The sequence below is a fragment of the Bubalus bubalis genome, chromosome 18, assembly GCF_019923935.1.
Source record: "Bubalus bubalis isolate 160015118507 breed Murrah chromosome 18, NDDB_SH_1, whole genome shotgun sequence".
NCBI classification, from domain to species: Eukaryota; Metazoa; Chordata; class Mammalia; order Artiodactyla; family Bovidae; genus Bubalus; species Bubalus bubalis.
The window spans coordinates 52487999-52595648 of record NC_059174.1 but is presented as its reverse complement, the minus strand read 5'-3'; the positions used below and the strand labels follow the sequence as shown (position 1 = coordinate 52595648).

At 52.6% G+C, this 107650-nt stretch overlaps 7 protein-coding genes and 1 non-coding gene across 18 annotated transcripts in view; 5 read left to right on the top strand and 3 right to left on the bottom strand.

The window, feature by feature from the left end:
* Positions 1–3092: 3092 nt before the first annotated feature.
* PPM1N (protein phosphatase, Mg2+/Mn2+ dependent 1N (putative)) lies at positions 3093–8116 on the bottom strand. 2 transcript variants are annotated; one of them, XM_044930749.2, is made up of 5 exons: positions 6589–8116; positions 5260–5377; positions 5078–5183; positions 4933–4993; positions 3093–3393 (listed from the first exon to the last, which is right to left on the bottom strand). In XM_044930749.2, the coding sequence occupies exons 1-5, from the start codon at positions 7330–7332 to the stop codon at positions 3325–3327; spliced, it is 1098 nt and encodes a 365-aa protein (XP_044786684.1). In that variant the 5' UTR covers positions 7333–8116; the 3' UTR covers positions 3093–3324. The 2 variants fall into 2 exon arrangements, with proteins under 2 accessions (XP_044786684.1, XP_006067573.1); XM_006067511.4 differs by having other exon boundaries at positions 6418–8115.
* A 453-nt stretch (positions 8117–8569) lies between these two features.
* On the top strand, positions 8570–17292 carry RTN2 (reticulon 2). 2 transcript variants are annotated; one of them, XM_006067510.3, is made up of 10 exons: positions 8570–8793; positions 10651–10695; positions 10819–11289; positions 11397–11654; positions 14082–14289; positions 14651–14789; positions 14941–15010; positions 15138–15184; positions 16457–16515; positions 16793–17292. In XM_006067510.3, the coding sequence occupies exons 1-10, from the start codon at positions 8760–8762 to the stop codon at positions 16872–16874; spliced, it is 1413 nt and encodes a 470-aa protein (XP_006067572.1). In that variant the 5' UTR covers positions 8570–8759; the 3' UTR covers positions 16875–17292. The 2 variants fall into 2 exon arrangements, with proteins under 2 accessions (XP_006067572.1, XP_025125115.1); XM_025269330.2 differs by lacking the exons at positions 8570–8793; positions 10651–10695; positions 10819–11289; positions 11397–11654 and adding an exon at positions 12241–12362.
* A 3355-nt stretch (positions 17293–20647) lies between these two features.
* TRNASTOP-UCA lies at positions 20648–20734 on the top strand. Its single transcript has one exon. It is a non-coding gene; the product is annotated as a tRNA-Sec (tRNA).
* Positions 20735–23291: 2557 nt separating this feature from the next.
* On the bottom strand, positions 23292–29700 carry FOSB (FosB proto-oncogene, AP-1 transcription factor subunit). Its single transcript, XM_006067512.4, has 4 exons — positions 29567–29700; positions 27319–27639; positions 26963–27070; positions 23292–25955 (listed from the first exon to the last, which is right to left on the bottom strand). The coding sequence occupies exons 1-4, from the start codon at positions 29690–29692 to the stop codon at positions 25485–25487; spliced, it is 1026 nt and encodes a 341-aa protein (XP_006067574.1). The 5' UTR covers positions 29693–29700; the 3' UTR covers positions 23292–25484.
* A 542-nt stretch (positions 29701–30242) lies between these two features.
* On the top strand, positions 30243–79975 carry ERCC1 (ERCC excision repair 1, endonuclease non-catalytic subunit). Of its 3 annotated transcripts, XM_025269329.3 has the most exons (12): positions 30243–30382; positions 31017–31089; positions 59226–59365; positions 65968–66079; positions 67350–67565; positions 70947–71050; positions 71906–72005; positions 72995–73071; positions 77892–77991; positions 79208–79279; positions 79510–79578; positions 79867–79975. In XM_025269329.3, exons 1-12 carry the CDS (start codon positions 30243–30245, stop codon positions 79918–79920), a joined length of 1257 nt encoding a protein of 418 aa, XP_025125114.1. In that variant the 3' UTR covers positions 79921–79975. The 3 variants fall into 3 exon arrangements, with proteins under 3 accessions (XP_025125114.1, XP_006067577.1, XP_006067578.1); XM_006067515.4 differs by lacking the exons at positions 30243–30382; positions 31017–31089; positions 59226–59365 and adding an exon at positions 65318–65472; XM_006067516.4 differs by lacking the exons at positions 30243–30382; positions 31017–31089; positions 59226–59365 and adding an exon at positions 65472–65613.
* POLR1G (RNA polymerase I subunit G) lies at positions 79809–82485 on the bottom strand. The gene is made up of 3 exons (XM_006067514.4): positions 82334–82485; positions 81705–81846; positions 79809–81531 (listed from the first exon to the last, which is right to left on the bottom strand). The coding sequence occupies exons 1-3, from the start codon at positions 82365–82367 to the stop codon at positions 80097–80099; spliced, it is 1611 nt and encodes a 536-aa protein (XP_006067576.3). The 5' UTR covers positions 82368–82485; the 3' UTR covers positions 79809–80096.
* Positions 82486–82701: 216 nt separating this feature from the next.
* PPP1R13L (protein phosphatase 1 regulatory subunit 13 like) lies at positions 82702–98855 on the top strand. 5 transcript variants are annotated; one of them, XM_025269328.3, is made up of 13 exons: positions 82702–82759; positions 88857–88937; positions 89037–89182; positions 89531–90035; positions 90143–90241; positions 90315–90406; positions 90702–91152; positions 92322–92776; positions 94967–95098; positions 95188–95321; positions 95414–95580; positions 97201–97400; positions 98263–98855. In XM_025269328.3, exons 2-13 carry the CDS (start codon positions 88883–88885, stop codon positions 98299–98301), a joined length of 2475 nt encoding a protein of 824 aa, XP_025125113.3. In that variant the 5' UTR covers positions 82702–82759; positions 88857–88882; the 3' UTR covers positions 98302–98855. The 5 variants fall into 5 exon arrangements, with proteins under 5 accessions (XP_025125113.3, XP_025125112.3, XP_044786683.2 ...); XM_044930748.2 differs by lacking the exon at positions 82702–82759 and adding an exon at positions 83918–84151 and having other exon boundaries at positions 88791–88937; positions 97201–97417; XM_025269325.3 differs by lacking the exon at positions 82702–82759 and adding an exon at positions 83930–84151 and having other exon boundaries at positions 88791–88937.
* Positions 98856–105495: 6640 nt separating this feature from the next.
* ERCC2 (ERCC excision repair 2, TFIIH core complex helicase subunit) overlaps positions 105496–107650 on the top strand; it is a 16326-nt gene continuing 14171 nt past the window's right edge. For 2 of the 3 annotated variants that reach the window (XM_044930745.2, XR_006545843.2), the window contains exon 1: positions 105976–106075. In XM_044930745.2, coding sequence (XP_044786680.1) covers positions 106043–106075 — 33 coding nt within the window. In that variant the 5' untranslated portion in view covers positions 105976–106042. Of the gene's footprint in view, positions 105639–105975; positions 106076–107650 lie in introns of those variants that run through there. The other variant, XM_044930744.2, reaches the window with a different exon arrangement.

Genomic DNA, 107650 nt, shown 5'->3' with positions numbered 1-107650 from the left:
CCTTGATCCTGAGTTCTCTGCCACGATGGAAATTCTTAGGGGAATATCAGGGGGGCAGAATTTCTTCTTACCCTCCTCATCGACTTTTTTTCATTTCTTTACATTCTTCTCAATTTGGGGGGCGAGGAGGGCCCTCGGGTCAAGCATAGATTTTCTCCAATTTTCTCCCTTAAATCCTACCTTCGGGACTACCCCACCCACCCACCCAAGGTCTCCCTCCTCCCCCAATTTATGAGGGGTCACTAGGGTGATCCACCTCCCTCGCCGAGGAGGGGGATGGGTGGGGAGGGGGCCCACCTCTCTCGTTGCCCCCCACCCCCGCCCGCCCAGGGAAGGTGAGGAGGAAGTGGGCCGAGGGGGCGCGGCCGGCCGCTGACTCACAACCGCAGGGTGTGTGTGTGGGGCGGGGTGGGGGCGGGGGGTGCAGCGGTGGACCTGGGTGGGAATGGAACTCCCGATCCCTGTGTGAATAAGGCTCCTGGCCCCCTACCCACGCACGCCCCGCCGTGACTCAGTTTCGCGTGCGGAGGATGGTGGGATCATGCAGCAATCCGAGGGCACGGAGTTGGGGGACCCTCCCTCTACCGACTCCTGCGAGACCCCTCCCCCACGCGCCAGGTTCAGGCTGAGTCCCTACAGCCTCCCGGGCTTCCGCACCGGGACCCGCAGACTCCACCCCCACGTGACGCCAGCAATATGACCACGCCCCTCCTGTAGAGCGCCACCTGGCCTGGAGGGCAGGAGTCTGGGCAATCAGTTGAAAGTTTAGAAATGGATAAACTGAGGTCTAGAGGCAGGGAATAAATCTGGGCTAGAGCCCTCTTGCCTGAGCCACCAGGACTCCAGTGGTTAATGAAAGTAAAACAATTCTTAGGGTCTAGCTGACTTGGTGAGGAAATCAAGCTTCCTACCTTTTTCCTAAAGGAGCCTGCTGCCTGGGCGATACCCTGATCTTTATCTCATTCTTCTAGGCCAGTCTCTGATATTAATTCTTCTCTGAAGAACTGAGTAATCCTCTCCCCTTCTCTACCCTACACTGCTGCTATTGCTGCTACTAAGTCGCTTCAGTCGTGTCCGACTCTCTGCGACCCCATAGACGGCAGCCCACCAGGCTCCTCCGTCCACAGGATTCTCTAGGCAAGAATACTGGAGTGGGTTGCCATTTCCTTCTCCCCTACCCCACAGTAGAAGGCCTTAAACCCTGATCCACTGTAGGTTATTATTATTTCTCTGTGTGTCTCCCCTCAGGCTGTGAGTCATTTGGGGACAGACTTGAGAACCCCAGTTCTTTGTGACCATGGGCAAGTCCTTTCTCCTCTCTGGGTCTCAGCTTTCCCATCTGTGAAATGGGAAAGTGGTGCTTCTGTGTGCCACTTGCACTATAGTCAGCAAATTTTTTGGTAAAGATCCAAATAGGGACTTCCCTGGTGGTCCAGAGGCTAAGACCACAAGTAGGGAGCCCGGGTTCCACCCCTGGTCAGGGAACTAGATCGCACGGGCTGCAAGTAAGACCCAGAGCAGCCAAATAAATAAAGTCCAAATAGTAAATATTTTAAGTATATTAGACATAGGGCCTCTTTTATGTATTTTTTTACAACCCTTTAAAAATGTAAAAATCATTCTTAGCTCAAGTGCTGTACAAAACAGGTGGCGAGACCCCTGCACTAGAGAAACTCTTGCATGTGTACACAGGAGTCTGATCAAGAATCTTTATGGCAGCAGCAATGCAAGGGTAAGAAACTGGAAACAACCTAAATAGCCATCAAGAGGATGATGGGTGTTGAAACCATTCCATATCTCGTCTGAAGTGCTGAGAGGCAGCTAAAAAGAATGAGGTGTGTGCAAGTGGCATGAAAGAAGGCTCTAATACATTATTGAGTAAAAGGAAACAAAGTACCAAATGATACATAGGGTATGAGTAAAAATCAAGGAAACACTTTAAGGTACCATATACGTGTGTGTACTTGCCCAATAAAAGGTCTAGAAAAATCCACTCCAAACTCATTGCAGGGATTACCAATAGGACAGTGAATGGCATCATGGAGAGTTTGATGATCATAATCTCAAGCCTCATCTCAAAAATGCCAAGGTTGGGAATTCCCTGCTGGTCCAGTGGTTAAGAATCCACCTGCCAATGCTGGAGACACGGTAGGGGGGAAGATTTCCACATGCCCTCAGGGCAACTAAACCCATGCGCCACAACTACTGAGCCCAGTGCTCTAGAGCCTCTGAGCTCAACTGCTGAGCCCATATGCCTCAACTACTGAAGCCCACGTGCCCTAGATCCCAAGCTCCTGAAACTACAGAACCCCTTGCTCACTGCTGTCAACTAGAGGAAGCCCCTGGGCAGCAATGAAGACCCAGTGCAAGCAAAATTGTAAAAAAGAAAAAAAGAAAATGTCAAGTTCAATCTTTCCTCTAGGCTTTCACACTAGCTGTTCCTTCTGCCCTGAGGGGTTTTTGCGTGGCTGACTAGTTCTCTGATACGTTTCTACTCAGTTGTCCCCTCCTCAGAGGTGTTCACAGACCCCCCTGTCTAAAGCAACCATCCCCAGGTGGAAAATGGAATGATGACTATGGGTGGGGACTTGTCATTGTACACCATTTTGTGCCCTGTGAATTTCAAACCAAGTGAACTGACTACTCATAGATAGCAATGTAAAAAACCAACATAGCTCCCCTAGACGTTTTCTTAATCACATCCCCCATCTCCTTTTTTTTTTTTAAGACCCTTGTCAGTGTCTGAGATGACCTTGTTATGGGTTCCCTTGTTTGCTGTTCCCCCACCCCCCCAACACCCCCCAGCAGGAAGTTCCAGGGGGAGGAACTTCAGTGGGTCTGCCAGGTTGATGGCTATGAGCAGGGCCTTTTGCCCACAGTAGGTGCCCCATACATATTTGCCAAATGACTGAGCAAATAATGCATATGTTTTTTTAATAAGAAAAATATATTTTGAATTATGTAATTAAAATTTAATCATAAAAACTTTCCCCAACCTTCCTGCCAAATAGATGAAAAATAGGAAGCAAAGAGAAGGTTATTGAACTGGGTGTTTTTCAGAGTCCAGTCAGCTCTAATTATTAGACATTTGGTTTGGGGGTTTGGATTTTTTTTTTTTTTTTCGGTCTAGCTTGTGGGTGGAATTTCCCTTCTCTCATAAGACGTCTTATGAGAGGGAAGTAGGAGAAAGGGAAATAAACATTCTGGGGTTCCTCCATCAGCTTCTCTTCCTTCCGCTGGTCTCATAACTGGGGAAGGGGAGTTCTCTTCCTTAATTCCGCTGAGGTCCCTGCTGGGCAGACGGTCCTCAAAGGATGACAGCTGTTAAGCCTCCAAGTGCAAGGCAGAGACTGAATGGGCGCCAGTGGGCTCCTCAGCCCCTTTCTGCCCCTTCTGTAAAAACAAAACGTGGAAGACGGTGAATAGGAACCCCTTCTTGCCTCTCGGTATTTACTCCCTGGTGTTCTGAATGCTCCGTTCCTATTTTTTCCTTTGAGGAATCAACATTCCTCATCTCTTCAACCCCTTTGTTTTAGGGCGAGGGGACCCCAAGGCAGGCACTAAGGGATGGACCTGTGACCCCAGCCTGGCCAATCAGAGACACGGACACTGGTCCAGCACTTGACCCAGTGTGGCCAATGAGAAGCAGCTCTGGAACCGCGGCTGCCCCCTACTGGGAAACGCCTGCTCTCCCCACTGGGGATGTTAGGTTCCTGGGACCTAAGCCTGGAGCAGAAACTCTGTGCCACGTCGTGTGGAGACCCTGCCAGGAAATGAAGCCAACTCAGAGAAAATAAAACTAACCGCATGACATCATTTGACAACTGGATGCAGTCATGCCTTAAGTCCCTGAACTCTTCAATTACACGGACCAGTAAATTCTCTGCTTTGTATTCGCAGTTTGAATGAGGTTTCTGGCACTCACAAATCAAAAGAATCCTTACTAAGTTCTCCTTTCTGCTGCTAAGAAATTATCCATACCCCCCGCCAAAGAGTAATAAATAACCCAGCTCCCTTCTCTGCCCTGCAAAGGCCTTCCAGTTTCCATTCTCATATTTCCTCCCAGACCTCCACCCTGTACCTTAGTTTATATGGCTTCACCCACCACCTCCTTGGACATCTTCAAATAAGCTTTGTGATCCCATGGACTGTTGTCCACCAGGCTCCTCTGTCCATGGAATTTTCCGGGCAAGAGGACTAGAGTGGGTAGCCATTCCCTTCTCCAGGGGATCTTCTCGACCCAGGGATCGAACCCAAGTCTCCTGCATTGCAGGCAGATTCTTTACTGTCTGAACCACTAGGGAAGCCCCCCAAATGGGGTATCTGGGCCCAATCCACAACCTCTCTCCTCTAAGACCTAGACCACCCTCAGAGATGTCCTGGTGGTTTCCGCAGTGCAGTCAGGTTGGTCATCAACGTTCCGTGAATTTTTATGCCTTATTCCTGGATGGAGGGGGTGGTGCTTGGGATGATGGCGCTTCACAGAGCAATGTTGTTGTTCAGTGGCTAAGTCATGTCCCATTCTTTGTGACCCCATAGGCTGCAGCAGGCAGCCTTCCACCTCCTTCACTATCTCCGGGAGTTTGCTCAAACTCATGTCCATTGAGTCGGTGATGCCATCCAACCGTCTCATCTTATGTTGCCCCCTTCTCCTCCTGCCCTCAATCTTTCCCAACTTCAGGGTCTTTCCCAATGATGGAGCAAAGTCAGAGGCATATTTCTTGGAGAAGAAGCACAATCTCTTATCTGCTTCTGCTTCCGATCCCACCAGCCACCTTCCCACACATACCTATCACAGTTCTTCAGGAACAGGCGTGAGAATTTATTGATATATCTGGCAAATCCACTCTGGCTGCAATTGCCCCATCACTTAAAGGAATCGGGTGGGGGCCTGAATTACATGCTTCTATGAAAACGTTCAAGGGTCCTTACCACGCAGCGCTGTCTTGAGGCCTGGCAGAACTGAGAATAAGCTTCAGCGATGACTGTGGCCCTAGAGAGCAAAGGAAGGCCTTCAGGAGGGCATCCTCCTCCGGCCAGCAACTCTCCCATTCCAACCTACCCTACCCCAACTCACTTGCAGTAGAGCCCTCCCCCAGGAGGTAAATCCGGGATGTCCTCAGAGGCCAGAGTCCTGAAAACTGTGTTCAAGCTGGGGGGCTCTGAGGCAGAAGCACACAGCTCTGAGAAAGAGACAAGAATTGTGGGGGTGCTCGGCTGGCAGACAACCCCTTCTGCTGGACTCCCTACACCGCTCACCTGCAACTCTGCGTCCCAGGGCTGCATCGAGCAGTACCTCCTTCCTGATGGCCTCCTCACAAGGTCTGGGAGCCCCCGGAAAGCAGACCAGGAGGCAGGTCATGTTGTCCAGGCTGCCCTGGAGAAGGTGGAGGAAAGAGAGCCTGGTGGAACATGCGTGAGGGCCCCAGCACAGGGCTCTATGCCTTGGGCAGCAGTTTCTGAACATTCCCCTTGTTCTAGTGCCCCCTTCCCAATCTGGTTATGCACATTTCTCGAAAGTCCCACCCTTCTGCCACTCTAAAGCAAGCCTCTCACAAAGACCAATTGCTTAGGCCACGCCCTCTCTTGCTGTCCTAGCCCACCCTATCAAGGAGAACCACTTTGGCCACCTGATGCGAAGAGCCGACTCATTGGAAAAGACCCTGATGCCGGGAAAGATTGAGGGCAGGAGGGGAAGTGGGCAACAGAGGATGAGATGGTTGGACGGTATCACCGACTCAATGGAAATGAGTCTGAACAAACTCCCGGAGATAGTGATGGACAGGGAAGCCTGGTGTGCTGCTATTCATGGGGTCGCAGAGCTGGACATGACTGAGCTACAGCAACGACAACTTCTCTTTTCCAAAGCTCCTCGCACTTTGCTGTTTAGCTGCTCTTCCTTCTGCCACTAATCACACCTCAGTACCCACCTCTAGGCCTAAGCGTTTGTGTTTAGTCGCTTCAGTCATATCCGATTCTTTGCGACCCCATGGACCGTGACCCACCAGGCTCCTCTGTCCGTGGAATTTTCCCAGCAAGAATACTGGAGTGGGTTGGCATTTCCTACGTCAATGGATCTTCCCAACCCAGGAATCGAACCTGTGTCTCCTCCATCTCCTATATTGCAGGTGCATTCTTTACCACTGAACCACCTGGGAAGCCCTAAGAGCTGTCCCATTCCAAAAGACCACGCCGTTTCTCTTAAATCCTTCCGAGTATCTATCCATCCCATCTTGTCTCCAGTCTTCCCTCAGTCTCCGCCCTCTGCATCTTTTGACCCTGCCCCGTTCCTGCAGGCCCCGCCCCCTAATGGAGCCCCACCCATCCTCTAGTTTTACTTTAGCCTCTCCATCAAAGCTCCTCTTCCCTAAGCCCTTAGGTTCTTCCCTCAAAGACCTCAAGCCCCGCCCCCAGGACCTTGCAAAGACACGTGTCCAACAGCTGCGCGCAGAGAAGCTCTGGGGCCAAGCCCAAACAGAGGCGCGATGCCACCAGTCCCGCTAGGGAAGACCCGGACATCGCGTCCCACACGCCATCAGAAGCCAAGAGCATGAACTCGTCCTCCGCTTGGCGTGCCAGGGCGGTCACCTCAGGCTCCGCGGAAACGAGTTGTTGTTCTGGGGGCCTTCGCGGAGCCTCTTTGTAGGCAAAGTCTCCCAGTGCTCTGGACACTGCCAAAGAGCCCTCGAGGCGCCGGCGGCTGATGGTGCCGCCCGCGTCATGGATGCGTTCACGTTCTCGGGGACGGAGGGGCCGATGGTCCTCGGTGCTGAAGGCCACGGTGCCGGCGCGACTCAGCACCGCGCGAGAGTCACCGCAGTGCGCCAGGTACAGAAAGCGCGGGGAAACCAGTAACGCCACAGCGGTGGAGCCCCCCGGTTCGCCGCGGGGCCAGAGCGCACGCAGGCGCGCGTCTGCGCTCAGAAAGGCGCGGCGCAGTGCTTCGCACACGCCCTGAGGCTCGCTGGGCTCCGGGCCCAGAGCCTCAAGTACTTGGCCCTTCAGGTGGCGCGCGCCGAAGAGGGCGGCTCTTGCCCCGCCGTGGCCGTCGAGGACTGCGAAGAAAGCCCAGCCCGGGGGCAGCCCAGGTAGCGCAAGGCAAGCGCAATGAGCGTCCTCCATGTGTGCACGCCAGCCCTGCACTGCGCTAGCCCCGAAGCGCAGACCCCACGCAGCCGCCGCACCCCCGTGCGGCCGCTGGGCGCAACGCGGCGCGTCTAGGAGGGACTGAGGCCGGTTGGGAGACCTGCATCCCTCCTCTTCTTCCTCCGCCTCCTCTTCCTTGCGGGCTGGCCAAAGGAGACGTTCCAGCAGGCGGGCAAGGGCCGCCATCCTTCGGCCTGGGGATCAGGAAGACTCCACCCTCTGCACCTGCTAACCATCCCCGCCCCACCCGCTCACTAATCCCCTGCCTTGTGACATTTTAAACCACCTAAATCTCCTTCCTATGCCCTTGACTTGCACTCAAGTCACTAGAAAGGGTTGAACTCTTAGGGCTTCCCTCTTCCGCATCTTCAAAGCGAGGCTTTGGGTTTGGATCAGAGGAAAATGACAATAGTGCCAATCTAGCACTGATCACAGCTACACATAATTTTACATCATCATCTCCAGTTTACCGAAGAGGAAACCGAGTCATAGAAGTAAACAATGTTATCGGGAAACGATTTCTAGAATCTGTATTCTCAACACAACTCTCGGCTTCGGGTACCCAGCCCTGCTCTGTCCAATCTTCTCCCATATCAGTGGTCCCATCCCGGGTTTCAAAAGCTTTCAACTCTTAACTTCTTTATTTCGACCTCTCGCTCTCGGTCTAGTCCCCGGGTTTCAGTCGCTTCTCTTCCAGGTCCCGCCCATCCATTCATACATACAGTGGCTCCAAATATTTGCTATCCCCGACTGGACTCTAGCTCCGCCTCTTAGCTACAGGCCCAGCCCCCTCACTCCAGATTGCGCTCCTCTACTGAGCCACACCATCTCCCTTGTTTTGTTCTGCCTTATTCCCCCTAGGCCACGCCTCTAGCTCATCTGTCTCGGACTGACTCCGCCCAACTCTGAATAATTCTAAATTAGTTTAAGGCCCTTCAAGTCTGAGCTCCTCCCCTTGCCTCAAAAGTTTCCAAGTAGCTTCTTCCCGCCCCCTTTCCCACTCCCATTGAGATTCTAAGCTCGTACCTTTACCTCCCAGCGGTAGAATCTTTGTACCCTCCCTTCATTGACACCTCTAGCTCCACCAGAACCGGCTCTGAGTTCCACGCCTCCATCCTCTCCGCCTAGGCTCCTGCATCCTTATCTCGCTGAGCCCCTCACCCCACCCTCGGCCCCCACTTCACTCCCACTAAAGGCCCCGCCCTCCTCTCGCTAGACCCCGCCGTTCAGACCGCCTTCCACGACTTCTCGACCAGTAGCCTACCGCCCTAGCTCCGCCCCTCTATTAGAAAGACCACACCCCTCCATCCTCCCGCGCTTTTCCCCGCCCCCTCGCCCTCCCTCAGGTTCCTTCCCCCGGTCTGTGGCCCCGCCCCTTGCCCTCGCGCTGCAGTGGCCCCCCCCCGCCAGCGGCCCCGCCCGCCCCTGCCGAGCCGAACTGAGGGCGGCGGCGGCGGCGGCGACTGCTGGAGCGGCCCGGCAGGAGGAGGCGGCGAGGATGGCGGCGGCGGCGGCGGCGTCCTGGGCGCGGCGGAGATGAGCGCTCGCGGCCCCAGGCCCAAGGCGGCGTGGCCGGAGTGGGCGGGGGTCCCGATGCAGGCCCGAGGGGGGCCATGGGGCAGGTCCTGCCGGTCTTCGCCCACTGCAGTGAGTAGGGGGAGGCTCAGGCCTGGTGTGGGGCCCAGAGGCCCGGGTGGGCTCCTCTTCGGTTTCCCCTCCGACCTGGGCCGCGGGAGAGCCGAGATAGAGGAGGAGGTGAAGGAGACAAAGGAAGATCTGCCGTCCCCCATGTTCTAGCAACGGTGGGGGCGACTTGACCCGGAGAATCTGAGTGAGACTGAGCAGAGGTTGGGGGCACTGAGATAGCCGACGGGGGGCGCGCTGGGCGCTTGGATGCGCCGCGGGGCTCCGCCCGGGCATGGGGACGCTCTCCAGGAGCTGTCCCCTCGCCCTGGTGCTGGCCGCAGCCGGCGGGGAGGGGTAGAGTCAGGATGGAGAAGAGGGGTCTGATTCCCCCTCCCCCGCATCACCCATCTTCGCATCCCACCTCCGTTTTCTGCCCAGAATCAGAGGCAGCTCCGGGCTCACCCGAAGTGTCCAATCCCCTGTCCCCAGGAAACAGCCAATCTCTGGGTTAGGGCTAGGACTCCTGGATCCTTAGCTGTTTTTACCCCTCCAGGTTTTTCTTTCCTGGTCTCCTATTCCCCATCTGAGGAAATGAGGTGGGGGCGGGGGGTATGCGATTTCAATTTCCAAAAGGTATTGAGCATCTCCTGTAGGCAAAGCCCCAAGCTAGCTCTGAGAGGCTGAATTCCATAATTGAAATTGAGCCTTGTCTAAGCCTCATGATTTCTGAGCCCAGAGCTCTAACGGTCCTCGTCTAACATTCTCTGTCTCACACCCCCGAGGTTCTGAAAACTGGGGATTTCAACACTGACCTAGCCACTTGTATGTCTTGGGAGTCCAGATGCCAAGATTCTAAGAATTTGTTATTTCAACGTTTTAGCGTATCATCCCTACATTATAAGATCTTGTCTCTACCTGGGCTTACAAAGGAAGGCCCTTCGTCTTCTCCCCACCCCACCCCCACCTTACGTCTCTGCTCTCATCTCCCATCATCTTCCCATCAGTCACCCTGTTCCAGTCATATCTGCATACTTCTCTGTTCCTCAAATATGCAAAGCTTAGTGCTTGCCTCAGGGCCTTTGCACTGGCTTTTCCCTCTGCCTGGAAGACTCTTCCCTAGATATTCTCATGGCTTCATCACATCATTCAGATTTCTTCTCAGATGTCATCCAAGGAGTCTTCCTCACCAACCTGTCTGAAATAGCATCCCCTTATTTTCTCTTCCCTTACTTTGATTTTTCTCCATACACTTAGCACCCAACACCATAAGTTTAATTATTTGTGTCTATCTCCCCTATAGAGTGTAAGCTCTATAAGACTAGGGGCTTTGTTTACAGTTGTATCTTCAGGATCTAAAATAGTGACTGGAATTTATTAAGCACTCAAATAATGGTTGTTGAAAGAATTAATGAATTGAAACCTCCTAAAAGCCTCCTAAAATCCCGAAGGGCTTCCCAGGTGGCGCTGTTGGTAAAGGACCCGCTTGCCAATGCAGGAAGCATAAGAGACACGGGTTTGATTCCTGGGTTGGGAAGATCCGCTGGAGTAGGGCACAGCAACCCACTTCAGTGTTCTTGCCTGGAGAATCCCATGGACAAAGGAGCCTGGCAGGCTACAGTCCATGGGATCGCAAAGAGTCCGACACGAGTGAAGCAACGCTTGAAGACTCTAAGATCAAGATTCCTGGATTTGAACTTCCAAGACTGAGCTTCAGATAACAGGGATAGGAAGGTTTTACAGTTTGTATACAGAATGTTCTAAAGGTCCTGTGATGAAAATTATAAGATTCCTTAGTTCAGACAAGTTTCCAGGACTGGCTCACTACTGTAACTCAGGCAGTCTAAACTTCTAAGTGTCCTCAATATTTTCCTCTTGCAGAAGAAGCTCCGTCTACAGCTTCATCTACCCCTGACTCCACAGAAGGTAAACAAAGAGGGAGGATGTGAGGGTGGAACTTGAAGGGGGCTCACAGCTGGGCCAAGGGATTAAGGGGAGTGGGTTAGGGTCTTCGTCAGAGGAGCTCATGCCCTCCTTTGCTCGTGGCAGGAGGGAACGATGATTCGGATTTTCGGGAGCTGCATACAGCCCGGGAATTCTCGGAGGACGACGAGGAGGAGACCACGTCGCAGGACTGGGGCACTCCGCGGGAGCTGACCTTCTCCTACATCGCCTTCGACGGTGTGGTGGGCTCTGGGGCTCGCAGGGATTCAGCCGCTCGCCGCCCACGGCCCCAGGGCCGCTCAGTCTCGGAGCCGCGAGATCCGGCCCCTCAGCCCGGCCTGGGCGACAGCTTGGAAAGCATCCCCAGCCTGAGCCAATCCCCGGAGCCCGGGCGTCGAGGTGACCCCAGTTCTGCCCCTCCAGCTGAGCGCCCCCCAGAGGACCTGGGGCTCCAGCTGGATCAACTGGGCTGGGCGACCCGGGGAGCAGGGACTGGGGAGGACTCCGCCACCAGTAGCTCCACTCCACTGGAAGACGAGGAGCCCGAAGGATCAGTGGCTGGAGAGGCTGGGAAAGGTGAGATGTCTGAGGTGCTGAGACTGAAGCCACAAGGGGTGGGTGGTTTCTTTCCTTAGGGCACCTCCAAAGCGAAAGCTCACAGCCTTCTCTCTCTAACTCAACAGAATTGGACCTACCACTCGCATTCGTTCAGTCCTCGCCGCTGGAAGTCTTTACTCCACAGCCCAGCCCTGTCTCTGGGATCCCCCAGACCCCCACCCCATCCCCACCTCGATCCCGGGATTCGAACTCTTGGCTGGATGAGCCCTTGCCTGACGAGAAGGAGGAAGAGCCCTGGGGGCAGCTGGAGCGGGAGCCAATCACGGGACAGTGCCTCGCTAGCACGGACCAATCAGAATTCACATTGGAATCACAAGTTCTAGGTAAACTCCGGGAGGAAAAGTGCTACTTTGGACCACTGGGAGGGTGGAGGATTGATATTTAAAGGCACCAAACTCGCGAAGGAGCGGAGGAGAGTAGAGAAACGGAGCAGGTATTCCTTTTGGCAGGACATTATAAACTCTACCCTTAAAAAAAAGTCCCGTTACCTAAGATTGCCATTGGCTCTTTTTAAATAGCTGCCCCTCCCACTCGAGAAATTAGCCCTCCCACTGAGGGTTTAGGATTGGGATTGGCTAATTGCTAAAAAAAAAAAAAAAAAAAAAAAAAAATCCCTCTTTTGTAGTGCTCCCCCTAGAGGCTGATTTTGGATAGGCCAAATCCCTGAAAAGTCTCTTTTGAATGTGGCCACCGGGCTCGTAAAAGTAAACTCAGAGCCTTTTAAAACCTTTCCTCTTCCCTGACCACTAGCATTGGCAAATTGTAAATATACCCGCCTTGCCTTAAAGTATGCTCAGTCTCCATGAACGGTTCCTATAGATTGGTTGTAGACATCCCTGCTTTCGGCTGTTTACAAAGAGAGCCACACCGTTTTGGAATAGTTCCCACCTCTATGGAGAGCCATTGGCTGGGTACAAAGGGGGCCCCGCCCCCTATTCCCTCCCTCCCGGTTCCACTGAAGTGGGCAAAATCCCTGAGAAGCAGCGGTGTCTGTAGCCTCTCACTCGGAGGAGCCGAGATGGGGAGTAAAGGTGGGCTTTCGGGGCGGGCTGGGGCGCTGGGACGCGAGGGCTGGGGGACCGTGGAAAGGGCCCCAGATTGCTTTTGTCGCCCTCAACTCTGGGGGAATGTTTCCTCTTGGTCCCAGATTCCCCAGAAATGCAGGCTGGGGCTGAGGGGCTGTGGGGGTACCTAGGGAGGGCGTGGTGGGAGTGTGGGGTCCCCTCTCTCTCCAGCCGGAGCTTTGGGGCCCGAGAGCAGCGAGGCCCCCTCCCCCAGCCTCTGGTCCAGGCGGCGCTGTCACTCAGTAGCCGGACAGGCCAGCACAGCTGCGGGAGAGGCTCCCTCCCCTCAGCGTGCCTAAACTTAGCCCCCGCCTCAGACGACCCGGCCCCTCCCCCACCCAATGGCCCAGGCCTTGGGGAGCCTGCAGGGGAGGGGTTGAGGGGAGACCTACCCTAGTTACAGTAGATGGGAGGATGTGTACAGGGAGGATGCAGAAGTGAGGAGAGTCAGACTCTGAGGGGGACTGGTTGGGATGGGTCAGTTTGATTGCAGTAAGGGTGGTAGGATGGAAACTGTCCAGAAATAGATGGCAGGGTATCAGGCTCTCAGTTCAGGGCTCAAAGGGGAGCAGATTATAGGGAGAGCTGTTAAAAGTTAAGATGCGTGAGATGAGGGTTGGAGTCCAAAGGCCACTGATCAAAGCTTAGGCTGGGCTTGGGAGGTGAGTTAGAAATTTGAGTTAGAGCCTAGGAAGGAGAATGATGTCATTAATACACTTAGGACTTAGATATATGTGTTGGTAGGGGTATCAGGGAGATGTTACTTTATACCCCTCAGGGTGCATAAAATAAAAAGAACAGTAACACCCATTGCTGGGCAGGATGCTGGGAAAAGGTCACTTTCATTTCACAGAAAAAAGGATTGTTAGACTCTTGTTTGTAAGCAATCCAATAAAATTTATGATACTTGAAAATACAAAATTAGTCCACCCTGCGATTTGACCCCTGGGATTGTATCTCAGAAACAGAACCTCCTGGAGGTAAGAATATCTACAGGAGGCTGTTGTTTGCAGTACTGTCTAGGAAGGGGATGGGGGGAGGAAACAAAAGAAATGGCCTGGTAATAGATATGTGGTTGAATAAAATGAATAATGGTGTAGCTACACCATGGAATATTGTGTAGCCCTTAAAAAGAATGAACTAACAGCTGTTCCAGTTGACCAGAAGAGAATTCTAGGAGAAAAAGTAGAGTGAGATATACATGATGCAGAAGAATGATTTTTTTCACCCAAACTTCTGTTCACACATAATAAGGAGTAAGCTTGTGGGGACTTGCTAGACAGTTAACTTGGGTTTTCCAGGAGGCATGCATGGAATGAAAGTGTTAGTCACTCAGTCATGTCTGATTCTTTGTGACCCCATGGACTGTAGCTGGCTAGGCTCCTCTGTCCACGGGATTCTTGAGGCAAGAATACTGGAGTGGGTAGCCTTTCCCTTCGCTAAGGGATCTTCCTGACCCAGGGATCTGGGTCTTCCACCTGGCAGGCAGATTCTTTACTGTCTGAGTCACCAGGAAAGCCCAAGCATGGAATAAAAGAAGACAAATAAAAATCTGGAAATTGGGTTAAGGCTCCCACAGGTGTGTCAAGAGGTCATGGTTCAGCCCCGAGACAGGAAATACGAGGTCAAGAGGTCAGCCAGGGCAGCTCCACACCCCAGCCTGATCACCACCCCCTCCCTCCACAGTGGTGGACCTGCTGCACTGGAAGGATGCGAAGACGTCAGGAGTGGTCTTCACAGGCCTCATGGTCTCCCTGCTAAGCCTCCTGCACTTTAGCATCGTGTCCGTGGCCGCCCACGTGGCCCTGTTGCTGCTCTGCGGCACCATCTCTCTCAGGGTTTACCGAAAAGTGCTGCAGGCCGTGCACCGGGGGGACGGCGCCAACCCCTTCCAGTGAGAAGCCCCGGCCCGGCCCCCCCCACCCTTATCTCTGTCCAGACCCCAGAGCTGACCCATGACCTCAGATCAGGCACTGACTTCTCACTCGGGCCCCGACCCATCCTCTTCCTGTTCCTAATTCCAACCTGATACCCTGACATTAAACCGAACTCTGACCCTTGGCTTCCAGCCCTGACCTCTGACCCTAACCTCTGATCCTTAATCCTTGATCCCATCTCCTGACCCTGACCTCCACCCTACCCCTCTACACCTGGCCTCCTCCCCAACCCTCATTTCTTGTCCTTGTCTTGGGCATCCCCCTCAGCCTGGGCCCCCTCCACCTGCCGAGTTGCCTCACACATCTCTGTTCTCTCAGGGCCTACCTGGACGTGGACCTGACCCTGACTCGGGAGCAGACTGAACGTTTGTCCCAGCAGATTGCCTCCCATGTTGTCTCTGCGGCCATACAGCTGCGGCATTTCTTTCTGGTAGAAGACCTCGTGGACTCCCTCAAGGTGCCCTGAAGCACCCCCACCTCCCTCCTGGGTCCCCAGCATTCACCTGCCTGCCCCTGATGGGGTGGAGGGGGAGGAGGGCCATTGCTGTGTGAGTTCCCAGCCTGGGGTGCACCCTCTAGGCTCTGCTGACCCTCACCCTCACCCTCAGCTGGCCCTTCTCTTCTACATCTTGACCTTCGTGGGTGCCGTCTTCAATGGTTTGACTCTTCTCATTCTGGGTGAGCTGGGAAGGCTGTGGAGGGCACGGTGGGGAGGTGGGGCGCTGGGGCTTGTTGGGGGACAGGGTTATGAATGGAACTGTTAATCTCTGGGGAGGACCCTGACTCCCCATCTCTGTGCCCGCAGGAGTGATCGGTGTATTCACAGTCCCTCTGCTATATCGACAGCACCAGGTGAGTGTGACAGGACTTCAGTTGGCAGTACCCCAACCAAACACTACTGGTCTGATCACCCCCTGCCCCCCATCAGCCAGGGTCGATGACAAATGTCCCAGCCAGAGAAGAGAGGACCAGCTGGTGTTCCTACCCTGACAGAGTCAGGATCTGACACGTGCCAGGCACAGGTGGTCTGCCTGCTGCCCTTCCTCCATGCAGCTAGAGCCTACCTAATACATTTCAATAGTCAGAGACAGGCATTTTGATTGGTGTCCCATGACAGAGCCAATGGCAGAGCCAGGATCTAGCTGATGTATCCCAACCCAAGGAAAGTGGACTCACCGATGCTCCTCCCCAACAATGATGCAAGGCCTGCCTTGACATGTCCTAGCTCCCGAGAAGGAGCCTGACTGGTGTCTTCTCTCCCTAACACAGCAGGAGGCCAAACAACACTCATCCTAGTTAGAAACAGGCAGACAGATGAATGCCTCCTCCTGACAGCCTGATACCCTCTGTCCCTGTGATACCACCAGGGACTGACAAACACATATTCCATTTGCAGACACACAGACAGACTGATGCCGTCTATCCCTACACATAGCCTGGGTCTGACTGGCACCCATCTCAGCCAATCAGGTGGACTGACTGATGCCCTCACTCGCTGAAACTGCGAGGGACTGACATTTCAGTTAAATCAGGTGGGATGTCTGTTACCCAGAACACTGACAGAACCAGGGCCAACTGACATACATCCTATCCAGAGACAGACAGATGGACTGCATTCCATTTTGACATTCTTCAGCACAGCTGAGAGCCCAGTGATGCCCATCCTTGCCAGGGATATAGTCCTAACTAACTCCCTCACATGCTGGAATCACCAAGACTCACAAAGTCAGCTAATGTTGTGAATTAAACTAGTATTTAAATCAATCCACTCAGGGACTTGACAAGCAACACTAATGCCCTCTGCTCTTATGCTGTCCCTAAACACACATACATACATACATCTCAAAGACTAACAATAGTGCCCAGGACACAAACTCACTGGCAAATTCTTGTGTCTACCCATCATCCCTTCCTACACAGAGTACGGTCCAATCAGTTTGACACTTCAACTTGGACTTCTGACTTCCAAGGGTATTTTATTAGGTTTAGAGTTGAAGGTGGCACGGTGGGCCGCTCCCTCAAACTCCTGATTTGAGGCGGGGGGGAGGAAGCAGCCACCTTAATGAATTAGGGAGAAGAGCCCCCTCCAATCTCTCCTTTCACCCCTCTTCTTCATTCCCCCAGGCCCAGATTGATCAGTATGTGGGATTGGTGACCAATCAGTTGAGCCACATCAAAGCTAAGTAAGTGCATGTGGTGGAGATGGATGGGATGGGGAATGGGAAAACTTGGGGACCGTTCCCCTTGCCCCCTTTGCACCCCCGCCCCCCTATTCCTTATCCCTAAATCTCCTGGGGTTGAATATCTCCTTCCTAAAAGGTAAGAGACAATTCCATCGCAGGCCAGTAGGTGGAGGGCTGGGGATGGTTTGCGCCCTAAGTTCCTTCTTCAGTTTTCCCTTTAGTTCTCAGAATTATCCTCTCTTGCCCCACCCCTTGACTCCACCTGTTTCTCCCTCAGGATCCGAGCTAGGATCCCAGGGACCGGAGCCCTTGCCTCGGTAGCAGCTGCAGTCTCCGGACCCAAAGCCAAAGCCGAATGAAAGAGGTGTCTCTGCCTGCGGGACGCCTGCTCCCACCCCGTGTAGCCCTCTGCCCTCTTCCATCTCCCTTCCATCCCTGCCCTCTCCCAGTCTCAGCCCGAGCCATTTCCCAGTGGGTGTCAGGATCACTCACACCAGGGAGTTTGCGCAAATTGCCTGAGCGACTAGGACTACATTTCCCAAGAGGCTCTGCTCTAGGAGTCCAAGGAAAGCGAGGCACCTTGGCCGCGGGGCCTGCTGGGACTTGTAGTTGCCTAGATAGGGCGCACGCCCTGCACTTCCGTGACCCCACCGCTGGAGGCGCCGTGAGGGCTTGGTGTCTCTTTTGACGCCACTAGCCCCAACGTTGGGGCTTTGCATGGGGCCCAGGGGAGGCCTGAGCTTGGATTTACACTGTAATAAAGACTTCTGTGGAAAACCCAAGGCCTCCTGTGCTTCCAGCCCCCTCCAGCTTTCATATTCCTGCCCTGAAAAGCGTGTAAGTGATTCTCAAGAAGGAACCTTCCCCATCTCTGCAGAAGAAGAACCGAGAGGCAGCGGATCCCAGGGCTAGTCAGGCCTTGACAGTCGCTTTCCACACCTGTACTCCTGGCAGACATCACTAGGCGATCCCCACACTCTGCCTGCTGTGCCCCCGTCTCGCCTGAGTACCAGACCCATGTATCCAGCTGCCTTATGGAGGACTCCTCCCTCAAATCTATCCAAACCTCTTTCTGGTCCTACCTGATTTCCAAGTCCGGGAGCCCCCTCCTGTCCACGTTGTCGCCCAGCCGGAGACCCAGATTTGGCCCGGGGCTCCTACTCCCTCACATCTATTCAGTCGTGAAGCCACGCCTATTCACTCTCTCAAACGTCTCTCATCCACCCACTTCTCTCTATTCCAAATGCCTTGGGAATAAACACAGGGCCTCGTGGCTTCTGGGCCTCGGTTTCCAAAACTAAACCGGGGCAAGAGAAGGCAGGAAGCTCGACTGTAAAGACCCAGGGACCTTGAGACTTCCTTGGCAGTCCAGTGGTTGAGACGCTGCGCTTCCCCAGAGGGGACGGTGGATTCGATCCCTCCTGGGGGAAATAAGATCCCGCACGCTGTGCAGAAGGGCCAAAAAATAGGGGAAAAGAAAAACAACAACAAGCCAATAGATTGGACTTGAATCAGCTTCTCTACCTTTCGACTACATGACCTTGAGCAGGAAGCCTCCCTTTCCTCAAATGAAAAGTTGTCACTCTAAGCTACCTACATCCCACTCAGTTCCTCGGACTTTGATGATCTATATATCACCTGTTCTGCTAGTTAACTATTTTGTTCTTTTTTGCCATATCACATTGCTTGTAAAATTTAACTCCCCGACTAAGGATCAAGCAAGGACCCTTGGCAGTGAGAGCACTTGGAGTCCTAATCACTGGACCACCAGGGAATTCCCTAAATTGGTTTATTAAAAAATAAAGCAAACATCTTTTAAAATGAAATGTTACTCCACCACTAAGGAAGTCAGTATCCCTTGCCAGCAATAGAAGACAACAGTTAAACGCAAAACTATTACCATTTAAAATGTTTACTTGTGCATCACTTAAAATCTTGCCTCTAGTGAGGCATGTCACATTTTACAAGATACATAATAATAAGAGCGGTAGTTACGGTATCAGATTTTGTATACAGGGGTTGCCTAGCAGCAGCTTGCTGCTTAAAAGAAAGAGTACTTGAGGGGCTTCTCCTGCATCTGGATTTGGCAAGCAGGGGCAGTGTTTTGTTTTTGTTTTTTTAGGGGCAATGTTTTAAATTTCCAAATAAAATAGCAACATTTCCTAAAGATATTTTTATTAATACTTTCCATAAGACGAAGTGTCCATTTGTCTTTATCAAAAGCTGGAGGAAGAGGGACTGGTTGAGATTATGGACCCAAGAATGTCTAAAGTCCCCAAGCCCATCCTTGGCACCCCCACTGGAGGCAGGAAACAGGTTGGTGATGGGAACAGTCTTAATTGAGTCACTCACAGTGCCATGTCTGGCTTTTATATCCATCTGCTCGTTATGATTCCCCCTAGTTGCACTAGTCTTGTTTTTCAGATGGGGAAACTGAGGCTCAGAAAAGGATGGTGATTTTTTTTTTTTTTTTTTTTTTTTGCCCCACAGCATGCAGATCTTATTTCCCCGCCTAGGGATGGAACCTGTGCCTCCTTGTAATGAGAGTACAGAGCCTTAACCACTGGACCACCAGGGAAGTCCCCATATTCTTGCATTCATTGTACAAACGTTTAGCCAGCATCTGGAAAGTGCTCAAGCACTCTTTAGTTATCAGGGACACAGAAATGAACCAAAACAAAGTCCATGGTTTCATGGAGTCGCTATTTTAGCGGGAGCAGCCAGACAATAAGCAAATGGACATAGACAAGGGTAGGTGGTGATCAGGGTGATGGAGAGAAGTCCAGGAGAAGAAGGGGACAGAGTGACAAGGCTTGCTATTTTAAACTGGGTGGTCAGGGAAGGCCTCATTAAGTGGTGATATTTAAGCAGAGGCCAGAGTGAAGGGAGGCAGTGAGTCATGGAAACATGGAGGAAAGGAGACTCAGACAAGGGTGTCAACAGATACAATGGCCCTGGGAAGCGAGCATGCCTGGTGTCTGCAGCAAGCGATCTGTGTGCCAGAAACCAAGTATATGAGGAGAGAGGAGTAGGAGGACATGGGGTCAGAGAAGTGGAAAGGGCTAATCGTCAGGATCGTAAAGCTGTGGTAAGAGATTCGACTTTTCCGCTGAGAAGGGAGACACGGGAAGATTCATGTCGGGGAATGACATTGTTGTCAAAGGATCACCGACTTGGATTATAAAAGGATCACTTTTTTTTGTTTGTTTTAGATAATAATTACGATAGCACAGTTTCTATTTTCCCACGTGGATGGGCTGTGTGGATAGGGTAGGGTCCTATCCGTTTCTATGGCTCACTTTCCTCGGCCATAAAATGCAAATGCAAAAACTGATGATCTCTAGTGTTTAAGCTCAATGGGGACAGAAATATTGTCATCACCGGTACCTAGGATTGAGTCTGGGACTCTGTAGGCGCTCATTGGAAAAGACCCTGATGCTGGGAAAGATTGAAAACGGGAGGAAAGGGGACGACAGAGGATGAGATGGTTGGATGGCATCACCGACTCGATGGACATGAGTTTGAGCAAGCTCCAGGAACTGGTGATGGACAGGGAAGCCTGGCATGCTGCAGTCCATGGGGTCGGAGAGGACTGAGCGACCGAACTGAACCGAGAGGCGCTCATTAAACTTTTCCAAGGTTTAGATCGCTGAAGTTCCACAAAAGAACAGCAGGTGTCGCACCAGCCCTACAGCCGCCAGCGCGGAGTCTCCGCGGCTGGGCTAAATCAGACTCTTAACGGGAACGGACACACTCGAATTCAGATTTTTCAGGAAAGAAGCTTCTGAATCCCGAATTATGAATCTTTTTTGTTTAAAAAAAATAAATGGACTTCTCTCTTGGATAAAAGGGGCTTCAGTCTCTTTAACAGCTAGACACGAGGGGCCACGTCCTGTACCACCGTTTCCCAGAATGCGCGGCGCTATGCAAATGAGACAGTTTCCAAAGAGACGTGATTCAATTCATAGGAGGCAAACGCAGCATTTTGGGAGGATGTCTGTCGTAATAATATTGGTAGAGTTTATAGATGTTGAAATCGACAGTTTCACACTCTCACAAACTATATCACCATAACTGTAAAAAAGTATAAATTTCTGACTTTTATATAGCTGTACGGGTGAGCGTCTACATTGCCCGGATGATCCTCAGTGGTCTGGGGTGCAGGCTTCAAACCTGTAGCTGTCTAGCGACAGAGTGGTTCAATTCCACCTTTCGGGCGAGGTGGTTTCTCTTTTTCTTCTTCCAAACTGGACATTAGAATGCGAGTTGGCCCAGAGGACCTCGGACCCGAGTCTGGAGATGTCGCTGCAGTCTTTGTTTTTCGTCGCTGAAGTTTTCCCCTGTGAATACATTCACACACCCCATCCCTGCCCGCCCCGGGGAAAACCAAAGAACTCCAAAAAATGAAGAAAAACTGGTGTATACTCTCAGTTCTAGGAAATTTACAGTTAGAAAGTGATTCTAGATTCCTCCCCTTCACTTGCTTACTCACTTGTTCAGTCATTTACCCACTCATGTATTTAATCACGCATGCACTTATAAAACAGTCGAATATTTATTCCTTTGATCATTTATTCATTCACATATTCAACAAGTATCTGCTGGGTGACTGCTCCATGCCCAGCCCTGCACTGAGCGGTCTTGGGGACACGCTGATGACTACAAAACCCTGACCCTGACCTCGTGGCCAGTGGAGGAGACAAACTTTAAACATTAATTAATTCCCCATTGAATTAACAACTATCAAAGTGTTCACTACTGGGAAGGCAGGTACAGAACCTATGCTGCTGCTGCTGCTGCTGTTGCTAAGTCGCTTCAGTCGTGTTCGACTCTGTGCGACCCCATAGACGGCAGCCCACCAGGCTCCCCCGTCCCTGGGATTCTCCAGGCAAGAACACTGGAGTGGGTTGCCATTTCCTTCTCCAATGCAGGAAAGTGAAACCTATAAGGACATCTTATAAGGATACCTGAGTTTAGGTAGGGTGTCAGGGTAACGTTTGAACATATACTTGAAGGATGGGATTGAATTAGTCAGCAGAAGGGGAGAATATTCCAGAAAGGGAAACAGGATGGCTGTAATAACAGGAATGAGGATGGTAATAATTGCACCTTTACTCTGTGCTCAGCGCTGGCATGTATAAGCTCACTGATACCCTTCAGCCCATTCTGCAGCTGAGAAAACTGAAGTTCAGAAAGATGAAGCCTTTTATTCAGGATCACCTTTGGGAGGCCTCCAACCCCAGGGCTCTCACACCCTTGGCCCGTACTATTTACCACTGCCCCCTGCTGTCTTTCCTAAGCCAGCTATTCACCAAACCCTGCCTGTTTTGCCTCCTTGAAGTCTTTTGAATCCTTCCCCTCCTCTCCAGCCCACAGCCCTGGTGCTGCTCCAGGCACCCCCTCACACCTCAGTGTTCGCATCCTAGCCTCCTCTCTGGTCCTCTGCCTCATCCCCGCCTCTTTCCCAATTACCCTCAGCCTGGCAGCTAGAGGAGTCTCCCTAAAGCACAAAACTGTCCTTGAATTTCTTATGGCCAAAACCTGCCAGAGCTCCCCAATACTCTCAGAGAAGATCTAAACTTAATCTGGAATTTTAGCTTGCAGAATCTGGTCCCTGCTCAACCTCTCTCTTCACACCTTTTGTTTTAGCCCCCGGGAACCTCTAGTTTTCTCAATGTACCAAGCCCTCCCCCCTCAACTCTTTGCACTATTTCATTTGACTCAGTTTTTTCTATTTCCTTCTATGCCCTCTGTTTATCCTCTAAGACTCAGTTTAGGGATCCTCTCTTCCCAGAAGTCTTTCCTGACTCCCAGACCAGGTTAGGTGCCCCCACGGGGCCCCCCAAGTCCCATGGACTCCCCCAACTCTGCCCAATTTACATCATCCCTGATTGGGAACAGGTCTGTGTCCCCGACTTGACTGTGAACGCTGGGAGGGGGAGCGTGAGGCTGTCTCAGTCTCTGCAGTGTCCCCAACCCTGGGCACATAATATTGTGTGCGTCTGCTCAGTCGCGTCCGACTTTGTTTGAACTAAGTAATAGTTCGAAATTAATAAGTACATTTTTGAGCTAATTAATAAATTAAGGGATTCCATCATGACAAATCCCCCTGCTTAGTCATTTACTAAGACACCTAACCTCTGGACCAGTACTTCAATTCTCAAAGAGCTTGCTGCTATGCGAATGAGAGTGGGCTTGGATCTTGCAACAGGGATGGCTCAGTGTATCTGTGGACAAAGTGGCAATATCTTTGGTTTAGTCAGTCTTGGGTTGTCCCCAATATGTTCCTCACTCAGAAGATGTGATCATGTGAAAAAGCAAAAGGAAACTCATCTTCACTGTAAAGTGATCCAAGTTTTATGATTCATGTAACCCTGAGGACTCCCAATGTACCTGAGTGGTCTTCAACCGTTCAAGTTTTTTTTTTTTTCTACCTCTCACTTTTGCTCAGGCCAACCCCAGAGCATTACATGGTCAAGTATAAATTCTTCCCTCACCTGGAAACCTCCCTGAGCCTTCAGTATTTAAGTATCAGACACCTCATGGCTAATATTCTGCCTCATTACTTCTTCAAGGAGGAGGTACAGCCTGTGTGTGTGGGAAGTCCTCCTGACTATCTAGCCTCCCTCCATCCTGCTGTTGACTGATTCACTAGTAAGAGTTCCAGCATATATGTGTGTGTGTATGGTCCTGTAGCAATCTAACCTCACTCCCTCATGCTGAAAGGAAGGCAGATGATGGGTGTCAGGAGCAAAGAGACCCTGAAGCTTGGTGGATACATTTTTAAGAGTTTTTTATTGGCGACAGTGCAGAACCACGAGGAGGAGGGTAGCGGCCCAGTGCCAGCCAGCCCCAGCCCCCGGGGGGTCAGGTGCAAAATACAAAAAGAATCACAAATACAGCATGGGGTGAGGGGTTTGGGGGTTCAATACATTGTGGTCTACAGGGGCAGGCCCTGCTCACAGCCTCACACTCGCACCCAGAATTCTCAAAGATACAGATTGCAAAAATCTATAATCCCTCAGGCTTACTCACACAAAAAAAATATCAGGTCCCCAACAAACCCAGAGTCAGAAGACGGCTGGAGAATCAGGGACAGTCACGTGGAAAGAGTCAGGTAAAAACTGGCAGAGAACAGACAGAGGCGGGAGAGACACAGGTAAGAGAGAGCCAGAGATGGCCAGAAAACAACCAGAGACAGCCAGAAAAGAGACAGCTAGAGACAGAGGCAGCCGGAGACAGGCAGCCTGGAAGTTTCCAGAAGCAGTGTTTCCAATTCAACGGCATGGCTTTGAGGGCCAACGTGACCTAGGCCAAGGATGCAGAAGCGCTCACACACTCACACGCGCACACACACACTCATATATAATATATTTATTTATACATAATAGATATAAGTGCCTTTCGGAAATCAAGAAAGGGATAAATAGCCACGGAAGTGGGGGGGGGGGCGTCTGGGTTCAGGGCGGGAGCCGCAGGACGGGGCAGTGGAATGTTCTCCATGCAGCACAGAGGGCGGCAGGACCCACCCGATATTAAAAAATATCAATTGGCCTCATGATACAATCCTCATGAGGGGAAACACAGGGAAAGGCAGGGTTAGGGAACCTAAACCGAGAATTGGGGCTGGGGCTGGGCGAGGGGAAGCTAGGATCTTGGGGAACCCAGCCCCTTGGAGTTTGCCAGTCCAAAAATATTAGGGGGTGGTGGGGGTCAAAGCCTCAGCCTTTAAATCTTCTCCGGGAAAATGTCGGGACCCCCTGGCAATCTCCCGTTGCTCTCTTTCTAGAAAGGTTGTGGGAGGCCAAGGCAAGGGAGAAGTTGGCGTCCTAGGCTGGAATAGGGTGACAGGCCTTAAAGAAAAAGGCCAGGGCTTGGTCTGGGGTGCAGAGACGGGGGTCCTGAGGAGAGAGGCCACGTGGATGGATAACTGTCCTCCCCTCTCGATTCTGTCACCCCCTCGAGTCTAACTCATTTTGAGGGGAGAAAGGAGGCAGATGAGGGGAGGGGAGACCACGGAAAGGCTTTGGGGAGTGGGGGGCACAATCCCTCCGGAGGGGTTCTGTCCCACCCGGCTCCCCCCACAATCCGGCCAACTCGTTTCACAGTATAAAACACTCCAGCAGGACAGGCATCACAACGCCCCCTGCTGCCTGAATCAGAGAGGCCCAACAAGGAAGGCCTGGAGGGGAGGCTGTGGGAGGTGGGTGGCAGGCAGGGGGAGAATAATACTATAATCAGAAAGGAGGGCTGGGGGCTGAAAGTAGGGGGAGGCTTAGGAGGCGGGAAATTAAAAATCGGAGCCAGTTTTGCCGGGATGGAGCAGCTGGACGGTCAGGGAGGGAGGTTCACATTTCAGACTAGGTCTGGGTGGAAGGAAGATTAACAAAGGTGGGGGCATCAACTTCCCTTTAAAGGGGGGCTCAATTCGGAGGAGGATCGAAGCACGTGGAAATGTTGGATAAATAAGCTGAGGTCGTGGGGGGCGGCAGGGAGAACCAGCCTAGTCACCCCTGGAAGGGTGGGCGTAGGAGAAACACTTTGGGGGTTTGGTGGCATTTCCTTGTTGGGCCTCTCTGGAGAGAACTCCAGCCCACCCCACAGCCCACTGCCAACACCCCGCTCCCTCCAGCCCAAAGGTGGGCATCCCTCCCGCCCCCACCCCCCATCCCCAGAGGTTGGGTCCAAGTGAAACGGCCCACAGGCAGCACTGGGCAGCCTGGGGGGGTGTCCATCCCCTCCCCACCCCGTGCCCCCAAAGTCACCAGCTCTCTGGCCTCGCCGGGCCGGCAGAAACAAGAGGCGGCACAAAACACAAGGAAGTCCTCCTGTCCGATGGCAGCGGCAGCAGAGGGTCAAACAGGAGAGGCAGGGAAACCACACGCCCGCTTTGTCTCTTCCCCTCTCTCCTCCAGTTCCTCCTCGTCCAAATCTCTCTCCCCTGTGTGTTTGTTTGTTTTGTCTAAAGTTCACAGAGCAAGAAGGGAGGGCGAGTTCAGGGGGTCGGAAGGCTGGTCACTGCCGCTGGTGCGTTGGGCGCCGGCGAACGCGGAGACCTCCGGGCAGGTGAGGACAAACGAGGAAGTGTACGAAGGGTTAACAACGGGGAAGGGGTCGCCGAGGACTTGAACTTCACTGTGTGTAAAGAGAGAAGCTGTCAGGTTGGGGGGTGCGTCTTGGCTGGTCTGGAAGGGCAAGGGCGGTGGTGGCGGGGGCGGCAGCAGCCAGCTGAAACCATCTTCCTTAGTGGATGCTGACCCCGGCAAATCTCTCACCTCCGCCAGCGGGCCCGGCCCGGGCCCCCCGGGCCCCTCTTCGTAGGGGATCTTGCAGCCCGGTTTGTGGGCCACCAGCACAAACTCCAGACGTTCCTTCTCCTTTTGGAGCTCGGCGATCTCCGACTCCAGCTCCGCCTTTTCTTCCTCTAGCTGATCTGTCTCCTGAGGTCCCCAATGGCCACGGTGGAGCACGGAGGAGAGCAAGGAAGGAGGAAAAGGCCGTGAGCGACTGGAGAAGGTGGGTCATGGCTGAAACCAGTTCTCCTACTCTGACGGCTAAGGCCCATGGCTGGAAGGCGGCTCCCAATTGAAAGACCCCCTGAGGTGGAGGCCTGGTGTGCCAGGGGACTTGGGGGAGGGGTCTTGCCTTCTAGGACCCTCAGTCTCCCCATCTGTCCAGTGGCTGTTTGGGAAAGGGCCAGGTACACACGGGAAGTCTCTGGTTGCAAGAGGCACTTGGAGGGTTGTTGAATGAACCAACCATCCTTACTTGTTTTTCATGCCCCCTATTCTCCTCATTACCCTTTCCCCTCTGCCTCCCAGGGAAGAGACCAGGTAGCTCAGGGAAGTAGACAATTTCCCTAATTTCCTCCTAGGTGAGCAGGTCACCCTACAAGCATAAAGTAGAAAACTCTCAGACTGAGGTAGGGCATGAAAATAGAGGGGCACCTTGGCACAGGCCTCCAGCCCAAGATCGAACTACAGGTGGCGGGGGCAGAGGGTGAGGGAATTGACATAGGATTAAAGGATTTCGTTTCTCAGACTCTCCAAAATGTTAAAGCTAGAAGGAACCTGGGAGATTCAATGAGGAGTTGAAGAGATGGAAAACTGAGGCAAAAAGGGTTATCACTTGCCCAAGACCAAAAAAGGGGTATGACTGAAGCATCCCTCTATAAAAGGTCGCTCATAGGTCCCCCTCAGGATAAAGTGAAGGCCAGGCAAGTGGTCAGGGGTGTGAGGGGGTCTTCAACCAGGACAGGGACTGGCCAGGAGTATGTGAGGGTCGGTGTGTGTGAGCTGGCTGACCCCATCTATATCCAGTTCCACATGTGGAACTTCTTGCTCTCAGTTCAGGACAGAGGCATAGGTGGTGGTGGCCAGCAGAAGATAGGGAGAGAGCCCCCCTTCAGCCTTCCCTCAGCCCACCCCACCCCAGGGACCACCCTCACCGCCTGGAGTCGGTCCGTCAGCTCCCTTCGCCGGTTCCTACACTTCGCTGCTGCCAGTTTGTTTCGTTCTCGGCGAACCCTTCTCTTCTCCTCCTCCTCTGGGGTGAGCTGAGTAGGAGAAATAGAGATGGTGAGATCTGGGGACACGGTGTACCTCCCCCTCCATCCTGAACCTCCTCTTCGTCAAGAACCCCCAGGAGTCAGAAAAGGACCAAGTCCTCACTGTGGGGAGGAGGACAGGGTTTCTGCAGCATTGAGGCTGCAGGTGGTCCCTCACCCCAAGAGTGGGAAAGTTCCTGCCTCTCTCTTTTCCTCCCCCCCAGCCCCCAGAGCAAACTCTGATGCCCCTTACTCACCGTCTCCTCTCGGGGTCTCCTAGGCCGGGCTCGAGCTGGGCGGGAAGGCCCAGGTCCACTAGTGGTTCCGCTGGTGGAAGGGCCACCACTGCCACTTGCTCCGCCACTGCTGTAGCCACTCATGCCCGGTGTGGAGTAACTGGTTCCTGGCATGTCATAGGGGTCGACGGCCGGGGGCTGGGAGGCCAGTGGCTGCCCCTGGGACTGGGCCATGGAAGAGATGAGGGTGGGTTGCACAAGCCACTGGAGGTCCTGGCTGGTTGTGATCGCGGTGACCGTGGGCACGAAGGAACCGGGCATTTCCCCAAGACCGGCGCACTCCTACGGGGTGACACATACACACACAGGCGTAGACACACAAACAGAGACACCGACACACACACACCCAACACACATACACACACCGACCCGGTGAGTGAGCACAGGGCCAGCGGGTGTGGATGTGTGTGTCACAGGCAAAAAGCCACAACACCCACCCTTCCACTACACCGTGACGCAGTGGTTAATGAGGATTTCTGTGCAACTGGCTTCTACCTCCTCCTTCTTCCTCGGGGAAAGGTTGCACGGTTCCAGCGGGTGGTGAATCACACCCCGGGTTGGTGACTCTTAGGTGTGGGGGGTGGGGAGGAGGCTGGACACAGCCGGGTGACAGAAGCCCCGGGATGGAGTCACAGCCACACACACAGCCACAACACCCCACCCCCACCCCAGAGGCAAGGGGAGGGAGAGGGAGAGGCCTTAGGCTAAGCCTTCCTCTACACTCACACACATATACACACCCCTCTGAGCGCAGGGATAAGGGACTAGAGGGTCCATGAGACCCCCGTGCAGGGGCGGGGGGTCCCAGTTAAAAGAGTGTTGGGGGACGGGCCTAGGAGTTTAGAACAACGTTTCAAGTAATTGTCTCTCCCCAGAGTGAGACTGACAAGCGACAGGTTACGGTGGGCAGACAAGGACAGCAAGTGAGCAGCCAGGCTCCCTCAGACTGTCGCGGAGGCGGGGTGGGGTAGGTCCTGAGACCCCAAGCCCAAGCAGCGCTCATGTCCCCCCCACCCCCCCACCCCCAAATGTAATCCTAGAACTGCTCGGAAGGCTCAACTACTCTCGCAGGGGGCGTGGTGAGGGATGGGCTGGCTCACTGGCCAATCAGCGCCCCGGAAAATCAGAGGGGGCGGGGCTCCTGGAGACCACCTGGCTGGATCCCCCAGGGCTAGCGGCTTTAGTCCTATTTTCTAACACACAGGAGGCACCCGGCGTCCGGAGCACAGGGAGTGAGAATGTGTCTGTGTGTGCCTGGAGAGGTGGGTGACGGTCACTACGTCTCCCAAAGGAACCTTGGCACACAGACACGCTCTGACCCTGAGAGCGGAGGGACAGGATCCCTGCCAGGTCCTTGCGGACTCATTGGGTCGCAGAAGATCGCTCCTGTGGCGACAGGAATCCCCTCGCTGTGCCTCTAGAGGCCCGTGAAAGAGACCCTAGCGCCGGAGAACCACAGGTTCCGGGGACGAACTGTGGGAAGGAAACTGCGCCCTACAAATAGGAAGCGAAAGTTGATTGGCCACAGCTCGTGCCGCGGCGGCCAATCGGGACGCTGAGCTGCCCCCTCCCTTAGCAACGTGGCCCGGCGTTCCAAAATAGAACGCTCCCGGGACGTCAGGGGCGGGGCGGACGAAGGGGGCGCCACGCGCCGTGCGTGCCCCGCGTCAGACGGAGGATTCCAGCGCGTCAGCCGTTACGCACGGGTCCCCCGTTACGTCTCCGCGCAGGAGGCGGAGGCAGCGCCACCGAGGGTTCGAGGCCCGCCTGCCCGCTGGGTCCAGGGTGACCCGGCGCCGGAGTAGGCGCTAGGATGGAGGAGGAAAAAGAGAGGCGGCTACTGGAAGCTTCTCCGGGATTTCCCTCACCTGCCTAACCTCTCTGGCTTCAGGTTGGTGACTTGAGTGGGGGGCAGTCCCCGAACCGGCTAAAAGTTCTCAGCCCTGCTACCTCACACACGTTGCACTGAACGGCGCGCTATCCCCACCCGCAAAGCTCACCCCTCTGTGTTCCCTCCCTGCGCTCCACGCACACAACCAATTGCAAGCACGTCCGGACTCTGCAGTTTGCAAAGTGCGCCGTGAACCTTCTCCCTGTCAGATCCTAGATTTGGACGTGTTGTATTTGGGGTGAGGGGATTGCTCGCTCCACCCTTGAATTTTAAAAATTTATAAATCACAAAGCAGTACCCCAGCCCTCTAGAACTTACCTGGGAGGCGGCGGCGGTGGGTGGACTGCCGAAGGAGTCCACCGAGGACAGATACTGAGACTCGGCGGAGGGTGAGGAGCTGCACCGGGAGCCGGAGTCGTAGTCTCCGGGGAAAGCTTGAAACATTTCCCTGGGCACAGGGTGGCCCCTGTGACCACGCTGAGGTCGCCGGGAAGCCAAGGCTATGGCCGGGTGGGGGAAGAAAGGTGCGAGTCCGGGGTCAGCCGAGCGCGTCCCCAAAGTGCGCTGTTCGGGGAAACTCAGGGTGGGGGCAGCGTCCCGCTCCAACAATGGCAAAGTTTCCGTGTAATTCCTTTGCGGTGCCCAGGCCCCCACAAGATGCCGCTGTGCCTCCTGATAGTCTAGGCTCCGTAGGACCCGGGGGCGAGGGGGGATCGCTCCCCCAGAGGCGGAAAGCTCTGTCCTGCTGTACAGAATCTGCTTCGGGTGCGATCACCTCCACGCGTCCGGCGGGTCCCACGGGGGAGGAGGGAGTAGTAAAGAAGACGAAAAAAAAAGTCGATCCTCCGAAATAAAATGTAGAATTATCTAGAAGAATCCTTCCAAAAACTTTCCGGAAGAAAATAAACCGAATTTCACAGCCCCCAAGAAGAAGAACCACAACAATCAAGTTCCAGCTCCGCGTGTCCCAGCCTTGACCGTAGATCTCAGTCTTATGAATGAAGCTCGGAGCCGCCAGCCTGTATTTATATGCCTGGGGCCCGGCCCCCTTGTTGACGTCACCCGTCCCTCACTCGGCAAACTTCTCGATATCTCCGGCCCTTGTGAACCCAGCCCCGCACCGTCCGGCAAGAGGTCTGTCTTAGCCTCGATCTGATCATCTGCATCACCTTCGTGGCCTTGGGGGTCTTGGGGGCTGCATTCTGGAGCACTCGGCGGGAGGGGATCCCGGCCGGTCTCCCCGGAGTTCCTGTGACGCAATTAGCCATATAAGGAGCTCGGCCGGCGCGGCTGTGTTTGTTTGGTATCCTAGCAATTACGTCAGAGGGAATCCCTCGCTCGCTCGCTAGCTCGCGCGCTCACCCGGCGCGCCTGCGGAACCCGCCCGCGCCTGCGCAGTCCAGCGCCGCCCGGGGGACGGGGGAGGGCTGGTATTAATAGGTTATTAGACTGCCCCGGCAAAGGATCCAGGCTGGGGAGACCCCAACTGGGGGGTCCATATCTCTCTGCCCCCCCCTCCCATTTCCCCTGATGGTGCAGCGCCCTCTCTCGAGAGGAAGGTCAATCTCCTAAAGGAGACTCTGGCTCTGTGGTTGTAGTCACATAGGCGGGGAAACTGAGTCCCGAGACGGGTGGGTAGGACTCTGATGCTCCCGGTGAAAGAGGAGGTGAGGGTGGAGTCCCTAGGCTCGTACAAGCTTCTGCCCTGACTAGTTGTGCAATCTTGAAAATATATATATATATATTTTTTTTCCTCTCTGAACTTCAGCTTCACTTTTCCCGGATGGACAAAGAGTGTGTATCTTGGACCCTGCTGCCCCCAGAGGTGCGGCGTTTGGGAGGTACGCGGGTTTGCGGGGGAAGGGGAATGAAACTTGGGGTGAAGTGCCCCTGCTGCTGCTGGTGCTCCCCTTTCTGCTTTATAATCCTATCCGTAGTCAGAAATATGTGTGACGGCGGTGCGGGGTGGGGTGGGAAATAAATGATAGTAATAATAATGATATAATAATAATAGATGCCACGTATTTAGCATTTACCAGATACCGGCTCTTGTACTAAGCCTTTCAATACAAGGTTTTCAATCCTTGTACAGCTTCAGAAGTTTAAGGGAGGAAAATCTTCATTTTATAAAAGAGAAGGATAGATCGCGACTTGCCCAAGATCTCATCTCAAGAAATTCAAACCCAGAATTCTCGTTCTCTTCCTGACTTCCGAGAGCTGCCTGTTTCAGTGAAACTCCCTGAAGAACCTGGGTGTTGGGATTATTTAAATAACAGCTTCCATTGGTGGGGAGTGATACGCCTTGCAAACCTGTCCCTATCTGCTCACAGCATACACTATTATAACCCAGGTTCCAGGTCGGGCTGGGGGGCCACGGCGGGGGGCGTGGCGTGGGTGGGAACAAGCTGCTTACCTGGCTATCCAGTTAGGAAATGTGGTTCAAGAGTCTAATTAGGGTATTTCAGACCCCGCAGCCTCTAACTCTTGAGCACCCATTGGTAAGGATCTCACCAGGTGCTTCATAAACCTGAGTTCCTGGCATTTCCCTCCCAGGTTGGAGCCTGGCTCAGCCAGGGCACAGAGGAAGAAGCACCTTAAAACTGTTGAATCCCACAGGCCCAGAGAGAGGGAGGGCTGGCTCCTGGTCACACATTAGGTATGAAGCCAAGTTGGGGGGGTTAGGTCTTTCCTCATTCCCAGAAGACTTTTGATTCCCTGTCCCCAAAGTGGGGAGGAGGGAGGGAGATGGGGAAGGCTGAAGGGACATGGGCTCAATACAGGGAGGTTGAGAAAAAAGCCCAGCCTCAAACACCTCGTTCCCCCACGCCCCCTCTGTCTGCCACCAGTCTGGGAGTAGGGAGGGGACTAGAAGATGACACAGCAACCACCAGCAGGCGGTGACTCGGCTCCAGCATCAGACAGGGAGTGACCCCTCATTCCTGTTCTGTCCAAGCCCCTCATCTCCTCTCCCACGGAATAAAAGAGACACATAAATGCCTACCCTCGCTGCCCAGAGACCTTCATACCCCAACCGAGGTGGCCCATATGACCACACAGCTGCTGGCATATCCTCAAAGGGGCATAGTTGGGCATTCAGGTTTCACACACACACACACACCCCACACATAGAAACACACCTTCACGTGGTTACCAACACATATGACAGGCACATCCTTACTATAGATACTTGTGGTTGCTCTTTACACACAATGACAATTGTGTGTTAATTCTTCTGAGCACTTGTATTAATTTATTTGATTCTCACAACACTCCTATGAGGTAGGAACTATCATTTTACAGGCGAGGAAATAGAGGCCCAGAGAGGTGAAGTCACTTGTCTAGAGTCACACAGCAAATTAGTGGCAGAGCTAGGATAAGAATGTGGCCCCTGCTTTTAATTATTATTAAATGAGTTATGTACATTGACATATTCACAGGCAGATGGTGACGCTCACGCAGGCACTGGGCATTTACGACCCTCCTCCCCCTGCCCCCTTGCCCACAGGCAGACCTAGAAACTAGGCGCCTTGGGCTTACATTCTGACCCCACCACTTAGTAGTTGGATGAACTTGAGCTGGTGAAGTCTGGAGCCTGTTTTCTGTCCTTGGAAAAGAGGAGAAATAGTGCCCAGCTTATGACGCTGGTGAGAGGATTATGTGAAGTGAATATCTTGGAACATGCCTGGCACAATGGAAGGGCTTGTTTTGTTTTTAAAACAAAGCCACCCTAGGACTTGCCTGGCAGTCCAGTGGTTAAGACCCTGTACTTTCAAGGCAAGGTACGTGGGTTCAGTCCCTGGTCAGGGAACTAAGATCCCACATGCTGTGCTACCAAAAAAAAGAAATTAATTCATTTTAAAAAGAAATAATGATAAAAAATAAAACAAAGCCACCAGACACACCAGATCACATTGCAGTTTTCATGAGTCCTGAGTACTTTTGCCTCCGTGGGCCTCTTTCTCCATAAAGACATCTTTAAAAGTATTTTTTCATGACTGCATTGGTATAAAGACAAATACTGAATATTAAAACATTTCACTTGACCTAGAAGTTCAGTTCTTCTTGGATTTTATTGGGTTGGCCAAAAAATTTGTTTGGGTTTTTCCAGAAGATGTTACGGAAAACCCCGAATGAACTTTTTGGCCAAGCAAAGAAAGGCAATTAAGCACTTATATGGGCCCCTAAAGTTATCATAGGTCCTAGTACCATGCCCTCTGCACCTAAGGGAAAAATTGGCCTTGAAGACATACCACACACACACACACACACACACATACACACCCTCGCATTCACGAAGTCTCACTCGAGCATACACGCAGACATGCATACCTTGCCCTTGCAGCATGGCGGGGGCAAGGCAAGTCTTCCTCCATGAGGCTCAATTCCAGGGAGCTTCCAGGAGGAGGAGGACTTGAGTGTAGGGGAGAGGGCAGGACCCCTGCTCGGGCTCCCAAGAGTCTGGGCTCCGCAGGTGATGGGGAGCACGGGGACCCTGAGCCTCCTGTTCCTGTTGGGGGTGGGGAAGCAGTGACAGCTGCGTTTGCTCAGAGCATCCTGTAAACAGCCCGGGAGGCCCAGTTCTGCCAAAGGGAGCCCTCATTCTTTCGTTCTTCCTTTGGCAAAACCCTTGCTACTGTGTTCCTCAGAATCCCCACCCATAGGGCAAGAAGGTTGGATGGCCATGGGCTCTCAAAGTTCTTTCCGGCTCTGAAATTTAATAGTAAAAATGACAAGGAGAGGCTTCCTGGTGGCTCGGTGGTGAAGCATCTGCCTGCCAATGCAGGAGACATGGGTTCAATCCCTGGCCTGGGAAGATCCCACTTGCTGTGGAGCAACTAAGGCCCTTTGCCACAACTGTTGAGCCTGTGCTCTAGAGCCGGGGAACCGCAGCTGTTGAGCCCACGCACCTAGAGCCTGTGCTCTGCAACAAGAGAACCTACCGCAAGTGAGAAGGCCAAGCACCGCAACAAAGAGTAGCCCCCACTCCCACAGCTAGAGAAAGCCTGCACAGAAGACCCAACACAGCCCAAAATACATGAATGAAATTATAAAAAAAAAAGAGGAGGAAGATACGGGAAGTAAACACTTAGCTCTGCTCACATGAATTCTCTCAGTTAATCCTCACACTACATCAGCCCCATAAGTAGGTTCTGATATTATCCCCATTGTACAGAGAAGGAAACTGAGGCACAGGGAGGTTAAACCTGAGAACAGGGTTTTTCAGCTGTTTCTGTGAAATCAAACCAGCGGGGGAATCTGGTTACGATGCATGTCTGGTATAGTCTTTTGTGTTTCCAGGCAGCCCCTGTGTGATTCCAAGGCTCTGGATCCAAAAGACAGGTCTATGAGAGTTTCTGATGCTGAGCGGAGAGGGTGCACATGTGTGGGTGTAGGTTCTACTGCAGTGACTGTGACCTCCAAGAGGGTATAGCCGAGCTGGTTAGTAACTGCTGGCTCCTCCGGGCCCAGGGTTAAGTAGTAAGTGTTACTGGCTGGCTGGGCCCACTCTCCATTGAGCAATCCTGGAGGCCCCCTGGAGGTGGTGTCTGTGGAGTTTCAGGGAAGCAGAGCAGTCCAGACTTGGGACTCTTGGCTTGCCCTTACTACCCCTGCATCCTGCATTCAAACTCCTCACTACCACAGCCCACAAGGTCTGGCATGACCTGGCTGGGGCCGACCACCCCAGTCTCGCCTCCTCCTCCTCTTCTTTGTGTGGTCTGTCTCCCTGGTCTTCAAATCTTTGCATGTGCTCTTCCCTTTGCCTGGAGCATGCCCCCTTTTCCTCCCTCTAGCTCATACTCTCTTCCTCCAGGTCTCAGCTCCTCTGTTCCCTCCTCCAGGAAGCCTTCCCTGGGTTAGCACCCTTCCGTTAGAGAGCCCCCCTCCCCTCTATGCCTGTCTGGGTTCATCACTCTCTGGGGACAATCTGCTCTTCTTCATTGGGGTGTATTATTATTCAGACCTGAGTCGAGGTTGTCCAAGTCACAGCCACATCCCCAGCACAGTGCCAGGTACTCAGCAGGTGCTCAGTAAATATTTGTTGATTAAATAATTCTTCATCATCCACTCACTTACTCAGTTATCAACTCTGACAGACTGCCTTGGACAGAAACATATCTGTTCCTTTGCCATTTCATGGATTGAAGGGGGAAGATGCTATAGACTAACTGACAGGCAGCACGGCTGTACACGGGTGTAGGGACCTGGCTCTCAGTGTTGATAAACAGTCGCCTGTCTGTCCTCCCTGCCTTTTCCCAGCTGAGCTGGTGACCCTGGGTCCTCCCAGGGTTGAGGTGGACACATCCGTCAGGGGTGGGAAGGAGGAGGCTTGGTTTACAGAATCCAAACTGTGGAGACAAAAAGACAGACACACAGGCAGACAACACAAATGTGCATGCACACAAAGAACTAAACAAACACACAGTCACACACACAGCTTAACACACACTCTCGTGCACACACACTGCAGAAATGTATAGACAACAGATACTGACAGGCGTACAACTCTACACACACAAACTGGCAGAGCTAGGCACCCCCACTGCCACGGAGAGGCCCCCAGGGCTGTGGACTGGCAGAATTTCTTAGCTACCCACATTTGTGTGGCGGTTCCCGCCTCCAAGTCAGTCGGACACAAGGAAGCCTCACAGTCTTGCTCAGAGTTGCATACAAACCTACAGAACAAGGCACACAGAGACACAGCATCACACACTCAGATCCCATTTCTGTGTACCCTCTTTCCCACGCATGCTCACAGCTACACACACGCAGTTTCACGTGTGAGGGCATGCAGACACTGCTAAGCAGGGGCTACTCTCAGATGCTGACTTGTATCAGGCCCTGGTCCAGAGGCCCTGTGAACTCCGTCACTGTGGGAGCCAACCTCTCACCCATCCCAACTCAGACCCACACAGTGTGATGGTGTATCACTGGCTATAACCACTCTAGGCACTGGGGGGATGGGAGTGCTTAGGGAGGCCTGAGCAAGTCAGGAGGACTTCCTGGTGGAGGTGGGTCTGGGCAACTACTGTCAAATCCTGAAAAGATTTAGATAAGGAGGGAGTCTGTGAAAGCACTCTCTCCCTACTATAGACATCCAAGACCAAAGAGAGGAAGCAGGAGAGCCTGCAGGAAGCTAAAAGGAAGGACCGACCAAGGTGGTAAGGATAACAGTTTTGGAGACCTTTCCAGCTGCACTTTGAATGAAAATAGTAGTAGTATTAACAATAGCTGGCAGTCACTTGAGAAAACTACCCATGTGCCAGTTGCTCCATACAGATCCGCTGTATTTTCTTAAGTCTTCTGATACACTATAAGGAGGGCACTAGCTGTGTGACTCTGGCAAGCAACTTCTCTGATCTCAGTTTCCTCATCTGTAAAATGCAGATAATAACAGCACCTCCCTCCTAGCATTTTGAGGAATAAATGAGTTTGTATGTAAAAATGCCCAGAACAGTGCCTGGCAGAAAATACGTTCCCTGTAAGTGTAAGCTGCAATGGCAATAATTATTATTAGCCCCATTCAGTGGATCAGGAAACCGAGGCCAGGAGTCCGTAGGGAACTTGCCCAACCTGCAGGTTTGTGTGAAGTGAAGACTGGTTCCGACACGGGTAGTGGGGCTCTGGGGTAGTGGGTGGGGGAGGCAGGGCCTCCCCACTTTGGGGTGTGTGTGTGCTTGCGTGCGTGCGTGCGTGCGTGCCTGAGCACACATAGGGTGATTCCATTGTTCTCTGCGCAAACACCCAGACCCCATCCCACCCCTAGCAGGTCATCTAACTGCTAGCCGCAACCCACAGCCTCCCAGTCATACCCGCTGCGGGTTTCCTCTTTACGGCCCAGGGGCCTCCCCACCGGCTGACCCCCTCCCCCGCCTCCCCTTCTTGCACCTTGAGGATGCCTGTGGCTGGACTGGGTGGTCTCAGGCTGGAGCTGCCCCATCCCTGACTCAGGCCTGTGCCCCCTCACTGACCTGAATGCGGCCTGCCTGGCCCCCACAGCCAGACAGCCACGCGGGGGTGTCATGGGGGGGGTGTCACAGTGGGCCACGTGCCCGCACCCGGGGTGGCTGAATTCCGCCTGTGATTCAGTCGGCTTGTCTGGGTCGCCGGGGGTGCCCTGGTCTGTGATGTCAGCGGCCAGGTATGTGTCCGGGGTTTCTCTGAGTGTGACTCAGGCCCAGAGCTACCCTCTCCCTCCTGCAGACACTCTGGGCAGCTTTCCAGGGCTGGCGGCCGGCAGGCAGCCTGACGCTCCCTTCCCGGCCCCCTCCACACCCTCCACACCCCTGAGCTGTGGGAACAGCTGACTAGGGGACCGACAGGAGGCAGATTCCAGAGGCTCAGACCCCAGGCCAGCCCCAGCAGCCCACCGGGACCTCCCCACCTCCCCTGGAGACCAGGACTCACAGATTGTTATGGGATGGAATTCATTCATTAACTTATTCATTCAAGCACCATTCAAACATATGTTCTCAGCACCTCTCCTGTGTTAGGCTCTCCAGACACTGGGGATAGAACTGAGAATAAGACAGAAATTCCTCACAGTGCCCCATCAGAGCCTGCAAGTTGTATAATATTATTATTGCTATTGTTATCCCCCCTCCCCAGATCCCACCAGGCTGTAAGACTCAGGTTAGTTTCTGTTCCTCCAGGCAGCTGTCCAAACAGTTCCAGTTCCTTTTAATCCTTGGCTCCCAAACAGTCCCTGGGAGGAAGTCCTTTCAGGAGTCTGACCTTCAGCCAGCCTGCCGCAGCAGGTGCCTCTCCTTCCCTCTTGGACTTTCCTCGTTCCCCGTCCCAATGAATGATTTAAGCCTCTGTTCTCCCCAGCCTCAAACTCTTACCCTCCACTGGCTTCCCCAGAACCTGAGCTTCACCATGATGATCATGATCGGCCTAGCAGACACCAAGGGCTCCCTAGGTCCTTATACCAGGGTCAAGACTTAGAGATACACCTTCATCTGGTCACAGCCACCCGTGGAGGAGGCCTGTTGTCATGCCCATTTTATAGGAAGGGAACTGACGCTAAACCACACAGCTAACGCCTGAGCCTATAACTCATGTTCTGGACACATGCTTACAGGGCACACACAGAGAGGAAGTAACAATACTGCTGACAGTCAAGTGTGGTATTTTGTAAAAGTTTATTCTGTGCTGAGCACTTTCTAAACGTTCTCTGTAGGAACTCATTTACTCCCCATGGCAGTCCCATGAGTGCGGGCAATTATTATTCCCATTTTACAGATGAGAAAACTGAGGTCCATAGAGGTCTTAATGCTAATACGGTTCAAGTCCACAAATACTGACTGAAATCCAGCTATGTTTCCCAGTGTGGTGGTGCTGAAAATTAGAGCTATGCAACTGGACATGGCTTACCCAGAGCCACAAAGCTAGAAGGCACACACAGGAGACACAGAACCATGCACACAGTTACACAGATGTGCACTCAACGTGGACACATGAGTCACAGATTCATTTACTCAACAGTAATTACTGAGTACCTACTGTGTGCAGAGAAGTGCTGGGGATCCAGCGGTGACCACCACAGCCCTAGGCCCTGTCCTCATGGAGCACACAGCCCCAGGGGGGAGACAGCAAACAAAGAAATATATGTGACTAAAGACTGATCAATTCTGTGCAAAGAACTGAGAGAGAACTGACGGACAAACGCAGCCACCTGCACAGTTGCACACAGATGACCACACACAGAGGTCCAGAACTACACACATGCACACACACAGAAAGGCAAGCTAAGAGCAAGACTGTACACATCCAAATGTATGTATCTGTAAGTACTGTGTATATAGGTACTCACACAGTCATATTTCACATACGATCACACAAAAAGACTCAAGTACACACACCCAACACACAGTCAGCAGGGTTTAGATACCCATACATCCAGTTGGTGGTGGTGGTGTAGTCGCTAAGTCATGTCCAACTCTTGCAACCCCATGAACTGTATAGCCCAGGAAGCTCCTCTGTCTATGGGGTTTCCCAGGCAAGAATATTGAAGTGGATTGCCATTTCCTTCTCCAGTACATCCAGTTACACAAGTGCAAACTGGGGAAACCACTCGCTGAGTCCGTCAGTTGCTCTCACACACACACGAAGGAAGCCCTCATAAGCATGCTCTCACACCGGAAACCCCAGATAGACACTGTCACGGACAGAATCACTCACCTACAGTCACAACCATTCACAGTCAAACATCCAGTTTTTTTCTCTCTGCTTGGAGATTTGCCCCAGCCCTGGTCACATGAAGCTACTGGTTGGGGGGTGTTGGGGGTGTGTGTTGGGGATGAGTTATTAAAACCTCCCAGCTGTGGACAGCTTCCCGGACACAGGATGGAAGGACTTTGGGCTGCCTGTCTGATAAAAAGAGCTTCGAGGAAGACAGGCAAGAAACCCCGAGGGGAGCAGGGAAAGGAGCGGGAGGGAGCTCTAGCGCTGTGGCTCCGGGTGTGTGTGTGTGTGCCCTGCTAGCCTCCCCTGGTTGGGACCCCCAAACTCAACAGCCCACCCAGGAACCCGGGAGTCTGAGGCAAAAGCAGAAGGCCAGAGAAGTGTGCTTGGATCTATTTTAGTTGTTATTATTTGGGGGAATGTGAGACAGCCACCGCACGGGAGATGCTGGACAGACAGACATGCCGGGGAGGAGGGGGCGCAGACGGACAGATACCCAGCGGAGGCGGTCCTAGGTCAGACAGGAGGAGCGGGTGACAAGCAGACGGCGGCTGTCTAAAGGGAAACCGGCAATTTGGGGGCCTGGTTCTCCCCCGCTCCATCACCGCAGCGCCCCCCCACACCAGGCTCCCGGACTGCTCGTCTGTCCGCCCGGGCCGGTCCTGGGTGCACCCTGTGCGGCCGCGCGGCCAGGCCCGGGACAAACAGCCTTCACGTTGCTAAGCGACGGCGTTCCACAGCCCGTCGCGTCACCGCGTCTGCGCGGGCGGGGGGGCGGTGAGCACGGAGACGGCGGCTGAGTCGTTTGTTGACGTTGCCTGGCGACCGCCGAGGCGCTGCCAGGCAACGCCGGCCGACTGTTCATTCTCTTAAAGAGGCAGGACCATTTTACTGGATCCGGCTGGACCGCGCGGCGGGGACTGAGGCTCTGCAGGGAGAGGGGAGGGTCGCTGCCCAGGCGTTGGGGAGATTTAGGTAATCGGAGGCTGACTTACACCCTCTGGAGTAGAGAAAAGGATATAAGCTGGGGACCGTTGATATTTGAACTAAAGTTTTTAAGATGTTAGTACAAGATGTTAAATCGATTGCACACGTGCATAGGCGCACTTGTAGGCACGCACTTCCACGGGAGAGTGGGTGGCAAAGATAAACCGATAGAGAGACGTGGGTTCAAATACCCTCTCTGTGACCTTGACCTGTAACTTCTTTTTTCTGAGCATCTTTGCTTCCTGAAATGGGAGTGATAGCATCACCCACCTCCAGAACTCAGACTGTATGAAATCCTGTTAAGTACTTAGTACATAGTAAGTGCTCCGTACATAACAGGTGAAATTATATTCTTTAATAACTGAGTTCTTTCCCTACCTCACTGGGATTTGGAATGAGATGGTATTTGTAAAGTACTTACTGCAGCACAGAGTGCTAAATACACAGGGGCTGTCATATTAGTGCTGATGTTTTAACTATCATTTCCTCTACTCTGTAAAATAACACATCACAGGGCATTGTCAGTCATCGCCTTTCTTTGTGTCTTGGGGTGCAAAGGCAAGGAAATCAGGCAGATGTGATTGGAATTTTTGTTCTACTGGCCCCTGGCTGTGTGACCTCAGACAAGTGCCTTGCCTTCTCTGACCCTCTGCTTTCTCCTCAGTGAAACCTGTGAGCTCTCACTTCTCACATAGTCACTTCCAGGTAACGGTCCTGGGTGAGGGGTCTGCTGTCATTGGGTGTGTCAGGTCACTGCCCCATGTCTGCAGCATGACTCATGGGGCTACATTATGTAAAGCTCTTAGATTCTGCACAGAGGGCAGGTTATATAAACGTGTTTTATGTGCATCCTACATGTCGAGCCTAGGGAGGGGACCTGGCTTGCTAAGCCTGCAATTGCCAAACTGTGGCACTGGCTGCTTCTAGGAAGTCAAGCCTATCATGTATATTGCCTCATTCAAAATATGCCTCTGTTGGGGTCTCTCTATCCCCCTAAATGCTGTGTCTCAGTCTCTGTCTCTTAATATGTCTTCAATTTCCCTCTTCATCTCTCTGTCTCTGTTATGCTATCTCTGTGCTTTTCTGTCACTCTCTATCTCTGTTCCCCTGAGTTCCTTTCTGGGTTTCTGCCTCCCTCCCACTCCCCTTTCTCTGGGTTTTTATCCATTTCTGAGTCTCCCTCTGTGTCTCTGTGATTCTCTTTGTTTAACTCCCAAATTTGTTCCCAGAGTCCACTGATTCTGAACAGCACCAATCCCCTCCCAACTGAGTGCTGTGGGTGTCGGGATGGTTCCTCTGCTCCTTGGGCCTCTGCTCTTCTCTTTGTGCAAAATCAGATGGAGTACCAAGTGGCACTAAAGATAAAGAACCTGCCTGCCAATGCAGGAGATATAAATGATGTGGTTCGATCACTGGGTCAGGAAGATCCCCTGGAGGAGCGCATTGGCAACCCACTCCAGTATTCTTGCCTGGAGAATCCCATGGACAGAGGAGCCTGGCAGGCTACAGTCCATGGGGTTGCAAGGAGTCAGACACGACTGAAGTGACTTAGTATGCACGCACGGCAGTGCAGATTGACAGGGAGCCCCATCTCCTGGGCAACTTGATAAAGGTGGATTGCCTCAGTCCCACACCCAAAAGCTGTGGGTCAGAAACTCAGAGAAGGAGGTGGCAGAGATTATGACCTGTGAAAGTCTGCCTGAGAGATTCTGAACAACTTATCTGAGGCCTCCACACGTGTCCTGATGCCAGGTGTTGTTTTTTTAATGGCTTTTAATTGAAGTATAGTTAATTTACAATGTTGTGTTGGTTTCAGGTGAATAGTGAACTGATTCAGTTATGTGTGTGTGTATATATACATATTTATATACATATATACATATTTATATACTCTTTTCCACATTCTTTTCCCTTGTAGATTATTACAAAATATTGGGTATAGTTCTCGGTGCTGTACATAGGTCCCTGTTGGCTGATGCCAAGTTCTGATGCCACATAATAGGTGAGGTTCCATGGAGACATGGCCAGGGACAAGAGTGATCTCCCCTGCAGGTAGAGGGACCTGAGTGTGGACAGAGCAGGGGGTCAGGGTGCGGAGAGAGACAGATAGCAAGACACAGACAGACAGAGACAAAAAGATAGAGGCAGAGAGATACGGAAACAGAGAGATAAAGCCAGAAATTGCATTTTCTGCACACTGCCTGTAAATGCACCTTCATGGTGGAGGGCCACGTACCTACCTGCGTGCGTGTGACTGTATTCAACAGGTCGCTGCAGGCAGCACTGGGGTGTGCCGGGTCCAGTGCTGGGACTGAGTGTGGGAAGCAGATGCTGGGCTGGGAGGTTCTGGGTGGACCCTCTCTACATGTACCTGCCTGCCTTTAAGCCAGTGTCCCGGGCCAGCATGGGTAACTAGCTGACAACTGGGTGCGGCTAATGAGGATATAGCTCCAGGGGTCCTGGGGCCCACGTGGATAAATTTGGGTATAGCTCCAGACTCCGAGGGTGTTGTGGACTTAGGAAGAGCCAACCTAATAGAGGGGTACCATCTTTGGAGCCAGACTGAGCTGACTCCTTAGGCAAACTGAGTGACCTCTGGGAGCCTTGATTTCTGCATCTGTAAAATGGGGAGGATAAGGACTTGTGTGAGGCTTTTGTGAGCTCTCTTTCACAAAATGGTAACTGCTGCCATCTATTGAGGGCTTGCCATGAATGTGCCTGTCAGCAAATTCTGTAGCTCTGCCTTCAAACATCTCCAGAATCTCATTCCTGTTGCCCCTTGTCCGAGTCACCGTCACCTCTTGCCTGGACTATTGCCTGGCTCACCTTGCTGGTCTGCCTGCCTCCACTCTGGCCTCCCAAAGCCCATTCCCCACATACAGCTGGAGGGATGGTGTTTAAATCAAAGTCAGTTCATGTCCCTCTTTTGCTCAAAACCCTCCCCTGGTGTCTAACTCACCCAGAGTAAAAGTCAAGGCCCTCGCCATGGCCCATAGGCTCCTTGTCTCTGCCACTCTCCCTCCCCTCCCTTTCTCTGCTCCAGCCACACCAGCCTCCTCCTGTTCCTCCAACACACCAGGCATGTTCCCTCCTTAAGGCCTTTGCATCTGCTGCTCTCTCTGACCCGGATGCTCTTGACCCAGATATCTCCACGGCTCCTTTCTCACCAACTTTCAGTCTTTGCTCAAAGAATCACCATCTCATGTCAGCCTTCTCTGACCACCCTCTTTGAACTGGCAACTTCAACCCTCCCTTCCTCTCTACCTCCCCAGCACTGCTCCTTTCCAATGTGCTATGTAAGCTCCATCATCTCCTTCCCCACTCCCAAAGTGTGAGCTTCTGGGAGGAAAGGGACTTTAATCTTGTTCACTGTTGAATTGCCAGAGCTTACCACAGTACCCGACACATAATGTGTGCTTGAGAAACAGGCTGAACGAATGAATGACGTGCTAGGAGTGTGCCACGAGTTCTAGGTCGGTGAATTCATTGAATCCTTACGTTGAATCCCTATTGTCACAACAGCCCTCTATGCTAAGCACTACCCATTTCACAAATACGGAAACTAAGAGTCAGAGAGGGAAGTCCCTAAGACAGAAGCTCAAAGGCCCGGACGATCCGAGGTAGATTATCCTGCCTGCCTTCAGGGGCGTCCCTGCTGACCGGTGCTTTGTCTGTGTTTATCCTCATCATCCCCATATTTATTTCAGGGCCCATTCCTTCTTTCCTTGGTTGCGCGGCCTCTATTACTGAGTCCCAGACAGCTCCCTTCAGACTCTACGAATTTCTCGGGGTTTCTGACTCCGGAGCCCAGAATCTCTACTTCCGCGTTGCCGTCTTCCCGGGTCCCTGCGCCCGGCGGACCTCCGGAGGCGAAGGCCCCAGCCTGGTGCGCCCACCCCGCCTCCGCGCCCAGTCTCAGCCCCGGCGCGGCCGGGCTCGCAGAGGGCAGCCCTGGGGCGGGCGGGGCCTGTTGCCCGGAGACCAATGTTTTGCCGCTGCAAACTGGGTCTCTGGGCCACCGCGGGGGGGCAGCCTGGGAACCCGAGCCGGGCGTGGGAGCGGGCTGGGGAGGGGCGCCGGTGGCCGGGGGTCTGGGGCCGAGAGAGCCCGGCGGATGTCTGGAGTAGGGAGGGAATCGGAGACCCGATTTGAGGGGAATGAAGTAGGGATATTAGCGCAGTTTCGGGAGACAAGGGGGCTGGGATTAGGGACGAGAAAGAGTATTAGGTGTCAGTTTGAGGGAGGTGGGGAGGGGTTTGGGGAAGACAGGTGATGGAAGAAGCTTGGAGAAGCCACAGGAGGAGATTGGGAGGGCGGGGGGCGGGTAGGAAGTTGGGGATAATTTGAGGGACCCGGGACAGGCTCCCCCCGCCCTCGACATGGGTGAGTGGAGGGCGTGGGAAACTGGACGTTTAGGGGATTCAGAAATGACAAAGGACTGGTATGAGGGCGGGGAGTTTGGGTAGAGAGCTGATATTTGCAGGCCGAGACAAATTTGCAGGCCGGGACAGAGCTGAAATTTAGCGGGGACCAAGAAGTGAGGGTAGAGAGCTTAAGGGAGATACGGATCCCTGAGGAGAAGGAGGAGGCTTAAACGGGACGGAAACAAGGGTGAATCAGAGGAGAGGGTGCCCTTGCCACTTCCAGGTTTCTGGCGGGAGGGCCTCTCCCCGCCCATTGTCCCCGGCCTGGCCAGGACGTCCGGAGACATCCCTGGGGACGCGACGTCGGGGTTATGTAATACCGCCAGGCCCCGGGGAGGGGCGGAAGTTAGGACTCCCGGGTTCCTTTCCACGCCCCATCCCAAGGGAGGGACAGGGATCGGGATCCCCAAGCGGCTTGTGACATCACATGTGGGCGGAGTCCATCAGAGGCAAGAACTCTTTTTCTTGCTCACCCCCCTCACCCCTCAAAGCGGGGACTGAGATGAGACCCTGAGTGGGGAAGGGTATTCCTAGCAATACCTCTGGCTGAGGTGGCCTGATGGTCCGGGCTGTGAGGCAAGAGATCCAAGGAGTGCTGATCCCTTTCATTCGATTCATTCAACAAACATGAGCCCCTACTGTTGTGCCAGTCATGTCCTGGGTGATGGGGAACAAGCCACAAACAAAACAGAAGTCCCTGATCCCAGCAGCCCCTGATTCTGTGCCCAGACCTACTCCATCCCAGTCAAAGGTGGCTGAAACTAGACCTTCTTCACTAAAAGAGCCCCAAATCATGGATCCTCCCACCCAACCTTCCCTGGTGTAGGGGGCAGGACACACTGGCTCAGCTCTGGTCCCCTGGTCTCTGAATGACTGCATCCCTGTGGCCCCCACCCCCGTGGCCTGTCACTTCCTCCCATCCTCATGCCCCCCACAGGGCATGACTAGAGATGCTGGTCGTTGGCGAATCACTCCGACGTCATTACAGCCGGCTGTGCTATCACCATGTCCCTGAGTTGTCATCAAGAAGCCTCAGTCTGTCCCTATCATCACCTCTGGGGCATGAGGAGGGGGCACTGCCCTGCTGCCAGGGACGCCTCAGCCCCCCAAAGGCAGTGACTTGCTTCCATCCAAACCCCTCATCAGAAGGTTCTGGAAGTCACCTTCCTAGCTTTCCTCACTCCTCCTCCAGGCAGCCTCCTTGAACTCCCAGTCACTCCCCTCCAGGTCCTTGGGCTCTGGACCCTGGCCCTTTGGACTTGTTCCTCTGATCTCATCTGCTCCCATACCTTTAAGTTTGAAGAGCCTTCACAGCCAGGCCCTTGAAAGAACACATTCCCACATCTCTCCAAAGCCTCAGTTTACACTTCTCTTAAATGGATATAGCAGTGGTGCCTGGCTTACACATTGGGTGATGAGTGATTTGGACAAGGTCACTTCTATGATGGGCTTAGCACAGGCTGGGACATTGTGAGAGCTCAATGAATTGTTGGCCAAGGCACAGGGGATGTAGGTAACAGTGAGAAGTGGGGATCAGAGGGAGGAGGGAAATTTACTTTTTCAAAGTATACTCTTTTTATTTGCCAATGTGCTTGTGTGCCAAGTTGCTTCACTTCAGTTGTGTCTGACTCTTTGTGACCCCGTGGACTGTGGCCCACCAAGCTCCTCTGCCCATGGGTTTCTCCAGGCAAGAATACTGGGGTGGGTTGCCATTCCCTCCTCCTGGGGATCTTCCCAAACCAGGGATGGAACCCATCTTGCTTATGTCTCCTGCATTGGCAGGTGGGTTCTTTACTACTAGCGCCACCTGGGAAGCCCATTTGCCACTATATGTTCCCTCAATTTTTTTAAATCCCCGTTTTAAAAAAAGTTTAAAAATGACCCTCTTTGGACTAACTTTGAAACTTACCTGGGCCTCCTCTACCCACACCTGCCCTTCCTCCTCTTGGGCCTCATGTCAGGGATGACCCCACCATCCCAGTCTCACCTGAGCAGAGACGTGGGCCTCATCTTGGGTGCCTCTTTCCCATCACAGTCTCTCAGCCACCAAGTCTGGCCCTTCTTGCCTTCTCACTGTCTTTCAAATCTGCTCTTTCCTTTCCTCTCACTCCTCCCTAGGTCCAGGCTCCTCCTCTCCCCCTCCTTTCCTCAGTCTACCTCCAGGAAGCAGTCAGACAGGTCTTCAAACCTGCCTGGGTCCTTCCCCTCCTCAGAACCTGCCATGGCTTTCCCAGTGCCCCTGGGGGAAATAGTCCAGGCTCCTCACCATGGCCCATGGGGCCCAGGGTTGTCTAGTCCTTGCTCACTTTTGTAGCCTAATTCTTCGATCCAGCTGCACGATTCTTCTTGCCTTAAAGGATCCTCCAGCCCAGTCCCTTTGCCTGCTGGTTGACGTCCCATCCAGACAACATAACCATCAAGGCACCTGCCTAAAGCTCAGTGTCCACTATGGACAGGGACAGCACTTGAGGGTGCCTTCCATCCGCAGCCGAAGGGTTCTGCCTGAATTTTCATCAAGACATCATTCTACAGGGCAGTTTCTGTTCTGTGGTATTTCAAAGACTAGAAAGATGCAGGCACTGAACCTCAGGTGAGCTTGGTATAAAATCTTTGAGGCTGATTCTGAGAGTAGGCACTGAAAGAGTCACAGGATATCAGAATAGGAAGGTGCCCCCAAAGGATCCAAGTACAAAGCGGAGACCCAGGCCCAGAGCTCTTCCCACTGCCTGGGGCTATCGTGTCCCTGCCTTGCAAGGAAGGGAAGAATCATAGTTGAATTGGGTTTGGTGAGCCAAAGAGTGGGGCACCGGGCAGAGCCCTGACTGATGACACAGAGACCCCAACTTTGGTGACAGCAGACTGCCTCTGTCCCCAGTCTGAGCCCCAACCCTGGCCCAGGCTTGAATCCCTGACCCTTGGCACAGTATGAGCCCTGAAACTGGCTAAGACCCAGAACTAAGCCCATCCGATCCACTACAGAAACTAGCCAAGAAGTGAGAGCCTCCCTCCCAGCCCTCTGCCTGGCTGGTCCGGCGTGACTTCCTGTGACCTTTGCATCGTACCCCCATAGAAGCGGAGCTGAGGGCTGGGGGTGGGGGGAGAGGGGGCGCGAGGTGGGCTTCAGAAAGGCGAGAGAGAGTAGGGACAGGGCTTCGGGAAGGGTGGGCTTCGGGATGGAGACGAATGTCAGCGGGGGACTTGGGGAAGGGCGGCAGGGTTAAGAATAAAGGCTAGGATACGGAAGGGGAAGCTGGATAACGGTCAGGGGTGAAGAACAGAGGGGAAACTGAGGCGTGGGACCAGGAGACAGGGAACTGCGGGGGATGGAGGGGCTAGGGGCACTGATTCGCGGCTGGTGACAGTTCGGGGGATGCGGCTTGGGGTCGCAGTTGGGGGCAGCGCGGGGACGGCGGGGGCCGGTCGTCCGGCCGCAGCTACGCGGAGGCCCAGCTGAGCCCGTCCCCACTCCCCTCGCCCCCCCCGCTGCCTCCCCCTTCCGCTCCCCGGAAGCGCTGAGTCGTCCTGCCTTATCTGGGGGCCGCTATTTCGGGCTCCGCTCGGAGCGCGGGGACTATTTTTAGCGGCGCTCGGGTAAAAATGGACGCGGCGCCGCGCGAGTTCCCGAGGCCGCGCACGCTCCCTCGCGAGAACTGGGGGCCGCGCGCCTGAGTCACCGCCCGCCCCGCTGCGAGGCGCGCGGACACCCGCCCATCCGCACAAACTCTTGGATTCCTGAGCGCTTGGAAGCCCGCGCGGCTCAGAATATTCCAGGACCGTCGGGAAGCATCCACCCGGGCTCGAGCGTTTGAGGGCCGACTTTTGGGCAGAGGCGCCGCGCCCCCTGGTGGCCCCTATGGGGATCGCAGGCAGGGGCCGGGCCAGGAGTTCACACACCCCCACAAACCACCCACGGCCGGCCACACGCCCATTTTATACATGAGGAAACTTGAGGCCGGGACAGGAACTGGGTTGGGGACCTCGCATCATGAATTTCAAGGTACTGCTCGTTCAGTTTCACCTCCAGCACTTCCCTTCATGGAGAACTCACTACGTATCAGAAAACTAGGCACCCTATGTTTTTATAAACAGCATCTAGCTAGTCACTGGACAAGTATTTATCAAGGGCTTAATGTGTACCAGGGAACTTGCTAGGTGATGAGGACACAGCAGTGAACAAGACAGACCTCAAATATCCTTGGTGTTGTGGGGCTGACATTCTAATGGGGGTGACTGAATAAATAAGATGATTTGGGACAGCCATGGTGGTCCAGTGGTTAAGACTGCCCTTCCACTTCAGACGCATGGGTTCGATTGCTGGTTGGGGAACTTAAGATTTCACATGACATATGGTATGCCCCTCCCCCCACCCAAAGACCATAAGATGATTTCAGATTGTGGTAAGCACTGTTAAGAAAATAAAATGGGAGGATCTATTATAATTAGAGGAATGCTTTGGTAAAAGTGGGCTTCCCAGATGGCTCAGTGATAAAAGAATCCTCCTGCTGATGCAAGAGGCGCAGGAGACTTGCAAGAGGCGATGGAACCCAGACTTGGGTTCCATCCTTGGTTCACCTGGAGTGGGGGCAATGGCAACCCGCTTCCAGTATTCTTGCCTGGAAAATTCCATGGACAGAGGAGCCTGGCTGGCTACAGTCCGTGGGGTTCGCAGAGTTGGACGGGACTGAGCACCCACACACTGTAAGAGTAATCCAGGGGAAGCCTTTTTCTAAGGAGGTGACACTCTAAAATGATCTGGTTTCATTCAATCCCCTTACCCCGTTTCATAGACTTGGAAACAGAAACCTGGAGAAGAATCACTTGGGGACTGAACTTGTACACTGTAGATTGCATGAGTGTTCACTGCGTGATTGCTTAGCTTCAGTTTGGTTTCCTCCTGAGCCTGGGTGCTCATTACCTCCCAGCACATAGATGTCATTCATCATCAATAATAGTAATACTGATTACTGGTTTTTAAATAATAGCTACCTCTTGTTCAGCACCTACCTTTTACTGAGCAGTCTGCTAAATGTCTCACCTGCATTAATTCATGTAATCCTCACCCTAACCTGCAGAGGTGAGATCATAATCTCACACCCCATTAACAGATGAGAAAATCTGTTTTCCCATCTCCCTTTGCTTCCAGCCACATGAGTATCTATGGTTTTGCCAAATTTCTACTTGTTTTTTGGGAAACCACCCCTTTTTCAAGTTCAGTTCACCTGATTGTCTTGGGGGCTCACCCCATCCCCGTTCCAGAGAAGGATACCTGACCTAGGTCCAGCCAATCAGAATATTCCAATTGGGCTGGCCTTTGAGGACAGTGATTGGGTCCGAGGTGAGCATATGGCCCATTTAAGACCATGAATGATGAACCCTTGAGCAGGAGCCCTTTCTCCCCTCTGGGGTGGCTAAGAGATTGAGATATGAGCCTCAAGCTGTTAGGGCTGTCTTTGCTACTTCAAGGAATGTCTTCCTGAGGAGAAAATCAAATAAAACCCCCAGATATGGGACAGTGACTTCATATCATCGTTTAAGCTCCTGGATCAAGCTGTGACTGAAGCTGGTTTTACTCCTTGACCTTTTGAAAGTGTGAGCCAATAGGCTTCCCTGAACCAGTCTGCATTTGAAACTGCTGCTGCTGCTGCTAAGTCGCTTCAGTCGTGTCCGACTCTGTGCGACCCCATAGACGGCAGCCCATCAGGCTCTACCATCCCTGGGATTCTCCAGGCAAGAACACTGGAGTGGGTTGCCATTTCCTTCTCCAATGCAGGAAAGTGAAAAGTGAAAGTGAAGTCGCTCAGTCGTGTCCGACTCTTAGCGACCCCATGGACTGCAGCCCACCAGGCTCCTCCATCCATGGGATTTTCCAGGTAAGAGTACTGGAGTGGGGTGCCATTGCCTTCTCCTTGAAACTGAGAGACTCCCAATTAATTCACTTTCGCTTTCTAACCGCCCCCACAACCAGGAACTTTCCACCACCTCTATAACTGTACCCCCTGAAGTACCCATTTATTACACACACACACACACACACACACACACGGAGGCATGGACTGCTTGTGTACACCTTGAGCCCCCACCCCTCATCGGGCAGGTACCCCTGTGGTGGCCCTGGGTCTGCTCGTCTTCCTGTCCCCGGTGTAGATCAGAATGAGAGCCCGACTCTGAGGCTGCTGCCCCGGGCAGGACCACTCTCCACTGTCATCACTGGCCGACGGTGGGTTTATCCTACTGCACCCTCCCCTTTCTCCCACTGTCCGGGTTTCAGCCTTGCCTGAGCTCTGCCTGCCTCCCAGCCTCTGCTTCGCCATCTCTCCTGCACTCCAGACCCATGTATCTAGAAGCTTCTTGGATGCCTCCCCCTGGTTGTCCCACAGAATTTCACCCTGACCTCAGTGTCTTCCTTCTACGCCTGTGGTCCGTCCCTTCTCCCAGGCCCCCCAGCTTCCACTTAGTCCCACATACACCCTGTCTCTTAGACCAGAGTCCTCTTGGCGCCTTCCTCCCCTTACCTCCCATAGCCCATCACTCATCTCCATTCCTTTTTTTTTTTGCCACCCTGTGCAGCTTGTAGGGCCTTAGTTCCCCCATCAAGGATCGAACCTGTGCCCCTTGCAATGGAAGCTTAGAATTCCCAACCACTGAACCGCCAGGGAATTCCTGTATTCTTTTTTTTTTTTTTTTTTTTTTAACTGCGCTGGGTCTTCATTGCTGTGCTCGGGCTTTCTGTAGTCGCAGCAACGTCTTTAGTTTCCGTGCGGGGCTTCGCGTTGCGGTGGCGTCTCTTGCTGCGGAGCGCAGGCTCCAGGGCGCGCCGGCTTCAGCAGTTGCGGCGCCTGGGCTTGGTAGTTGCGGCGCGCAAGCCTCGGTGTCCTGCGGCATGTGGAATGTTTCCAGACCACGGGTAACTGTGTCCCCGGCATTGGCAGGCAAACTCCTAACCACTGGACCACCAGAGAATTCCTCCCTCCATTCTATCTTTTAAAGATTTTATATGTTCTCCTTCCTCCTCTTCCTTACTCTGACCCAGCTGCCTACTTGGCCCCCTTTCCCCACTTCTTCCTTTATATCTACACTCAGCCCTGGTTTCCTGCCCCAGATCTGCCCCCCCCACACACACACACACCTGCAAGGATTTTGCTAAACCACAAATCCACTCGTTTCCGATCTCCCCCCTGCTCAGAGTCTGCTGTGGCTCCCCAGTGCTCTGGTCCTGTGATCTACAAGGCCTTCCGTGGCCTGCTGCTGTATTCAACTCCATCGCTTGCCCCCCACCCCTTTCCCTAACACTCGTCTCCACCTTCAAACAATCTCGAACAGCCTGCCTTTCTCCAGTGCCTCACGCATGCCTCCTGACTTAAACATTTGGCTTTCTCTGCCCAAATGCCTTTCCCATCCTCCTCCACCTAGTGAAGAGTGCTCCGTGCTTTGAGGTCCAACACAGCGATCCCCTCTGCCGAGAAACCTAACATGATTCCTTCCGACCTAAGCCAGCTCCCAGCCTCTCAAGAAACCTGGTGGCTGTTGTAGCTCATTCTCTGCCTGGCAGTGTGCTGGGCCCTTTGCACACACGGCCTCACTGACTTCCCCCAACACCCATCAGGGCACAGGAACAAGCACTTCCAGTTTCTGGATGAAGACACTGGGACTCATGGAAGGAATCCCAGCCAGGGAGGGGACAGAGTCAGGATTTGAACTCGTGATCTCATGCAGCCTGGTTCATCCCTGAGTATTTTATCTCTGTTTTGTTTGTTTCGAGGGTTTTTATTTTTGTTTGTTTTTTGCCCATGCCACCCAGCATGTGGGATCTTAGTTCCCTGATCAGGGATCAAACCTGTACCCCCTGTATTAGAAACGTGGAGTCTTAACCACTGTTCCACCAGGAAAGTCCCTGTAGCTCCGTTTTGTAAGTTTTTATAATGTTTTTAATAAAGTCACATGAGTGCATGCTAAGTTGCTGCAGTGGTGTCCAACACTTTGTGACCCTGTAGACCGAAGCCCACCAGGTTTCTGTGTCCATGGAATTCTCCAGGCAAGAATACTGGAGGGGGCTGCTATGCCCTCCTCCAAGGGATCTTCCCGACCCAGGGATTGAACTTGCGTCTCTTAGATCTCCTGCCTCGGCAGGCGGATTTTTTATTACTAGCGCCACCTGGAAAGCCCAATAAAGGCATGCATGTATATAATTTATGAATAAAAAATATACTCCAGACACCGAGTGGCTGCAAAATACTGCCTGGCACTGTGGTCTCTCTCGGCTAAGTAGCTTCTTCACCTGGTGCAGAGAGGAATTTGAGAGTGTCCTTTAAAGCCATATTTTTGATGTGAGCATTAGTCGCTCTGTTTGAATGTGCTTCTGACATGGATTGTTCTGGAACAATCACAAGAAATCCTGAGGCTCAGTGACCCCTGGAACAAGTGGCATCCCATCATCTGATGCCCTCCCAGATGGAGAGACAGCAAATCCCATGGATCAGCGCTGTCCACAAGAAATAGGACGTGGGCTTGAATGCCCTAGTAGCTCCCCTGCAAAAGCCAAAAGAAACAGGTGAAAATAATTTTGTTCCTGTATTTTATTTAACCAGATAGATGCAAAATATTATTTCAACATGTGCTTAATATCAGCAGTCTCCTTTTTTTAAAAAAAAATTTATTTTTGGCTGCGCTAGGTCTTTGTAGCTGCGCATGGGCTTTCTCTAGCTGTGGTGAGCAGGGCCGTCTCTCTAGTTGCAGAGCACAGGCTCCTCGCTGCGGCAGCCCCCTGGTTGCAGAGCGTGGGCCCTAGACTGTACAGGTTGCAGTAGTTGTACACAGGCTTAGCTGCCCAGGGCACGTGGAATCTCCCTGGACCAGGGATAGGACTTGTGTCTCCTGTATTGGCAGGCAGATTCTTAACCACTTGGACCACCAGAGAAGTCCAGCAGTTTTCATAACGAGATAGTTTTTTTTTTTTTTTTTATCACACTAAGTATATGAAATGTGATGTGGAGTTTACACTCATGACACGTCTCATTTTGGACCAGCCATATGTCAAGTGCTTAAGAGCCACATGTAGCCAAATGGCTGCCGTATTAGACATTGCAGCAGTAGTCAGTCCCTGACCAGGGATCGGGGAGTATGGCTTTCTCAGAGTTCAGATTTAACGTGAGATGGTGTGCCTCCAGGTGACAGTAAAGCTTAACATCAAGAACCTAGACACTGAAGCCAGACTACGGGGTTCAAGCTCTGAAACTTCCACACTGAAACTCTAGCCTCTCTGCACCTCAGTTTATTCCTCTATGAAAGGAGAATTGGCAAGACATCAGAGCGGGTTTTGTGAGGATTAAATGAATGAATAGATATTTAAACACTTAGAACAAGACTTGGCACACATTAAGTGCTGTACGAATGTTTGACTTTTATTATTATTTGGAATTTTGTGAAAGAGAAAATCTCTCAACTCCACTTTAAGAGTTGAAGAATGAAAAACTCCCTTAAAGACTTCCCATCCTCATGGAAATATCCGAGCATGGTGGCCACACCCGACTTCTGACCATCATGTGAAGGACATCGGGACCACTCTGGGCTCTCAAGGGCACATGCTTTGACATTCCCCACTGGAACGGGGGTGTGCGTCACAAAGCTTTGGGCGCCTCCCAGCCCAAACTCTGCCACATGTTTTCCTGTTCTAATTTTTCTGTTTTAATCTGTGTAATGGGTTGAATGACGTGCCCTTCTCCAACCCATGATGAGTCTACCTGAGATCTGTGAATGGGAACTTATTTGGAAAAAGGGTCTTTGCAGATATAATTAAGGTTAGGATCTCGAGATGATATCACTGTGGATTATCCAAGTGGTCCCTAAACCCAGTGTCAAGTGTCTTTACAAGAGAAAGGCAGTATGGGGAGGAGATTCCCTGGAGGTCCAGGGGCTGGGACTCACACCTCCACTGCAGGGGGCATAGGTTCAATTCCTGGTCAGGGAACTAAGATCCTGAATGCCTTGAAGCATGGTCAAAAATAAATAAATAAATAAATAACAGATGTGCAAGATCTGTACACTAATAAAACATCGCTGAGAGAAATTAGGGAAGACTTAAATAAATGGAGAAGTAGATATTAAAAGAGAGAAAGAGAGAGTCCAGCAGAGGGAAGCTAGAGACGGATTAGAGATGTGGTCATGTGAAAATGGAGGGAGAGATGAGACTGATGGAGTCACAAGCCCAGGAACGCCTGGGGCGACCAGAAGCTGGAAGAGTCAGGGAAGGATCTTCCCCTAGAAAATTCAGAGGGTGGTCTAGTGGTTAGGAATCTGCCTGCCAATGCAGGGGACGAGGGATCGATCCCTAGTCCAGGAAAATTCCACATGCCTCGGAGCAACTAAGCCCGAATGCCACAACTACTGAGTCATCGATCTAGAGCCTGTGCTCGGCATCAAAAGAAGCCACCGTGATAAGAAGCCCAAGCACCGCAACAAAGAGCTGCCCCCACTGGCCAAAGCTAAAATCCGAGCACAGCCACGAAAATGCAGTGCCACCAAAAATAAATAGATAAAAGTAATAAGAAGAAAAGTTTTAAAAAAGCCAGAGGGAGTGTGACCCTGCTGATATTTTGATTTATAATAGGATTTCCGGTCTCCAGAACTGAGAGAGAATAAATTTCTGTTGTTTTAAGCCACCAAGTTTGTGGTAATTTGTTAGGCAGCCACAGGAAATGAATACAGTCTGTTTGGGGGCCTGTCCCCTTACACCCTGAAGACGGAGTTTCTGTGGCTTTCAAATGCTGTCTCAAAGGAGAAAACTGAGGCTCAAAAAGAAGGCAGAGTCAGAATCAGATCTCAGGTCCCCAGAGCCTCATTCAAGATCCAGGGGCCACTGTGGAAACTCACAAGGTATTATGCCTATTTAAAAAAAAAAATACAGAATGCCTATTGAATTTTCTTTTAAGGCAGTGGTTGAGAACACAAGCTTTTGTTGGAGTCCTGGTTTGTTTGCTTCTTTGCTGTGTGGCCTTGATCAAGAGACTGGCCTCTCTGTACCTCACTTTCTCCTTCTACACAATAGGAATAACAAGATAAGTCATCTCAGGGACTTTCCTAGCGGTCCGTTGGTTATGAATCTGCTTTCCAAATGCAGGGGATGCAGGTTTGATCTCTGGTCGGGGAACTAAGATCCCACATACTACAGGGCAACTAAGCCTGCAGGTGGAAACTATCGAGCCCATGTTGCTCTAGGGCTGGCACACCACAACTAAGACCTGATACAGCCAAAAAAAAAAAAAAAAAAGCCTTCTCAGAAGGCTGCGATGTGGAGTACATGAGGACCGATCAACCTTGCCATTTGACATCATCCTTAAAGTCTTTGCAAATGCTGTAGGACAAGAAAAATGAATAAGATATAAAGATGGGAAGTCAAGAGATAATGCTACCATCTCAAAGAAAGACTAAGAGAATCAACAAACTATTTTAAACTGAGAATTAGGCCAGATTGCCTGGCCAGCTGATGATATTCAGTAACATTAATCAACTAGAAATTATAATAGAAACAAGAGAAGCATGGACTCTAGGCGATGGGGCTTCAAGAGTTGCAGCACGTGGGTTCAGTAGTTGCAGCTCGAGGGCGCTAAAGCACAGTTCAGTATTTGTGGCATTGGGACTCAGCTGCTTCTTGGCATGTGGGATCTTCCTGGACCAGGGATCAGACTGGTGTCCCTTGCATTGCAAGGTGGATTCTTAACCACTGGACCACCAGGGAAGCCCCCACGAATTTCTTTTGACTTCCCATCACCCTTGTTTAGACTACTATCTGATCTTCCCTGGACAACTGAGATCACTTCGCTACTGGGCTTCCGGCTTCCATCCTTGGCCATTCTCCACTCGGAATAAAATCCAAAGTTCTTACCATGGCCTTTGCAATCTTACATGATCTGGTCCCTTGATTGCCTCCTCTTATTTCTTGCCATTCTACTCCTCACTCTGTGTGTTTCATTTTTGTAGGCTTAGCAACTTCCTACCACAGGGGCTTTGCACAAACTGTTCCCACTGCCTTGAAAGCTCCCCTCCCTTCACCTGGTGGATTGCCCGTCATCCTGTAGATCTCTTTAATGTTTCTTTGACAGAAAAAAAAAAACCTCTCCCGCCCTCCCATTCTCCCACTCCCAGTTAAAATGATGTTTCATAATCTTGTCTTTAGGTCAGTGATCCTTAAACTTTTGGTCTCAAGGTTGCTTATGCTCTTAAAAAGTAATGAGGACTGGACTTCCCTAGTGGCCCAATGGATAAGTCCACCTGCCAGTGCAGAGGACATAGGTTTGATCCTTGGTCCTGGAAGATTTCACATGCCAAGGAGCAACTAAGCCCACGAGTCTCAACTGCTAAGCCCAAGTGCTGTAGCTACTGAAGCCCGAGCTTCTACAGCCTGAGCTCTGTGACAAAAGAAGCCACTACGATGGGGAAACCCTCGCAACGCAGTGAGGAGTGGACCCCGTTCACTGAAACTAGAGAAAGTCTGGGCATAGCAATGAAGACTCAGCGCAGCAAAAACTAAAAATAAATGCATAAAGAGTAATGAGGACTCCAAAGAACTTCTGCTGATATGGATTATATCTATCCATATTTACTATATTAGAAATTAAAGCTGAGATATTTAAGGATTATTTATTGGTTCATTTAAAAATAATTTCCAAAAAATCAGGTTAACATAAATCCTATATTTTAAACTTAAAACCACCATATTTGGGGGAATTCCCTGGTAGTACGGTGGTTAGGACTCTGAGTTTCCACTGCAAGGGGCACAGGTTCCATCCTGGTCGGGGAACTATGACCCCACAAACCTTGAGGCATGGCAAAAAAAAAAAAAAAAAAAAAGCCAACCAACAAAGCCAACTGTACTTGAAAGAAAGAACATTTAGTAAGAAGAGGGGCAGTGTTTTACAAATCACTTTAATGTCTGGCTAGAGAAGGCAATGGCACCCCACTCCAGTACTCTTGCCTAGAAAATCCCATGGACGGAGGAGCCTGCTAGGCTGCAGTCCATGGGGTCGCAAAGAGTTGGACACGACTAAGCGACTTCACTTTCACTTTTCCCTTTCATGCATTGGAGAAGGAAATGGCAACCCACTCCAGTGTTCTTGCCTGGGGAATCCCAGGGTCGGGGGAGCCTGGTGGCTGCCGTCTATGGGGTCACACAGAGTCGGACACGACTGAAGCGACTTAGCAGCAGCAGCAGACAGAAGATAGCTAAGTCTTCACCTTTGCTTCTGTGCTCAGTGTGTTGAGATATTTTGCAGGTTGCACAGAACATTTGAGAGAGAAAGTGAAAAAGTGAGTTAAGTGTCAGCACTATGATAATCATTTTGACCCCAGGGAGCTCAAGAAAGAGTGCTGGGGAACCCCCCAAGGTTCTGTGGACTGCACTTTGAGAATCACCCCTTACCTTTTGGTCCAATAGGAACTAAACACAGTGTCCTGGGAACTGAACATCTCTGGGACCAGGGTACCTGGTTCAGGAGACAGTTCTGAGGACATGTAAGGTATTCCTTGAGTCTCAGTTTCTTCATCTCTAACATGGGGTTGGGCTTCCCAGATGGCTCAGTGGTAAAGCATCTGCCTGCTAATATAGGAGCCGCAGGTTCGATCCCTGGGTTGAGAAGATCCCCTGGAGAAGGAAATGGCAACCCACTCCTGTATTCTTGCCTGGGAAAGCCTGTGTACAGGAGAGCCTGGAAGGCTACAGTCCCTGGGGTCACAAAGAGCCGGACATGACTGAGTGACTAAACAAAAAAGACAACATCATGAGGTTGGTGATGATGAAAATAATAAAAATACCTCCCTCCTAAGGTTGTAGTGAGACCCATAGAAGATAACTGTCCGACTCACACCTGGCATGTAGCATACAACCAACATTTGCTGTGATAGTTTGGGAAACGTCATTTTATTTTATTACCAACAGTTTTTATTCACGCAGTTAATTTCTCCAGAGGTCTATCTTATGTTGGGAAAATGGTGATGACTGAGAAGCGCCTGGCCCTACCCTCATGGGGCTTCCAGTCCAGTGGGTCAGAGTTTTAATTTGTGAGGGATTGCCCTTAGCACCAGGTCTCTGAGGAGCATGAATTTGTAAGACTGGGGAGGCAGGGAAAGGCATTCTAGGGAGTGGGAACAGCATGCAAGAAGCCATGGCAAGCAGAGAGGGGGACAGCTGTGACCCAGGGGTTTGGCTCGGTTGTGTCCATGTTTCTGCCCCCAAGACGCCTCAGTCCTGTTGCTGGTGATAAATACGTGTGTATATCTGATTCATCTCCCCTCCTTCCCAACCCCTCTTCTTGTATAAAGTTAGTTCCTTGATTCTGGGCTCTTTGAGGGAAGTCCCACCTCTGATCTAACCTCAGTCTCTCGTGCTGCAGATCCTCCTTTTTGCTGCGTATCCAACCACAGTGCCTCGTGGAAACCTGGGACGTCCCAGCAGAAGAGGTGCCCGGGATGGCGCGGGGTCGAGTCCAGCGCCTCCACTGTCTCCCATCCGGGGGCCGCCGCTCCGGGCCGGGTGAGTCAGCCCCCGGCGGCTCCCGCGTCATCCCGGCCGCTCGGCTCCGCGCTATTTCGGGTTCCGGGCTCTATAAATAGAGGCTAGCGGAGCTGAGCCGCTCCCGCTCCGATCGGGCCCCCCTGCGTCCCCGGCCCCGCCGCTATAGCCGGGCCGCGCGTCACCGCGGCTAAGTTTAGAGGCGGGTGGGGACGCTGGCCGGGTCACTGCGCCCCTCGGCCGCGCCCCCGCTTCCAGAGCCTTCGGTCCAGCGGTAGTCGGCCCCCCGCCCAGAGTCTCTTGGGTGGAACTAGGAGCGAGGTATCCTTATATTCACCATTCTCACCCTAGTCCTTTGGAGGTTCAGAGGAAAGTCGAAGTTGGGGTTAGGGGAAGGTTTGGGAATGGCTCAAGGTCTGGACTCCGAGGAGTTACCCAGGAACTTCGGTTGGGGCTGGACTTTGAACTTGAAGTATTTGGAAGAAGGATGGGGAAATGAGTACAGTACGGACAGCTGTTAGACTCGAACTCTCAACTCTGGGAGCTGGAAAGATTCGAATTCAGGATCCGAAAGTTCAACTTGGGAACTGAAAGTAGGAATCCAACTTGGAAAATACACTGTAGAAGTGAGAGCAACTTTCTCCCGCTCAACTAATCAAATAGGCTCAGAGTTAACCTGAGCCGCGCTCCGCGGGGCCTTTGTTGCACTTCAGCGAGAGAGAAACGGGTCGGGAGATGGGAAGGGACAGCCAGCCACCTTCGCTGGGGGGTCTTGCCTGAGGGTAGGTACCTGTTCCAGCGCCCCTACAGCTCAAATCGTCTTGTGGGATGCCATCGCCCCCTGGCGGAAAAGACACGAGTTGCAGGTTTCTTTGATAATTTCCATTCTCCTTCGGGAGAAACTGAGTCCCACCCAGGCTGGCTTCCTTCTAGGAACCCTCTCTGCCCTTGGATTTAGAGACAAATTTTCATAGGCCATCTCCTTGTCACTGGGGCCTCAGCTCCTTCATCTGTTAAATAAACTATCGATACCTGCATGCATGCTCAGTCGCTAAGTCGTGTCCGACTCTTTGCGACCCCCGTGGACTGTAGCCCTCCAGACTCCTCCGTCCGTGGGATTTCCCAGGCAAGAATACTGGAGTGGGGTGCCGTTTACTCCTCCAGAAGATCTTCCTCTCCAAGGGACCTTCCCGACTCAGGGATGGAATCCGTGTCTGCTGTGGTTCCTGCACTGGCAAGAGACTTCTTTAACACTAGTCCCTAAGAGGAAGGTAATTATGAGGATTTAGCTCATAGTATGCGCTCAATCTACTTTGATAGTTACCTTGTTGATGGTAATATATTTAAAAATTTTTTTAATTTATAAAGTCCCTTTTCTTGAGACTGTGTGGTCTCCTCCATCATCTACTTCACATCACTTTTTTAAAAATCACCTCCAGAGCATAAATGACTGTCTGGAACTCTTTTATTTGTGTTTTTTTCTCACCGTCTGTCTCCCATGAGACCATCCGCGCCACAGTACAGGGACCTGGTCTGATTTACTGTCAGCTGTATCTCCAGTTGAGCTTCCCAGGTGGCGCTAGTGATAAAGAACCTGCCTGTCAATGCAGGAGACATAGGAGACAACGGGTTCGATTCCTGGGTGGGGAAGATCCCCTGAAGGAGCGCATGACAACCCACTCCAGTATTCTTGCCTGGAGAATCCATGGACAGAAGAGCCTGGTGGACTGGGGTCCATAGGATGGCAAAAAGTCGGACATGACTTAGCACGCACACACGCACGTATCCCCAGTATCTGTCACACAATAGATGCTTAATATGTAGTTAGTCAAGGACTGAGTGAACCATGGAGCTCAAGACGTGTCTCTGTGGTCTTACTGAATTCTCACAACCTCAGCAGTTACAGATGTGGAAGCAGCGGCTCCAGTAGTAAAGTCGCTTGCTGGAGGACCCTGTTTCAGTTCTTTGTTCATTCAAACAATATATGGTTCAGTAGTCCCTTCTGGTTTCTGGGCACTTTGATACAGCAGTGGTCACAACAGCTTCAGCCCCTGCTTGCCCAGGATGTGGTTAAGGATTATATTATTTTTATGACAGACCTGAATATTGCATATACTGTGTGCCAAATACAGATGTAGGCACTTTCCTCATACCTCATTCCATCTTCCTAATAGTTCTGCTATTGTTATTCTCATTTTAGAGGTGAGCAAACTGACCTACATGGAGAAACTGAGTTACTGGTACTAGGTCACACTGCAAGTAAAGAATCCTGGGGAAAATTAAGCACAGAGATGAGCTTGCTTATGACGAAAGATTTATCATCAGTGACCCAGATAGAGGACCAGTATCTCCTCCTTTTTTATTCTACTTATTTATTTTTGGCTGCACTGGGTCTTCCTTGCTGCCTGCGGGCTTTTCTCTTGCTGCCAGCAGTGGGGGCTGTTTTTCGTTGCAGAGCATGGGCTTCTCACTGCGGTGGCTTCTCTTGTGGAGCATGGGCTCCAGGCGTGTGGGCTCAGTAGTTGTGGTGAATGGGCTTAGTTGCCTTGTTCTCGGCATGTGGGATTTTCCTAGACCTGGGATCCAACCCTCGTCCCCTGCATCGGCAGGCAGATTCTTAAAAACTGGATCACCAGGGAAGTCTGGACCAGTATCTTCTAACTTAAAATAACTAAGAACCCAGAATTTGAGATTCCATTTGGTCTTCTTTTTGGCGAGCCATGCAACATGTGGAAGCGTAGTTCCCCAACCAGGAATTGAACCCATGACCCTGCATTGGGAGCTCAGAGTCTTAACCATCAGGGAAGTTCCCCTAGAATTTGAGGTTCCTTTTGTGAGGGTCAAATAAAGACATTTTCAGATGAACAAGACTCAGAAATTGCCTATCTAGAACCTTCTCTGAAAGAGTTAGAAGAGAATGTACTCTAGCAAGAAGCAAATTAATTCAGAAGGAAGAATTTTATAAAAAGTAACAAAATTGTTAAGGGTTGAATTGTGGCCCCCCAAAAGATACGTTGAGTCCTAACCTCCATTACTTCAGAATGTGACTTTATTTGGAAATAAGGTTCGATTCCTGGGTCGGGAAGATCCGCTGGAGAAGGGATAGGCTACCCACTTCAGTATTTGTGGACTTCCCTTGTGGCTCAACTGGTAAAGAATCTGCCTGCAGTGGGGGAGACCTGGTTTTGATCCCTGGCTTGGGAAAATGCCCTGGAGAAGGGAAAGGCTACCCACTCCAGTATTACGGCATAGAGAATTCCATGGACTATACAGTCCATGGGGTCGCAAAGAGTTGGACACGACTGAGCTACTTTCACTTTCAAGGTCCTTAGAGACAAATTAAAATGGGGTCATTGGTGCATGCGTGCTCAGCCACTCTTTGCAACCCCATGGACTGTAGCTCACCAGGACCCTCTGTCCATGGGATTTCCTAGGCAAGAATATTGGAGTGGGCTGCCATTTCCTTCTCCAGGGGATCTTCCCAGATCAGGGATGGAACCTGTGTCTCCTGCATTGACAGGCAGATTCTATACTACTGAGCCACCAGGGAAGCCCAGGAAATTATGCATCAATTATAGAAATAAAAATTAATTAGAAAAAATATTTTACAGTAGGCTCCTAACAAAAGGCAAAATCAATGGAGAGATAAAGACAATATGTTCATGGATATCAAAAAAGATGTCAGTCTTCTTGTCATTAATTCATCAGTCCAGTGCAATTCCCATCCCAATCTCAATAGGAGTTGTCAGGGAACTAGCTAGAAAAGCAGCCACTAAAATCCATCTAGAAGAGAAAAGGGACAGGAATGGTAAAGACAGATTTGAAACTGAACAGAGGTGGGAGACTACCCTCATATGATATCAAAACATATCTAAATAAACAGTTTGGCATGGAGGCAAGAAGCGGATTTAGAGATCAATGAAATATAATAGAAATGTCAGAGATCGACCTGTGGATATATGGGAATGTGACAGATGACAACAGTGGAATATAAAAAACCAGGGGAAAGGACTGACTTTCTCTCTCTCTCGTTTTGTTTTGTTTTGGCTGCTTGGCAGTGAGGCTTGTGGTATCTTAGTTCTCCAACCTGGGATGGAACTGGATCCCAGCAATGAAAGTGCCAATTCCTAACCTCTGGACCGCCAGGGAATTCCCAGAACTGCCTTTTCAAATAAATGGTGTTGGGGACTTCCCTGATGGTTCAGTGGCTAAGACTCCACATTCCCAATGTAGGGGGCCCTGAATGGGGAACTAGATCTCACATACCTCAATGAAGATAGAAGAGCCTGAATTATGCAACTAAGACCCAGCACAGCGAAATAAATTTAAGATAATAATAATAAAATAAATGGTACTGGGACAACTGCCTATATCCATCATAAATCCCTACCTTAACACATGTTCAAAAATAAGTCTCATGTGGATTCAACACAAAAAGAAAATCAAAACTAGGAAAGTATTAAAAAAATGATAGCCTATATTTATGACCTTGGGGTATGCATGCCTCCATGCCAAGTCACTTCAATCGTGTCTGACTCTTTGCAACCCTATGGACTGTAGCCTGCCAGGCTCCTCTGTCCATGGGATTCTCTAGGCAAGAAAACTGGAGTGGGTTGCCATGCCCTCCTCCAGGGGATCTTCCCGACCCAGGGATTGAACCCACGTCTCTTATGTCTCCTGCAATGGTAGGTGGGTTCTTTACCACTAGCATCACCTGGGAAGCTCCTTTGGGTATGGCAAGCCTCTTAAACATACCAAAAGTCAGGATAGACTAGATTGATAAATAGGTGCACATAAACACTAAGAATTTCTGTGTGAGGAACATAAATAGATAAAGTTAAAATATAAAGTACAAACTAGGAGGAAATGTTTGGAATATATGTAAGTGACTAACAGGATTGGAATTCATAAAGCACCCCTGCAAATTAATAGTAATAAAAAAGGCATACAACCCCATTTTAAAAATGGGCAAAGGATATGAGCAACCAATTCACAGAAAACAAAATATTTAAGGGCAATAAACTCACGAAAAAATGTTCTCTTCTTAGTAATCAGAGAGTTACAAGTTGGAACAGTGTGATACGATCTTTCAGGAAATGACTAATACTAACTCATCAACCAGGTCTCTGCTCAGATGTCCCTTCCTCTAGGAAGCTCTTCCTGGCCCTCGGGCTGCATTAGGTGTTCCTGTCCCCACCCTGCTCCCTGGCCCTCTGGGGTCTCCTATCGAGCCCTGCCCACTCTGGGTCGCCTCTGTTGGGAAACAGGTCTGTCTCTCCGAATGCGTTGTGAGCTCCAAGAGAGCAGAGCGGGGCTGTCGTTATCCTTGGTCACCACTGTGTCACTAGAAGTGCCTCGCACAGAGCTGGGAACAGAGGAGGCGCTCTGGGATCATATGTGGAATTAATGAATGAACGGGGAAACAGGCCAAGTCAGTGACAGAACTGGGATTCAAACCCAGGTCTGTACAGAGAGAAGGAACCTAGTTTGATATGCTGCCATCTCTTCTCCTTTAAGCCTTGCCCAGAGCCCGGGCACACTAGAGGCGTTCAATGCTGCTGCTGCTGCTAAGTCGCTTCAGTCGTGTCCGACTCTGTGCGACCCCATAGACGGCAGCCCACCAGGCTCCCCGTCCCTGGGATTCTCCAGGCAAGAACACTGGAGTGGGTTTGCCATTTCCTTCTCCAATGCATGAAAGGGAAAAGTGAAAGGGAAGTCGCTCAGTCGTGTCCGACTCGTAGCGACCCCATGGACTGCAGACCACCAGGCTCCTCTGTCCATGGGATTTTCCAGGCAAGAGTACTGGAGTGTGGTGCCATTGCCTTCTCCGGAGGCGTTCAATAAGGGCACTGAAATCAAACGGCTTGGCAACCCAAGACGCTCAGGGCGAGAGGTCGACAGCTCTCTCCAACCCAAACCTCAGGACCATAGAGAGCTGCAGTCCTCCAGGACCATAGAGAGCTGCGCCAGGACCGCCCCTCTACTCTACTCTTTTGGGGAACGTCGGGAGCGGGCTACAGGGCTAGAGAGGCCGGAAGTGCGGCGAGCCTGGGGCCGCGCTGGCCGCGCGGGCGGTGGGAAGCCTCTATCTCCCTCCGGTCTTTTCCTCGCGGCCCGGGGGCAAGCAGGTGGGTCCTCGGGGAGCTAAGACTTCCGGGCTAGGGCGAGAGGGGTCGGGGGTGGAGACTGCCGGCGGCGATTGGTAGCTGCCAGTCAATCGGTACAGCGTCTAAGAGATGGAGGAAGTGGAGCTAGGGGAAGGTATCCAGGTGCGAGCCCTGGGGACGGGACGGACGCATGGTTGGGGACTGTGGTCGGGCCTGGCAAACGGAAGGTGGGGAACTGTGAGGGCGGGAGAAAAGAAGGTTGGGGCCCTGGAGGGCGTGGCGAATGGAGAGTGTGGACTGGTAAGGGGAGGGGCAAGCTGGAGGTGGTGGCTGGCTGGGGCGGGGCCTTATAGAACTTGGCTCCTTCCCTGGGTGTCTGGAGCTGGACGCTATCGAGCCCTGGACTTTTTTTTGCGGTTGGAAGTGGGGGGCGACTGTGACTGGAGGTGGCGGGGGGGTTCCTGCTGGAGAATGCCGATGTCTCTTTGGCTCCCAACACCACGTCTTCATTTTCAGGCCCCAGAAGGAGCTTGCGATGGACGAAGAGGGAGTACACAAGCCCGCTGGCCCACCCACAAGGAAGAAATTCCTCATTCCTATGGAGGAGGATGTGGTCCCTCCTCCTGGGGTAGGACTAGGAGATGAGGGAACCGCTGAGAGGCTTGGGGGAGTTGGTTAGGAGGAAGGGGCCTGTAGGACCGCCGTGTGGGTTAGGAAATGTTGGGGCCTGGGTCACCTTGAGAAGACAGTCCTTTGACCTACGCAGGTCTCAGTTTCCCTATCTGTAAAATGTCATAGGAGGGCTAAGGCAAAGTTAGAAAACAGGCACCAAGGGGACTAGTTCTGGAATGTTTCACGTGGTCAGCACCTTGGTTCTGCAAAAGCGTGAATTTATTGCTGAACTTAAAGAATCGGAAGGTTTTGCGATTTGAATGGAGAAGGCAATGGCACCCCACTCCAGTACTCTTGCCTGGAAAATCCCATGGACGGAGGAGCCTGGTAGGCTGCAGACCATGGGGTTGTGAAGAGTCGGACACGACTGAGCGACTTCCCTTTCACTTTTCCCTTTCATGCATTGGAGAAGGAAATGGCAACCCACTCCAGTGTTCTTGCCTGGAGAATCCCAGGGATGGGGGAACCTGGTGGGCCGCCATCTATGGGGTCGCACAGAGTCGGACACGACTGAAGCGACTTAGCAGCAGCAGCAGCAATTTTGAAATAAGTCTGCACATCTCACATCTGGTAAATAAAGGATCTGGCAGCACGGAATTCTTAACCCCACAGGAACACAATTGGCTGGTGCTAAGTACTGGCTGCCACCTATGTGCTATGAAGAAAAAGAAAGTAAGCTAAGGATATTCAGCGTGATGGGAAGGGAGAGCTCCTTTAGATAGAACAGTTAAGGGAGGGCTTCTTGGAGGAGATGATGCCTTTAGTGAGATGTAAAAGAGGTGAGGGAGCCAGCTCTGTGATATGGGGCAGAAGGAAACAGCCAGTGCAGAGGCCCTGAGGTGAGAGAGAACCTGATGCATTTTAGGGCAGCAAGAAGGCCGGTGGGGCTGGAGTAGACAAAACCAGGGGGAGGAGATAGAAAGGGAGATCTCTAAGGCGGAGGGGCAGGGACAGCTCTTTAAAGGTCTGGAGGGCTGTGCTGACAGCTTCGGCTTTTACTGTAAGGCAAGAGCCATCTCAGGGCTCTGAGCAGAGGAGGGGCATGGTGTGACTCAGCGTGGGGAGCAGACGAGGGGCTAAGGGCCAGTGAGGGAACTGGTGAGGAAGTGACCGCAGTGGCAGAGGGAGAGAAGACGGTGGCTGGGACCAGGGTGGCAGTGGCCGAGGAGGTAGGAAGAAGTGGCTGGATTCAGACTTCAGGTGCCCTCTCACATCTCTTCCCACAGGCCAAGCCTTTATTCAGATCTACACGGAGCCTGCCCACCGTGGAGACCTCACCCCCGCCAGGCCCTCAGACCTACGCTGAGTATGCCCTCTCTGGACCTCCAGGCAGGGCTGAAGCCACACGCCCAGTGGGGCCAGAACCCCTGGCAGGAGAGACCCCCAACCAGGCCCCCAAACCAGGAGCAAAATCCAATAGCATCATTGTGAGCCCCCGGCAGGTGAGGACGGGAATGGAGAAGTGGGACTTTGGACTTTCTGGTGGGAAATGCATTTTTAAGGAGGGCTTTCTGGTTGGCAAGGAAGGTCTGAGTTCCAACTGTTATGCTCTCAATAGCACCATTCATCCATTCAGCTAGTGTGTGTGGGTTGAGGATGCCCCATGTCCTAGTCCTTTCGGGCTGTTCTAACAAAAATACCGTAGACTAGTAGCTTAAAGAGTAAACATTTATTTCTCACAGTTCTGGAGGCTGGGAAGTCCAAGATCAGGGGGCTGGCAGGTTCCATGTCTAGTGAGGACCTGCTTCCTGGTTCATAGCCAGCTGTCTTCTCACTATGTCCTCATAGCTTCAGAAGGGGCTAGGAGCTCCTGGAGTCTCTTTTATAGAAACACTAATCCCATTCATGACACTTGCGCCTCCATGACCTTATTACCAGCCTTTACCTCCTAATAAAGAATCTGCCTGCAATGCAGGAGCTGCAGCTTTGATCCCTGGCTTGGCAAGATCCCCTGGAGGAGGGCATGGCAATCCACTCTAGTATTCTTGCCTGGAGAATCCTATGGACAGAGGAGCCTGGAGGGCTACAGCTCTTGGGGTCGCACAGAGTTGGACACGACTAAAGTGACGCAGCACACAGCACGTACCGTCACACTGGGGGTTAGAATTTGGCCTATGAATTTTGGGGAGACACAGGCATTCAGTCCATAATGCCCCAACTCTTTTTTTAAAAACGATATTTATATACATATTTATTTGGCTGCACCAGGTCTTAGTTGCAGCAGGTGGGATCTGGTTCCCTGAGCAGAGGTGGAACCCAGGCCCCCTGCATTAGGAGCTCAGAATCTTAAACCCTGGATCACCAGGAAAGTCCTGCCCCAACTGTTCTGGTTGGGGCTGTGAGTGTATTCATGCAGCTCCATCTTCTGACCCCAGTTTTGTCCATTTATTTAAAAACTACTGAACACAGGCCCAAGTTTGAATCCCGCTCTGCCACACTGTAGCTGTGTCTTGGGCAGGTGACCTAGCCCCTCTGAGCCACTTATAATCCTCATAGGTGGTCAGAGTTTACCTGATGCTGCTCTAGGCTCTGGGGACAGGAGACAAAGTCTCTGTCATTGATGGGGCTGGCATTTTGGAGGGAGAGAGTACACGATGATAATAGTAAGATCCAAGAACATGAAATGATGCTCAAAATTGTGAGCCATCGGGGAAGTACGAGCCAAAACCACAATGAGATACCACTTCATACCCACGGGGATGGCTTGAATCAAAAGCGTAGATAATACCGAGGGTGGGGAGGACCTGGAATCCTCGTACACTGCTGGTGGGAATATGAAATGGTGTGGCCACTTTGGAAAACAGTCTGGCAGTTCCTTGGATGTTTAATCATAGAGTTACCATATGGCCCAGAAATTCCACCTCTAGGATATACCATACATTTGGGTTTTATATTCTAGGTATATACTGGGTATATACATTTGAGTTTATACTTTCCATTGATTGTGAAAATGCTGCTGTGAACATTTAGGTACCACTGTTTGTGTGGACATGTTTCCAGTTCTCTTGGGTATTTATCTAGGTGTAGATTGGCTGGGTCATGTGGCAACGCTGTGCTTAACTTTCTCAGGCACCCCCAAACTGTCTTCTAAAAGGCTGCACCACTTTATGTTCCCATCCAGCTGTGGATGAAGGTTGCATCTCTGCCATATCCTCCCCACTTGTCATTGTTGGTCTTTTGGATTTTGGCCATTCTAGGAGGGTGTGAAGTGGACAGAACAATCCTTTAAAAATTAAAGTCAGATCCTGCCTCTCCCTTACCCAGAGCCCTTCCATGGCTCCTGGTGTCTCAGGTCGAGATGCCCCAGGGCTGCAGACCCTTCCCACCCCAGCTTCTTTGACCACACACCACCTCCCCGCTCCCCCCACAAGAGCAGATCCACACCGTCATTCGAGCCAAATTCCACTTCACTTGGTGATTACATGTTCATCCTCCAGGTACTTTTTTGGAGGGCAGTGTGCTGGGTCTTTGTTGCTGCACACGGGCTTTCTCTAGTTGTGGGAAGTGGGGGCTACTCTCTGGTTGGGATCCGTGGGCTTCTCATTGCGGTGGCCTCTCGTTGCAGAGCGCAGGCCCTAGAGTGCGTGGGCTCAGTAGCTGTGGTCCCAGGCTCTAGAGCGCAGGCTTGATCGTTGTGGTCGCTGTGGTGCAGGCGCTTAGTCGCTCCGCAGCATATGGAATCTTCCCAGACCAGGGACTGAACCCGCATCCTGCATTGGCAAGAGGCTTCTTTACCACTGAGCTTCCAGGAAAGTCCCCCAAGATGCCTTTGTTTAATGTCTGTGTCCCCCACAGGGGCCGGGATCTGTGTCCTCTTGGTCAGACTTAGACACAAAGTGGGTTCTCAGATACCTATAAATAGATCAGCGCTTGACTTGCTCAGAGTATTTCTGTCTTGGGTAGAGTGTGAGGTAGAGAGTAGAGTGTAAGGGGGTGTTTAGAGGGAGGCGTCTGCTCAGCAGATGCCAGGGGTCTAACCCTGTGGAGGGTCACAGGCACCGTGAGGAGCTTCCTCCTGAGGGCAGTGGGGAGCCAGAGCAGGGCTTAGAGCAGGGGAAGGGCAGGTTTGTGCTTTAGGAGGAGCTGTCTAGCTCCTGTTTGGAGGGTAGCCAGGAGGGGCAGGGGACCAGGAGGAGGTAGGGTGGGAGCCGTGGCACTGGAAGGGGAAGCATTTCTGGGGGATGCTTAGAAGCTAGATGTCCTACTTGGGGGAGGGGAGGGAGAGGGAAGCCCTAGGTCTCTGGATGGTGGGGTCATCCCTGAGTTGGGGCTGGGAGGGGTAGCAGGTATGGGGGCCAGTGAGGTAGACACTTGGGAACAGGTGTCCATTGGGCCACAGGACACATAAACTGGGGCTGGGAGAGAAGACTGAGCCCGAGAGAGATCCAGGGACCCTTAGGTTAAGGCCGAGGGCTAGGGAAGGCTTCCCTGGTGGGTCAGTGGTAAGGAATCCACCTGCCAATGCAGGAGACGTGAGTTCCATCCCTGGGTCACGAAGATCCCCTGGAGAAGGAATTGGCCACCCACTCCAGTATTCTCGCCTGGGAATCCACCAGAGAAGCCTGTCCAGCTACGACTGAAGCGACTAAAGAACAGGGCCCGGGAGGAGGGGCCTAGGTCAGAGTTCCAGCACCAAGAACATTCCGGGCTGAGGGGGGCGGGTCTGAGGAGAGGAGGAGAGTGGAGCTGGAGAAGCCCCAGGTGCAAAGCAGGAGGAAGGTGGGGAGGGGCGGAGCGGAGGCAGGAGGAGGGCCCTGGGGTGGCGGTGGGTGCGGTGGTCCCAGGGCCCCCCTGCTAATGGCTTCGCTCCTCCATCCACCCAGAGGGGCAACCCTGTGCTGAGGTTCGTGCGCAACGTGCCCTGGGAGTTTGGGGATGTGCTCCCCGACTACGTGCTGGGCCAGAGTACCTGTGCCCTCTTCCTCAGGTGAGCGCTGGGGCCGCCCACCCTCCAGACGGCCTGGAAGGGGGGTGCTCCGGGTGTTCTTGGCTGTCCAGGGGGTGTGGGGGAGACCCCCAGGCACGGCCCTGTCATCTCTGGGCCTCGGTGTGACCCCGTGGAGGAGGTAGAGATCTTGGCTCGTAAGTGCCCAGCACAAGAGCAGAGGTCCCAGGTCCGAGGGAGGAGAGGCCGGGGCCGGAACTCCTGCCTCTGAGGGAGGAGGGGGCCTCATGCCGCAGACCCTCAGAACTGGAGCCAAAGTTTCAGTAACCTTCACCAATTAAACACTCCTGGGGGCCCTTCTTCAGACAGAGCCAGACAGGGGAAGTGAAACTTCTTAAGTTCCTGTCCTCCCTGTGGGGTATGGAGCTGGCAGCTACTGGGCAGAGACACCCCTTTGTTCCTGGGTGGCAAATCTGTCCCACCCCTCCCTGACAGCACCCTCAGAGGCCAAAGCAGGCAGTCCCGGGGGCGGGTAGGTGGGCCCTGCTTCCCCAGACCAACTGTGCAGCGCCCCGTGACCCTAACCCTCCAGGAACGAGCGCTCTCTAGGGTCTCTGTGCTCTACCTGAAACCCGAGGTCTTCTCTTCCTTGGTGAAGAGTCCGGGGGTCCACCCTTCCAGGGAGCCAGAGTCAGGTAGCTCTCGCTGCCAGGCCCCCCTGTGCTCCCTTCTTGAAGGGTGACCTTGGGCAAGACACTTAACCTCTCTGAACCTCAGACCCTGGCAAGCCTGTCTGCCTCAGTCTCCAAGCCCTCCAGCCAGAGGGAAGAAGGAGGGCTTCTGGGGTGTCTCAGCCAGAGACCTCCCAACGCCTCTCTCTCTCCCGCCACCCCCCAGCCTCCGCTACCACAACCTCCACCCAGACTACATCCACCAGCGGCTGCAGAGCCTGGGGAAGAGCTACGCCCTGCGGGTCCTGCTCATCCAGGTGGACGTGGTAAGCAGGGGTCAGTCCCCTGGGCCTCAGTGTCCCCATCTGTGAAATGGGGAGCCTTGGGCCTCCTGGTTGCCAGGTGGGTGTTGAGTCCTTTCCAAGGAGGAATGCAAGTCGGAACCTCAGTGGGGAGTTTCTTGCATCTGAGCTGCAACCTGTGTTGGCAGGGAGATGGGATGGTCAGATTACCCATCTCTCCTTCCGCACGCACCACCCCGCCTTCAGCCAGGCCCAGCCCTTTGCCACCTAAATATTTCTTCAACCTGTTTCTTTCTCTCTGTTCTCGCAGCCCCGCCCTGATCCAGGCCCTTGCTTCTCCTGCCTGGGTCTCTGCCCCAGCCTTCTCATCTTGTGGCCTTCAGCTTTGCCCCTTTGCAAGCGGAGGGCTCTTCAAACACAAAGACCCAGGGTCCAAACCCCCCACAGCCCCTCAGGGCCCTGTGTGAAGCCCTGCATGACCCAATCCCTGCCCTACTCTCCCAGCTCATCTCTCAGCTTCCAACGATCACCCTTGCATTTCACACCTTCCATCCCATAGCAGTGAATTTTATTTCTTCAAGCCCTCTCTGCCTTCCCTTCATTTGCACACACCGTTCCCTGTCTGAAATTCCCTTTTCTGCTGTCCTTTGTTACCCTCACTCTTCATCCTCCTTCAGGTCCCAGCTCAGATGTTCCCTCCTCCAGGAAGCTCTCTCTGATCCCCCAGGCACAACAGATGCTCCTCTGGCTTCTCCACCTCAGCCCTGGGCGCGCTGGGTCATCACTGTCTAGGGATGGGCCTGTCCTTTTCATCGACTGTCCCCAGAAGACAGAGTCAGGGCTGGCCTGGTCACTGCTGGATCCTGAGACTGCCGTGCCTGGATCAGGCACCCCATCAGAGAATAGGAAGTGTCGGTTGAGTGAAAGGCTCTTGGCTTCCTAAGGTGCTCAGCCTTTAAGACTCTTTAACTCCTTGCTTTCTCCCAGACCCCTCATTCTGGTTTTCTTCTCAGAAAGATCCTCAGCAGGCCCTCAAGGAGCTGGCTAAGATGTGCATCCTGGCCGACTGCACCCTGATCCTTGCCTGGAGGTGAGATGGAGGCTCCCCCTCAGGTCAGGCTCCATCCCGAGAGTTCTTCCCCCTTCCGCCCCCAGACCTTCCTTCTTCCTCCCAGGAATGCCCTGTGTGAGCCTGGTCCAGGCACTGCCTCTCTGGGCGTCAATTTCTTTTTTAAGACATTTTATTTATTATTTATTTATTTATTTTTGGCTGTGCCGGGTCTTTGTTGCTGCACGCGGGCTTTCTCTACTTGCAGCGATGGAGCGAGCAGGGGCGGCTCGCTGGTTGTGGTGCGTGGGCCTCTCACTGCAGTGGCTTCTCTTGCCGTGGAGCACAGGCTCTAGAGCTCACAGGCTCTAGAGCTCACAGGCTCAGTAGTTGTGGCACACGGGCTTAGTTGCCCTGAGACATGTGGGATCTTCATTCCCCGACCAGGTATCAAATCCGTGTCCCCTTCATTGGCAGGCAGATTCTTAACCACTGGACCACCAGGAGAGTCCCTGGGCTTCACTTTCTTTATCTATAAGCCAGGGTCTTAATATCTTTCTCACAGGGTTGTAGGCACAAAAGAAGGTGACATAGATGAAATTCCCAGGACCATGCTAGGCACTTATGAGTTAGACCTGGCTAAAACCTGGCTGCCCAGTCTAGGTTTATAAAGACCATTTTGATTGGTTCTCCACAGGAAAAAGAGATCCCTTCCTCACACCATAATCAGAACAAAGTCTTGATGATTATAGACATAAAAAGAAAAACTACAGTGAAAGTATAAGAAATCATATATATATATGGCTTCCCTGGTAGCTCAGCTGGTAAAGAATCCCCCTGCAATGCAGGAGACCCTGGTTCGATCCCTGGGTTGGGAAGATCCCCTGGAGAAGGGAACAGCTACCCACTCCAGTGTTCTGGCCTGGAGAATTCCATGGACTGTATACAGTTCATGCAGTCACAAACAGTTGGACATGACTGAGTTTGACTTTCATCTCTATCTATCTATATAATGTTCTTGTGCTGGGAAAGGTTTTCAAAGCAAGACTCAAAACCCAGAAGCCATAAAGGAAAAGGCTGATGTGAGAAAATTAAAATTTTAAACTGCTGGATAGTAAGAGATACTCTAGACAAAGTTAAAAGATAAGCGACACACTGAGAGGAAATACTTGCTGTCTATGACACAAAGACGTAAGACCCTAATTTACTTTTCTTTTGGAAGGAACCTTTATTTATGTGTTTGTTTTTGGCTGTGCTGGGTCTTCGTTGCTGTCTGCAGGCTTTGTCTAGTTGTGGCGAGCGGTGGCTTCTCTTGTTGCGGAGCGCAGGCTCCAGGCTGCTCCAGCTTCGGTAGCTGTGGCTCACAGGCCCTTCAGTAATTGCATTTCCTGGGCTCTGGAGTTCGGGCTCAGTAGTTGTGGTGCACGGGCTTAGTTGCTCTGAGGCATGTGGAATCTTCCTGGCCCAGGGATTGAACCTGTGTCCCCTGCATTGGCAGACGGATTCTTATCCACTGCGCCACCAGGGAAGTCCTAAGATCCCTAATTTATATGTTTACATATAAATGTTATATTTATACAGTTCAAAAAATTTACATGTTTATATTCACAGGAATGTATTTAAACATGTATTATGTATTTATATATATAAAGGACCTCCTACAAATCAGTAAGAAAACTAGCCCAGGAGCTCCCTGGTGGCCTAGTGGTGAGGGGATCCTGGGCTTTCACTGCGGTGGCCTGGGTTCAATCCCTGGCTGAGGAACCGAAATCCTGCAAGCCATGCAGTGCTGCCAAAAAAAAAAAAGCCTGAAGTCTAAAGCAAGTTGTCAAGAAGACATGAAAAAACTGTCAGCCACACAGTTTGTCAGGAAATGTCAATTTTCAAAGAACAAGGTGTTATTTTTCACCCATTAATTTGGTGAAAACGTCAAGAAATAGGCACCTGCATGTTTGGTTAGCAGGAGACTTGACTGGTGATTAAAGCAGAAAATAGTCATACTCTTTAATGCAGTTCTTCCTCCTGTGAGTCTCCTTCACTCCTCAGGTTTAGCTCAGTTCTGACACTCTCTTGGAGATAAGGTTGGATCCCCCAGGTTAATGGCTCACAGAGCTACCCAGCCCACACACGCTGCAGGCGCCAGTCGCAAGCCCAGGGAATCACCTGTGCTCTGAACAGCGGCTGCAGGTTAAGACCTCCAATGACCCTTCCTCAGGTTTGATTATTTTGCTAGCACGGTTCTCAGGACTCAGGGAAACACTTATATTTACTAGTTCATTACAGGATACACTTAAGGATACAAACAGGTACACGGGCAAGGTCTGCGAGGGTCCTGAGCACAGCAGCTTCTGTCCCAGGGAGCTGGGTGTATGTAACCCTCCCGGCGTGGATGTGCTTGCCAGCCTGGAACTCCCTAAATCCCAGGGTTAGTGTTGAGATTCTATGGCGGCTTCTCACATAGGCATGGTCACTTATTAACTCCATTTCCAGCCCCTCTCCCCTCTAGAGGATTGGGGGTGGGGTGGGAAATTCCAAGCTTCTAATCCTGGCTTGGACTTTCCAGATACTAGCCTCCCATCTAGGAGCCACCCAGGGTCACCTCTGTGGAACAGAAGAAGCCCTTGGTGATCTTATCACTTGGGAATTTACAGGGGTTTGGAGCTCTGTGTCAGACACAGGGACGGAGACCAGTATATATTTTCTGTTAGCTCGAAGAAGCCTTTTCAGACTGGCTTCTTTAAGGTTTCTCCGTGTCTTTTTTTTTTAATTCATTTGGCTGCATGGGGTCTTAGTTGTGGCATGCAGGTTCTTTTAGCTGAAGCATGGGGGATAGTTAGTTCAGGATGCAAACTCTTATTTGCATGTGAGCTCTAGTTCCCTGATCAGGGATTGAACCTGGGGCCCCTGCATTGGGAGCATGGAATCTTAGCCACTGGACCACCAGGGAAGTTCCCCTCCACGTCTTTTCACATCTTGGTAGTTCATTTGCTATCACTTTACTACTCACAGTCTGAATCCACATTCTTTTCCAGCTGTGTAGTCTTCTGCCTGTAGCCCCTTGATGGCGGACACTGGGCTGACTCCCAGGGTTTCGCTGTTACAGCAACCCTCCCACTACTGCCCCCAACCCCAGGGATGGGCTTTGAGGTCAAAGGGTACATGTATTTGTCATTCTGTGTCCTCTCTAGGGCTATGTCACCGCTATACTTTTTGACTACTTAGAAAAATGTGCTTATGTATTAGTTATATATTAAAACAGAAGCAAGTATGAAAAATTGCTCTCTCTTTGCTGTGGGAGGTAGCACAGTGGCGTATGGGGAGCCCGGCGGTGTGATCTTGGGCAAGTGACTCAACCCCACTCGTCTGTTTCCCCCTCCATTGTCACGGATTGAAAATAACTGCCTTACAAGATCTCTCAAGAGAGCCCAAAAGCTTCTGAAGATAAAGGGCTTTGAATGGTGTCTGGAATGCGGCTAGGCCCCCACACGGGGAGTATTTCCCATGTCTGTATATCCAAACTGGGGAATATTTTGGACCCATTAAGTAAATGGGGTCGAGGGACTTTCCTAGTGCTTCAGTGACTGAGACTCCGTGTTCCCAAGGCAGGGGGCCCGGGTTCGAACCCTGAACTACTCAGGGAACTAAATACCACATGCTGCAACTGAAGATCCTACCTGCTGCAACTAAGACCTGCCACAGACAAATAAAGACACAAATATTTTTTAAAAAGTAAATGGGGTCGAGCTCTGTCTTCCGATGTGGAAGAGTGTCCTCATTGTACTGGGGAACAAAAGTGAAATTGAGGAAGTGGATACAGCATGTCCTGGACAAATGATTAAGAACAATAACAGTCCCCTCTGCGACTAGAACAAAAGCAACAAAGCCCACAGAAAGACACAGAATTTTAAAAATGAGTATTCTTTTGAGAATATAAATTAGTGTTTAATCAACAAACATTGTCCTCTAGCTAGACTTTGAAGGCTAAGAAAATGCCTGAAGACAAACATTTGAGGAAAAAGGCCAGCTTTTTCCTGGTGTGAATAAACTTGGGTTCCTCTATTCCGCACACAGACAGGCCCGTTTAGTGATTTATTGTTTCAACTACTTTGGAGACAGTTAATTACATGTCAGAAAAACCCAGTGCCTAATGGAAACATGAATGGTGACTGTGAGGTTAGTTGCAGCAGTCAGCTTCTAGAACTTTCCTTTTGAAGGTGTGCTGCATATAAAACCTCCCTCCCAGAATAGCTAACATTTCTTAAATAGGCTTCTAAGCACCAGGCATGGCACTTAAGCGTGTGGACTTGTTTAATGGTCATTAGCATCCACCCCTCTTCCCTAGTGGCTCAGTCGGTAGAGAATATGCCTGCAATGCAGGAGACTGGGGTTCAATCTCTGGGTCGGGAAGATTTCCTGGAGAAGGGTATGGCAACCCATTCCAGTATTCTTGCCTGGAGAATCCCATGGACAGAGGAGCCTCGCGGGCTACAGTCCATAGGGTTGGAGAGAGTCGGACACAACTGAGTGACTAACACTTAGAACTTAGCATCCACCCCACTTGACAGGTGAGACAACCAAGGCCCAGAGAGAGAAAAATTGTTGGCCCAGGGTAACTCAGGTGGGAAGTGGGGCCTGAACCCCACTGGTCAGGCTCCCAAGCTATGGCCCTTAGCCATAAGTCTTAGAAAAGACCTGTCAAGATGTGCCCGCCCAGCAGGGGTTACTGCCAGGGGACATTTAGGCAAGGTTGAGAGCATTCGTTTCTCTATATTAAAAGTTTGGAATTCTAGCATCAGCAAATGAAATTAATGTAAAACATGACCCTCCTGCCCTCTTCCCCTGACCCGAATGTCTCACCCCAGCCCCGAGGAGGCCGGGCGGTACCTGGAGACGTACAAGGCCTACGAGCAGAAGCCAGCCGATCTCCTGATGGAGAAGCTGGAGCAGGACTTCGTTTCCCGGGTGAGGCACCCTCCCCTCCCTGCCTGGGCCTCCCCCCAGCTCCTTTGGGGGTCTGAGCTGCAGTCCTGATCTCAAGTCACACCTCTCCCCCCTCAACCCCACCCTCAGCTTCCAGTCACTTCTGCCCCAACAGCAGCTAGCAGGGTCTTCCTAAGCCTGCTTTCTTCAGCTCAAAACCCTTGGGTGGGGACTTCCCTGCTGGTCCAGTGGCTAAGCCTCTGAGCTCCCAATGCAGGGGGCCTGGGTTCGATCCCTGGTTGGGGAACTAGATCCCACATGCCACAACTGAGTTTGAGAGCCACAACTAAACCTCCTGCATGCCACAACTAATGCTTGGCATAGCCAAATAAATATTAAACAAACAAACACCAAAACCCTCCCATGGCTCCCCAGTACCCTCACCACACTCTCCAAGGTCCTGCCTGTTTGACCCGGCAGCCCCACCTACCCCCTACCTCCTCATTCTGTCACTTCTGTGTCCATTCCTGTTCTTCTGTTGATTAGTTGCCTGATCTGGTCTTTCCCCTATCTCAGCTCCAATGCTTCCTTCTCCAGGAAGTCTTCCGGGATCCCCAGGTCAGGTCAAGTGCCCCCACTGGGCTCCCTCAGCCCTGCCCATCTGGGTCACTGTGTCTGGAACTGATCTCCCTCTCACAGTGGACTAGGAGCTCCAGGAGGGCAGGGCTGGGGCTGTCTCAGACCTGTCGTGTCCCCAGTACCACCAAACACTCAGGGAGTGCTCAGAGAATATTTGCTGACTGAACTGAACTGGGGCTCCAATGATAGGGTAATGGAGGATGCCCCCAGCCACCCTTGTGCAGGGTGTTGTGAGAACCCCCATTTTTCGAAAATGTAGGCCCAGAGAGGTCAGTTCCTATGCCCAGGGTCTCACAGGGAGAAGGCAGTGGGGCCTGGTTTTGAACTCAGGTCCAACTTCAGAGCCTACAGTCTTCCCCGGGGCAGAACCAGCTCAAGATAAATGACTTTTATCTTCTCATCCCATGACCAGCACCCTCTCAGCTAGTTGGGGATCACTCTGAGATGACCTTTTAATCATCAAAACACATAATCAAAAAACATACCCCCAAAGCATTACTGAGCGCTTCCTGCATGCAGAGCAGCCTAGGGACACAGCAGTGACCCAGTGGCGCCCTCAGAGGCTCAGTCTTGTTTTCCTTTCTTCTCCCACCTCTGCCCCCCTCTCCTTTCCCTCCAGGTGACTGAATGTCTGACCACCGTCAAGTCAGTCAACAAAACGGACAGTCAGACCCTCCTGACCACTTTTGGGGTGAGGAACAATTCCCTTGTGCCGATTTACATTTCTACCTGCTTTGCTTTTCGAGGGAGCTGCCCACCTATTTCCTTCTACCTCCCAGTGCCCCCTGCCCATCCTTCCTGCCTCCCCCGGCCCCTGCAGGATCTCCCTGCCCTCCGGAATATTGTACACCCACCGAGCAGCTGGGGGCAGGGGAGGTTTTGGGTTTATTTCCCCTGACCACTCACTTCTACCTTCCTCAGTCTCTGGAACAGCTTATAGCTGCATCCCGGGAAGATCTGTCCTTGTGCCCAGGTCTGGGACCCCAGAAGGTAAGAGCCTGGGGAAATGGGCTTGAGGGGCTAAGGGCAGGAGGGAGCCCCAAAGAAATGGGACTGCAGATTCCAAAGTTCTGAGGTTTCAGAAGGCCCAGAGAGGGTGGGAACCAGCCCAACCTCACACAGCCAGTCTGGAATAGAATCTAGATCTGACTACTTCTCTGCTCGCCCCCACAATGTCCCCTCCAACTGAGGAGAAAAAGAATCAGAAGCCCACTCCAATGTATCAAACAAATGGCTCATTTAATGACGGGTTCCTTTTCTTCCTTCCCCCCTCTCCAGGCCCGAAGGCTGTTTGATGTCTTCCACGAGCCCTTCTTGAAAGTGCCCCACTGACCCCAGATGCCAAGGAGGTCTTCGGTGTAATAATAAAGCACTTTTTTCTGGCCCAGCTCTGGCTGGTGTGCTGGTATGGTCAGTGGGAGGGGGGTTCTCTGCTCTCGCTTTCTGATGGCCCAGGTGGCCACCTTCAGCTTGTCTGAGTTGCAGTCATCGGTTTCCCCGGAGGACACTTACATGGGATCCTGCTGCGGCTTCTTCTTCCGCTTCCTCTCCTGTCCCTTGGGAGCCACCTGCCCAGACTCGGGATTCAGCGGGGGCTCTGGCATCTCCTCCTGGGGTGCTGCCTCAGGCACCTGGCTTTTCTGGCCCTGCTTTTTCCTCTTCTTAGTGGATGCTGGATCTGCCCTAACCTCAGGCTGCCCCTCATCTGGCAGCTCAGGCTCCATCATCTCGCCTTGGGGGTTAGTCATCTCAGTCCCAGGCTCTGTCGCTAGATGCCCTCTTTCCTTCTTCTTCTTCTTGGTGGATGCTAGAGCTGCCTGAGGCTCAGCAGCACCTGGCAGCTCGGGCTCCATCCCCTCTGCCTGTGGCTCCACCACCTCTGTCCCTGGCTCCATCATCACATTTTGCTGTTTTTCTTTCTTCCTTCTCTTTTTGGGGGATCCCAGAGCTGCCTCAGCCTGTGCCTGCACATCAGGTGGCAGGTCAGGCTCCATCACCTCCCCTGCGAGCTTCAGAGGCTTCACCTCTGGCTCCGTCGCCTCCATCCCTGGCTCCCTCATCCCTTTGTACCTCTTTTCCTTTTTCTTCTTCTTTGAGGACGGCAGTGGGATGGCTTCCTCCTGTGGCTCCATCTTCACCTGCAGCTGAGACTCCGCTGTTGTCCCCTCCACCGGCTCCATCTCTCCTGGCTCCTTCTGCTTCTTCCTCTTCTTTCTGGGGGACAGGACTGTCTCTTCCAGAGGCTCCCTTTTAACCCTGAGTTCTAGCTCCTCCACCGTCTTTTCTTTGGACTCTGGCATCCCTGTTTCTGGCTTGACCATTTCTACAGACTCTTTGGGCTTCTTTTTCCTCTTCCTAGTGGTGGATGGGGACAGTGCTCCTGAAGGCTCCAGCCTCTCAGCAACGGGCTCTGTTGCCAGTGGCTCTGTCGCCTCCAGTTCTTTCAGCTGGTGCTTTTTTTCCTTCTTCCCCACATCCGGCTCCAGGGACCCCAAAGCTGTGTCCACTTCCAGGGCCCCATGCTCATTCACTGCCTCCTGAGGAACTGAGGCTTCTGGAAAGTGTCTCTTCTTTTTCCTCTTCCCTGAGGCCAGGGACTTCAAGGCCAAGACGGACCCAGGCCCTGTGACCGGCGGGCTGCCTCCAAAGGCACAGAACCGAGGCCTCAGGCCAGGGGGGATCTGTGGTGGGGGACTTGCAGGAATGGACTGCAGTAGAGTCCCTCTAAGGGATTCCTGGGGACCCTCAAAGATCCTCAGGCTGCCCTGGGGTGCCACAGCACAGGTGAGTCCCCCTCCTGCCTCCGCTGAGGGGGCCAGCAGGGTTGCTTCTCCTCCAGCTCTGGGGCCACTGCTGCTGAGAACCCTGTAGCGGTGCCGCTTGCCTGCCAACTTGCCCTTCACAATCTGGGAGCCAGAGAGAGGCACGAGTCGTCCATTGAGGCTGAAAGTTGAAAAGAGGAGGGCAGAAGCTTGATCAGATTCTTTTGGTGGGACAGGGGACAGCAGTTGAGATGCAGCATTTCTGGGTTCCCCAAGAAAGCCCCTTTAAGTACCCCACTTCATTCAGCCACTGGGGTGAGAAATGTTCCCCGGAATTGGCGTGGGACCTCTTACCAGTCTGGGGCGAAGTCCACAGGGGCCTGGATGAGCCACAGCTCTGTATCTGGGCCAGTCAATGCCTCCAAAGAGAAACGACTGTGTTCTGAGGCTGGGGGCGTCGCAGTAAAGTTGGGGGGACAAGAAAACCGAGCAGCACCTGCAGAAGGGGAAATGGTCATTTGTGCCCATCCAGTCCTCCAGGGCGCGCCTATCGGTCCATTGGTCTCAACTTCTTGAGAGCCCCAATCCTCTTACCACGCCTTCCCTCTCTCCTGTCTGTTCCCCAGAGGCGCGCCTATATCCGCCATCCCAATCCTAGTTCTCCCCACCAGTATCCCCCCAACCCCCCGACCCTCAAATATCCTCTATCTGAATGCCTCCCCGTCCCCACCATCCTCCGGGGGATACACTCTACGCTTGGTCAGATTCTTTTGGTGAGACGGGGGTAGCAGCTGAGAAGAGGCATTTCTGGTTTCCTTAGGAAAACCCTTCTAGATTTCCCCCAGGTTTAGCCACTGGGGAGAGAAGCATGGTCCGGTCTCAGAAGAAGTCTCTTTTTTTACGTCCGAACGCTCCAGGGCGCCCCTTTCTCTTCCCGCCAGCCATCTCTCTGCACCCTGTAGGCCCGCCGTGAAGCAACTCACTGCCGGACGGGGTTCCCGCCATCCCTGGACCCATGCCTCAGGTAGACCAAGCAACTCAGGCCCCGCCGCCGACCACGTGAAACCAGAGGTGGGGCCTCGTCTGTGACCGTTCATGTGGCACGGGAGCGCGGGAGGTGTCGCTCGGAGCCCGCTCTCTCTGTGAGCATAACTAGGGGGAATTTCCACTTGTGCACGGCCAAGAAGCGAGAAAAATCATCTTTTACTGAAAGTCTACTCCAAAAAGCAGCCGATTCGCTGTCTGGGGCGTGGGGAGGAATTAGAGCTGCACAAGGTCCCGGCGGGAATCCCCACAGTATTTCAGAAATGATTTGGTCCAACGTTGCCTTAAAGGGGCCGCCACATTCATAGGCTCTAACTCTTAAAGAGACAGGAAGATCGAGTGGTCTGAAATCCTTAAAGAGACCGGTAAGGGTCCAGGTGTGCAGGACTGTGGTTTTAGTGTTACAAACCCTTTTAGGGAGGCCCAGATGCCTCGGAAGTTCAGAACTTGACTGGGAGAGGTGGGAAAGCCGAGGAATGAGGGCTTTTAACTACCAGCCAGGGGCGGGCTTTCGGGGCTCCAGGGGAGCGGGAAATACAGGGGGAGGAGCCTGTGGATCCCGGGGAGGAGCCTCCGGGCTCCCGAGCTGGACACGCGTGGAGGGGGGGAGGAGGTGCGGACTAGGGGGAGGGGCAGTGGGCCAGAAGAGACAGGTCGATTCCCTCGAGGATTTAGTCTCGTACGTGGGGGGCATTTCCAAAGGCTTTGAGGAAGGGAGAATGAGTAGAAGTCCTGATTAGTGCCCCGTCCCTGGGCGCGTGTAAACAGCGGCACGTGGACGCAGATTTGGGGGACACGCCCACGTCCCTTCCCACGGGAATCGTGCCGCGTGGGGAGACGGGCGCAGCCGCGGGACGGTGACTAGACAGGGTGACCAGACTGCATTCCTGACCGGTGTGTCAGCGCTGATTCCCGCCCCCTCTGCCGAGATTGCGGATCCTACTTTAGAACTGGGGCGCCCACCTTCTCAGAGAGCCAGCGGCTACCCAGAGCGGAGGGAGGGTCAGGCAAAGAGGACGGGTTGCCTCTTCCCAGGATCTCCAGTTTCCCGTGCGTGGGCGAGACAGGCGGGCGCCGCCCCTGAGAGCTCCGGGACTACAGTTCCCAGAGGACACGAGACTGGGTGGCGCCGGACGTCGGTCGAGGAAGCTGCTGGGAGTTGTAGTCCCAGCCTCCAACTTTGTGAGCTGTAGCTGCGAAATTCTGTCAAGATCCCAACCACTCTTTTTACCGATAGAGAGACTGAGGCTCAGAGACCCGAGGGGATACTAATTTTAGCGAGGCCCTCTTCTCGCCTTGGGGGCGGGATATGTGTCTCCCCCAGCCTCTGTAACTTTCTGCCTCTTCGGTGGTGTCCAAATCTTCATTCAAGAAGTGGGAAACTTCTTGAGCCTGGAGGGGAGGGGCAGGGACTCAGGATTTCGTCTCTTGCAACCACAGCGAGGTGAGAGTATGAATTCTGTTTACTTAGTTAGGTCACCCTTGGCTTTTCGACCTCGCCCTTCCTGTCTGTGAAATGGACTTTATGTCAGTTCGAATGGGAACGTACCCGGCTATGTCCCGCTCCTCCGGGACTACAAGTCCCAAAGTGCTCGAGGCGACCCCCTACTCCCCCTCCCCTCCGAGACCCGCCTCCCTCTGGTCGGAGTCACGTCGTCTAACCTGTTCCCGGCGCCTGCCCCGCCCCGTCCTCGGCTCCCCGCAGCCGGAGCCGGAGCCGGAGGAAGCCCCCCGGTGCCAAAGTCTGCCCCGGATCTGTGAGTTACACCCCCTTGGGTTCAGCGGCTCTGGTGGAGCCCGAGACTCGCGTCCCTGGGAGGGTCCTGAAGAGGCTAAGATGCCAGGTCCCAGGGCGGAATTGGGAGTGCGCAGGACGCCAGGGACATTAGAAGGCTAAAACTTGGATGCCTGCTTTACTGGGCAGAAGGAAAGGGGGCTCGAATGCCTGAGTTCTTGGACGGGTGGGAGCGGACACCGTAGTCCTGGGGAGAGGTTCGGAACTGGGAGTCCTCAGTCTCTCGAATTGGGAGCTCTAGGAATCCTGAATCCTTGAGTAGAATTGGGATATCGGATCTCTTGGGGAGAAATGGGAGACTTGGACTGCTGGGGCTCTGGAATGGGCGGCCATCCCTGCCACCCTTCAGCTGCCTTTTCGACCGAGTCTTTAGGTCTGGGAGCAGAATTAGGGACGGGGTGGGGATAGTGGAACCTGGGTTCCTGAAATGAATCAGAACTAACACCCTCGGTCCCTCTGAAGACTGTGCCCCCGGCGTTCCCCCCTCTTTCTGGCTCTGGGGTGGGGACCGGGGTTGGGGTGGGGAGGACTAGGGCAGGTCTCCAACCTTCTCTCTGCCGCTGCACGATCCCCAACCTGTCATTAACCGGGGCGTCAGACCTGCCTAACCAGAGGGACCTCCGCCCCAGGGCGCCCCCTGGCGGGGGAGGGGAACCTCCTATTACCCCTTGAAGGTGGGAAATATCTGGGATTTGCAAAGAGGGTTCTAGATTCCAGGGCAGAATTCCAGAAGGTGGGGTGGGGTTGAGGGGGGGGGTGGTTGCAAGGCTGGACACAATACAGCCATTATACAGAGAAGAGGGGGTAAGCTGAGTCATAGAGGTCACAGTGGCAGCAGTGTTGGGGGGTCAGGATTTGCCCTCCCCCTTCCACACAGCTCTCTTGGGCGTCAGGATTCCATCCCCTCCCACCGGGTTTTCTGACTGACTTCTCTCCTAGGGCTCCTGGCCCTGACCCTGAGGTGAGAAATGTCACCTCCCCTCCCATCTGTCTGACCTGAGGTAGTGTGGCAGATAAGGGAGGATAGAGGCTAATTCTGGAGGTGTGTGTCTGTCCTTGAAGCTGGGGGAGGGCAGACGCCCAGCACCTCCCTCCCAAGACTCCCCCTTCTCTCCACCCCTATGTGTCACGTGAAGGGATTATACAAGGGGGTGGGGGAGGCAGGGGGTTCTGGTGAGAGAGGGAAGAACTTCCTAACGTCTGGGCTTGAAGGGCATTTGCTGATAGCCTGGGATGAAATTAAAAATAATAACCGTGGCTGCCAAGGCAGAGCTCACAGCATGCCAGGCTGAGGGCTGGCAGGTAGAGAGATGGTTCCCACCGTCTACAGAAGTCTCTGGCAATTGCCCAAAGGTCTTACTTCCACTGGGGTTTGCTGATCCCACCCCAGGGAATGACTTCTCTTTGTTCCATTGGGGAAACTGAGGCTGGAGTGAAGGCGATACCTTCAGCTTTTGCCACCTTCTGTCTGGAATCTTCCAGGGATTCCTATGCCCTGGAATGGGCCAGAACTAGAGATGGCCAGAACTCAGGAAAGCAGGGGAGAAGATGGGATGGGATTGGTGGTGGTGGGCTTGCACAATGCAGCCATTATGTGGAGAGGAGGGGGTAAGCTGAGTCATAGAGGCCACAGTTTGGGTTCTGAAATCCGAGGACTGGAGTCAAGACGGAAGGGTCAAAGCTCAGGGCTTTTAGAATCTCAGAAAGATCTGAATGGGCCGTTTCGGAGAAAAACAGTCACTTTGGGTTTTGAGCTCTCCGTCTGTTCCCAGGCCTGGGAATTAGGAATCTTATCCATGTGAACTTTACTCCGTGCCCTGCAGTGTTCTAAACTCTGTACATAAATTATGTCATTCAAACGTCACATTTCTATTGAGGTGAAGGTATTGATTCTCCCATTATACACTTAAGGAAACTGAGGCACACAGAAGCTAAATAATTGAAAGACTGGGAAGGCCCAAGCTCATTGCACAGACGTCCACAGAGGAGGAAACCAAGTCCCAAGGCGGGGATGTGTGTGTGGGGGGGTGGCTCCCAGCGTCTGTCTCGGAGGATTCCAACCTGGGTACTGTCAGTCCAGCCTAGCACTCTGACCCGGTTCTTACGGAGGATGCTTCCTCCAGGACCTCCGCCTCCTCCCCTGATTTTTAATTCCAAAGAACCTGGCCTGGGGTGCAGAAGATAGTGGGGAAAGAGACCTAAGAGCGGAGGAGAGGGGCGCCCGGTGGAGAGGACCTGGGTGTGGAGGACAGGGGCCGCGAGCAGAGGCGCGGCCCTTGCCACCCTTGCGCCCCGCCCGGTCCCCGCCCCCCTGCCGCGGGAGGTGCTGCACCTGCCTGGGCCCGCCGCGCATTCCCAGTGTCTGAGCTCAGGCGAGGTCTGCTCTCCCAGCTGGGGTCGTGCCGTGACCTGGAGCGCCCCCTTGAGGCCCCGACGCCCCCTTCGCCCGCGTCAGCCCCGGGACGGCTCCACGCCCAGCCCTGGCATTTCCTTAGACCCAGAGGATATCAGCGTGGGATGTGTCTTAGAATTTGAGAATCAGAAACTCCCCGAAAGAACCACTCGCTACCAGAATGCTGGCCCTGGAGGTAGCATAGATAGTTCATTTTTATATTTTAACAGAGTGTTTCCTATGTATCTCTAAGATTCTAAAAGATGCCGGGTTTTGGTTCCTATAGTCTCTACTTTTTGAGGCCTCAATTCTCAGAACCTTAATTCCTCTTGCACTTTCTGGCCAGTTGGATCCTCACAGCAGTCCTCTGAAATGAACTGCTATTGATTCTAATTTTACAGATGAGGAAACTGAGGCTATCTGGTCAAGTGGGTCAGTGGTGCTACCAGATTTGAATCCTCCTTAACTGTGCTTTCAATGGCACCCCACTCCAGTACTCTTGCCTGGAAAATCCCATGGACAGAGGAGCCTGGTAGGCTGCAGTCCATGGGGTCGCTAAGAGTCGGACACGACTGAGCGACTTCACTTTCACTTTTCACTTCCATGCGTTGGAGAAGGAAATGGCAACCCACTCCAGTGTTCTTGCCTGGGGAATCCCAAGGATGGGGGAGCCTGGTGGGCTGCCGTCTATGGGGTCGCACAGAGTCGGACACGACTGAAGCGACTTAGCATAGCATAGCATAACTGTGCTTTCAGCAGCTCCACTAAACCAGACGTTCACCCAGACTTTTAGGACCTTGGAATCCTGGAATAGGTAGAACTTGGTGCAGGAAGACAGAGAAATCTAGGCTAGCCAAAGTGGAGAATTCTAGAATGTTCCAAAGATAGACTCTTGAACTCAGAACTTTCAAACCATAGACTTCTCAAGCGGAGGGTTTTAGGTTCTGTAGGAATTTAGTTACAACCTCAAGATCCTTATAATTTCAGAATCTAGGGCTCTGAGGGGTTAAGGAGGCTCCTTAGAATAGCTGATTTGCTTCCTCCTTTCACAGTTGGGGGAAACTGAGGCCCAAGGAGTGGAGGGGACTCAGAGTCCAAGGTCACACACTCCTAACACACCCAAATGAGCCACCAGCCCCAACAGGTTCTATTCCGAGGCTTCCCAGACTGAAGCCAGAATCAGCATGCCCCAGCCCGCCCTGCTGCCCACGCCTGCACCCCAAATCAAAGCTAAGCCGCCGGTTGGTGCAGTAGGGAGGTGGCAGACTTGGCGGGTGTGGCGGTTACCATGGAGATGGGGGTGGTGCTGGCCAGACTGGTTCCTGGGGGCCTGGCTCCTTCCCACTGGGTTGGCGACTTCAGTGGCCCCTGGTCACCTCCCAGTTCTTCTGTTGACGGTGGGCCCATGTGAACACGCTGAGTCTGCTCTGGGCGGGGACTCTGGGGAGAGGAAGCTGAGTGGCCCCTGTCCTCTGGAGCCCCTCCAGACTGACCGAAATGACCCAGAACGTCAAGTTAGGTTCAGATGTGAAACCTAGTATGCTGACTTCTTGCAGGGTGATCTGAAATGTATGTTTCTGAGCCTCACTTCCATGCCTGCTATGGAGGTTTTGATCTCGGGATAAGGTATTGGGTGTAAAGCACTAGGTACAATTCCAGGTGACAGTGACCTCTCAATAAATAGTTGTTTTATTTCATTAAACCCTCAGGCAACTAGCAAAGGTCCTGGCACATGATGTTGTCATTCAGTTGCTCAGTCGTGTCTCTTTGCGACCCCATGGACTGCAGCACCCCAGGCTTCCCTGTCCTTCACCATCTCCCGGAGTTTGCTCAAACTCATGTCCGTTGAGTCGGTACATAGTAGGCACATACAGAAGGCAACACCATCATTATTTTTAAAAAGATCCCCAGCATCTAGCACAGTGTCTCTTGGTCCCTAGGAGCCATTCATTAATCGATAGTTATTATTGCAACCTCTGTTCACTATAATGCCTGGCACATAGTAGGTGGTCAATGGATAATGTTTGAAGGAATGATCCAGTTTTATTAAGGCTGAGACAGAGATGAACAAGGAGTCACGTAAAGAGAGTGAATTGTCCTGAGCCAGAGAGTTTTGCAGGAGTTGGCATTTCCCAGCAGGGGCGATGGAGAGGCATAGAACTTCCAGTGGAAGGAAAAAGGAGAGTAAAGGCACCCTCGCTCTCCTTAGGGCCCCAGGTTCCCTGTAGGCGGGCCCTGAGCAGACTCTCCCCCGCCCCTGCCTGCCCAAACGCAGGCGCCCCGCTCCGGCCGGCCGGCACCATGGACAGCGAGGCGTTCCAGAGTTCGGGGGACATTCTGGACCTGAAATTCCAGTGTGAGCTGGGGTAGGGGGCGGGGCTTGTCGGGGCGCGGCCCTCGGGGGCGGGGCGCGGCCCACGGGTCCCGGTCCTCACTGCCACTCCCGCCCTCCCAGCTCTAGCCATGAAGCACATGGACCTGAAGCAGATGGAGCTGGACACGGCGGCGGCCAAGGTGGACGAACTGACCAAGCAGTTGGAGTCGCTGTGGTCGGACTCGCCCGCGGCGCCTCTTGGCTCTCAGGCCGCAGCGCCGGCTAGGGTGAGCCCGCGGGTCCTGGTCCCCACCCTGGCCACCCAAAAAGTCAGGTTCTTTTGGCCAGGAGTTCAGGCAAGCCTGTCTCATGGGGCAGGCTGTGGGCTGTTTAAGGGCATCTGATAAAGGGGGCCAGTGGAAGCGGACGTCTGTCAGGACCCTCGGAAGAAAAGAGGCTTTTTTCTAAGCGGCACAAAGGCACTGTGTGCGCTGGCGCCAGCCCCGACGGCAGGGCTCCCTAGGCCTGAATCTCCAGCCCCGCCTACCTCTCCAGGGTTGGCTCTCGATCACCGCTATCGATTGACTTACCAACCCTCTACTAACGTCTCCTTTGACCCCACAATGTCCCCACAGCTGCCCCGGTACAGCACCAGCCCGGTCCCCGAGCCCTTGGGCAGCCGTGGGTCCTCCCGGAAGGCGACCACCGACGGCGCAAACACCGCATTCGGACGCTCGGAGAGCGCCCCAGCTCTGCTCCCCTATAGCTCGCTATCCGCGAAGGGCCGGCCGTCGTCACCGCGCACCCAGCTCTACCTGCAGCCGGACGCCTATGGCAGCTTAGACCGCTCGCCCTCGCCCCGGCCCCGCGCCTTCGATGGCGCAGGCAGCCCCCACGGCAGGGCGCCCTCCCCTCGACCGGGCCCGCTCCGACAGCAGGGTCCCCCCACGCCCTTTGACTTTTTTGGCCGCTCCGGCTCCCCGCGTGGCAGCCCCCTGGCGGAAGGGCCCCAGGTCTTCTTCCCGGAGCGCGGGCCCTCGCCTCGCCCCGGGACCTCAGCTTACGACGCGCCGGCTGCCTTTGGGAGCCCTCTGCTGGGCGCGGGCGGCAGCGCCTTCGCCCCGCCTCTGCGCGCTCAAGGTGAACCACAGGGCCCTACTTGGCGGGTGCGAGGGGTGCAGGGCCCGGGACCAGCCTCTCTTCCCCTACTCCCCACCCGGGATCCTCATGAACAACTTCTCCCCCAGACGACCTAACGCTGCGCCGGCGGCCCCCCAAAGCCTGGAACGAGTCCGACCTGGACGTGGCTTATGAGAAGAAGCCCTCGCAAACTGCGAGCTATGAACGTGAGTGATGGAAGGCCAGAGGATGGGGGAGCCGGAGAGGCATCCCCCAGACCTAATGATTCCCGCCTCACAGGTCTGGATGTCTTCCCGCGGCCTGCTTCTCCAGGCCTGCAGCTGTTACCCTGGAGAGAGAGCAGCCTGGATGGGCTGGGGGCCACCGGCAAGGTGAGCGGCCAGAGAAACTTGGGGAGGGGTTTTGTGGGGTCAGGACTAGTCTCCCCTTTCTGGCTGCTCCCACAGTTTCCATACCCTTCCCCGGCTTTATCCTGGATTTCCACCCCCTCCCCGACCCTCTTTTCTTTCCCTCTTTCCTCTGCCCTCCGCTCCTTCTCTCCTTTCTTGCCTTTTGCCTTGACCTCCCTCGTCCTTTCCTCCACTCCTCTGTCTTTCGTCCCCTTAAGCCTATTGCCCTCCCATCTGAGCCCTTTCTATCTTCCTTCCTTCCCTCTTTCTCCCCCAGGACAATTTCACCAGCGCCACTCTGCCCCGCAATTACAAGGTCTCCCCTCTGGCCAACGACAGGCGTTCTGATGTGGGCAGCTACCGCCGATCACTGGGCTCCACGGGGCCGTCAGGCACTTTGCCCCGAAGCTGGCAGCCTGTCAGTCGCATCCCCATGCCTCCTTCCAGCCCGCAGCCCCGCAGTGCCCCCCGCCAGCGCCCCATCCCCCTCAGCATGATATTCAAGCTGCAGAATGATTTTTGGGAGCATGGAGCCAGCAGGGCCATGCTCCCGAGCTCCTCCATCTTCTCACGAGCTCCCCCACCTAAGATGCCTCCCCAGCCCCAGGCACCCCCCCAGCCCCAGCCCCAACCACAGCCCCAGCCACAACCACAGCCCCAGCCTCAGCCACAAGCCCCTGCCCCAGCCCCCCAAGCCCCCCAACAGACTTGGGCCCCTGTAAGTGAAGGTGAGTCAGCGCTGGGGGTTCTGGAGGGCTGGGTGAAGGGAGGACAGATGGCTGGGGACCAAACCAGCTGGGGGACCCATCACAACCAAATATCTGTTTCCAGACACTGTCCCTGCAGAGACGAGGCCAGATGAGCTTGGGGGTTTGCTCAGGAACTAGCCATAGCACAGTGCTTAAGCAGGGACTCAGGAGTCAGACTGGCTGGCTGCATGCTGTGTGACTTTTGGCAAGTTACATAACCTCTCTGGACTTCAATTTCCTTGAGTGGAAAAGATGAATATTGGTAGAACCTACCTCACTGGGGTATGGTATTGGCTTATATAATCCCTATAAAGGCTTCAAAATAGGGCCTGATGGATACTAAGCCCTCAGTAGCTATCATAGTAGTCATAATAATTATTAATAGTTTTTGGTGTGAGACCAGCTCAGGGCTTAGATTTAAACAGAGTGGGTTTCGAGCCCCTCTCTGCGATCAACATGCTGTGTGACTCAGGATAAATTAATTAACCCATACGAGCTTCCATTTTCTCATCTGTGAAGAGAGATGAATAATACTTACTTCATAGATTATGATGGGCATTCAATGAAATCATGTAGAAAATGATCATTATAAAAAGAAAAACAAGAACAAGCATTATATATTTCAACCTGCTTTTAGAAACTGATCGAGAGGCAGGAAACAGCGATGAGACCATCAAATACCAGGATTCTAGTCCCAGCAATTGTCTGCCTGAGATGTTAAGAGAGGAAATGATTAGAGTCTTAGTCAAGTCTATCATAATAGTAGGAGTAGAGATTCTGGAGTGAGATAGAACTGAGTTCAAATTCCAGGTGTGTGGCTTTGGGCAACTGACTTGCCCTCTCTGAGACTCAGTTTCCCTTTCTGTAGTAATGAGATGATAGTCATATCAGCTTCACAAGGTAGTGGTGAGAATTCAGTAAGACAGGCATGGAGAAGGCACAAGGCACAAGCTTAAGTGTGTGATGAATGGGGAGGTCATAGTTGTCTGTTATTTACAACCCAAGGAAGTTGTAGCCCAGAGAGAGCAAGAACTGCCGTGGAGACACAGAGCAAATCAGGCCTTGGTGGCAGGTCCTGGAAGCTGTGCAGAGGGAGTCTTGAGGGGCTCCAGGGATCCCTCCTCTGATGGGGCGCTTGTTCCTTCTAGGCCTTGCCAAACCTCCTGCTGATCTGGAACCTGAGCCAGAGCTGGAGGGGCTGCTGACGCCCGTGCTGGAGGTTGGCGACACAGACGAAGGTGCTGTGACTCGGCCCCTTAGTCCCACACGGCTGCAGCCAGCGCTGCCACCCGAAGCACAGTCAGTGCCGGAGCTGGAGGAGGTGGCCCGGGTGCTGGCAGAGATTCCACGGCCCCTCAAACGCCGGGGCTCCATGGAGCAGAGCCCGGCTGTAGCCCTGCCCCCCACCCACAAGAAGCAATACCAACAGATCATCAGCCGCCTCTTCCATCGTCACGGTGGGCCTGGGGGCCCTGAGCCCGAGCTGTCCCCCATCACTGAGGGATCTGAGGCCAGGGCCGGGCCCCCTGCTCCAGCCCCACCGGCTCCCATCCCACCCTCAGCCCCTCTCCAGAGCAGCCCACCAGAGCAGCCACAGAGCATGGTAAGTAATACAGGAGGAACCCAGGTATACCACTTAGCATACGGAAGTGTTCCTTCCCTTTTAGGACAGAACCTGGAAATTGCACACCTCACAGCTGCCGAATTCCACTGGCCAGGAACCCAACTGCAAGGGAGGCTGGAAAATATAGTTTTTAATCCAAGGGTCAAAAGAAAGAGAACATATATGGAGGGGCATCTGGAAGTCTTGACCATATAGAGACTTTCTCTGCTCCTCTCCAGTAACCTGTCCCTGCCGTAGGCTTCCCTTCAGGAATCTAAGAGTTTTCCAACCTGGAAATGACTTGTCTTGGCAGGACAGAGGGTTTATTCTAGGATCTGAACAGCCTGCTGGAATCAAGGCAGTCACCATTTCTCTCCTGAGCTGCCTCACAGCTTCTCATGTCCCCTTTCTCTGGAGATCCACTCTCCTCTTACACCTCAGCAAGCCCGTGCCACGGCTAGAAATGGCCCACCCAGCCCTGAATCAAAATGACCTCTGAGTTCAAGTCCATGGTGTCCTTTGACTCTAGTCGGAGCTTCTTCCATTCAAATTTTCAAGAACCAGTCTCTGGTCTCTAAGCCTGTGGGTTTCGTGATTAAGTGTCCCAGCTGCAGAGCAAGGCTGCCTGGGTTCACATCCCAGCTACACGGTACTTATTAGCTGTGCATCCTTGGGCCAGACATTTAGCCTCCCTGGACCTCAGTTTCCTCATCTGTAAAATGGGGATGAGAATAACTACAGAGTTGCGGTGAGAATTTAATACATTAATGTAACGCTTAGGATAGTGCCTGGCACTTAACTGTTAACCATTATTGTTACTGTTATCATTTGACCAGGAGATAGTCTCCTGCTGATCTTGTTCAGGTTTCTGCATCTAGGCTGGGGGTGGGGAGCAGTCACATGGAATAATCTTAATTGCTCAGCGTGGATAGACAGGGGGAGGGAAACAATTCCCAGAGAAGAAGTAGGGGCCAGGTGGACCCCCAAATGCCTATTCCTAGGCCTTCCTGAGGGTGGAGCCAAGAAATATTGGCTCAGCCAAGATCCTGAGGTTGAGGATCTTGAATCAAGAATGGAAGAATAAAAACGCCTTGAAATGGTCCAATTGCCTCATGGTAGAATCAAAGTCCTGGCCACAGAGAAACTTGAAAACTCACAGCATTCAATCATTAAATCCTGGTGTCACAAACTCAAACTGAAATTTCAGAATCCTAGGACACTGAAGATGCGAACAGTAGAAGTAAAAAATTAGTAGCACAAACCCTGGTTGTACTGATTCTTGAAGTCCCCAATACTGAAAATGAAAGACTTATTGATTCAAAAAAAAATCACAGATTAGGGCACTAATATGTTATAATACAAGATTTTCTTTTAAGTGAGCATTTTCACCTAGAAAGAAACACATAGTAACTAGGAAGAAATAGATAAAATAGAATAAAGAGGCCAAAATCACAAGCACTCAGAACCATGATGAACATTTTGAGCATTTCCTTCCAATCTTTTGGAATGAAATTCTAACCATAAAATATTCAAGTTCTCAATCACAGAATTTTGAGAATGCAACATCCTGGGTCCCCAGCAATTTGAAATGGCACAACTTTAGCATTTCTGGACTCACAGTATACTGGAAACAACATCAGAGAATTTTGAAATCAGTGGCTCTTGGGATCTTCAGATTCCAGAATCCTGAAATCATTAACAGCAAAGGCTGGAATCACAAATGCTTTGTGCTCAGAATAAATGAATTTTGTAGGAGAACACTTGAAAATAACAAATAGGAAAGCAGAAGGAGTAGTATGACAAATATTCAAATTTCAAACATCTAAAATGAACACCTGGAAACATGTTTATTATCTAAATGAAATGAAACTATGAATTGAATATCTGGCTTCCATAGTTATCAACCTGATGGTCTCCCGGCCTCCTCTCAAGCCTCAGGGCCCTAGATTCCCAAATCTCTGGATTCCCTGAGTGTTGTAGGGAACCAGAGACTATAGAACTGAGCACCCTCCTCCCCATGGCCCTGTGGACTCAGGCTCTGTACCTTCCTGGGTTCCAATTCCAGCCCTGTCTAGGTGAATGACCTGGAGCGGTCACCGGGTTCCCGAGCCTCTGTTTCCCCCTCCAAGGAATGGGTATATGAGCGACCCGCCCCCCAAGCCACTGAAGCATCCCCACCCTGTCCCCCAGGAGATGCGCTCGGTGCTGCGGAAAGCCGGGTCCCCGCGCAAGGTCCGCCGTGCGCGCCTCAACCCGCTGGTGCTGCTTCTGGACGCCGCACTGACCGGGGAGCTGGAGGTGGTGCAGCAGGCCATGAAGGAGGTGAGTGCCGCGGGTGCGGGAGAGCTGGGCTGGCAGGGTAGAGGCGGCCCGACGCGGGAATGAGCCTCCCGGTCCCCCGGCCCGTCCAGATGAACGACCCGAGCCAGCCCAACGAGGAGGGCATCACCGCCTTGCACAACGCCATCTGCGGCGCCAACTACCCCATCGTGGACTTCCTCATCGCGGCCGGGGCCAACGTCAACTCCCCGGACAGCCACGGCTGGTGAGCCCTGACGGCGCGCGCGGCCGGCGTGGGGCGGGGACGGCGCTGGGGGCGCCCCGCGCGGCCGCTCATGCCCGCCTCCCCACGCCTAGGACCCCGCTGCATTGCGCGGCGTCGTGCAACGACACGGCCATCTGCACGGCGCTGGTGCAGCACGGCGCGGCCATCTTCGCCACCACGCTCAGTGACGGCGCTACCGCCATCGAGAAGTGCGACCCCTACCGCGAGGGTTACGCCGACTGCGCCACTTACCTGGCAGGTGCGAGGCGGGGCGAGGGGCCCAGTGCTAGAGATACTGGGCAGGGAAAGGAAGCCGACCGCGGCTCCCCAGAGAGGATGCCTGGGGAGGTAAGGGGCTGTACGGACCTGTGACAGCATCACCGAGGAGGGGCCGGCGGGAGGGACCACCTGCGGGGATGGCGGACGGGGCCTCCCACCTGGCAGGTGCGAGAAGGGTGTGTGACTGCAGCAGATTGTGCCACCTTCGAGGGAAAGGGGGGTAGGGCAACCGTGCCCCTCAAGCTGGACACCGGTGGTGACGACAGCGGTTGCGGAGATTGCGCCGCTTTATCTGCCTTCCCATCTGTGGGGGTGGGGGAGTTGGACGTACCAACTATACTGTCTCCTGGCCCAGGGCTACCTGGGGGAGATACAGTGCCACACAGGTGACCGGTGAGTGGGCCCTGGCTTCTGGGGAGGGGCTTGGGGCCTCTTCCACTTGTAGGGAGACAGGAGACTGTACCATGTATCTCCAGGAGCCGGGGTGGGGGGAGGGGGGGATCATATCATCTAAACAGGTTTGGGGAGGAGCTAGGTAGGCAGCATCATGGCGATGTGCCTAGGGCCTGGAGCGAAGGGGTCAACTGTAGCCTAAGGTGGGCTCCGGAGCGTCACACAGTTGGAGTAAAGCAGGCTGTAGGACGTAGGGGTGGGACAGCGTGTGTAAGAGGGGAGCCTGCAGGGACTACGGGACAGCATGCTGTGCTGTGGCGGAAAGTAGTTGGGAGCCAGGGGGCTGTAACACCTGCCTTAGCGGTGAGCGGCGGCAGGCCGGGACTGGGGGATGAGGGGGAGAAGTAGACCTTCCACCGAAGAGGAGAAGGGCTGTAACCTCCGGGTTAGGGGGGACTGTGACCCCCTTTGTCATAGGTCGGCGGAGCCTAGAGATACGAGGATTGTAGCGTCCTACTAGCCTGGACTCCGAGAGTCCTGTGAGACTGCAGTAGAGATTGGACCACGCACCTGGAGAGGGAGGGAGGGGCGAAGAAACTGGAGTGTGGTGGACTGGACCATTTAAGGGGGGAGCCTGGTGGACTGTACCATTTGGAAAGGGGGTAAATCCTTGGGCATTTTACCACTTAAGGGAGTCGGTGCGGGTGGGTTATACTATCTGGAAAACGATTACATCCTCTTTGGAGACTTCATCATTTGAGTGGGAAGTGCGCAGTGTGCACAGCACCACCTGGAAAGGGGGCGTTGGGACCACTTCCGTGGAAGGAGTAGGGCTGTACCCTGGGAAGGACTGCTTGAGTCCTCTATGGAGACTGAAGCTCTTACGTGGGGGGCGGGGGCGGGGGGAAGCTGCAGACAATTGTATTTCTAGGAGTGGTCCAGGAACCTAATCAGGTATAAGAGGAAATGGGGACACCGACCCTTCCCTGGGGGTTTGTGGCCAGGCCTGATGCACCCCATTAGAGACTTCCAGTCCCAGCAGCTGAATGCAGCTCAGGCGCCCCCCTCCAGACCGGGCTACACACAGAACTTTAATAGGGGCTCATTCCCCCAGGTGGGGCTGGTGTCAGATCTCAGGCTCTGACCCTGAGTGTTCCTGGCTTGCCCTGAACCGGGCGCTGACCATCCCTGCGATTTCCTGTTTCAGATGTGGAGCAGAGCATGGGGCTGATGTACAACGGGGTGGTGTACGCCCTCTGGGACTACAGCGCGGAGTTTGGGGACGAGCTGTCCTTCCGAGAGGGCGATTCGGTCACCGTGCTGCGGAGGGACGGACTAGAGGAGACGGACTGGTGGTGGGCCACGCTGCACGGCCAGGAGGGCTACGTGCCCCGTAACTACTTCGGGGTGAGCCCAGAAGAAATGTGCGGGTCTCCTGATAGTTGTCTGAGGAAAGGGCTGATCCCTCGGGGTGGGGAGAGGGGCAAGAGAGAGAGCCCTTTATACAGGGGTGGAGGGGCGGTCAGAAGAGTCCATTACCTGTCATGGGGAGGTGAGGAAGAGACCATTATAATAACAGGGGAAGTAAGGGAAAATCCCTTCTTAGAAGAGGACGAACCCCTTGCTGGTAGTACTTCGTAGGGGTACTCACCGGTGCTCTTTTCCCGATTATGTGATTGGTTTCTGCTCAAGCAAATATTTTTATTATCCCTAATTATATTCATGGAGAGGTAAAGAAGAATGTATTTTAGCCAAGAGGAGTATGAAGAATCCCAGTTTGGTGTTGGGGTGGGGGGGGGGCACTTGTGTGTTACCGGCATGGAAACTTTTTGTTACGCTGCACTGGGCAGGGTGAGGAAGACTCCATTAATGTAATGGCGGTAGGATTGAGGGAGAGTCTGCTAGGTACGGGGAGGAGACCAGGAAGGTCTCATGACTTTCCTGGGAGACAAGAAGATGCCTTTAATTAGGGCATAGGTGGCAGGTGGGTCCCAATCAGACGGCCATGGTGGGCGGGAGCGGCGGGCGTCTTTTTTACGATGGGGAAGTCTCCATTTCATCCAGCCCGCTGCCACCTGGAAGGCTCCATCTGGTGCTTGCCGGGGGATTCCAGTGTGGTCTGCGAGATGCTGAGAGGGTCCGTGAGGAAGGGATGGGAGGATGGAGACGGCCCACGTGTTTGGGGGGGTGGATTAGGTGACTGTGTTACATTTGGGGTGAAGCGAAAGGGTGGGAGCTCCTGGCGTCTGAAGAGCCTGTCTCCCCTCAGCTCTTCCCCAGGGTGAAGCCTCAGAGGAGTAAGGTGTAGCTGGAGAGAAGGACGTTTCCAAGGGAGACAGGATGAAGCAGCAGCTGCCTTCGCTCCAGACCTCCTCCACCCCTCCCGCTGCATATCTCTGTATCCCCCAAGCCCTTGCAGCGGTGGGGACCTTGCCAACAGCTCTCCGGAAACCCTGGGGAGAACGAGAACCCCAGCCTTAAACTTAGAAGCCTGCCTTAGTTGTGGGAGGTCGTGGTGGGGCTGGGAATATCATCGGGGGCAAGAGAGATCCCCCCATTTGCCAAATCAGGTCCCATCCGAAGTGCCTCCTACTTCCACTGCCAACCCACCCCCCGCAGCCCCAAAGCAAGCTAACCCACCATCCCAGCAGAGCCTGGAGTGGGTCACCGCCACTGGATTACCCCGGGAGTCACCTGCGCCCCGTATCTACCAGCAGCCTTCAGGGGCCAGGTGAGGCGTGGGCGTCTTTGTCTCTATCAGCATCCCTGCTCTATCTCTCCCAGTCGAGTGCCTTCACATAGCGCTGGTGTGACAACAAAACGGGGAGTTTTCTTTTTAAATAAAGGTAGTTTGCACAGAAATTGACTTCCTTCTCTTTGAATTCCATCCTGACTTAATAAGTGCTTGTCATTGTTAATATGTTTGGTAAACCAATCTTAAAGTAGTCCCTTTGGAAGGGATTTCTCTCGTGTGAATCCAATCCTCCCTCTTTCAACTATGCTTTTTTTTTTTTTTTGACTGTGCCACACCTCTGCAAGTGGAAGCGCAGAGTCTCAACCGCTGGACTACCAGGTAAATTCCTGGCTGCTGCTTTTTAAGCATCTTTAAACTGGACTTCCCTTGTAGCTCAGTCGGTAAAGAATCTGCCTGCAGTGCAGGAAACCTGGGTTCGATCCCTGGGTTGGGAAGAGCCCCTGGAGAAGGAAATGGCAACCCACTCCAGTATCCTTGCTTGGAAACTCTCATGGACAGAGGAGCTTGGTCCCAAAGAGTTGGGCAGGACTGAGCGCTGACCTAAGCTTAAAGTCATGAATGTGAAATCAGTGAAATGTTAGTCGCTCAGTCCTGTGGGACTCTGTGATCCCATGGGCTGCAGCCGCCAGGCTTCCCTGTCCATGGAATTCTCCAGGCAAGAATACTGCAGTGGGTTGCCATCCCCTTCTCCAGGGGGTCTCAAGGTCTGATAGTTCTGCCATCTTTAGTTTGGGACCGTCTGCTTCTGTAATTTGTTGTGTCTGCTGGTTCTCACTCACGATGGCTTGTTTCCTCATGTGTCCTGAAATGATGGGTTGTGAGATCGTCTTCAACAGGGTTTTACCATGTGTTCTTTTCGAGGCTCTGACCCCAAAGAGTGATTTTCCTTGGTTTCTGCCCCACTTCATTTCATAAACTGCTCCGTGAAGATTTTTGATAAATCACAAGCCTTTCTCTCTTCTGATTTGTATTTCTTCACAAATCATAAAGCTTCCACTTAAAAAATTTTTTTTGTATACTTCTAGTCTTTTCTTAAAACTTCATATACAGTATGATATATATTTTAAAATTTGGGCCATACTATGCATATGGTTTGTAATTGTTATTTTTCATTTAACATTATAAACATTATATTGTGAACATTTTCCCTGTCATTATCTGCAATGTCCAAAACAACTCATAGGAGTATTTAAATTATTTTAAATTAATATTTAACTTGATTTAAATTAAATCAAAACTAAGGATTCAATTCCTCAGTCACATTAGACACTTTTCAAATGCTCAGTAGCCACGTGGCTACTGGGTACTGTTTTGAACTGTGCAGATAGAAAACTTTTTTCATCATCCCAGAAAGTTCTATTGGATAAAGATGACGTTTGATATTTCCGTCATCCAGAAGCTCCATTGTGCCTCTCCTCAGTCTATGCATGTTTCCTCCCCATAAGGAGTAACCCTTTCTATCACTGCCGATTAATTTTCATGAATATACTTTAAAAATCAAATGGTACTGGTACTAAGATACGTGTAACGAAGGAAAACGGTCCCCTCTGCCACCTCTCCTTACTCCTATCTGTTTTCCAGAGGCCTCTACTTTCAACTGCTTTGGCTGTTTCCTCTGGTATTTTCTTGTATGTTTCTAAATATGCTGACTTTGCTATTTCTTTTTACTTTTTGGCTGTGCTGGGTTGCTGCACGGGCTTTTCTCTAGTTGCGGTGCGCAGGCTTCTCGTTGCGGTGGCCTCTCTTTTTGTGGAGCACGGGCTTAGGGCATGTTGGCTTCATGTTGGCTTCAGCAGCACATGGGCTCTGTAGTCGGGGCTCCTGGGCTCTAGAGCACGGGCTCAGTAGTGGTGGTGCAGGGGCTTAGTTGCTCTGCAGCATGTGGGATCCTCCTGGACCAGGGATCAAACATTTGAAATTATCCTTAATAAAACCCATAGGTGTCATTTCAGGGGGGTCCAGAGAGCTCCGCTACCATAGTCCTTTAGGTCTCAGTGCAGAGAAGAATTCAGCGAGAGCAAAGTGGTAGATAAGAAGGGATTTATTAGACTAGGACGATTGTGAGGCTGACAAGGCGGGGGAAGTGAGAAATGCTCCTCCCAGAGAACTTAGTGGGCTACAGATTCTAATCAAAGAAAGAGTGAGGAGGGGCGGAGACCTTCTTTCTTGAGTAGATGTCGTGCTTTTATCATTAGCTCCTCCTCCAGGTTGAGCAGGGGAGTTTTCTTGTCCCTGCGTGGTCAAGCTACGTCCGCAAATTACTGTTTTTATGTGTACAGAGAGCATGTCCTAGGCATCATTCACTTACTGAGCTCACTGGGCAGGAAGTGGGGCTCATGCCACCATTGTCTTACTGTTTGGGGGCGTGTCCTGTGCTTCTGTGGCCTGGTTTTGTTGCTAAGCAAGCCTGCTTGTTTTTGTGGATAAGCAAACCAGCGTTCTCGAATCATTATGAACTTACAGGGATCTCTATTTTTCTACTTACAATCCCTTACTGGGAATTAACTATTTAAGTACCTATTTTGTCCCTTCATTCTGTCCCTGTCATTAACCACTGATAAAATGCCCCTGATTTTGTACATCTGACATGCTAGCAGAAGAGACAGACCATGCACAAAATGATAAGCAAAAAACATATAGTCCATCAGATGTTGATCACTGTTTTGGAAAAAAACTAAAGCAGAACTGGATATATTATGCTTGATTGCAGGTGTATTCATTCGTTTCCTATGGCTACTGTCACAAATGACCGAAAACTTGGTGGCTTAAAACAACACACATTTAAAAAAACTATTTTTGTATTTATTTGTGGCTGTGCAGGGGTCAAACCCGTGTCTCCTGCGTTGGTAGGCGGATTCTTTACCACTGAGCCACCAGGGAAGTCCCAACACTCACTTGTTTTCTTGCAGTTCGTCAGATCAGAAGTCTGTTTCCCTGGGCTGAAATCAAGGTGTTGCCGGGGCTGCACTCCCTCTGGAGGCTGCAGGGGAGAATCAATTTCCTTGCCTTTTCCAGCTTCTAGAGCTGCATTCTTTGAATTCCTTGGCGCTGCCCTCTTCCTCCAGCTTCAAAGCCCAGGCATGGTATCTTGCTTTATTGTCCAATTCCCTGTTACTGTCTTGCTGTCAAATCTCCCTTTTATGAGGACACCTGATTATACTTAGGACGCACCTGGATAGCTCAAGACCCTCACCTTCATCACACTTGCAAGTTCCCTTTCGCCATTATGTGGGCATACTCTTTATGTAGGGGAAAAATAAAAATGCAGTCAGTATTGCTAAGAGAGCTCTCTAAAACGGAGCTGGGAGACCACTGAGGAAGTGTGACTTCTGCACATCCCCGCCTGGCTAGAACCTCAGCTTTTAATCACCTATTGTCTTAATTAGGGATCCAGAACACCTGCCAAAAATGTAAGATCCTTGCATGTGGGCTCAGTAGTTGCGGCCGCGGGCTCTAGAGTGCAGGCTCAGTATTTGTGGCACACAGGCTTGGTTGCTCCGCGGCATGGGGACTCTTCCTGTACCGGGGATCGAAACTGCAATCCTCCCCAGCATTGGCAGGTAGGTTCTTTACCACTAGCGCCACCTGGGAAGCCTGGAATACTCCTTCAGTTTTACCCAAATCTGTGTCTCTGAACTGCAATTCTTAAGACCCTAAATAAACTTGTTTTTTTTTTTTTTTTTTTTTGCCATGCTACACAGCTTGAGGAATCTTAGTTTCCTGATTGGCCCCTTGCAGTAGAAACACAGAATTCTAACCACTAAACCACCAGTGAAGTGAAAGTTGCTCTGCCTCTTTGCAACCCCATGGACTGTCCATGGAATTCTCCAGGCCAGAATACTGGAGTGGGTAGCCTTTCCCTTCTCCAGTGGCTCTTCCCGACCCAGGAATCAAACTGTGGTCTCCTGCATTGCAGGCGGATTCTTTACCAACTGAGCTATCAGGGAAGCCCTAAACAGGACCACCAGGGAATTCCCTAAACTCTTATTTGGGACCTTCTGTGTTTTGTTTTGTTTTTGGTTGACTTATGTGAGGGAACATTCATAGGCTCCAGGGATCAGGACCCGGTTGGGGACCATCATCTGGCCTAGCCAGTGTGTGCTGTGCTGTGTACTGCAATTTAAATAGGGAAGTCAGGGAAGGTCTTGCTGAGAGAAGGATGCTTGAGGAAGATTCAGGGAAACCTTGAGGAAGGTGAGGAAGAAAGCCACACAGAGATCTGAGAGAAGAGCCTTCCAGACACAGGGAGCAACGACTACAAAGGCGTGGAGCAGGCAGGAGGCGGCTATCCTAAGACGCTGTCCATCACCCCTGCCTCCTGGTATTGACACCCTTTAGTAAGCCCTCCCCTTGACCCTGGGCTTGTTGTACTGATGATTCTAAGGAATGGAATACACTAGGTGCTCACTGTCAGTGAGGACCAACAGCAGACTGAAAATACAGTTGTCTCTTGGTATAAGTGGAGGGGACTGGGTCTGGATGCCACCCCCGCCCCTACACACAGATACCAGAAATCTCTGAATACTGAAGCCCGGCAAAGAAATGCCCTAGGACAGTTCATCCTCTGTATCTGTGGCTTCTGAATCCGTGGATATGGAGGGCAGACTGTATGAAAGTTGAGCGTATATTCACTGAGCCCCCACTCCGTGCATGCCCGGTGCTGTGCTGTGCGTAGTCGCTCAGTCGTGTCTGACTCTTTACTGTGTGGCAAAAGGCACACACGTTGGTGACCAAGACAGTCTCAGCCCTACCTTCCTGGGGCTCACAGTCCAGTAGGGGAGACAGCCATCCCAGACAGCAATGACCCAGAGCGGGCAGGGTGGGGCTAAGGGAGGGATGGGGAGCAGCACCTGGCCTAGCTGTCAAGCCATGGGCAAGTTCTTCTCTGAGACTCAGTTTCCTCACCTCCTAAGTGGGGACAATGACACACCAACACAGGACATTTAGGGACCTCCCTGGCAGTCCAGTGGTTAAGACTTCCCCTTCCAGGGCAGGGGGTGTGGGGAGGGAGCTAGGATCCCACATACCTTGTGGCCAAAAAGTCAAAACATTAAAAAACACACACACACACAAAAAAAACAGAAGCAATATTGTAACAAATCCAATAAAGAATTCCAAAAAGAAAGAAAAGGACATTCTATCACAGTCATACAAATGAAAATATACTCCCAACGTCAGGTAAAGTCTCTGAAAATAGGGGCTAGGGAGCTAGTAGAACTCTCGATGGTGGCGGCGGTGGCCTGGGTGTTGAGCCAGTTAGTGAGGTTGCTCACATGATCCTCAGCCTTAATGCGTGCCGCAGTGGTGCTCCTTGTAGGACCATGCAGCAGAACAAACTGGGAATGAGGTAGGAGACAGACGAGCTCCAGTTTGGACGTTTACAACTGGCCTCCTTTTTGCATTTCATGGGGCAGGAAGAAGTGGGCTTCAGGCTGGATCCTTACAACTAGCCTTCTGTTAGCATTTCCTGAAACAGGAGATAGGTGGGCTCCAGTTTAGGCCTTTACAATCAGCCTCCTGTTTGCCCTCAGAAACGGAAGTAACAACAGATACAGGGTAAATAACCTGTCTTTGTCTCTTGTAAACACCTTAAGATAATCATCATGGCAAGGACAAAGAGGGGCAAAACACTGTTTGAGTAAAGGATTAAGGGATCTCTGCTTCCCTCCCCCACCCTTTCTGGGACAAGGGAGACACACCGTGCTGGCAGAAAGGCTCTGGGTGTGTCAAAAGTCAGGGGATAATTCCAGGCCATAACGCGGCTTGCTGGTCCCAGAAGACTTCACCTCCAGATTCATTTTGGCTGAGGGGTGAGTGGGCACCTCAGGGGAGGGAGGGGGGACAAAGCAAGATGACCGGCCTGAAGGAAGACCAAGATCTGGAAAACTGCCCCCTTACAACAGAATTAAACTTCCCAAAGGTGTAACCCCAGAGTTCGCCCCTGAGTCTTTCCGCACGTACTCTTCTTTTCCAATAAACTTTTTACTTTTCTCTTTACTTTCTGCCTCCTTCCCCGAATTTTTTCTTAACACGGCAGGCAACGAACACTGGGAATCCAGGTCCTAGCCTCTGGCCTCTGAGATCCAGAGGTTAAATTCCTGATCAGGAACTAAGTAAGCTCTTGTTCCCAGCTTCTGCTCGCTTCTGCTTGCTGCAAGCTGCGGTTACTACTGCGTGCATCGGAAGTCAGGAAGCGCAAATACACGGGACATGATAATTGGGAGCTCCTGCCTGGAGAATCCCATGGACAGAGGAGCCTGGTGGGTTACAGTCCATGGAGTCGCGAAGAGTCGGATACGACTGAGAGACTAGGTACAGCACAGGGCATCTCTGGTGGCTCAGATGGTAAAGAATCCGCCTGCAATGTGGGAGACCTAGGTTCGACCCCTGGGTTGGGAAGATTCCCAGGAAGCCCTCTATGATCCCCCAGGCTCTGACCCTCTCTGGGTTCTCCCATTCCAGACTTGGTTACTTTATTGAAGTTGGGGGGAAAGGGAGGAGTACCTCTTAAAACCAAGAATATAATAGAATAAAATTGATAATGCATTCGCTGCTCAGGTAATCTGGACAGACGTGGGAAGACCGAATCCCAGCGGATGAGATCGATTCTCTCCGTTCTCTTCCATCAACGTTTCGTTCTGGGTACTCGGCGATCCTCCGCGATGCCTCCGGCACCGCCTCCCCCGGAACCCACCTCCCGCAATTGCCGTACGCACGCGCACTGTGCCTCCTGACGTCGCTCAAGTGGGGGAGTGACGGGCAGGTTCAGCCAATGGCGTCGCGAAGAAGGTGGGGCAGCGCCTCGAGGATGCCCTGAGGAGCCTGTCTTTCCTGAATATTCATGAGGAAGGCGGGCCAACGCCGTTTCAATCCGCGACCGGCGCCATGAAGTGAGAGGGGGACCCTGGGTTCGCGGCTCGCGAGCGGGCGTGGGGGTCCGGAAGATGCGGGGGCGTGGGGGTCCGGAAGATGCGGGGACGCGTGGTCAGGCCTCGGGTCCCGGCGGAGCGAAGGGAGGCTGCCGCGCTGGGGTGGGGATAGCTGCGGGGAGGGCCAGCGAGGGAATGCCGAAGGGACCTGGAGGCTGCTAGAGAACTGGGGGGATGTGCGGGAGGGACCAGCCGGCCGGTGCTCGGCGGCAACCGCTCTCGGCCCGGCGGCAGGGGAGTGTGGGGGCTGGAGAAGGACTGAGGGGACGGGGGACTGATCGGCAGCCCCCGCCGCCAGGCTCAACGTGGACGGGCTGCTGGTCTACTTCCCCTACGACTACATCTACCCGGAGCAGTTCTCGTACATGCTGGAGCTCAAACGCACGCTGGATGCCAAGGTGGGTGGGCCGGGCCCGCCGCTGCCCACCTGAGAGGTGGGGCCGACACACGCGCGTTTAAGACTGAGATCGCAGCGGTCCCCAACCTTTTTGGCACCAAAGACCAGTTTTGGAGAAGACAGTTTGCGGACGGAGGGATTCAAACTCATTTTTGTGCAGTTTATTTCTATTATTATTACATCGGGTCTATCAGACATTCGATCATCAGGCATTAGATCCTGGAGGTTGGGGACCCCTGGTCTAGAGTTTAGAAATCTGAGGTCCCTGTGATAGCCAGCGCTGCCAGACTTGGTATCTCAAGTAATAGTAATTAAAAATAGCATCAGCTGACCTTTATCAAAGGCTGAACTGCTCCGTGGTTGGCTTAAGCATATAGAGAGACTCAGGAATTGGCTACCCACAGCATTGTGTCCTTGGGTAAATCACTTAATCTCCCCTCTGCAGTCTTCACCTTGGTAAATAGCCATAGTAATAGTACCTACCTCGGGTGGGCTGCCATCTATGGGGTTGCACAGAGTCGGACACGACTGAAGCGACTTAGCAGTAGCAGCAGCTTAATATGGGGCTTCCCAGGTGGCTCAAATGATAAAGAATCTACCTGCAATGCAAGAGGCCTGGCTTCCATCCCTGGGTGGGGAAGATCCCCTGGAGAAGAGAAAGGCAACCCACTCCAGTATTCTTGCCTGGAGAATTCCACGGACAGAGGAGCCAGGCAGGTTACAGTCCATGGGGCTGCAAAGAATTGGACAGGACTGAGCAACACTTTCACTACTTTCACTTTGATATTAATGAGGGCTGCAGGGGTTCATTCACTAAGGAAGGCAGAAATTCTCAACTGGGGACCATTTTGACCCCCAGAGGACATTCAGCAAAGTGTGGAGACGTTCCCAGTTGTCAGAACTAGTGGAGTAGGGGTGCAACTGGCCTCTAGTACGTAGAGGCCACATTGGCTGCCGCAGTGGGGGACAGACCCCACAGTCAAGTGTTACCGGCCTCCAAACGTCAAGAGAGTCGAGGTTGAGATACTCTGATGTAAGACACTTAGTAACAGTGCCAGGCACAGAGTTAAGTGCTGTGGGGGTGCTTGATAAATTAAAAGAGAGGGCTCGCGATGTATCAGATAGAACTTCCCTGGTAGTGCAGACGGTAAAGAATCTGCCTGCAATGCAGGAGATTCCTGGGTTGGGAAGATCCCCTGGAGAAGGGCATGGCAACCCACTCCAGTATTCTTGCCTGGAGAACCCCATGGACAGAGGACCCTTGTGGGCTATAGTCCTACAGTCATGGGCTCGCAAAGAGACATGACTGAAGGGACTTAGCATACATACATATCAGATATTGTACTAAATATTTAGCCCTCAGTTTGTCCCTAATCCTCATAGTCATGCGATGAAGAAGAGCTTATTAGACCCCCAACCCCTAATTTTTTTTTTTTTTGCTACTCTGCATGGCTTGCATGATCATAGTTCCCTGACCAGGGTTTGAACCTGGGCCCTCGGTAGTGAAAGCTTGGAGTCTTCACCACTGTAGGCCAAGTTTTAGAGATAGAGAGTCCTCAGAGAGGTTGAGAGGTCT

What these genes read in the sequence shown, in the direction of transcription:
- PPM1N (XM_006067511.4), bottom strand. Translation starts at nt 7,332, where the DNA reads ATGGCGGCCCTTGCCCGCCTGCTGGAACGTCTCCTTTGGCCAGCCCGC. An exon ending in TGGACACGTGTCTTTGCAAG is followed by an intron (nt 5,378 to 6,417) that starts GTCCTGGGGGCG and finishes CACCTTCTCCAG; the next exon opens with GGCAGCCTGGACAACATGAC. An exon ending in GGGGGAGGGCTCTACTGCAA is followed by an intron (nt 4,994 to 5,077) that starts GTGAGTTGGGGT and finishes TTTGCTCTCTAG; the next exon opens with GGCCACAGTCATCGCTGAAG.
- RTN2 (XM_006067510.3), top strand. Translation starts at nt 8,760, where the DNA reads ATGGGGCAGGTCCTGCCGGTCTTCGCCCACTGCA. An exon ending in GGCTGGAGAGGCTGGGAAAG is followed by an intron (nt 11,290 to 11,396) that starts GTGAGATGTCTG and finishes CTAACTCAACAG; the next exon opens with AATTGGACCTACCACTCGCA. An exon ending in TGCTATATCGACAGCACCAG is followed by an intron (nt 15,185 to 16,456) that starts GTGAGTGTGACA and finishes TCATTCCCCCAG; the next exon opens with GCCCAGATTGATCAGTATGT.
- POLR1G (XM_006067514.4), bottom strand. Translation starts at nt 82,367, where the DNA reads ATGGGTCCAGGGATGGCGGGAACCCCGTCCGGCA. An exon ending in GGCGGGAACCCCGTCCGGCA is followed by an intron (nt 81,847 to 82,333) that starts GTGAGTTGCTTC and finishes CCCCTTCTGCAG; the next exon opens with GTGCTGCTCGGTTTTCTTGT. An exon ending in GTGGACTTCGCCCCAGACTG is followed by an intron (nt 81,532 to 81,704) that starts GTAAGAGGTCCC and finishes TTCAACTTTCAG; the next exon opens with CCTCAATGGACGACTCGTGC.
- PPP1R13L (XM_044930748.2), top strand. Translation starts at nt 83,920, where the DNA reads ATGTCAGTTCGAATGGGAACGTACCCGGCTATGTCCCGCTCCTCCGGG. An exon ending in TCTGGACCTGAAATTCCAGT is followed by an intron (nt 88,938 to 89,036) that starts GTGAGCTGGGGT and finishes CCGCCCTCCCAG; the next exon opens with CTCTAGCCATGAAGCACATG. An exon ending in CAGAGCAGCCACAGAGCATG is followed by an intron (nt 92,777 to 94,966) that starts GTAAGTAATACA and finishes CCTGTCCCCCAG; the next exon opens with GAGATGCGCTCGGTGCTGCG.
- FOSB (XM_006067512.4), bottom strand. Translation starts at nt 29,692, where the DNA reads ATGTTTCAAGCTTTCCCCGGAGACTACGACTCCGGCTCCCGGTGCAGC. An exon ending in CCACCGCCGCCGCCTCCCAG is followed by an intron (nt 27,640 to 29,566) that starts GTAAGTTCTAGA and finishes GTCACCCCGTAG; the next exon opens with GAGTGCGCCGGTCTTGGGGA. An exon ending in GGAGACCCCGAGAGGAGACG is followed by an intron (nt 27,071 to 27,318) that starts GTGAGTAAGGGG and finishes TCTCCTACTCAG; the next exon opens with CTCACCCCAGAGGAGGAGGA.
- ERCC1 (XM_025269329.3), top strand. Translation starts at nt 30,243, where the DNA reads ATGAATGAAGCTCGGAGCCGCCAGCCTGTATTTATATGCCTGGGGCCC. An exon ending in GGGCCGCCGCTCCGGGCCGG is followed by an intron (nt 59,366 to 65,967) that starts GTGAGTCAGCCC and finishes CTTCATTTTCAG; the next exon opens with GCCCCAGAAGGAGCTTGCGA. An exon ending in ATGTGGTCCCTCCTCCTGGG is followed by an intron (nt 66,080 to 67,349) that starts GTAGGACTAGGA and finishes CTCTTCCCACAG; the next exon opens with GCCAAGCCTTTATTCAGATC.